General features: G+C 40.3%; 2 protein-coding genes and 1 pseudogene across 6 annotated transcripts; 2 read left to right on the forward strand and 1 right to left on the reverse strand.

The window, feature by feature from the left end:
* Positions 1 to 17,535: 17,535 nt before the first annotated feature.
* On the reverse strand, positions 17,536 to 39,792 carry LINS1 (lines homolog 1). 5 transcript variants are annotated; one of them, XM_036842308.1, is made up of 7 exons: positions 39,695 to 39,792; positions 24,007 to 24,501; positions 23,816 to 23,905; positions 22,836 to 22,977; positions 21,786 to 22,376; positions 20,386 to 20,557; positions 17,536 to 18,538 (listed from the first exon to the last, which is right to left on the reverse strand). In XM_036842308.1, the coding sequence occupies exons 2-7, from the start codon at positions 24,415 to 24,417 to the stop codon at positions 17,653 to 17,655; spliced, it is 2,292 nt and encodes a 763-aa protein (XP_036698203.1). In that variant the 5' UTR covers positions 24,418 to 24,501; positions 39,695 to 39,792; the 3' UTR covers positions 17,536 to 17,652. The 5 variants fall into 5 exon arrangements, with proteins under 5 accessions (XP_036698203.1, XP_036698204.1, XP_036698200.1 ...); XM_036842309.1 differs by lacking the exon at positions 39,695 to 39,792 and adding an exon at positions 38,916 to 38,971 and having other exon boundaries at positions 21,897 to 22,376; XM_036842305.1 differs by lacking the exon at positions 39,695 to 39,792 and adding an exon at positions 38,916 to 38,971.
* A 343-nt stretch (positions 39,793 to 40,135) lies between these two features.
* Positions 40,136 to 89,028, forward strand: ASB7 (ankyrin repeat and SOCS box containing 7). The gene is made up of 6 exons (XM_036842312.1): positions 40,136 to 40,606; positions 40,778 to 40,876; positions 47,541 to 47,665; positions 49,577 to 49,838; positions 73,078 to 73,683; positions 87,816 to 89,028. Exons 4-6 carry the CDS (start codon positions 49,628 to 49,630, stop codon positions 87,953 to 87,955), a joined length of 957 nt encoding a protein of 318 aa, XP_036698207.1. The 5' UTR covers positions 40,136 to 40,606; positions 40,778 to 40,876; positions 47,541 to 47,665; positions 49,577 to 49,627; the 3' UTR covers positions 87,956 to 89,028.
* Positions 61,269 to 63,001, forward strand: LOC118890047 (annotated as a pseudogene).
* Positions 89,029 to 144,179: the final 55,151 nt, after the last annotated feature.

A 144,179-nucleotide genomic window follows, 5' to 3' on the forward strand; every position in this document is an offset into this window, starting at 1 on the left:
CAGAAAACAGAGAACCTGAAGGAAGCATGATAGAGCAAGATGCATGTGTGGGTGTCACTTCTAGGCAATACTTAACTGTTTCATTTTATGAGAAAACTTTAGGAGTTAAGATATTGAATCAGTTTTATATATTTGAATCTCCATTATAGATATTAAATCATTTATTAAAATCTTAATGATCATTGCATTTTAAAAAGTGAATATTACCTCTGACAATTAAATGTAGGCAATTAAGCCTGATAAGAGTGGAGAAGTTTCGAGGGGAGCAATAGGGGGTACATTACAAAACTGATGCGTTTTTACACACAGACCAATCTTGTCACTAACGGTTACTAAAGTAAGAAAGAGCGTGAAGGATATTTCACAGAGTAAAAGAGGGGCGGGGGATAAGAGCAGTGGGGATCCAGGTAAATCCAATCAAGATTCTGGAGGGCTACTTAGGATCTCAGAAGAGGAAAACAGAGGAAGCAGGACACAGGAAAATGGACTGTGGGCCCCAGCAGGAAGCAGACAACTAGACATGGTGCCACAGCTCTGCTAGCAAGGAACAGAGGGTACACAGCTGCACGTGGGGTGGGTATGGAGGAAAGGGAAGTGGGGCAGCTTCTGATATTCTAAGCTGCATGTTGTGTTTGACATTGAACCTTAATCTAACTTTCCAGAGAAGAAAATACAAGTTTAATAGAACTGATCTGCTTTTCTCCTCAAAGGAGAAAATCCCTTCCAAGAAACATAATGAATACAATTTTGGCCATGTCGATCTTAACCTAACCAGTCCAATTTTCTGAGCTTTTGCTATCAACAAACTCTGTTTTCTTGTAATGTTTCATCTCATCGTTTTCAGATTTTTCAGATGCAAAGGTTTGCTCAGAGATAGAAATGTTAACTCAAAATGCTACCAAACCGTGTATTCTTTAAATAGGTATATGAGAAAACTCCTGTGGGATATAATGAAACAAGGAAATGTCTGCACAAATACCTACGCTGATTGAATATTGACATAAAATAGTCCCCCTGTCTCCATGATTCAATCTCCACAGTAGATTACAGACTGTAGAAACTGAATTGTGTCTCCCTTACCCCACCCACCAGGGTCCACACTTTCCCTGGCCCAGTGTTGCAAGGGTCCCTGACAGGTGATTTGAGAGGCTACTTTGTGAGAAAGTGAGGAAACTGAAGACAGAATCATCAGAACTAAGGGTTCTCCTGCACTCAAGTGCCCTCCCTTTCCCGAAGCTCCATCCTCTCTCCTGCTTTGTTTCCCCTCATCACTCCTCACTATCTCTTACTTATTTGTTTTACTGTCTGTCTCCCCATTAGAATGCAGCTCCACGAGGACTGGGACTTCCATCTGCCTTGTTCACTGCTGAGTCCTCAGGAGTCCAAATAGTTCTTGGCAGAGTGGACACTCAGTGCTGAGAGAGTACATTCAGTTATCTAGCTATTTACCATCCTCTCTTCCTCTCTACCACAACGGGTAGTTACTTTCTCAAAGGTAATTCACTGGGCTTTTTCAAAATTGAAAGTCGGCATTTGTGTGTCAAGAAGATGACCAGTTCTACTTTGAGCTTGTTAGGAGAGGGGGAGAGTCTTCCCTTGAAGACTTAAGTCTGTCACATATTGAGCATTTGAAGCAAAGGATCTTCAGAATGCAGCTGGCACATTCTCTGGGAAGGCTGTGGTGTCACGTGCCAGCCAGATCACACATCATCATGTTAGCAGGCTCTCCACAGCTTCGTTTACCACCCCCAGTGATGGCCAGCAGATGGTCTGTGTCTCAGTGATGGGGCAGGCCACATCTCAACTCGCCTCCTGCAGAAAGGTTTTGTTGCTAAGCCCCATTGCCACTTTGTGCTCATTATGTGATCTTATTCTTATTGACTGTGTGACTCCAGACAAGTCATTTAACCTCTCAGTTCCTCAGGTTTCTCAACTGCAAAATGGGGAAGATAACAGCAATACCTTATAGAGTTAAGAAAACAGTAAATTAGTTAATATCCATAAAAGCACTTAGGAGAGTACCTGGCATATAGTAAGCACTCTGTGAATTTTAGGTATGATTATATAATTATTATTAATATATTTAATCTATAGGTTTTATTCCTATGTTTATTCCTAATAGACTTTATTTCTTGCACATAGACTTAGTTTCTCCAATTAAATCTTGAGTATAAGGACTGTATAAAGTTTCCAAGTAGCACCCATTACCATTCTCTGAACAGAGTATTTGTTCATTTGTTATTCAATGAATAAATACTCATTCAGCAAGTATTTATTGGGTTCATACTAGTGCCAGGCACATCACATTATGTCTTTTGAAGGAGCTAAGGATCTCAAGAATAATAATATAGCATGACTGCCCAAACTGACACAGATGCATACTCACACAAATGAGCAGAACTGTTCAATAACCCTATTATACAGAGTGTAGAGGGAAACAGACACATGTGTATGTGTTGCAGGTATATTTATATGCTCTACCCAGGTACAAATTGGGATGATAGAGGAGATGGACTTCAAAATTTATTATTTCATATCCTTTGTGCATGCAAGTGTAAGCCATGGATTTTAAATGAGGAGCTCAGACTACACAGTATGGCATCAGGAATCAGACTGGAGTGGGCAGATAAACTTTTCATCCTCAAAATCATTAATCCCATGATTATCTCAGTCTGTGAAGGCTGGACTTGGTAGCTTTAACATCTACAGTCCCTTTATCCAGCATTGTGCTGGGCATTCCATGTGCTTTATGAGTTGCATCAGCACTAAACAGGTAGGAAGGAAGAGGAGGTAGGAAGAAGATGAGTGTTTGAATAAATATCTGGGCCATTGATACCATGTTATGTGTGACTAGACAGTAAGGAAACAAAATGCCCCTTATCCATCCGGCCATCATTCATTCAACACATTTATTATATAAGCTGCTTGAAACACAAAGATGAACACAAGACCCCTGACCTCAAGGAGCTTACTGTCTATCTTTTCCCTCCCATTCTCCCTCTTACCCCATAGCCTACATGCCATCTGCTGACAAAGAACTGGGAGAAGATGTGCTTGGCAACCTGAGACCCCCAAAGATGGGTACCTCTCTTCAGCTTATGAATTTTAGGGAGCAATTTTTTAAAAATCAGGATGGAGTGCTTTATGGAAAACACAAGCTGGACTAAATTTCATGAGATCAGCAACTAAGACTCATTCCCGAGAACAAGAACTCAAACTTCTGCCTCCTTGTTAATAAAAGACTTTGTTACTCCACAGGGCATTAGAAACACAGACAGGCTTGAGGTTGGGAGGGAGCATGTGTGGTTCTGTGACAGTTGAACACACTTGGTCACCCTTTAGTCATTTCCAGACCCTCCTAAAGTGAAGTTCTAGGCCAAAGGCATTTCCCCTCATCAGTTGCTTTTGTGCCACCAAAGCATCCAAAGTGACCAGAACATCCTGGTGTGACTGAAAGTGGTGCTGAGGTTCCAATACTGGGGGGCTGCTTCCTGTCCCTTTCTGGTCCCTGAGGGAGAGCTGCCCTCCTGCTTGCAGCTACCAAGTACTCTCAAAACACAGCCTTCAACAAAATGCTTCCTTGCTCCAGAACTTATGGCTTCTTTATGTTGGTTACATGAAATCTAACTTCCATGACTATCTATTTCCTAACCTCTCCTCCAAAATATAATCTCCACCCAGGCTATCCCGCTTTACTCTCCACTGTACCCCAATACCAATCTCCCCTTGGGCTGAGCCAGTGGCTATGCTCATGCCCCACCTGTGATCCCTCCTTATCCCAGCCCCACCCATTTCCTCTGGGAAACTTTGCCTCTCAAATCAACCTGAATCAACCTTCCTCTTTCTCTTTCCAGTTATTATCCAAATCACACCATTAGCCCCATTTTATGTGCAGCCCCATTTTTTAATAGTACTGCACAAAATCCTCCTGTAACACAACTTGATCAATATGTGCCTTGTTTCCCCTAGGCTGTAAACAGCCCATGAGCCCAGAAACACTACCAGGTTCATAGGAGACCCTCAATAAATATTAGTTAAGGATCTGATAATACTCTTTCCCCCATGTTTTAAGCTATATATACCTTCTGCTGCTGCTCTTCCTCCTTCCATGGTATTTTCATTCCTTCAACAATTATTTATTGAGCACTTCCTATGTGCCTGAAAATAGGAAATCACAGTGAACAAGGCAGCTATGGTCCCTGCTTTCTAGCTACTTAAGAGTCTCAAGCTTTGGCTATGGCTGGAAAAAGCAAGTACATTCCCTGAATGTCCGCAGTCATTTGCTCTCTCTCTGTGGGAGACTATCAACAGATCAGCTGAACTACACAGCAATTGCTGGGGTCTAACACTTTGAAAGAGACTAAAGGGATATGAGCAAAATACCACATACCAAGTTGATTATAAAATGCCCCTCACTGGCTTCTCCTGAGACCTCAAATAAGGAAAAATAATACCCCCTCCCCCTTTTTTAACCTCTTTTGTGTTAGGCTGGTTTTGAATTAGAAATTCAGATGTCACATAACTTGTTTCACTGTTAGGTGCTGTTTGAAAGTGTCCTATAGGACAAGATGACTTCTATTCGCTTATCTCATTTAAAATAGATGCCTTATAATTTCTCTGGACTAAACCTGCCAAATATGTTTCTCTTAAAAGAAACCAGTTTCTCTTAAAAGTTGCTTTGCAACTACACAACCTTTCCAGGTATAAAAATTGTTTTACTAAAAACTAATAATATGTATCACCAAATGTTAACATGAATAATTTATAGTGTTCATTCATTCACACATTTATGGAATTCCTATCATAGCAGTTACTACACCAGTAAGCATGGTTAAAATAAAAATATAATAGTTTGCTTGATCATGTTAAACTGTCTGCAAGGCCCATTTGCAAAATAAAATACTAGCCATTTACAATTAAATGTCTGGCCTAAACATCAGAGGATAAATTGTACACTGGGAAATTAGTTTCAACAACTATAGTCCAAACTTATAGTTATTTAAATCCTTAAAATCAAAATTAACCAACTAATCATTCAACAAATAAATACAAATACAAAATATAAAAAATAATTATTACAGTAAGAATTAAGAGCTTTAAATTTTAGTCAAAAATTTTAAAAAAATCTTTTGGGTCTTCCCAAAAGCGCCCTGGTGGCGCAGTGGTTAAGAATCCGCCTGCCAATGCAGGGAACTCGGGTTCAAGACCTGGTCTGGGAAGATCCCACATGCCGCGGAGCAACTAAGCCCGTGCGCTACAACTACTGAGCCTGCGCTCTAGAGCCCGCGTGCCACAGCTACTGAGCCCGCATGCCACAATTACTGAAGCCCACGCGCCTAGAGTCCGTGCTCTGCAACAAGAGAAGCCACGGCAATGAGAAGCCCGCGCACCGCAACGAAGAGTAGCCCCCGCTGGCCTCAACTAGAGAAAGCCCGTGTGCAGCAACGAAGACTCAACACAGCCAAAAATAAATAAATAAATTTATTTTTTAAAAAAATCTTTTATCAAAGCTGAAAAGAAAAACATCTTTCAATAGCAAAAGCCCTTTGACCTCAGATATGCTTTGCATCAAGTTTTCAGAGAAAGTAACATCATAACTAGAACAGAACAGAAAAATCTCAGACTGTTAAACTTCATCGCTGGCTTTCAGCAAGGACAATGTAAAGCAAAGATCTTCATATGGTCACACATGGTAACAACAAACATAACCTATAAATCATGCATATTTTCACAGTAACAATGATGGCTTGTGGCTTCTATAATCGGCAACCACCAGAGTGTCTGATCTCGTATATTGGAGCAATTCTGCCATTCCATTCCTTACACATCAGCAATGATCTATAATGAATGTGATGGATCAGATACCCAAATACATGCCATGCTAATACCATGTAAAGTAAATATCAAACATGAAGCTAATTAGGGCAGAAATACCATTTGACTCTTTCATAGTTCCAATCTTTGCAAATAATTGTTATCAAGATATGGGCTTCCCTGGTGGCGCAGCGGTTGAGAGTCTGCCTGCCAATGCAGGGGACATGGGTTCGGGCCCTGGTCTGGGAAGATCCCACATGCCACGGAGCAACTGGGCCCGTGAGCCACAATTACTGAGCCTGCGCGTCTGGAGCCTGTGCTCCGCAACAAGAGAGGCCGCGCACTGCGATGAAGAGTGGCCCCCGCTTGCCGCAACTAGAGAAAGCCCTTGCACAGAAGCGAAGACCCAACACAGCCATAAATAAATAAATAAAAATTTTAAAAAAAGAATATAAAATTAAAAAAAAAAAGATAGATTATTACTACTGCAAGGGTACTTTGTATATACATAACATATTTGTCCTGATCTAAACCTGTAACTTAATTTTTAAAATGTAATTCACAATAAATACATTTTGCATCACAACCTAGTACAAATACACCTATAAATATATATATAACTGAAACCAAAGTTTTGCACAACAATACTTATCCATACTATTTTTGATGTACTCTATTGTCTATTCTAGTCTAATCTTTTAGAAAAATGCTGGTCTGGACTTACTAAATTGGTTTACTGACCTATTAATGGATTATGAGGCACGATTTACAGTGCCCAAACCAACCTAACTGGATCGACCTACCCTTTCTACAACTCCACATACTACTTAGATGTTTCCTTCCCTCATTTCAGCTGATTTAAAGACATTTTCTGATGGGGTAAAAGAAAAATTGGAGTAAGCATCAAATATCGGAGGGTGATTTAGGCCTCCAAACTATGACTATGGGGAATAGGATGGGTGCCTTTTTCATTATTGAGGTACCAGCACCCAGATCTCATACTGGGTCTAAGCACATACTGGGTCATTGATAAATTCTGTTGAATTTTTAGAGTAAATAAAAGTGTATTGTTAGAGTTTGTTTAAAGTCACATAGGGATAATAACTTTCACCTGAGAAAAAGCCCACACAGAAAGATGTCCTGGACAGGAGTACAAAGGCCACAGTGGCCTGTGGAATCAAGTCTAGGCCTTCAGTCCACTTCCCGACAGTCTCTGAGGTTCCCTTACTTTGAACTCGGCAGGTATCTGGGCTTGACCTCTACTCACCTGGGTGAGAAGGTGGAGCCAACCCAGCAATTCACAAAAACCCATGAAGGCAAAGACAAAGGCAAAGATGGAAACCTGCTTGGCACTGTAGCCCTGGGACGCGCCTAACCGACTTTGCAAGGCCTGGTAAGCAGGGGCTGCAGCAGGAGGGGAAGAGACTCGGCCCAGGACTCGGCCTCGGCCTGGGCGAGGAAGGGGCCCGGTACACAGCCTGCGTGGGGACAGGGGCACAGCCTCGGCCTGCGTGGGCACAGGGACCCAGACTCGGCCTCGGCCTGCGCAGCCACGTCTCCCGGCGGTGAGGTCGGGCCGCCCGGCGCACACCCGGCCGCAGGGCCCCTGAGCCGCATCGTTCCCACGTACCTTTCTCCTCCTTTGTCCTGAGGTCGAGCCTCCAATCGCTAAGCCGGGCTGGGCGGTCAGCGCAGCGGTGCATCCTGGGACACGGGCCGCTCGAGGCCTGAGGGCGTGGGACCCCTGGGTGGGGCCGAGAGGGAGCCCCAACAGGCCACCACGCTGCACCGTAGTAACAACAGCTTGCTTTTGGTGGCAGGAATTTACCTGGGCCTACACCTCTCGTAATAGGCACACTGACCTCACAACACAGGCATGTAACGGAGGGGCTAAGTAACTTGCCCAAGCTACACAGCTCGTACATAGCACAGCTGGGGTTCGAATCTGGGTTTTTTGTGAGTCCAAACCCAGTTCCCTTGCTACTCAACTACACAACGTTTCTAGGGGGAAAATAACATTGTAACTGGCCTACAGACTGTTCACAATTCGGGAGGTAAGGAAAGGAAGAGGAAACTTCTAGAATAATTACATAAACCCAGGTCTGCAGTGATCTCTCATTACAAGGTTGAATTAACAGAGATAGATCATAAATAGAAGATAGATAAAATGGGGCAATGAAAAAAACCCCTCCAGTAAAAGGGGGAGTATTATTCCTCTGAATATTTTATTAAGTATAAACCTATGAAAATCATTTATAGAGAAGATAGTATAGTGTAGTAAGGAAAACAGGCTTTGGAGTCAGACAGCCCTGGGTTTAAACTACAACTCTTCAACTTATTAACTTTGGGATGTGTGACCTTGGGCTTTTTAATAGTCCTTTTAAATGCTACTTTCCTCATGAGTAAAATAAGGGTAATAATTCCTCCTTGCAGGGTGTCCTGAGGATTAAATGAGGGGAAAAAAAGTCTAGAAAGCATTTAGCATAATATCTGGAAAAATTAAGCACTCAGAAAATGACAGCTATTTTTACTATTTGAGCGCACAAAAAATGTAGAAAATTATGTTCTTAATAATGAGCAACTTAATGATTAAGTCTTATTAAGTGCTAAGTCTTAATTAGTTCTCCATGAAATAAAAACAAAAAGGCATCAAGGAGAGCTCAGGATGAGATAAGAAAACAAGGAGTTGGGATGCAGGTAATATATGAATAGAGATGGATGAAAGGAGATTTCAAGGAAGTAGAAAAATAACCATAATTTAACACCTGCTTTGGACATAATGATGAGCTGAACTGACATTGTAGAAGATCAAATCAGGTATGAAGAAGGAAAGAGTTCAGATATTCCACCAGAACACTCAGAAAAAAAGAACAAAGATGAGGGTGTTAAGAGAGGAAAGTAAGCATGGAGATTAGAAAGCAGAAACTCAATCTACAAATGATGATTTAAAAATGAAATGTAAAGAATACTGAAGGAATGGCAAAAGAGAACCTAGAAAACATATCTGGGATGGTATGTAAGACTCATCTTGTTCTAGGCAAGAATACTCAAAAGAGAACCATATGTAGTCAGAACCTCAGGAAATTTCTGGATTTCAAGGACAAGAAATTATTTTGGATGCATCCATCAGAAAATCAGTTAACCTAAAAATAATCAAATGAGGATGGTCTCAGCTTTCTTCTCCAGAAGCTAAGGATAGAAAACGAGCAAAATGGCAATGGTTTAAGAAAAGTTGTAACACAAAAACTATTCTCAAACAAGTTGTTATTCAGGTCAACAAAGGAATGGCAACCAAAAGACACTCAGATATACGAGGTCTCAGAAAATATATCCCCCTTCCTAGAAAAATTGCTGAGAGACATACCCTAGACTTCCTTCATGGAAACATTACCCAAGAGGAACCAAAATTGAGATTAGTTCATTGGACACATTGTGAAACAGAGTTAAGACTAAGTAATAAATAAATATAATGGTGATAATAAAATGGAATGTAAAAGGCAAAAGTAAAATTGGGAGAAGCTATATAATGTACAAATTTTGGGGGAGCAGCAATTTGGTTTATGAATTCAGATGAAATTAACAATGGCCAGAAAACTGGAGGGGACAGGAAAAGTGAAAGTGAACTAAATTTGCATATAATGGAGTCTACACTTATGGCTTCAGTCTTGGCTTTGATGAAAAAGGAATTTTCAAACATTTTTTTGAAAGCATAAAAGGTAATGATTTGTATAGTTAAAAAAGTAGGTATGTTTTCCAAATAACTACAAGACATAGTACAAATTACTAACAACCCATCTGCAACCCAAGAGAAAACAAAGGAAATAACAAGAAAGAATAAACTGTAATGGCAAAAATGTAATTTATGACAAGAAAAATCATTTTAAGGTTAAAACTATGTATGCTATACTTCAGTAAAAAGGAACAACTTTTCAACTATTAAAAGAGAACAACTTTTTGATTGTTTATAATATAAAGCCCATTTATTTATTGTCTGCTGCTTGTACATGATCAGACCAAAGAACTCATACCCAAAGGTTTAGATTAAAAGTCACATAATACAGTTGGAGCCTCAAACTCTGGTCTTGGATGGTCCAAAAGCACTTTTCTTGAGATACTACAGTGATTTCTTTTTCATCAGCTGGTCCACAAATCAAATTGCACAGCCCGGGTGTATAACACAGATGGCATAAGAGTTCTAGCATCATATTTTCTACTTATCACTATCCCACATGGCATGCTACTGTGTTTGTGATTCCAGCCTCCCATGGTGGGTATGTCACCACTGACCCATAACACCTGGAATGACATACCTTTGCTGCAGATGGCCCTTTGCCACCCTCCATAAGACTATTAAAGAACAAAATAAACAATACTGTTAACTAACTTTTTATAATGCTGTTAAAAGAAATACTTCTGATGGATCTTGGTTGTTTCTTCTCTCTCCATGCCGATCTAGGAAGTACAGAGTGCTGTTCAAGATCCATTTCCAAATCCCCATCTGGAGGTGTACTGACATACTTTTTTGGCCATACGGACCTTTCAGAGAATCAGGCTGTTTGTGATTACTCCTAAATGTTACTCTGATTTCACTATTAGATTTTAATAAAACTCATTCGTATAGTGGAAAAGCTGTTGCCAATCAATTTTATTTTCTAGTTCATCACTCATTTTCACTTCCATATAACCATCAAATCATTCATTATACGTATTAAAAGTGACACACGAGAGGACATATGCCATATTCAAGCAAAGAATGCTCCATGACACCAAAAATGATTTACTTGTCAACAATCTAGTAAGGGGAATCTTTCCACTTTATTACAGAAAAAAATAGCAAAATCAGAAAAAAAATTTAAAAGACAATTTATAGGAAAATTGGCAGTCAAAAATCCAATTCTATTTTACAGTAGTGGGCTATACTACTCTTATGTTTTACAGAAATGAACAAAGTCAGCAATTTAGAAATGGAGAATAAACTTCCTTTCTTAGCAAATAAAAAAAAGTTTAGCTGCAGGAAAACCTGTGCTTCCTTATTATAGTTTGTTAAATAACTTAAAAAACAAAGTCATAAGCAATCATAAATGTGCTGCTGGTGTGTTCACTTTGTGGGCCTCAAGGGAGAAATGTGTCTGGCAGGAGGTCTAAAGCACTTTAAAAAAAAAACCCACATGCTATCATGATGCCACAGACAATCCCAATCCCCACTCCTAGACAATATCTTTAATGTAAACCCATGTTTTAAACTCTACGGCTTTCAATGATTAGGTAGACTCTTGTCTCAAACCAGACTAAAAACACCTGAACTTTTCTCACTGGAAAGGAAATCATACCCTGATCACATTCCATTTCTCAGTTCTTCTAAGTATTAGAAAACTGTACTTTCTTTGAAAAAATAGCAAAAGTCCCAAAGAGAAAAAAAACCCACAAGCAATCCAGGGTATATATAAACATGTATTTTACCCAACACAGTAACTGTACTACAGTTTAGTCAATCTTCTCGAAAAGGTTAATGTCAATGGCAAATTTAGAAGGGGATCCCTGTTTTTTCTATATCTTAAAAAATATACTAGTGAGCTGTATAATTAGGAGGGGATACATGGGGTTAACTGTAAAGGCTTTGATCTGCTTTGTTCAGCTCCACTTTCCTTAGAATAATTAGAAAAACTTACAGTTGATTTGCTAGTCTGACCTATAATAATATAGTCAGAAAAGGCATTTTATCAACCACAATTTTCAAATCAGTATTTTAATATAAAGCAAGACAACTCTATATGGTGTCACAAATGACAATTCATAAAAGACCAATTAAAGTTCAGTATTTAGGTCAAGTTTTTCCAAACCCCTGGGCAGTCCAAGTGGGCTAAATGCAGCATGAGTGGGCCACATGTGCCCTGAGGAGAGGTCAGGAGGCAGGTCAGAATCCCAGCAGGTGCTTGGTGACCGTTGCCTCCGGGGATGGCATTCAAGTCAGTGATGACACAGTCATTTCACAGGTGTCACAGCAAATCCCAGTATTCAGATGGCACCGAAAACACAAATAAGTTGAAAATCACTGTCCTTGTGGTTTCTACCTCCTCTCCCTCTCCTCTCTCCAGGTCCAACTAAAGCTGGTTTGTCACAAGTGACCAACAGCTTCCTGATGGTCAAAACGCCCAGCGTCTTCTTCTCAGATACTAAACTCCATATACATTTCCCTTCTCAAAGCCCTACCTGACCTTAATTTCTGCAAAGTATTCCTTGTTCTCTTGCCTCTGTAATTTTTTTCACTCTCCTTCTTCATCCAGACCTCTTTCTCCTCCTCTCTCTAGTCTCAGGGAAATTAGACCTTCTCCTGTGATTTTCATAATGCATAGGCAAATGACTCCTATGTTTTGCTCTAATGCTGATATTCTCATTTTCAACACAGGATTTCTCTCTGTCTGCTGGGCATCAACATGTGCTGAAGACAGTGCCCAATCACTCAGGTGAAGATGGAACTCATTTTCCTCCTCGAGACTGTAACGATCTACTCCCCTATTTCCGTGAACAGCAGCAGCTGCATCTCCACCGTGCAGGTGCGAGTGAGAAAACAGCTCCTGTCTCAGGCTGATCCTCTCCCTCCTTTGTAAAATTTAGGTGTATTTTTTTTTTCCAGTTATATATTCACACGTTGTTGAAAGACTCAGTCTTTCAGTTCTGGAAATTTTTCCTGGATTACTTTAGTACTTTTCCCTCTCTGTTTCCACTTTTCTGTCTAGAACTTCTGCTATTCAGTTATTGAACCTCGTGAACTGTCCTCAAATTTTGTCATTTCTCATTATTTTCCAATTTTTTTTTGCCCTGCTGTTATACTTTTTAGAAGATTTCCTCAACTTACTATATTTCTATTGAGTTTTTCATTTCTGCTATTGCATTATTCATTTATAAGAAGTTTGTTTCTCCTCCTGAATATTCTTTTTTTTATGTATTATCTTTTACAACCATTTATCTGAAGATATTACTAGATTAATCTGCTCCTTGCCTAATCTGTCTTGTTTGTTTTGGCCTCTGTCTGTCATGTTAAGAGACTTTCTGCAAATGCCTCGTGATCCTTGGCTGTTCACTCCTATGTAAGAGTTGGGCACATAAATGCCAACTAGAAACTGCCCATGGGTGGTTTGTGACTGTGGGCTTCATAGTTGGGAGACTTGGCCGAGTAATTTCTTTGGGGAACCCCCCCCCCGACAATGTATCTTTAGATCTTTCCTCTTAAATCTGTGTCAGATTCCACAGAACTCTCTTCTAATTTCCTGGGGGAAAAGGTTAGCGGTGGTGGTGGTTCTCAACATTCAGTATGTGTCTAATTAATCCCATTTCAGTGTGGTAGCCCTGTCCTCAGCTGTGCCTGTTCCTCAGTCCAAAGACCTGCTAAGGATTTGGCTTTCTTGGACTGCTCAGTCAGTGCTTGTGTGTCTCACTGCTCCTTTTCTCATGTCTTAGTGGATCTATGGAGGGAGGGGGCCTGATGCAGGCATTCAGCAAGAAGGCCTTGCTCCCCCTCTTCCATTCCCATTGCCCCTGATGCCAGTGGGACTTCCCCAGGAGTCTTTTCAATCTTTCTACTTGTCTGCCTCGCCATTATATTGCCATGGAAGTCACTTTCTTCAAACACAAAACCAGTCACTTACTTGAAAACCACACTGGCTCTCCACTGCCTACAAAACAGTCAAAACTCCTTAGCACAGCACACAAGGTCTTGGATGCTCTGACCCCAGCATAGCTTGCCAGCATGACTTCTCTTCATACCACTTACCACACATAGTACAACGTTAGTTTTAATAGTGCACATGTATCACCCTCTGCTTGAAGACAGGCAGTTATGGAGAGAAGGTTGGAACTAGACTGACTAGATCCACTGTCTCGGCTCTGCCACTTTACCAGTTTACCAAGTTAATCTCATCTGCAAAATAGGGATCATAATAGTACCTATTATTGTGAGGATTATCAGAGCATTTGGAACAGCAGCCGGCATATAGGAAGTGTGACTGATATATGCGTTAAAGATTTTAGGTCTCTGCACACCTGTCTGCCCTAGCAGACTATCAAGTCCTTGGAGAGGATCTCTTCTCATTTGCTCAACATTTGTGGTGTGTTTATAATAATGGGGCAGACATGATGCTGTTCACGAGGGACAATGTAAAAAGAGCATGGCAAATGGAGACTGTTGGCAAATTATTAAAACATAATGTGACAAATGCTACAATACAGGAAAGAGCACAGTGAAGAGAACATAAAGCATGTAAGATCTAATGGTTCAAAACAGGTGGAGAAGGCTTCACAGGTCCAACATTTAATATGGGGCTTGACCAAAAAAAAAAAAAAAAAGATGGGGCTTGATGAATGAATATGTAAGGCAAAAGGTGGTGCTCCTAAGACAGTGAGTGGGGCGAGAACCACAGGTGAGACTAGAGGAACAGGTTGGGGCCAACTGCACAAGGCCCTGTATAACCTGTTTGAGTCTCTATTTTGTTTCAACCACTGTTTGTCAATTTCACCATCCTAGCACATTGGGAGTGCCATAGACAATTTTGAGGAGTTATAAGTATTTTGTTACTAATAGTTGAAATGCAGCTACTTGGCAATTATTTAAAAAATAAATTAGAACACACTTCCAAATAATGTTGAAGAAACCAGATATAAAAGAACACATACTCTATGATTCCATTTACATAAAAGACAAAACTAGGCAAAATTAATCTATGTTGTCTCAATTTAGGGTATAGTTTACCTTTACCGCTGGATAGTGACTAGAAGAGGATCCAAGGGGGACCCCTGAGTGCCAGTAATGTTGTTTCTTGATCTGGATACTGGTTTCACAGGTATGTTGTTTGTGAAAATTCATCAAGTCGTATACATGTATTTTGCTGTATATGTTGTATTTTAAGTTAAAACAATAAATTAGATTCATGACACTTTGTGGTCACTTGGACACACATGCGTTTACTTGAAGAGGTGGAGTTACAGACTGGAAACTCATCGTGCAAATATCACTAGTTTTGTGTTCCCTTATGGACTACCTCAGGACAGCTCTGGTACTCTGAACAGCCAGGAAAGTTATCACATAGCCAGAGTCAGTCACCTTCACCAATAGTAGGGCTTCAGTGAGGGTGGGAGGAATTGGCTTACACCTAAGGGTTAGTTATATTGAATATATGTAGCGTCTCTGAAATGGCAACACTCTGCATACATAGGAGATTGCCTTTTCCTCATTTTAGATATAACAAGGGACTGATGGTTCCTTATTAACCTTATAGAGAAACACAGGTCAAAAACACATCTGTATAAGCATGACTTTTAATGCATTTAACATTTATGTACCCTTAGGAACATAAAGAATGTTTGTTTTTTTCCTTTCCTTAAAAAAATTTTAACTAAAAAAAAAAGTACCCAATTAAAAACAAGAGTAGAAAGAGATATATAATGAGAAGTCAAATGTTCTACTTCAGATCTGTTTCCCAGGGCAACCACTATTAGTATTTTCTTATATGTTCTTACATAAATATTTTATAAATACACAAAGGCATATATAAATATGTGTGTGTATTACTCCTTCCCCACGTTCTTTTCTTAAACAAATGGGAGCCCAGTATACTCACTTTTTTTTTTTAACTGTAGCTGTTTCATTTCTGTAAACATGAATACAGCCCATTCTTTCCACAAGTATATATAACTTAGCATACATACTATGAGTATATATATTATGATTTACTTAACCAGATTATTTCTAGTCTTTCGCTTTTATAAACAATGTGGCATTGAAAATCCTTGAAGATACACACTTTTTATGTAGAAGCTGCCCCAATGTACACCCCCAACTCTGTTACCAGAGTTTTTGACCTCTGCATTTCTCTTTGGTTAACATTAGTATCTCACTGTTACTTTGATTAGCCATCCTCTGTTTAGTTCCACTGATATTCCCATTTCTACCTGAATGAGTACTACCCTCTTTTGATTAACACAGCCTTAAAGTATATTTTAATGTCTGATAGGTTCAGTCTCCTTATATTTCTCTATAAAAGGATCATTTAAAAAATATTTTAAGGACATTTCAGATCGTCTTAATGACAGACTGACCAGCACAATATAGTTATGCTCTCAGTATATAAATCCATCACAGACCTTGGAGATACTGCGGGTTCAGTTCCAGATCACCACAATAAAGCAAGTATCACAAGGTGAATCACATGGATTTTTTGGTTTCCCAGTGCATATGAAAGTTATGTTTACACTATACTGTAGTCTAGTAAGTGTGCAATGGCATTATGCCTATATATCTTAATAAAGAAATACTTTATTGCTAAAACATGCTAACCATCATCTAAGCCTTCAGCGAGGTGTAATTTTTTTGCTGGTGGAGAGTCTTGCCTCGATGTTGATGGCTGCTGACTGATCACGGTGGCCATGGTAATTTCTTAAAATAAGACAGCCATGAAGTTTGCCCCACTGATGGACTCTGCCTTTCATGAACCATTTCTCTGTAGCAAGCAATGCATTTGACAGCAGTTTACCCACAGTAGAAGTGCTTTCAAAATTGGAGTCAATCCTCTCAATCCGTGCCGCTGCTTTATCAACTAAGTTTACATAATATTTTAAATCCTTTGTTGTCATTTCAACAACCTTCACAGAATCTTCACCGGGAGCAGATTCCATCTTAAGAAACCACTTTCTTTGCTCATCCATAAGAAGCAACTCCTCATCCATTAAGGTTTTATATTTGTAACAAATAATGAAAAAGTTTGAAATATTGCAATTACCAAAATGTGACACAAAGTGAGCAAATGTTGTTGGAAAAATGGCACCAAAAGACTTGTATGACACAGGATTGCCACAAACCTTCAATTTGTAAAAAATGCAATATCTACAAAACACAATAAAGTGAAGCACAATAAAATGAGGTATGCCTGTAATGACATGAAAACTTGAATTTACTGCCTCCTCTCAAAAAGACAGAATATAATTATCCATATCACAATTTTAAATAGGAAAATTACCTATTAAAACTCTTTTTAAAGAATACACTTGTGTTTGTAGACCACATACATACATATAGAGCTAATCACCTCTCTTTAAAAAACTGCTAAGATTTAAGTTTTTTACATATCACATTACACGTAAATACCTCAGGGGGAAATAATAACCATACTCGCTTAAACAGCGTCCCTCCCAAAATTCACATCTACCCAGAACCTGTGAATGTGAGATAGGGTACTTGCTGATATAATTAAGCTAAGATGTGTCCACACTGGATGAGAGTGGGCCCTAACCCAGTGACTGGTGTCCTTACAAGAGGGAAACTGGATACAGACGAGGAAAATGTCATGTGACAACAGAGAAAGAGACTGGAGTGATGCAGCAACAAGTCCAGGAATACCAAGGATTGCCAGCAATGGCCAGAAGCTAGGAAGAGGCAGGGAAGGATTCTCCCCTAGAGCCTTGAGAGAAAGTGTGGCCCTGTAGCCATCTTGATTTTGAATTTCTAGCCTCCAGAACTAGAGGAGAACTAGAGAACTAGAGGATAAATCTAGTTGTGAAAGGATAAATCTCTGTTGTTTTAAGCCACCAAGTTTGTGGTAATTTTTACAGCAGCAGTAAGAAACTAATACAATAACTATCCCAAATTTGTGTAAGTTGAACTACCATAAATTTTGAGTGCTGTACAACTGTATCAAGTGACTTGTCATTTGATGTATCTTTTTCAGTCACTAGGCAGCTTCCAAAAGGCAAAGGAAAGGCATGTTAGAAAACCCTTTTGAAGTTTTTTTTTTTTTTTACTGTTATCTCATTAAGGCACAATTATATTAGGGAAAACCAGTTCCTGTTTTACAAAGGAGTCATACTTCTATTATATATTGTCTCAATATGTTTTAACAACTTCAAAAGTGCTGTTGGATTATATGGGAACAGATTTTTCTTCTGCAAACGATAAATGGCACCTTGTAGCTCTTCAAAGCACTTTACTGTTCTGTGAGATATTCCCACTTTAGAAGCAATGTTATTTGGGCCTATGTCACAATCAACAGAGAAGGGAGTATTAGATTCTTTGGAAACCAGAGACCTTGACTGAGACTCCAGGCTAAGTTCTTTTTTATCCCTACTTGTTCCAACTGTGTCCTGAATTTTCTTCATTGCTTCTTGGTGTAAAGATATTAGTCTACTGTTTGCTAAACGCTGGCCTGTGGATTCTTCTTCAGAATCATCAGAGGTTTCATAATCTACCAGACTTTGAGAAGTTCGTGGGGGAGACAGACTATTAGCCTGGAGTGTGGCCTGGGCCTCCTCAGACATCACAACGTGGTTCAGTGGTTCAGAAGAAGCTTCAGAAGCCCAGGAGACCCAAGCATGAGCATCTCTGTGATTACCAAGAACAGCCAAAGGACTAGGTTCTGTTTGGTTGCTGCTTCTGTCTTGGACAAGTGAGGAGATACAACAACAAATATTTATGTTATCTTTAGATTCAGTTATATCAAAGTACTTGCAAATGGTGAAAAAATTATCCCAGTCTTTTTGCAATAATTTTAAATATCTAACAAAATATTCAAGAAAACAGGTTTCTGATGAAATCAAAAAATCAAGAAGAACTGTAGAATCAAATCCTATATTTTTTAGTAAGAATAAAAAAATACAGTGTGGATTATAGCCATTTTCATGTGTGTGATGGTTCCACATTTCTTTTTCTTGGGTCAAGCTTTCAGTAGCTTCACATTCTCTGAAAACAAAGAGAGCAGAGACTTCAGATTAATGACTGTTTACAAATATAAGTTTTGACAGATGTAATTCACAAACCATAAATTCTTCTATTAGATTTCTTTTTAATGTATGCATTATTTTAAAAAGAAAAAAAATTTCAAAACCATCTCTTTTTCCACAAACTCCATATAAATCTGATTCAATAAAATAAATAAAATCCATTGACTTTGGTAGTTCTAGTTTTTACCTGCCCAATTAAAGTCCTCTGTCTTCCTGTCTCTTGACATCAGAATTCCTTGTTCCTACAGGTAACTAATTCCCTGTAGTAAGGTGGCAATTAACCTCCTTCTTTTCCTTCCACACTTGCCTCAACAGGGGTGGGCATGTGACCCAGACTGACCAATCAGAGTACCCAAGCTCCTGGCCACCATGATTCCAACATGAATCTGTGACCCACGCATGCTAATCAGATCTCTCCAGGACTTCTGCTGGCACCATTAAAGATTATAACTGTAAGGCTGCTGTAAGCCTGGCACTGCTGGTGGCCCTGAGAATTAATTCAGAGCCGTGAGATAGAAACAAAGAGAAATAATCAATGACATGGTTTGAGTCATATACAGTTATACCTGATGACAACTTGACCCCTTAGAATTCCCAATTAAGAGCCAATAAATTCCTTTTTTTTTTTTGCTTAGACTAACTTATGTTGATTTCTATCATTTACAGCCAGTCACTCTTAACTAATACAGTTACATTAAAAAAAATACATATGACATGAGCACATGCCTCTGCGAGCACACTAAACTCAAGCTAAGAAAGTTAGAAATTCACATACAAAGTAAATTTAATTCAGAGGCTTCCTCTTTCTTGAGGAGTAAGAAGTCAGCTTTGAATACAACTAAGATATACTCTACGAGGCATGTGCATTCAGACGGAATTTGTATTTGACCGTTTCTAAGCCTAATTCAAATCGCATGCAGGAATTCTGTGTTCTTGATTAGAACCTTTTGAAAATTGGCCCCAAACTCTTACAGTCTGAAAGCAGCCACTGCCAGCAGTGTCATAATACAAGTAAGAACTGGCAGCACAACACTGCACCGACAGTCATTAGTAAGAAATCCCTTTCTCTGAAGCCAAGAAAGAAATGGAAATAAAGCAAATACTTTAAGGTTTTAATAAAGCAGAAGCAGAAACAGTGTAAAAGGTCTTCAGTTATTAACTTCATTACCAATTACAGATATTTGCCACAAGATTGACCCAAGATTGACCAAGTACAGCTGTTTTAATAAACAGAAATAGGATCAGTATAAAATGTCATCAGTAACGTAAGTTCATAATCAATTTCAGATATCTGCCTCAAGATGATATCAATCTCAGTTCAACTGTACATTAAAATGAAAATTTACAACAGTTCCTTTGATTACTTAGAAGATTGTACTCACCTTTACAAAGGCAAAAATCACCTTACAGAAGTTCAATACAGACAAGTTAGTCTCAGAGGTGAAAAGAGTTCTTAAACATCAATTAAATTAAGACTTAGACAAGTGTATTAACTTATTCCTGATCACACAGGTAAAGCAAAGGTGGAGACTCAGCCAGAACCCATGCTGTCTAATCTCAGTCTAGTTCTAATCCCTAGATCTGCCTAGCCAGCCAGGTTTTCATAATGAGAACTCAAATATAATCTATTTTCATGGAGGGCAGGGTTAAAGAAAGGAATTGGAACTTATAAGGAAACCACAAGATTGTTAGGGATTTTTTTTTTCCCCTAATGATGGAAAGTAAATAGTATGTCCAACACATTATTAAAAATGTTTTCTGCTTTCCTGGCATGTAGTTAGTATAATTACTTTAAAATATACGAACCTGGTCAACTTCAGGTAGATGCCCATTGCTGTTTTGGCAGCCTCCAGCATATCATCGTCTTGTTCTATGAAGACCCTAGACAACCACTCACAAAGATTGTGTGATTGCAGAGAGGGCTGAAGGTGAGGCTTTAAGAAGGTCAGTAACTCAGACATGAACCTCTGTAAATCAACTTCAAAAAATGCAAATTTCAAAAGCAAGCAACAGTTTATGAATGCATTTATAATAACTTGCCTATATATAAATTTATAATATCTAGAGTATTTTAAAATTCATTTTCATAATTCACACTTTCAAAAAGTTTGTGAGTTAGGGATTATCTCTACTTTGTATATTAGGAAACTGAGCTTCACAGAAAAAAATGACCCACTCAGTAGGATACAGTTAAAATGTATAGCCAGATCATCTACTTCCCACGCTGCCAAATAACTAATTATCTCTGAGAAATAAAAGTTACATAAATTCTTGCTAAATGCATATAAATGAATGAGTAGTAGGCAACAGAAATCACTTCACTGGATGCCACATGGTTTGTTACTAGACACAACAATGCACCCAAACAAAAATAATTTGCCCTCAAAATAACAGAAAAAAATTTTTTTGTTTGTTTAAAATTGTTTAAAGTATTAAAAGAAAGTACTACTATTAAGCACAAAAGTCAAAAAGGTTTTGAGGAGTTTTAACTGCAATTTAAAATTCTTGACATATAACACACGCCATCTAGTGTTGTAAATGATAACTGCACGGGATTATATCTTACATGTTGTTACTACAAGCTAAATGTTATCTAAAGCAATTCAGGGAAGTCATTGCTTACAATTCAAACCTTTCACTGAAACTCTATGCTGCTTGTTTAGAGACGTTTACTATTCATTTTCCTCAAATGAAACAGAGGACATAACCTTCCCCAGCACCTACACTGAATACTTTAAATGGCTCTCTTTGGACTCTTAAGTTAACATCCTGGAAATTTTATACAAAAATTTCTTCATCAATATAACTTCTGACATATTAGTTTCGATTCAACTCCTAATTGTCAAAAATCTGTATTAGTAGATATACCAATTTTATGAAGGAAAATATGAATAATATACTACAAATATCTGAATATGAATTGACTTACATTGCTTACTTCGAAGTGACTCAACAGAATCTTTTTTTTAAACACAATTATTAACTATACTACGCAAATTCAGTTTAGAGCACAAAACTGAAACTTTTTTTCTTAAGGCAATTCTAGTTTTTCTCTTTTTTTTTGAAGAAAATTAATAAATTATAATTAGAATAACATATAGCTTAAATTGTGAAATTACAGTCCTGAGATTTGATAATTATGAATAATTTTACTTCAGTAAATAATTACCCATTACTTTGCATACAAAAGGAGATGAGAGAGTTACCTTTCATTTCATTTGCTGAAGCACCATTTTGAAACTTGATTTCTAAGGATCTAATGATAAGTAAGCTCGCTGCTCTAAGGATCACATGATCTGGACCAGGGACACACTCACATCCAGGTTGGACTTCATCGCCTCCAAAGCAGGAAGGTTTTCCATAGACAGACAGTGTCCTCAACAAGCCCAAATCCACAGCTTGCAAAACAGCATCAGCCAAAGCCAACAGGTCCACATCTAAAGGATGATCTGGTGCCATGAAGGTAGGGACAGATCCCCGAGAAAGGTCTTCACCCACTTTGCAGAGAAGGCACTTTTTGATGAATATGATGAATTTCCTTTTGACAAAAGCCTGAATAGGCCAGGTAATAACGTCGAACACGCAAGAAGGTTTCAAAAATAAAATCCTCTGGCAAGTGAAATGTAACTTCAGGTGGATTCTGGAGGCTATAAGAAGTTCAAGCAATTCCAGGAAACATATCAAGCTATTTATTAGTTTAGAAGTATCTTGGTGGTTTTCAAAATGCTGAGAAAATAAGGAATTGTAAAAGACTTCAAAAATAGTGTCAAAAGGAGTCAGGAACTGCTTTAGAATTTCTGTGATTAAAAAAATAGTAATTATAAGCAACAGGAAAAACAAAGACTTCTTAAAAAACAATTTTACAATTCAATTTTTGTAATTATTATCCCTTTATAAGATGAAAAAATGGATTGGATTGTTTACCTCTAACATGAACAAATGAAGATACACAGACTAAGTAAGAGCTAATAACCATGGCTAATACCCATTTTACAAATATCAGTTAACATCAGACGATGCAAAGGATATATAAAAATGAAAAGCTTTAATTTCAATTTTTAATAATAGTGAAGTTTTACATTTTTTCCTTTTAGAAAGGTATCCTCAATCAAAAAATATGGGGCACAATTCTTTAGGTTTTCATACTTCAAGACAGATCAGACGTTGCAAAGTAAGTTTTACTCTTCATTGTATAACTATAATCCTCCTTGGGAACAAGATAATGACCATTGTTTACGGGGAAACATAATTCATACCTGTCTTTTGTGAACATGTATCTTTAAAGATTTCTTTTATTACAAAGGTAAGCATCCAGAGGCAGTATACTACTTTATCACTTTCAGAATATTCAGAAAGATTTTTTTGGCAGAAAGAAATCCAGGAATTACTCAATGTTATCTAGAAGTTAGAAAAAATTTAAAGGAGTAAGTTATAATACAATATTTTCTTTACAATTACAAATTACCTATTATATACAACTCAATACAACATTGCTTACTCCCTTCCAAAAAAAAAAGTATGATAATATTTGTTAAAACAAGGACACAAATATCCTAATATTCCTTAAATCAAGAAATTCAATATGCCATAGAAATAAAAGATCAAAGGGAACATGAAAATATTAGCAGTGGTTATTATCTCTGGTAGCTGGAATGATATGTAATTTTTATTTTGGTCTTTATACTTTTTCTCTTTTCCCAAATTTTCTACTGCAAATACCGCCTTTTTTAATTCAGGAAAGAATGTTATTTTAAGAAAGGAACAAGCAATTATAGCTGAAAGAAGTCAGTAAATTTAGATTTGTTTATTAACTAATTCAGAGATAAGAGAAAAATCTGATAATTTGTTCATATTTTTTCATTATGCTGAGGACCACTCTTAGAATTTATTTATATTAAACCTGTGAAAATGGTCTTAGTCTCAAGCAGGGGTTCCTAAACCTTTTTTTGGAGGGGAGGAAGGAGGCCCACCTACTCCTTTGACAATCTGAAGAAAGTTATGAACTCTTTGACTTGAAACCCATCTTTTGGGTTAAGAATCTGATCTGTGAAGATTTACAACATATTTAAGACTCTAATCCTTGATATAAGCCATCATATTATTCTATTCTTACACTTTTGTGGATTTACACGTTATTATGTGAGCAAATATTTTATTGATAAAATATTGAATGCCAGAGAGCAATTTTAAAGCAACTATAAAAGAAACAGTAACATAATTTGATTACTTATCTTACCTTTTCCTTCAGTTGGAAATACAGAAGTAGTGCAAGGCACTTTGCAGCCATGTGAGATAACAATTTATCCGAGGTTTGGAACATACAGGTCTATAAAAAAACAAATAAATTTACCTACTGTTACTGAATGTTAAAACGTATATTTTAAAAATCTAGATCTTAAAATAACCCCCCAAAGCAAATGGGCTTACTAATTTAGAATCGATGTCAGATGATTTTAAAAGAATTTTAATTATATCTTTATATTTCTCCTTAGCATGCAATTCAGTTTCGACAGATAATATTCTGGTTATCATCACTTTGATCACTGTTAACTGAAGGAGCATTATTTCTCGGGTACTGCTCAACTGAAAATGTCTCTGCAAACACACAGGTGCTACAGAAGGGGTAGCCAAATTCACAGAGGATGGCTGATGCTTGCCCTGAACATCAAGGATGTTTGAGCAGTCTGAGGAGGTGGTTGTAGAGCAATCTTGATCTGAAAATGCTGGGTTGAGATAAAAGATGTAATCATGGCTGTCATTTTCAAGTGTGGCTCCAAGAAGTACCTTCCGGTATAATTGTTCTAAAACTTCAAAGACAGCTTTCATTTTGATTGCCATATATATCTTACAAGAAAGTCGACAAATCCAAATTGTAAATATTAATCTTAGAAATGGGATGAATCTCTGTTTCTTCAATAAAACCTAAAATAGGAAAAATAATTTAAAAATATAAGTGTTATATACATTACATTACAAGGGAAAGGCATCTGTTTCCACTTAATCATTTAGTCTCTCAAGTTAAAGGTAATACTGATGGCTTAATTTCTAAAAATGGAAAACTGGTAATAAGATTATTTTAAAACCATAAAAATAAAATTCATGTTTTTCATATAGATTTAAGATCATAAAATTATTTTTAATTTTATTACAGTTAAAACTTTAGCTTTCCTCTAACATTTTTCAATGGGCTGTCAGAGTTTCTCAACCTTGGCACTATTAACAGTGGGAACTGGGTAATTTTGCTTTGGGGGAGGTGTCTTGTGCATTGTAGGAAGTTTTAGCAGCATTCCTGGCCTCTACCCACTAGATGCCAGTAGCATGCCCTTGGGAGGCAAAATCATCCAGGTTGAGAACCACTTGGCTAATAACTCAAATTCATTAACTTTTACGTTCAACTTATAGATGAAAACCTAAAGTTAGATTGCTGTATGGTCAAACTATTATGGTTATTGCTGGTTAACTCCCAACTTAAAATTATATGATAATATAAAGAAACCCTGGTTATCATTTATAACATTAAATTAAAAAATTTTAAATGCCATCCCAAGAAAAAGACAAGACGTTAAGCAAAAGCAATCCAAACGTGAGCAAACTGTATTTTGTATTTGTAGCTGGATATAAATTTAGACATCCTGGTTTCCCCAGGCTCCTTTGACCTGATGGAGACCAGAAAGAGTGGGGCAAAAGGAAAGGATCAGACGTGGCTTTTAAAGCAGAGAAATGGGCAATCAACTGATAAGTGAATATTAGAGAAAGCATGTAGTTACTATACAGCAAGCGTGGCTAGGAAAAATTAAAGACTTTGGTGCAAGCAAAAGAGATTACTGAATATCCTTTCAATGGGAACACTGGAGCCTCTGGGAATTATTGGATCCTACAGGGCTTGGTCTTTTCACTGCCTTTGAGCTATTTTACACCTTGGTAAATTGTAAGTAACTGATAGCAATGCAAATAATTCTTGTCTGTGGACATGCCCATAATTGTCTGGTGAAGGGGCAACCCTCCCTGCAGTGGGAAAAGCCAGTTTTGCTTCCATCTGTAAACTCATTTCAACATTCCTTTACTCTATATAAAGTCAACTTTTCTTTTAAAATGGTTGTGACATTTGTCTAGTTCTTTCATTAATTAACTAGTTAAATAAAATCGTTGCTCTGCGTTCATTTTATATGGGTCATGATTTTGTCCTTTTAAAATTTATATTTAACAAAATCCACGGAATTCCCTCCTTTACCCGGACCCACTTATAAATGCCCATCTTTAACTTCCTTCCTTCCTCACTGGAAGAGACCTCATAGGGAGGGCTGTCACTTTTATCGGTTCTCACTTTTACTATAGGGCCCACTGGCCTGCCCTTGGTCTTCAAACCTCCCTCTCCACTGGTTTCTTCCCCTTGCTTAGCTTGTAAGGAATTTCATTTCCTGGTCACCCCTACAAGACAAAGCCGCCCTGTTCTAGTCCTCCAGTGCAGAAATAAATATTAAGAAACCTATAGATTTTAAGGTTACAAATGAAGCTTCTGTAAAGTTTTCACTGAATTCTATTTTCAAACCGTGGTATCTCACACAATTTATAAACATAACTTAATACGGTAATATCAGTAACCTTGTTCCATCTGACAATGTTAAAATTTACCTGAGCCCTGTGCTCCCAGAAAGCAGCTATGGTTAAGAAGCACTGAACCTTCTGTGTTCCAAGAAAGGGCTGACCGTATTTCCAGATAGGACCCACCTTCACCCTTCCTTACTGACTCCCTAGTTTTATAAAACTCCCCATTTCTTCCTTCTTTGAGAGGTTTTCCATTAATAAACATTCTCTCTGTTGCAATAGCTTGAATAAAATCATCTCCTTAATTGTCTGGTATATTTTGTCTGTCACAGACCAGAAATTAGTTTTCATATTCTACTTCAAAGATGAATTCCATCATACTTATTTTACTTTATATTTTAGTTATAACATTTCTTCCCAATAAAACTACTGACATTTTTACATATAAAATATTCTATTATATAAAATATTCTGTGGCAATATTTTTTATTTTAAAGCTAATTTAATCAGTAAATCTACCTAATTAGGTTTTAATGAATATTGTATACTCAACTCTATTCATATAATTTTCAACCACAAATGGAATTATTTTTATTTCAATGCTATAGCAATAAAAATACTTATAATATTTCTATACATCTTAAGTCCTTAAATTTTACCACAAATGAGAATAAAACTGCTGCTATTTCAACTATTTTCAACCTATAAAAAGACCCATTTCAAATGGTTCAATCATTTCAGCACACAAAACTAAAGTGAATGCCAATAAATAGGTAAACAAAAAAGCATTTTGGGGGTTTGGGGGGGGGGTTGGAGGGGAGGATGGGCTATTTTCTGTCACGGTGGGACCCAGGGTCTTGATAAGAGTGGTTATGAGAAATCAGATTGAAATGTTATAAACTTGAAGATACGAAGAGTCAAAATGATGCTTTATAGACAGAAAGAAAAACAAAAGCATCAACTAGGGGTCACAAATGCCAGGCAGATAACAAATGAATGAAGACAATAGGTGCTAGGCTGCTTCTACTGTGACTATCATAAACCCTTCCTAATTACAGTGTCTTTTAAGATATTAATGCTGGCCAAAGAAACCTGCATTGAAACAAATGTCTATGGTAACCCATTGAGAATTGAGAACTGCAGTTGTTGTTTTAAAGCAATCATAGCACTAAAGCAAAGGACAAATCCTGAAAAAACGAACTAGGGGATTAACCAACCACACTTTTTTCCTCGAAGTGGCTGCTATGAGATTGGGACATCTCAAGCTGCATTACCATGCTGGTCTGGAGGAAGGCATACCCCTCCGACACCAAGCTCTTACGAGACATCAACAAAGCGAAGTGTCTGGGGAAGGATGCTCAGAATGCTGAGAGGCTCTGGAGCCAGCTATCCTGGATAATGAGAGAGATTTGTCTAGCCTGTAACGGACACAAATGTTAGGAGAGGCCTAATTAGAAAATGTGAATGAGCAGTGCTTCTCAGAGTTCTTTCAGAAAACGCCTCCTGGAAAAGGAAAGTGAATTCCCACGTCAGGGAGCCTAAGGGGGTGCCCATTACAAGCACAAAATTTATTTAAAGTCTCTCTTTTATTGTTTAAGGACTGTAAACTATCTGAATTTTGCAGTCAAATCCTAACAGAATCATGCTTGTCTTAATATAAAAAATATATTCCCTTGGGGCTTCACTGGTGGCGCAGTGGTTAAGAATCCGCCTGCCAATGCAGGGGACACGGGTTCGAGCCCTGGTCCCGGAAGATCCCACATGCCGTGGAGCAGCTGGGCCCGTGAGCCACAGTTACTGAGCCTGCGCGTCTGGAGCCTGTGCTCCGCAACAAGAGAGGCCACGATAATGAGAGGCCCGCGCACTGCGATGAAGAGTGGCCCCCACTTGCCACAACTGGAGAAAGCCCTCGTACAGGAACTAAGACCCAACACAGCCATAAATAAATAAATAAATAAATAAAATTAAAAAAAATATATATATATTCCCCACCCATCTTCACATAAAATCAATGATTTAGGGATAATAATTGCTGAAGTTTATCGAGCGCCCACTATGTATCAGAAACTGTTTTAAGTGAGTAATAGCTTCATAACAACTGTAATAGGTGGGTACTTAATTACCACACCCATTTTACAATAAGGAAACTAAGGCACAAAGAGATCAAGTTACAGAGCCAGTTAACTGGCAGAATCAGGATTTGAACCCAGAAAGTCTAATTTCAGAGCCAGTGCCCCTTCTCAAATTTCCTCTGATGCTCCAAAGCCTCAGGGCAATGGTTGAATAGAAGGTCTCTAATAAACTTCTTAAGTGTAAGGAGTAACTCACACAGCCTAATCTTTAACAGTTTCTATATGTACTCCCACAATACCTTAAAACAGAATACTGATCCTCAGAATCATTTCTACATGCTGCACAAATTCTAAAATCAAGGCCAATTACAATACAACTTCCCAACTATGCAAATTCCCAGTGCAAACTACAATTAATTTTTTCAAATGATACTCAGCAACCAAAGGTTGAAACATTAATCAGGACAACCATTTGATTGATTTTTACATTAAATTACTTTTAGTAGCTACATCAAACCCAGGGTGAAAAGCCTAACTATCCACTGATCATACTTTGGTATCAGTTCATCAACAGTTTAAAGGCAGTATAAATATGAGTGACTAAGACCTTGATTTAACTTCATTTAAAATAATTTCACCCTTTTACAACAATTAACTCAAGATGGATCACAGGCTTAATACTTAAAATTAACCTTTTAGAAAAAAAAGGAGAAAATCTTTGGGATCCAAGGCTAGGCAAAGAGCTCTTAGACTTGGCCTTCAAAGCCCAATCCATAAAAGTAAAAACTGATAAACTGGACCTCAACAAAATTAAAAACTTTTGCTCTGTGAAAGACCCTATTAAGAGGATAAAAAGATAAGCACAGACTGAGAGAAAACATTTGCTAACCACATTTCCAACAATGGACTAGTATCTAGAATATATAAAGAACTCTCAAAACTCAACGTTAAAAAAGATAATAATTCAATTAGGAAATGGGCAAGAGACACGGACATGTTCACTAAAGAGGATATAGAGCAAGTAAGTACACAAAAAGATGTCCAACTACCTTAGCCATTAGGGAAATGTAAATTAAAACCACAGTAAATACCACTATCAATATGATTGAAATAAAAATTAGTGACACCAAATTCTGGCCAGAACATGGAGAAAGTGGACCACTCTACATTGCTGGTGGGAACACAGAACGGTACAGTCACTGGAAGACAGTTTGGCAGTTTCTTAGAAAACTAAACATACTCTTACCACGTCGCTCCAGCAACTGCACTCCTCAGTGTTTACCCAGAGGAGTTGAAAACTTACGCCCAGAAAGAAACCTGCACATGCATAATTGCCAAAACTTGGCAGCAACGAAGATATCCTTAAGTAGGTGAATGAATATATATAAACTGTGGTACATCCACTCAATGTAATATTATTCATGCTAAAAAGAAAGTGCTATCAAGCCATGAAAAAGACATGGAGGAAACTTAAAAGCATACTACTAAGTGAAAGAAGTCAATCTGAAAAGGCTACATAGTGTATGATTCCAATTATATGACACTCTGGAAAAGGCAAGACTATGGAGATGGTAAAAAGATCAGTGGTTGCCAGAAGTTGGGGGATGAGGGGAGGGATGAATACATGGAGCACAGGACCTTTAGGGCAGTGAAACTACTCTGAATGATACTACAATGATGGATACATGTGATTATACATTCGTCTAAACCAATAGGATGTAAAACACCAAAAGTAAACCCTAATGTGAACTATGGATTTGGGTGATTATGACGTGTCAATGTAGGCTTATCAACTGTAACAAATGTACCACTGTGGTATCCCATCTGCAGATGCTGATAATGGAGGAGACTATGCATGTGTGGGGGCAGAAGGTATACAGGAAATCTCTGTACCTTCCTCTCAATTTTGCTGTGAACCTAAAACTGTTCTAAAAAATATAGTCTTTAAAACAAAACAAAAAAGCTAAACATGCTACCATATGACCCAGTAATTACACACTTGGGCGCTTATTCCAGCAAAATAAAGACTTATTTTCACACAAATACCTGTATGTGAAAGTTCGTAGTAGGTTTATTCACAGCAGCCCAAAACTAGAGACAATCCAGTTGTCCTTCAACGGATGAATAAACTGTGGTACATCCATACTACTCAGTAATAAGAAGGAAAGAACTATTGATACATGCAATAATTTGGGTGACCCTTAAGGGAATCATGTTAAGAGAAAAAAGCCAATGTCAAAAGGCTGCATACTGTATGGTTCAATTCCTGAAATGACAAAATTAGAGAGCTGGAGAGCACATCAGTGGTTGCCAGAGGTTAGTGAGGGCCCCTCCCACTTGGTGGGTAGGGTCATAAAGACCTTGTGATAACAGAACTGATGGGGAACACGCTAACTTATATATGTGATAAAATTGCATTGAACTAAATACACACACGTAAATGAATAGAAGTAAAAGGGGAATCTGAGTTGGAGCAGTAGATTGATTGTATCAATGTCAATATCCTGGTTGTGATACTGTACTACAGTTTTGCAAGATGCTACCATTGGAGGAAACTAGTTGAAGGGTACACAAGATCTCTCTGTATTATTTCTTACAACTTCACGTGAATTTACAATTAGCTCAAAATAAAACGTTAAATTAAAAAAATAACAATTTCAGCTATAGACATCAGCCTTCTGATCCTTAGCAACAATATGCATAAGACTTCATTAATATCAACTAAAATATAAACGTAAACTTATTGATTTTAAAAATTTCTAGACTGAAAACTGAGAATGGTATTTAAAAATGTTTTAAAAATATTTTCTTAAAAAGTATTCCTAAGAAATAGAGCTTTTAAGTGCACAGTCTATTCACTAGAAAACATTCTCCCACAACTTAATTTAAAAATTATAAGAAAACAAGCTGCTAGTAATTTACTCCTTTGTTTAAAAAAAAAAAAAGATGACTACTTTTAGGGAGTTTTTCTTTTACATAAACTCTACATTAAATTCAGAATACAGAAAAATAATTACTTTCATGGTCAGTACGTAAAGTAAAAAACTGCTTTTCTTTCTATGAGAAGCTAATGGTTTGCTAAGTGACTAGAATCTCTCAATATTGGGCTTTGGCCTAATGGAACAATAGGTTCAAATCTGACCACAGCCAGACAGGTTACTTAATCTCTCTCTCCAATAACGAGGCTGCTGTGATTCTTGAGGCAGAAGTTGAGGCACTCTAAACAAAGGCTGCTTCTAAGATTCCAGTTCCTTCCCCCAACTGAGACGGCATTTACTTTGTCCAAAAAATTAAAGTGGGTCTGGTTAGACTCTACAGCAAGTTGGGAGGGGGCAGGGAACCTGGGTGGCAGTGCCAAGGTTAGGAAAGTCTGAGAGGGCAGTGAAGGCACTGAGAAGGCCCAGAAGATGAAAGGAAAGGGGTTCCCGTCATCCATGTCCACCATCAGGGCCATCATAGCTGGCCAACTCTGATTTCAAGAGCACCTCTCTACCCTAGTGACAAGAGGGGGAAGGATATGTTCCAACAGCACATCCTGTGTTGGGCACCTTCCCTTTGCCCTGCTAGTTCTACTCTTCCCCTTTCTCTGCGTCCCAACATGCTCCTGTAGTAGATGGGGGGGGGGGAGGGGGGAGAGGGAGAGCAGGAGACTGTTCTTTCCAGTTTCAGGAACTGCTCCTTCTACTTACTTCCAGGCCTAGAGCAGGTACTGGCAGTTACCAGCCCCCAGGGTACACCATCCCTTGCTCATTTCCTTAAAACAAGTTTTAGCTGCCTCAGAATCACTTGCCAAGGCACGTAAAAGCAGACTGCAGGCCTTACCCCAGGAGTTTCAGATACAGCAGTTCTGGGATGGGGCTCCCAAATTTTTATTTCTAACAAGTTTCCAGGTTATTGCTAAAACACTAAGAACGCTTAGACCCTGCCTCATGTTTGTAAATTGTCCTCCTATTAAACTCTTGTTGGCAGGACTCTGATCCAGGTCAGGCATTTTTTTTAGCATAAAGAAAAAGCCTGATAATTAAGTTATAGATAAAAGATAAAATGTATGATTAAGACAATACTTAAAAGTGTTTTTCTGTCAACGTGGTATACTAGTAAGAACCTGGGATCTGGGATCTAGAGTCATATGTCTCAACCACATCAGGGTCACCATGGGGCAAGCTACACCTCAGCTTCAGTCTCCTTCCAAGTTCAAGGGCATAATGACGCTGGGAGGGTTAAGTTAAATGACTGTCTCCGTAGTAATCCCCAGTGCACATCTGTCAGTGTTTCCTGCACCCCAGGTGGCCCTGTTAAACAAGACAACACACGGCAGGAATGACTCCAGGCCCTGCCCACCCCACTCCTTCCTTTTACTTCCTTTGCACTTCTATTTATGGTGTGAAATTGTTAAAAAATGAATGAACATGATTTATTTTGAGAAAAAACAATGCTCCTCCCCCATTTTTTAAAGGAGTGGCAAGTTAAGAAAGGCACAAATAGAAGACACCGTTTACCAGATTCTTTTTTTAATTGAGGTATAATTGATATATAACATTATGTTAGTTTCAGGTGTACAACATAATGACTCTCTATATATATATATTACAAAATGATCACTACAATAAATCCAGTTAACATCCATCAACATAGTTTCAAAACTTTTTTTGTGTGATGAGTACCTTTAAGATCTGCTCTCTTAGCAACTTTCAAATATGCAATACAGTATTATTAACCATAGTCACCATGCTGTACATGACATCCCCATGACTTATTTATTTTATAACTGAATGTTTGTAACTTTTGATCCCCTTCACTCATTTGCCCTCCACCTCCCCCCACCCCACCAATCTCTAACAAACACCGATCTGTTTTCTGTATCTATGAGCTTGGTGTTTTTGTTATTTTCTTTATCATCCATCGACACATACTTAGGTTGTTTCCATAAATTGCAAGCAAAGGAATCAGGCAGCAAATGCAAAGGCAACCTACAAAATGGGAGAAAATATTTGCAAACCATATATCTGATAAGGGGTTAATATCCAAAATATATAAAGAACTCATATAACTTGATAGCAAAAACAAAAAACCCAAAAAACTGATTAAGAAATGGGCAGAGGATCTGAATAGACATTTTTCCAAAGACATACAGATGGCCAACAGGTAACACTAAAAGATGCTCAACATCATTAATCATCAGGGAAATGCAAGTCAAAACCACAATGAGATAACACCTCATACCTATTAGATTGGCTGTTTATCAAAAAGACAAGAAATAACAAGTGTTGCTGAGGATGTGGAGAAAAGGGAACGCTTGTGGGAATGTAAATTAGTGCAGCCACTATGGAAAACAGTATGGAGGTCCCTTAAAAAAATTAAAACTAGAACTATTATATGATCCAGCAATTCCACTTCTGGGTATTTATCCAAAGGAAGTGAAAACACTAACTTGAAAAGATATATACATCCCTATGTTCACTGCAGCATTATCCACAATAGCCAAGACATGGAAGCAACCTAAGTGTCCATCAATGGATGAATGGATAAAGAAAATGTGATATCTATATATTTATATATCTATAGATATAGATATTATTGTTCAGCCATAAAAAAAGAGCAAAATCTTGCCATTTGTGACAATGTGGATGGATTTTGAGGGCATTATACTAAGTGAAATAAGTCAGATTAAAAAAGACAAATACCATATGATCTCTTTGATATGTGGAATCTAAAAAAACCCCAAATTCATGGATACAGAGAACAGACTGGTGCTTACTACAGGCAGGGGGTGGGGTGTGGGCAAAATGGTTGAAGGTGGTCAAAAATAAGTAAGTCATGGAATGGAATGTACAGCATGGTGACTATAGTTAACAATACTGTATTGTATATTTGAAAGTTGCTAAGTGAGTAGATCTTAAAAGTTCTGACTACACAAAAAATCTGTAGCTATGTGAGGAGATGGATGTTAACTAGACTTATTGTGGTGATCATTTTGCAGTATATACAAATATTGAATCATTATGTTGCTCACCTGAAACTAATGACTTTCTCCAGCAAGGTTAGGTCCTCCTGAGATACTCTCAGTCTCCCAGCACCACTGCTGTCTTACAGAATGTGTCACAATTGTACTTTAAGTTATCTGTGCAATAATTTGTAACACTCCTGCCTTAAGAGGAGTCTGGTTCATCACTTCTTCCCCAGCTCCTAGCACAATGCCAGGTACACAGTAGTATTAACAAATATTTATTGAATATGTTCATGGCTGAATATTCTGCTTCAGTCAAGTTCTCAGGGATTTATTAACTTCATTCAGTGTCCATGAGTAGTGTGTATGTCCAAAATAATCCTAAAATCAGTTTCAAAGTTCATTTTAGTACTGTTTTGATCTCAAGAGAATTTTTAACTGCTGTATAATTTTTAACTTCTGAATTTTAAAATACAATAAAAATTTCATGTCAAAAAATTATAAATGCAGTACTATCTATAGCAGGGCTTGAGTTCTGAGCTCATTCAGTCTTCACTGTGTTACACACCTAACAATGTGCTCGAGCTGCACATGTTGAAGTCACAATAAAGTGCAAATTAAAACTACCCTTGAGGGAAAAAAATCCCTTAAATTAGCAGAATCAGGGCTACAAGAAGCTCAAGAGCCAGTAGTTAGCTTCCTTTCTTTTAGCATTTTTTTGCTGGGACTGTGAGGTCAAAGAGGAATTTCTCTATCCATCCCCATCCTCCTTTCCTGCCAGGTACTGCTGAACAAAGTTAGGCTAAAAGGCAGATGATGGGACTGCATGTCTGGTGGCCCTATTTACAACACACAGGTCCCGATCTCCCTGCAGTCCCAAGAATGGTGTCTGCTGTCATCAGGGCATAACCTGCTTACTCTCTCCACCAACACTACGTGCTTTAAGACACAGCCTCCTGGGCAGTGATTCCTGACTTCAGTCACACACTGAACTCTCTGGGGCACTAGGAAAAATGGCTGAGCCCTAGGCACCAACTGAATCAGAGTTGCTGCAGTGGGGCTTGAGCATTTTTCCAATGATCAAGTCCTCTTCCATGCAGGGTATAAACTCAATTCAGGTTGAGTCAGGGTTTTATGAACTAAAACATCATAAACGTTGATCCTGAATTATTTCATTTATATGTTGTAAAATTAGTGTTTCCATTTGTGTGAATTTGATATCACCTAACTGAATGGAAAATGAAGTCTGGTGAAATCCAATCAATTTTAACTTGTTAAAAAATATTATGCAATCTAAACTTTTAAATCAATGAAAAGTTATAATTTAAGAATTACCAAATTTGAGAGCACCAATACAATAAAGCAATTTAGAATTATCTAGTAGCACATTCTGTGAAAGTGTGGTAATACCATGTTCCCTGGTTGTGATATAATTGTATGTCAGTAATCTTAAAAATTGTTGCAACCTGAACAAAGGATTTCAAGTGAAAAATAAATGACCAGAGAAGTGGAAAAGCTAGGAAAAATTAGAACCCAACTCAGATACCAGCTTCTGTTAAGAAGCTCATAGACCTTCATGTCTTGGTTGAAGCAGCATTTTGCAAACACACTATCCAAACTGCGTGGGTGCTGAGGATGCTGTAAGACTGAACGTGTTCTCCATAACTATTCACATATTTATTCATTCCTTTCATTCCTTTCGGAATTCAAAACTGCCTGATTCTATAATCAGTACACGTTATAAAACTGAACTTATAATTTACATTCATACTAGTAAAATACCACTTTTAATAGACTTCTTTACATTGGAGTCCCACTGCTACGAAAATTTGAAAATCACTGGACCAGGAGATTCCTAAAGCCTCTATGCAATTCCAGAAACCAAGAGTACTAGGGACGTCAGGTGGCAATCCAGGTTCCCAAGAAAGAAGCAGTAATTATTCAGGCAGAATGCACAGATAAACTCCAGAAATTCATGGCATGAGGTTTTTTTTTTTTTTTTTTTTTGGCCACGTCATGTGGCTTGTGGGATTTTAGTTTCTCAACCAGGGATTGAACCTGGGCCCTCGGCTGTGACAGCATGGGAGTCCTAACCACTGGACTGCCAGGGAATACCCCATAGCACAAGTATTGTTGGAACTCTGTGAAATGTCTGAAGACAAAAAGAGTATGCAAAAATACAGTTCGTGGTGGTACTGAAGTTGAGGTATTGTAAGTTGTTTTCCAAACTTTTTGTGATGTTATTTTGTTTTTATAATAAACCAGTAAGAAATCACAGCAGAATTGAAAGATCAGAAGTTGCTAATATGTAATATCATTTAATATGTCTGAATATAACTGGTTTCTAATTATAATTCAGCTATGTACTTCAAGGAGGAAGGGAAATTTAGAAATTCAAAGTTATGAAATATTGCTGAGAAGTATAAAGATATAAAAAATAGCTTATTTTTTAAAAATTGGGAATTATACATCCAAAAATATGTAGTAGCCTTCAAAGTAGTTTTTTTATGAAGAGTTACCTATTTTATGAAGAGTTACCTAGAATAAATAGAGTACCTCTGTTCCACACTCTTGTTTTAGATATGATACTTTCTGGGTGGATTTGGTTTAAAGAAACAGCCAGAAGTGATTAAAAACTTTTCTTGTATAATTTGCAGCCTGGCTTTTAATAATACACAACTTTAATTTTTTCTAATCTAAGCAAATGTTTAGCAAGAATGTTCTTTTAAGCATTTGTATTTTCTGAAAAGCCTTACACAGAACAAGGGAAAGAAGTCTTTAGGGCTCACCAGATGTGAATATTAATTTAATCATCAATCCATAGAATTTCAGTGCCTTCTCTATCATGCATGAGGGTTCTCACTTTATAATACATCTTTTCACTCCCCTCCCCCTGCAATCTTCAAGTTTTCTTCTTAAAAAGGGCTTCTGCTTACAATTTCATCAGTAGACTTGCTGGCCAAAGGGGTATATTCTTTAAAGGAAAAATGGGCACATGTTTACACAGATAATAATTGTGTAGTCTTTCCATTAAAAATATTTTTGCCTTTTTCTAAACACACACTAATCCTTGACAAGTCAATTTCTCTTGGAGTTCCTTCTTCCTCTCTGGAGATTCCTTCTCAGACACACTTGCTGGACCCCTTTCCTTCTACAGTCATTTCTGGGTATGAGATTGTTTCTGGACCCCTCAGGGATACCAAAATCAGTGGATGCTCAAGTCCCTTACATAAAATGGCATTGTATTTGCATATAACCTATGCACATCCTCCCCTATACTTTAAATCATCTCTTACTTACAATACCTAATACAACGTAAATGGTATGTAAATAGTTGCTAAGCTGGTGGCAAGTTCAAGTTTTGCTTTTTGGAACTTTCTGGAATTTTTTTCTTTTTACAAATATTTTTGATCTGAGGTTGGTTGAATGTGGAACCCGTGAATACAGAGGGTTGACTGTAGTCCCTTAAATGTTTCATGGATTCTCAATGTCTTCAATTAATATCTACATGCTAACAACTCAGAACCCACAGTTAGGTCTAGCTCTCTTCTGGGCTCCACACTCATGTATCTAAATGCCAGTGGAGAGCTCCACTTGGAGTTTCCACAGCACCTTCAATACAAACTCATCTCAATCTATGGCCTCTCAAACTTGCCATCTCAGTGTACGGCACCTGTATCTCGTAGTCACCCAAGTGAGAAACCTGGCTATGTTCCTGGACCCTTTCTCACCTCACTTCTCTCCATCCTCACTGCCACTGTTACAGTACACCACTCCTACCCTGGACAACCACAACAGAGTCCACAGTACACCACTCCTACCCTGGACAACCACAACAGAGTCCGTGCTAAGTGGCTGTTTCTTGGCCCACCCTACACCCACTTCCTTCTGAAAAACATCTCAACTTTCATTCGGATAAAGTCCAAATCCTTGAACATGGCTTAGCATGTCCTGTGAGATCTGGCTCTTGGGGTCTTCTCACCTCTGTGCCCCACAAACTTAGCTCCAGGCTTTCTCTGAGGGCCTCAGAAACTTTGTGCACTTTAAGGATTCCCAAGCTTTGCTTGGCCCATTCTTTCTAAATCACACTCAACCATTTCCCTCCCACTCTCAACCTTCAACTAGGAAACCTCCAGTCTTGGAGAGCCTTCCACATATCCAAGTCAGGATTAGAGGGCCCTGCCAAGTGCTCCCTCAGCCTATACACAGTATTTCTCTCACTGCATTGTCCATAACTATTTTCTAGTTTGGTTCCCCTACGCTTGACTATGAGCTTCCCTGGGCAGGCCTGAACCCAGTTTGCCTACCTAAGCCAATAAGTAGCTCATGTAGAAGGCACCAAAACTAGTATTCTTGATAAATGAATGATAATGTACAATAAAATACCAGGATATCAATTTAAAGTGTTTGCAGTGACCCCCATCTGCCACAAAACATCTTAATATATTTTATTAAACAAAAACAGCTGATATGTTGAAATGCATACTTCCTTTATACAATTAGGCCTCTCTTTGAGGACATCGATGGGAGTCAAACGGCTGGCGTACTGGGTGACTTAGTTTAAGATAATGTCAACTACTGCCTGGACTACTACAACAGTCTTTCACATTTGCCTTAACCTCACTCCTAGCTACAGTCTTCTCCACTGAGCAGCCAGTGATCTTTTCAAAACATAAACAGATACGATAACTTTCCGACCACCCGCTACAAGGTCTTGCAAGATCCGCAGCCTGTCGCACCCCCCCTCCCCCACCCTCAACTTCATTACTAACCATGCTCCCTCTTACGCTGCTTGACTACCTGGCCTTCTTTCTTGCAGTTTCTGTCAACAGCAAAGATTATTCCAGCGTCAGAAGCTTTGCGCTTTTGATGTCTCTACCTGAAAAATTCTTCCCTCAGATCTTGGCATGGCTGGCTCTTCCTCACTCAGATCGATACTCAAATGTCACTTCCTCAGAGACCTTTCCTATCTAAAATAGCCATCGCACCCTAGGCAATCTCGATCCCATTATTCTGCTTTTCTTTACATAACCTATCCCTATCGGATAAATAATTTTGTGTTTGTTGGTCTCTCTGTTAAAGTGACGAAAGCAAATGATTGCATCTATCCTATCTTGCTCACCGTTGTCTCCCTAACGGCTAGAACAGTGCTCGGCAGGTAAGTACCGGCTAAACGAAAAAATGCACTTAATAAACACGTCCACTTCCCATATTTTCCACTCTTTCCCCTTTCATTCACAGGAATTCGTGAGGGTCGCTGTTCTTGCAGGAAAGCCCTTGAAGCGTCACCGTCACCCCACAGAGAGTCCTCTTTTCCACGCTAGGCGAGGCACGCCCAGCCTGGGAGCTAACGGAACCTCAGGGATCGAGAGAGGAGCCCAGGACCCGTCACTCGCGTCTAAAAAGCTCTAAGGAGAGCGGCGGGACAAGGCGCCCCTCTCCTGGCTTCCTGGGGACTGAGGCCTCCGCAATCCTAAGCCCCGGAACAGCCTCTCAGTCGGCCGCACACACGCCTCCCCCGCCGCCGAGGTTAGCGGCTGCTCCCAGTTACCTGCCAGGGATCTGACTGAAGCCACTCTGCTTTCGCACCGCCATTCGAGCGAGCCCCGGCCCCTTCCGAGCCACCGTAGTTCACGGAACGTACAAGGCGTTTCCTCTTCCGCATGCGCAGAGGGCCTGTTCGGCCTACAGTGTTTCTTAGCAACCGCTTCGAGTCCCTCCGCCAGGGGCGGAGCAGCGGAAGCCATGGGGAAGGGGGAAGTGAGTGAGGCCAATCGGAGACGAGTCCTAACCTCGATCGGCACGCCTCCTCTAACTGTCGCGAATGCACAGGCGGCTTTACGGCAGGCAAGGGGTGGGTGCTGCTGGGGTAAGGAGGAGGGAAGGAAGCAACCAACCAACCAAGTCGCCTCCACCCCCCCCACCCCCCACCCACCCCGGACCTGGTTTACGGCTCCGGGCTCAGGCTCCAGTGCGGCTGCTGATTGGCTGCTGAAGGCTTGGTCCCATCCCAGTGACCCCAAAGTGCTGGAGGGAGGGGGCGGGGGTGGCTCAGTGCAAAGTGCATCCCGAAAGCCCCCTGCCTGGAGTCCCCGCGGCTGGCACTTTGGACCCTGAATGACCTGGGACCTCGCTGCCCCGAGACCTCCCGTGTCCCCTCGTAGCTGGGAGCCTCCGGCCCGGAGCGCGGCAGCCCCCTGCTCCGAGCCCTCAGACGGGGACTGCCCCCCCACACGAGCCGGGACTTCCTCCCTGCACTCCTGCCCCGAGGCTGCCCGGCGGCTAGGACCGCCGCCTCCAGTCTGCTCGGCAGTCTGGATGCTCGCCGGGCTGGGGCCGTGAGGCATCGAGGAGGATCAAGAACACCCGTGTCCGGCCCTGCCTGGGCTGTTTCTTCAATGGAGAAGTTGGTGAGTGTGGAGGAGGCTGAAAGAAAGAAGAGAAGCAGCAGCTGAGGAGACAGGTAAAGTCAGTTACCTCCCCTGAGGGGAAGGGGGCTGGCCTGGGAGGGAGGAGAATCACTGCTTCTTCCTGCTTGCCTTTTACCTGTCTCTTTCTCTGCTCCCCCTTCCTCAGAGCCCCCCTCCTCCTCGCCCCCGGGGTACTGCACCACTCACAGGTTTCTGATTTCCAGGTTTGAGCTGGCTGGCTAGGGGAGGCGAGAGAGCAGGAACGGGGCTGCCCACCCACCAGAGAAGCAGCAGAGAGCCTCTGACCAGCATCCTCCATAAAGGTAATAAGCCAGCCCTCCCCTCCCCCACTGTTTATTCCTGGTCCCTACTCATTAAGCAGTGCTTTATTTTCAAGATGGTTACCTGGGCATGCAACCCTTTCCTGGCTCCCAGTTTCCCAGCAAAAACAAAAACACTGCCCGTGCCCCAATCCTTAACATTTTAATAACTTTTCTTTCCCAGGACCATGTTTTTCCCCTTTCTCTGTGTACAGTGTGTTTCCATGTTTTGCATTATCTTTTGGTGCACTGTACCATTTACCCTGCTCAGAGACTTTGAGACCTTTTTGTAGCTCCCCCTGCCCCTCTTACTCTCATAGGAATTCCTCAGTTCCTTGTTAATGGCTTGTTAATTCTGAATGACTCTGCTTTTCAGTTAAACCGCAACTTTCTGTTTTCCCCTATTCTTTCCTATCATCTTTCCTCTACCTCCATTAGAAAATCTTTTGAGTTACCTAACTGAAAAGGGTTTGGTAGAGGAAGGTACAGTAATAGCTTGAAATTTGTGAGTTTCAGAAAATAATGTGACTTTTTTTCTCTAGTGAAAAGTGAATCTGTGTACCTTAGTAGTATGAATGGTATGAAAGCAATACTCCCTCCCGAAGCACTTATGTATAATTAACTCTTTGGGCTTTTGTGTGTTTCTGTGTGACAGATGTGGATGGGCTCTGAAACTCTTATAAAAAGATAAATCGTATTTGTTATACCTCATTTTCTAATACTTATAAAACTTTACACAATATCTTGTTAATCACTTGACAGTCAGGAATTTTAAAACAAAAGAATGTTTTAGTGTGTTTAGAATCTAGGGTTTTATTTTGGCACTCTTCATAAGATTTCTCATTTCAAAACCCTTACAGAGAATTTGTTAAATTGAAATTTAAGCATCTAATTCATGTGATCACATTTCTGCTGCTGTATTTCGTTGCTGCCTCTGAAAATGCACTGAAGGTAGGTTTAGGACATTCATGTAAGTCCTAAAGAGGGGATGTGAACAGGGAAATTATGTAAGAGTTAATTCAGAAATTAGCCAAATGAATAGCTTCTCTAACATCCAATAGCAGGAGTATAAAGTGACTTGTTAATCTCAGAGTTATTTTAATATCTCAGATTGTTTAGGGAATTTTAGGTACAAAGAAGTACTTAAAATAGCAGAAGTTGTTAGGAAATCTTTGACTTACTCTGTTCTACTGGCTTTCTGCCTTCCAGAAAAAGAAATTAATGTCTTTCCTGCTTCTTCTAATTGTCAAGGTACAGCTAAAGAGACTTTTAAGGGGCTCTGAGGGTTTGCATATTCTTGAGACCTGGAACTGGACACCAAAATGAGAGTGTATGCTACTGAATGGGATTTAAAATAAGTATCTACCAATGACTATTACACAGTGAACATTTAGGGCACCCTTTGTATGTATATGTAGGGTCCACTTCATTTCAGTAAAAGCTAGGTAGAATGAGGTTTTCATTATTTAAATATGTGACTCACTAGAGAAATGCCTAATGATTCCTTTAGAACTTTTAAAAAAATGCTAAAATACTTGAAATATGTTTTTAAGGTAAAAATGAATTATGTATTTTCTATTGAGGCCTTCTCAGTTAAATATATTTCTGCTTTAGACTGAACTCTAGTATGTTTTCATTTCTGAGGGATATTATCACCTGTGCTGAGTCAAGTATGTAAAGTAAAGAGAGGACACTGCTTTCCTCTGGTTTCCAGTCAGTTCATTCTCATTGCTTAAGTAATGTTTCGTTGATCCTCTCAGCTTTTAATGATTTTTCTAAGATTACAGAATATATATAAATTGTCAGCATCTGTTCCTAATATTAGCATGATTGAGAGTATTTGGTCTAGATTATGCCAGTCATGTAAAATATTTAATTTAGTACTTCGTTACCAACTGGCCAGTTAGGTAGTTTATCTTTTACAATCTGGTAGTTCACTTTGTGTTAATTCTGTTGTCAGTCACATGGTTTTGAAAAGAAAAAAAATTTTAAAACACCCAATTTTTTTGGTAACCAAGTAAGATTTATGATCACATAGGAAGAATCACTGATTTTAATTGAAGTGATGCATTTTGAGTATGCTATGGCCAGTACTTATCTTCTTCATACCTAAAGTGATGCCATTCACAATTATGACACATATAATCTCTCTTTATTTGATAACACAGAAGTACATACTGTCCCTAAAAAGTCTAAAGTCAGGTAGTTTCTATAAGCATATCTAATACCTGACTTTCAGCCTTTCATTTCATTCTCAACAGAAGGCATGCCCTGTGTGGAATGCTTGTCTCATTTCTTACAAACTTAGGTACCGACATGAGGTTGCTAAGGTGGTAATGCCAGACATGGGTTAATGAGATAAGAATGACAAGACTTCATCATTTATAATACTTGTGATTTATGCTTTGAATTGGGTCTGGGTAAGTGAATTACAGAATTTCCTCTATTGCCTTGTCCACGTTTCATGAAATTTGTTGGTCTTTCTATTAGAACTTAGGAGACTTATAGATAAGTCTTGCATGATAATAAGTCCTTATGTTATATGGAGGCCCAGTAATTTGAAGGAAATACGAATACCCTCACTTGTTTTGAAACGTAAACACTATGGTACTTTGTTGAGTGATACTAAAATAACACTTCTACTTCATTTTGGGTTCCAGGCTCTTAGTTATACGAGTAGACCTCGTTAACATCCATCTCACCCATGTCGCACACTTTGGGCATTGTAGTGTTTCTGCATCCATCTTCCTTCTTAGGACTTGTGAACTATTGGTTTTTTTGTTTTTTGTATTTTTTCTCTCCTCAGAGCCAGTATCCTTGGAGTTGCTGATTTTATTTCCTTTCCAGCCTGTATCTCTGTTTACTCTGCAAAGAAATGCTTATTTCTTTTTTTGAGTAGCAAGCTGTTATCTTGTTTCTAGTTTGTGTGAAATCTGAAAGCACAGTTCTAATGTGTGTCACTTAATCAAAAAAATGTGTGGCCTTTTAGTGAAAATAATATGTAAAAAGCCATTAATGACTAATCATTTATGCCAAAGGAAACTGGGGAACATATGGGCAAATTTGGTGGAAGTTATATAATTTTAGACAAATCTTAAATATATTTTGTTTTATAGCTATTTTATTCTTTATTCTGTGAATATAGCTTTCTTTTAATTATGTGAAACAAGAAGCTTTGGTTTTAATTTAATGAGGTTCACTTGGCATCTATATAGAAATTAGATGGCAACATTTTAATTCCTAAATTTATAGTTTCTAATATGGTCAACAGTATAAAAGCTCGGATGCCTAGATTGTTTTCTTTTGTAAGAAAAGTGTAGAGTAGAAAAGATGAATTCATAAAATTTAAACACACCATTAACATTGGGCAGTAAAATCTTATATAAAAGTGATATACATTGGGAAGCAGCTCATTTTGATATATAATTCTGAAGTCTTCCTTGTTAGTATGTTTTTTTTTTCTTTTTCTGACTGTGAAACCTAGAATGGGATTTCTAAAGATTGCACCCTCAGAGTTTTAGTCATTCTGAGTCAACTTACATTGTACATATGTTTATTTAGAAAATTGCCTCCTTCGTCATATTTTTTAATTTTATAGGTCACTACCATGAGCTATCAGACTTTCAAACTTGCACTTTTTGAGGGGGAATAGACTTTTTTCCATCCTCATCTCTGGGCTTCCTTTGTAGTTTTTAATAGGTAACTTTACCACTGGATATTATATTTACTAAGTTCAATAGTCTTTTTTTCCCTGTACTTATACATACATGGATGGTTCTACTCTAGTAAGTGCAAACTCTCATAAAATTACACCAAGATGAAATTAACTCGTCTGATGCTTTGAACTATTAGGATATTTTGGTAATAAGTCATTGGCCTTCATAATTTAAGGTATGCAGTTGACAGGGGTCATGTGTGCATGTTATGTGTGTCTATGTGTTTTTTTCCCATAAAGACTGAAGCGATTTTTTGGTTTAAATCTATGGTTATTATTTATAGAGCTTGGTATTGTCAGAAAAGAGAAAAAGGATCTTAACCATTCTAGGAGTATTTGATTCATTTGAAGTATGCAGAACTCTCTATTAAAGTTCTACCCAGAGATAATACCAGTGGCCAAAGCCTAGTAGTATGCCAGGCATGTGTCAGGCACTCAGTAGACTTTCATTTGTCTAATTGAAGCAGACCGTGTGGGATTATCACAAGTTACTATTGTTTGTGCGTCTTTCTTATAAGAGAGCAATAATTGAGTCACTTTGACTTTTAACAAAGCCTTTCTTGATATTATTAATAAATTAATACCATTTCATATTCTCCTCAACCCCCACCTCACATGTCCTCCCCACCACTCCGCTGCATTCATGGAAGTGGTGATGGCTATATGGAAAGCAACAACAACAAGAACAAGGACTCTTAAAGGCTCAAGACCATAGAGGGTCATCTCCACTTTTCTTGGGAGGCAGGGAGTACTGAGGATGCACTTAGAAGTAAGGCATTCAGTGGTGTTCATTCTTGCACTGTAGGTGTAGCTCACATGTGAAGTAATCACATGTTCCTTTGTGGAAATGCTGCAGGCTCATCATTGGAGACATTGGTTTGCATTTTTTATTTTAGTACAGTTCTAGATTTATGGAAAAATTGCGAAGGTAATACAGAATTCCCATATACTGCACACTCACCTTCCCCTAATTAACATCTTATATTAATAGATACGTTTTCCACAATTAATGAACCAGTAATGAACATTCTTATTAACTAAAGCCCATACTGTATTCAGATTTCTTTAGCTTTTACCTAATATCTTTTTTCTGTTCTAGGATCCCATCTAGGATATCACATTCCGTTTAGTCGTTTCTTTAGGCTCCTCTTGACTATGACTGTTTCTCAGACTTCTTTGTTTCCTTGCTTTTGATGACCTTGACATTTTGAAGAGTACTGGTCAGGTATTTTGTAGAATGCCCCTCAATTGGAATTAGTCTGATATTTTCCTCATGATTAAGCTAGGTCTATGGGTTTTGGGGAGAAAGAGCACAGAGGTAAATTGCCATTCTCATCATATCATACTAACAACATGACTTGGCACTCTTGATATTGACTGATCACCTGGCTGAGGCAGTGTTTTTCAGGTTTCGCACTGTAAAGTTTCTTCCCCCCTCTCCCATACTATCCTCTTTGAAAGGAAGTCACACTTAAGGAGAGAGGAGTTGTGCTCCACCTCCTTGAGGGGAGAGAATTTACACAAACTATTTGGAATTTTGCACAGGAGATTTGTTTCTTCTCCCCCTTTTAAAATTTAGTTAGTTATTTATATCAATACAGACTTATTGGTATTTATTCTGTACTTTGGGTTAGACTCTAATAGTACTTTGATTATCTTCTTGTTCGAATTGTTCCATCTTGGCTATTGAGAGCTCTTTTGGTTGGCTCCTGTGTCCCTTTGACATACCCCCATCATTGCATTTTTCTTGGAGCACTTTCTTGCTTTTTGGCACTGTGAGGTGCTCTAGGCTCATCTTCTGTATTTCTTGCCCAGTCTTAGAATCAGCCATTTCTGTAAGGATAACTGTGCATTTTTTACAGCTTGCCATGTAGGAGTTGTTCTGATCATGCCTAGTTCAGTTAGAAGTGTTAAGCAGAGTTTTAAACCAAATATTATTTATTTCCAAGTGCATGTTTGCGAAGTCTTTGGCCTTCCTTGAAGAAGTTTGACAAGGAAAAATAAGGTGTGAAAAGAGGAAAGGGTCAAAGTAGACCATACTAATTTGGATTGGTTGAAAATTCTGGTCTGTAGCCACCACCACCTATGACTGTCACTTTTCTCCATAGCTCATCAGGTTGCCAGGCAGCTTGACCATTCCTTGTTTAAGTGATGGAGGGCTTATTAGCACACCCACCCCACTGGGATGGGGTGGCAGTTCTCCCAGTGAGTAATTCCTAGAGGGATTCTGGTGTAATGCGTGGAAGTCACTTTGCCTGTGTTCTTAACCTTAATGGAATTCACAGATCTAGGATTTATTTATTTGACGTGGAGAAATATCCCTATTCTTTTAGTTGTAGAGAATTTTTTCAGAATCCATATGGAGAAGCTGGCAAGACTGTTTATCTTTTACCTAGTTTGGTGTATGCATAAAGGAATAAAAGTTTCAAAATTATTAATGTGATGCCTTTTGCATGTACGAAGAACCAACATTTAAAGAAAATCTCTTTTTACTTGTCGTAGATTCCATTTTGACCCTGGCCACCTATTGTATTGAATGCAGATATATTCTCATTTTAATTGTTTAGAAAGAGTAAGAAACTTGCGATGTCAATTAAAAAGTAATTCAGTACTGAAAATTTATTTTGAATAGAGCAAAAAGAAGAATTTGTGTTTGCATCCAAATTCCAAGTGTGTGATTTATTATTTTCCTTATTCATTGAAAAAAAAAAAAAAACCTGCCTTTTTAGAAAAAAAAAAAATTCCTGAAAATAAGTCATATCCTATACCACCTTGCAGATTAATGTAGATTTGAGATCATTTTTTCTAAGAATTGATTGGAGTTCTTTCTTTGCTCTGTAAGTTTGTTGTAAAGTGCTAAACTATAAGCTCATCAAAAGGTAGACTACTCAGGCAGCTATGTTTATTTTTTTTAGAAAATTTCCCGTGATTGTTATTTCATTCGTTTTTTAGGTTAAGAAAGAGCTCATTGACACCGGAATCTGGACACACTCTGAGCCCCCTACTCACGATGCTGTATGTGCACAATGGTTATTAGGCAATCCACGTATCAGGAAAAGGGGCATTCTTCCCGTAAGGTAAGTGACTGAGGGTCATAGGTCATCTGTGCTGTTCTGGGGGAAAATCCATTTAGCTTTTATTTCTCCTTCAGATCACCTAATGTATACTAAACACAGCACTTGCTAAAAGAAAATCCAGGTTTGTTTTGATATTGTTTGAAGCTTCTTCCTTGCATAGTATGCCTTAAGTGCCAATGTGATCATCCCAATTAAAAAAGAAAAATCTGTTAAAGATGATTGAGTATATGGTAGTAGTTTCTATTAACTCCTTCTAATGGTCTTCATCTTTCCTTATAATGCTAAAAATAAGCAAAAACCTATTCCAAAAGTATTCTTGGTTTTAAAATTTCTAAGACAAGAGACTTAATTTTAGTGTCAGTTGAAAAAGTAATTAAGTGAAGAGATGGGGGAAATCACGTTTATTAAGAAAACAAATTGTCAGGAAATTTCTCATTTCCCAATTTTCCTTGAGGAGATAGCCTGATATTTTTAAATTACATTACTTAGTAGTGATACTTAGGAGTTTGTAATAACCATTTTCTATGTATGAAATAAGGTAGGATATGTGATTATACTATTAAGCTGTGATAATATGACCTAAGTTATGACCTAAGTTAGGCTTAAGTTGACCTTTGTACAGTCTATAAGGAGAAGTTTTACAAGGTAAACTGTTATCGGTAACAAGATTATCCCAAGATGTCTAACCTACATATGAGACCAGAATGTCTTTAAAGGACTTTCACATAATTTTTTATTTTTAGAAATGGAAGCTACTAATTAGGAGGTGAGTTTAATCTATACCTTAAAGTTAGCCCAGATGGAATGGCTTCCTAGAATTATGTAGTTTAAGTTTCTGTATGTATTTAAAAGCTTAAAAATGTACTAAAAAAAGTTTTTGTATACACACATATAAGATGTAACTTTTCACCAGTTCAGTTTGGACTTTTCCTGTTTGCATGAAGGAGATCTCATTTTACATTGAGTTTGAGTACACACCTCTTTTGTGACCTATTAGAGAGTGTTGGAATTCTATATACTACTTTTACTTTTTTCATGTGGTTAATCAACAGATTGTTTAGATTCCTTTAGTTTTTAAATATTTTGTATGATCTTGCTACTTTGAGTATGTGTAGAATAAAACTTCTGGAAAATGGAAATTAGAAAAGTGCAAAAGAAATGTGGCAGAAAAAGAGGAGTAGTAAATCGTGCCTCAGAGGACATAAAGTGGGGAGGATAGAAAGAGAGACAGAAACAAAAGGAAAGTAAATATAATCTATACATTTTCCTCTAATTTACTTAAACCCCACCCACTTCCCCTTCCCCCCAACTTTCCACTCTTTGAGGCTAAAAATAAAATATTGTTGAAATACTTTAGGGGACCAGCCTAAAGTTTTTTGCTTTTTTTAAATTTTAAACTACTTCTCATAGCTGAAGTTCTTTAGTCCTCCTAGTCTATGAATTGTCCATTTGATACTCGATATTTACTCACTGATCTGTGATAGAATCCTTGAATGGTTTATAACTTAAATTTTCCACGTGCATCAGGTAAATGCAAACTCCTAAGACAAGTACTCATTTGCTTCCTCTGTTGTCTCCATCTTCAGCTGCCCAGCATCACTTTCCATTTTACCTAAAATAAATGTTGTGTTCATTGATGTTTGCTTTGAGTTTACAAAAGGCCGCAGAAGAAATTTCCTGTTTCGGCATTTTAGGGCTTTATGCCTCACTCTCTTTTTGAAATCTTTTATAATCTTAGGGAAATAACTGAAAGTTTTGGTCAAAACTGATACATGTTAATTTGTTGTAGTAGTATGAACTGTCATCACTAAAGTTTACATGATTTAGCAATGGAAAATTCTGTGCTATTTAATGAACACACTGTCAGGTGTCAAGTATTCTAAATTTTATGTATTCTACCTACCCTTCAAGGCTGATCCCTGTGACCTAATGAATCCTTTGTAAAAAGTGGACTCAGCTAGGATGTTACACCACCATTGTCGAAGGAACCCTGAACTCCAGGAAGAGTTGCAGATTCAAGCTGCAGTGGCTGCCGGGGATGTTCACACGGTACGAAAGATGTTAGAACAAGGCTATTCTCCAAATGGCCGGGATGCTAATGGCTGGACCCTGCTTCATTTCTCTGCAGCAAGAGGAAAGGAAAGATGTGTTCGAGTATTTCTAGAACATGGAGGTGAGTTTATTAGGAGCAAACCCTTTTTTCCCAAGGAGAAACTTAAAATGAAATTCTATTTAGTTTAAAATATATGAGTGCTTGTGTATGTAATTTCTAATGCTTCTTTTTGCTAATACTCGACTTCTTATTCTCTCCTTTGTGAAGATGTGTTAAAATTATGCTGAGTCTTGTTTAAAACCAGATTGTCTAAAAAATCAGTTTGTTGAATGTGCTTTTTTCCCCTTGTAACTCTAGTTTCTGTACAGCCAGATTTCCCCAGATTATTTCAGCTAAAAGCAGCCCTTCTTCAGGTTGTCCAGTTGCTTTGTTTCAGAAGCAGAAGTGGCTGTGGTCCCAACAACTGAGAGTTGCTCAAGCTCCCCCTGTTGAGACTTGCTCAAGCCGACTGAGCTGGCACAGGCCCCCTGTCAATACCATGGCCTTCAGGATACCCTATCTTTTGAATTTACCTCTTCATAAAAAAATTTTAGTTGCTTTTATTACTGTTTTAGAGCACTTGCCTTTTCTAGAATTGTACATAGTTTCTAGGTATCCTACAAGATTGGTTAGCTGAGGTCTAATTTTGTGTAAACATATGCAGTTGGAAACTACATTTGACATTTAATGTTTTTGCATGAAAAACTGTCCATTCCTGTAATTAATAGTAACTAATAATTGTCTTAAAGTCATTTACTTTTTTCTCCCATTAGATTTTCACTTAATTTATTTTCCTAAAGATGAACAAGTGTATTTTGTCATTTGTACCCATATTATTTTTGTAAATTATGGTGTAAAACAGCTTGGTTGGGACTCAGGATCCATTATGTACCATTCTAGGGCCTGGATTGCTTATTAACAGTCATTTAGTTCCATTTCTATGGTGTACTTTGTTACAAGACTAGTCAAACTTACTTGCAAACTGATTTGAAGTACAGAAAATGTTAGAAGTCACACAGCTCTCATTAGGGTCTTGTGAATTATGTGAAGATAGGAATACAAAGGCTATGAGCGTGGACTTACTGCAAAGTGCTGCTAAACCTGAGACTAGGAATCATCACACATCCGAGTGGCCCTGAAATAAGAATTATATCCCCGAAATAGTTGACTGTTGACAGGACACCACCATTTGCTAGCCTGTGCCTCCTTTGTAGCCATCCTCCATCCCTCCCTACCGCCCTTGCTCATATCTCATTTCACCTTGAAACTTGAAAACCTCAGCTCTGAAGGCAATGAAGGAGAAATGTAAGAGGAATGCCAGGAGAAGGATCTGAAAAAACTAAGAAGTGGGTGTAGCATCAGAATACTTAAAATTCTGGCAGTGCTTAGTAAAATTAAAACCAAGATCAGAACTCACATTTTAAAATTCTACCTAGTCCCGTTACTTTTCTGTTTCTGCCAGCCTTGCTTTTAAAATATTTAAAATATTAATTAAGAAAGAAAGTTCAGTTACTCAGGTAATATATGAACTTGTCTCCTTAAAACAAATAAAATACATTTTCAAATAAATTACAAATAAAGCCAAAGTCCCCTTTGGCCAACTCCCAATCCTTATCTGCCTACCCCTGCCCAGAAGTAACTCATGGGTATGAGTTTGGTTTGGTCCTTATCTTTCTAGATCATTTCCTAAATGTGCTTATAGAAAATATGTCTTATTGTGTGTGGTTTTTAGAACATAAATGATATCATACTGACTGTATTATTCTGCAACTGTTATTTTTTGCTCAGCTGTATATAACTTAAGACTTTTTTAATATTGGGTTGGCAAACTTTTTCTGTAAAAGGCCAGATAGTAAAGATTTTGGGCTTTGCGAGCCCTCCTGTCTCTGTTGTTAACTACTCAACTCTGCCTTTGTAGCATGAAAGCAGCCATAGACAATATGTGAATGAATGAGTGTGGCCATGTGCCGATAAAACTATATTTATAAAAACCAGTGGTGTGCCAGATTCGGCCTCTGGTTCCAGTTTGCTGAATCCTATTTCCTCACCATCCCCTTCTCTCTTTTTGTGTATGTATGTGTATATAGATATTTTTAACAGCTTTTATTGAGGTAGAAATCACATACCTTACAATTCACCCTTTTAAAGTGTACAATTCAGTGGCTTTTAGTGTATTCATAGAGTTGGGCATCCATTACCACAGCCAATTTTAAAACATTTTCATTACCCCAAAAAGAAACCTTGTACCTATTCAGTATTAATACATATAGGTTTACTCTGTTCAGCTGCTAGATATAGTATTTATTAGTATGGATATACTATCGTTTGTTTAAACCATTCTTTTTTATTTTTTGAGTGGCTGAAATTTTCTCAGTAGGACATTTTATTAAGAAGGTAACACATACATATATATACATGGTTAAAAACAAAACGAAAGGTGTTACGGACTGTTCAGTGAGGGGGAAATGTCTGCTCTTCAGCACTGGCCCCTCCTCTCCTTCCCAGAGGCAGTCACTCTTACTGGATTCTTTTGTGTCCCTGCAGAGATAGTCTGTGCATATAAGTGTGCATATTTTCTGCCCTCCATCTTCTAGCCTGCTCCTCTTTTGTTAATCGTCTGTTCTGCATCTTGATTTTTTTCACAAAACAGTTTCTCTAAGTGATAGTTCCTTGTCATTGATTCCATTGTATGGATGTAATTTATTTAAACTTATTCCCCATTGTTGGACATTCTAATTTTAATTTTTCTGCTTCTAGAAACAGTATTACAGAGAATGTCCTTGACTAATCTTTTTACATATGTGAATTTATCTCTTGGATAATTCCAAGAAGTACAATTGCCACATCAAAGGGTTGTTAGGTTTTTTTTTTGTTGTTGTTGTTTTGATGGATATTGACAAATTGTCCTCCAAAGAAGGTTGTTAATGACTCTGCGTTTACCAGGTGGGAGAGTGCCTGGTCCCCTGCCTTTGCCAGGAGTGTATCACTAAGTGGTTTGCTCTTCCTCTGTGTGATTTGCTTGCCTCCTTTTTTCCCAAAAATGACATATGAGTAACAAAGCATTGCAAGACTGGGCTGCTTGCTTGTCTTTTTCTTATGACTTGTAGGAGTTGTTTATGTATTCTCTGCTGTTAGTTATATGTTGCAACAGTCTTCTCCCAGCTTGTAGCTTTTCCACATTGTTGTTTTGCTTGTTTTTTTGGGGCAGAAGTTTGCATTTTAAGTAGGTAAACTGTGTTTTTCTTTTGGCTTATGGTTTGTGCTTTTTGTGTCTTGTACATCATACCACAGGGTCATTATTTGCCTATATTTTTTTCTAAGATGTTTCATGGCATTTAGGTCTTTAATCTATCCAGAATTGGTTTTGGTGTATAACATGAGGTGGTCAGGTACAATTTCATACATAAAGGTAGCCTAAATCATCCTTTCTTTCCTCATTGTTATGTCTTGCCAACTCAGGTATAAAGTTTTTATATACACATGGTTCCGTTAGTTCTATTGTCTGTTGTTATATCCCTGGGTCAGTATAATATTGTTGTAAATTATTATTATTCTCTAATAAGTTTTAATATCTGGGGGAGCAAATCTCCTCTCCTTGTTCTTTAAGGATGTCTTGGCTATTCTTAGCACTTTACATTTCCATGTAAAATTTTGAAACAACAAAATTACATATTTTGCAGAAGCCCCTCACTTATTCTTATATAGCACCTTTTACTTCCTCCTTTTACCCTAGTACAATAAGAGATTTAGGGAGTAGTTTTTTTTTTTTTTTTTTTTTTTACTGCAAATATTTATTGCATATTATTTTTTCCCCTAAATTTCCTAATTGGCTGTCACATGAGAAGACAATTACTATTTTTTTTTTTAATAGCTACTTTATTTATTTATTTATTTATTTTTGGCTGTGTTGGGTCTTCGGTTCGTGCGAGGGCTTTCTCCAGTTGCGGCAAGCAGGGGCCACTCTTCATCGCGGTGCAGGGACCGCTCTTCATCGCGGTGCGCGGGCCTTTCACTATCGCGGCCCCTCCTGTTGCGGGGCACAGGCTCCAGACGCGCAGGCTCAGTAGTTGTGGCTCACGGGCCCAGCCACTCCGTGGCATGTGGGATCTTCCCAGACCAGGGCTCGAACCCGTGTCCCCTGCATTAGCAGGCAGATTCTCAACCACTGCGCCACCAGGGAAGCCCGGGAGTAGTTTATAATAGCATGTTATGTATCGATTTGGAAACAGGAAAGGAGACCTCCTCCTCCTCCTCGCTCCCCTTGGCCACATGTGATGCTTAGACTTGCTGTGTATTTAGTCTAAGCCTGGCTTCTGATTTCTAGACCAGTGTACCCAGCTGCCTGTTCAGCTTCTCCACACTTGTGGCTCACAGCACAGCACAGCACGAGCTGCTGCTTTGACCGTGTTCTTTTGCAGTAGATGGCACTACGGCCTATGACTTCTGTGCCAGAAATCTAGAAACCATCCTCCTAAATAGTTGTCAGATCTTTTCACTTCCTTTCGTTGGAGGCACTGCCCCACCTTTGGGCAAGGAAACCTTGTTCCTCACCAGGACGGTTATGATGTCTCTTTCGTCCCTGCTTCCAGTCCTGCCCCCTTCCAACCAGTCTCTAAATGGAATGATCTGTTAAAAATGACAATTAAAATATTTCCTTTTAAAATCCGTCGGTGGTTTCCCACTTCTCTTGGGGCAATATTGAGTCCTTAATGTGACCTACAGGGCCCTGCAGCGTCTGCTTCTCTGCGATATCTTTCCAGCTTGTCTTTGAGCCGCAGCCCATCTGCATTCTTTCAGACTCACTGAGCTCAGAGGCGTGTGCCCAGGACCTGCTGGGGTCCCTCCGCTCCCTGCACTGCTGCCACCTTCGCCTGGCTCCTGCCTGCCTCTCCCTCACCTCTCCCCACACTTTCTCAGGAAAGCCTTCCCTTACCATCCGGGCTTGGTCAGATCCTTCTATCATGTGATACTATCGGGCTCTGTACCTTTTTATTGTAGTTCCTATCACAAGCATAATAAATTATTTTTGTAGTATTCTATTTAATTCTATTCTTGTTAGTCTGAGGCTTCATGAGGACAGAACCCGTATCTGTATTGTTCTCAATGAGAGAGAGAGAAAGAGGAAACAAACACCAGTTATCTAAAATAATTGTTCCCCAGCCTTACAGAGACAAGGCTGATCCTTTTCTTTTTATTAAAAAATTTTGATTGAAAATGGGCCAGCCTTCTGGTGGGATTAGAAAAGTCCCTGAATTCATCATACCTGCTCTTTTCCTTAAACCACAGTTTCTTTAAGAGCTTATAAATTTCCAGTTAGATTGGTCCCCTCCTGTTAATACGTTTATTTTGTGATGGACATTAAGGTGAAATACAGTCAAAGATTCAAATATGGGAAAGTGAGCAAAGAAATGCACAAGAAACAAGGGTTCACCTTCCTCTTTCCCTCCCTCTCCCCTCCCCCACCTCCGTGCCTGAGATAGAGAGAATTCATATAGATAGTTAGACGAGGATGAGGTGGCCAGTTGGTCACTTATTCATATATTTATTCAGCAAATATTTATTGAGCACGTAAAGTATGCCAGGCTCTGGCCAGGCCCTGAGATACGGACGTAATCACTGTGCTCGCCTTCTGGCACTTCATAGTCTAGTGGGTGGATGGATTTGTAGCCAACATTTGTTGAGCATTTAGTATCAGCCTAATTCTTCACAACTATTCTGTGAGGGTAAGTAGTAATTTTTCCACTGAGAAAACTGAGCCACAGGATGGTAAGTAATTTGCTCACAGTCATTCACCTCATAAATTGTAGAGTCAGGATTCAAACCCATTGTCTTAACCATGATTCTGTATGACCTGTAAGAAAACAGTGCAGTCCCAGCAGAGTGAGCTAAGCACCGTGTATAAAAGACCACCCCAGTTGTTGGGGTGAAGGTGGTGGGAGTGGCATGGAAGGCTTACTAGAGAAGGCATGGTTTGCATCAAGGTCTTGAAAGGTGAGGCTGTGTGGGGTGCTGGAAGGGTGGAGGTGTGGGGTTCTTTCAAACACAGAAGACACTGAGTGATAAAGGGCTGAAGAAGAAAGGGAGCATGTTTGGTTTTAGGAACTGAAAAAAATTCAGTATGATTGGAGCATATCTGGTCATTTATTTTGGGGACAGTGGTGAGCCATTTGACAGAGGAGTGGGAGAAACAGCTGTGTGTTGTAGAAAGCTCACTGGTTGTAGTATTGGGAGCTTAGTGAAAGGGCCCAAGACCTCAGGCACTGCTGCCTGCTCAGGACTGCAGCCTCATTTCCCTGCACCCCACACATATTTATTGAGCACTACTATGTGCCAGGCACTGTTCTGAGGGCTGGGAATACGGTAACAAAGTAAAGTCCCTGCTGTCATGGCACTTACATTTCAGTAGTTGACAGTAAATATATGATATCAAGTCATGAAGAAAAAGGAAGCAGAGAAGGGATAAAGAGGTACAGGCTTCTGTTTTAAATTAGGTATTCAGGGAAGGCCTCTAATGTGACATGTTAGCTGAGGCCTGAAAGAAATGAAGACCGAACCATGTGTGTATCTGGGAGAAAAGTGTTAAAGGAAAAGTGTTAAAGTAAAAACTCTAGGCTGGGAACATGCTTAGCACTGTCAAGAAAAAGCCAGGAAGATGGTGGCTGGAGCAGAATAATGGGAGAGGGGGACAAACAGGGCTAAGGAGAGTCAGCTGACGTGTTCTGTAGCTCCTAGAAGGCATGGAAAAGACTTTGGACTTTGTTCTGAGTGAGAATGGAGGTGCCATTGAATACTTCTCAACTGAGGAACGATATGAACTTACTTAAGGGCTCACTCTGGCTGCTCTGAGGAAGATAGATTGTGGAGGAGCAGAGGAGAAATAGGAAAACCTGTCCGGACGCTTTGGAATAGTTCAGGTGAGAGATGTTCGTGGCTTGGGCTACATGATAGCAGTGGATGTGTTGAGAAGTGGTCGGATTCTGGATATATTTTGAAAATGGAGGCAACAATATGTGCTGATAGATTGGCTATGAGGTGAGAGGGAAAGAAATTAAGAATAACTGAGGTTTGGGGGCTGAGGATCAGGAAGAAAAGAGTTGTCATTTACTGAATGAGCAGGGGAAAGTTAGCCAAAGCAATTGAAAAGAAGAAAGGATATAGATGTTTAATATCAGTCATTTACCCTACCAGAAATTTTTAATCTCAAGTACATTAAAGGATCAGATCTTATAATTAAATGTGTACACCTGCACCATGAAACCACCAATGAGTGATGACACAGAGCTATCAAAACTCAGAGCTAAGAGGTTGCCTGTCTCTGTGCTGTGGTGACAGCCATGTGGCCACAGAGGGAAGCCTGGTTGTGGAGCAGGTATGTGAAGTACGCTTGCTGCTGCTTGGGAGAAATCCAGTTTCATTGAGGAAATGAGCAAGTTTGACTTGAATTGCTAATACTGTCTATATTCCAAAAGGAAAAAAAAAAAAGTGAGGCTCTCTTTAGTTTAATCTAAACCTGTGCTGTCTATAGCACATGTGGCAGCAGGCATACCTCAGAGATACTGAGGGTTGGTTCCAGACCACCACAATAAAGCGAATATTGCAACAGAGGGAGTCACATGAATTTTTTGGTTTCCCAGTGTCTAAAGAAACAATGTACATATCTTAGTTAAAAAATACTTTATTGCTAAAAAATTGCTAACCATCATCTGAGCCTTCAGTGAGTCATAATCCTTTTGGTGGTGGAGGATCTTGCCTCATGTTGATGGCTACTGAGTGACCAAGGTGGTGGTTGCTGAAGGCTGGAGTGGCAATTTCTTAAAATACGACAAAAATGAAGTTTGCCACCATTGATTAACTCTTCCTTTCACGAATGATTTCTCTGTAGCATGCAGTGTGTTTGATAGCATTTTATCCACAGCAGAACTGCTTTCAAGATTGGAGTCAATTCTGTTAAACCCTACTGCTACTTTATCAACTAAGTTTATGTAGTATTCTAAATCCTTTATTGTGATTTCAACAACCTCCACAGCATCTTCACTGAGAGTAAATGCATCTCAAGAACTCACTTTCTTTGCTCATCCGTGAGAAGCAGCTCCTCACCTGTTAAAATTTTATCATGAGATTGCAGCAATTCAGTCATATCTTCAGGTTCCACTTCTAATTCTAGTTCTCTTGCTAAGTAATCTGCAGTTACTTCCTGCACTGAAGTCTTGAACTCCTCAGAGGCATCCATGAGGGCTGGAATCAACTTCCTCCAAACTCTTGTTAATATTGATATTTTATCCCCTTCCCATGAATCATGTATGTTCTTGATGGCATCTAGAATGGTGACTCCTTTCCAAAAAGTTTTCAATTTACTTTGCCCAAATCCATCAGAGGAATCACTATTTATGGCAGCTGTAGCCTTAGAAAATGTATTTCGTCAATAATAAAACTTCATAGTCGAAATTACTCCTTGATCCATGGACTGCAAAATGGATATTGTGTTAGGCATGAAAACAACATTAATCTCATTGTATATCTATCAGAGCTCTTGGATGACTAGGTGCATTGTCAGTGAGCAGTAATATTTTGAAAGGAGTCTTTATTTCTGAACAGTAGATCTCGATGTCGAACTTTATATATTCAGTAAACCATGTTTTACACCGATGTGCTGTCATCCAGGCTTTGTTGTTCCATTTATAGAGCACAGGCAGAGTAGATTTGGTAGAATTCTTAAGGGCACTAGGGTTTTTGGAATGGTAAATGTGCACTGGCTTCAACTTAAAGTCACCAGCTACATTAGCTCCTAACATGAGAGTCAGCCTGTCCCTTGAAGCTTTGAAGCTGCGCTTTGACTTCTCTTCTCTAGCTATGAAAGTCCTAGGTAGCATCTTCTTCCAATAGAATGCTCTTTCATCCATATTGAAACACTTGTTTAGTGTAGCCACCTTCATTAATTATCTTCTGGATAATTTGTTGCAGCTTCTACATCAGCACTTGCTGCTTCACCTTGCATTTTGATGTTATGGAGTTGGCTTCTTTCTTGGAACCTCATGAATCAACCTCTGCTAGCTTCAGACTGTTCTTTGGACATTTCCTCACCTCTCTCAGCCTTCACATAATTGAAGAGAGTTAGGGCCTTGCTTTGAATTAGGCTTTGGCTAAATTAGGGAATGTCGTGGCTGGTTTGATCTTCTATTCAGCCCATTCACACTTTCTCCATATCAGCAAAAAGGCTGCTCTGCTTTCTTATTATTCCTGTGTTCACTGGATTAGCAGTTTTAATTTCCTTCGAGAACATTTCCTTTGCATTCACAACTTGTCTACCTGTTTTGCACAAGAAGCCTAGCTTTTGGCCTATCTCAGTTTTCAACATGCCTTCCTCACTAAGTAAGCTTAATCATTTCTAGCTTTTGATTTAAAGTGAGAGACATGTGACTCTTCATTTGAACAGTTAAAGGCCTGATTTCAATATTGTTGTGTCCCAGGGGACAGGGAGGCCTGAGGAGAGGGAGAGAGACTGGGGAACGGCTGGTTGGTGGAGCAGTAAGAACACATAACAATATGTATTGATTAAGTTCGCTGTCTTATTATGGGCGTGATACATGGTAACCCTAAATAATTAAAATAGTCACATCTAAGATCGCTGATCACCATAACAAATATAATGATGAAAAAGTTTGAAATATTTTGAGAATTATCCTAATGTGATACAGAGACAGAAAGTGAGCAAATGCTGTTGGAAAATGGCACCGATGGACTTGATCTAGGTGGGGTTGCCACAAACCTTCAATTTGTAAAAATTGCAGTCAGTATCTCTGAAGTGCAATAAAGTGAAGTGCAATAAAATATGTGCCTGTATTTACATTTAAATCAAACAAAACATTCAATTCCGCAGTCACACTAGCCACGTTTCAAGTGCTCAGTAGTAGCCATACGTGACTAGTAGACATATTAGACCTCGTAGATATAAAATGTTGACCTGTGCAGATAAGTGATATTTTGCTGCTTTACTTTCAAACATCCTGCTTCAAAATGATAAACACTTAGGGTTTTATAATGTCCAAAAATATTAGTGTTTCTACACACAAATGTGATGCATATAATAGTACCTCTGTCCAAATCCTGGTAATCTTTCTGACCAGGTTAGTGTGCTGTTGGAATTATGGGGAAGAGTCTCTACTATAAGAGTGTGAATTTTAAGAAACCCACTATCATTATATTCATTTTCCCATTTTGAATCTTTCTAAAAATTCTAATACTACACTGGACATTTCAAGATAGTAACATTAAGAGACCCTATATTAGCTAGTGTGTTTATTTATCTTCAGATTCAGTGTTTATGCAAACTGACCTGGAGGGCGGTCAGCTGAAGCTCTATAAGTTAATTCCATAAAACACATCCTGGAGGGCGGTCAGCTAAAGCTCTAGAAGTTAATTCCATAAAACACATCCCTGGAGGAACCTGAGATAAGTGTCTCAGGTCTTCTCTTGGTACAGTAGGTAAAATCCTCTTGATGAAACACAAGAAAATAAATGAGAGGGATAAGTGATTAGAAAAAGCCATAGCAGAATGGTGAGAAATTATTTTTAGCTTTTCAAAAATGAAAGATTTTACAAATGGTAATCCCAAATGTGATGAAACAGGGACATTGATGGTAGAAGTTTATTAAAGCACTTGTGGAAAGAAGTTTAGTAGTATGTTAGATCCTGAGAAATGGGAGATTTTTTTGCCAATAAATCTACTTCTATTAATTTATTCCAAGGAAGCAGTCTTAAGTACAGGAATTATTTTCTGTATGAAAATTTTACCCTTTATTATATATAATTTTAAAAATGGAGGCATTTTCAGTGCCCAAATATAGAGGAAAAATTAAGTAATTAGACTATGATTACAATTATGAGTAATTTTTTAAAATGTATAGAAGCAAAGCTGAAAGAAGTCTATCATAAGTGTTGACAGTAGTTATTAGAGAATGCTGTTTTTTGCTTTGCTGCTTTTCTAAATTTTTAGTTTTTCATTAACAAAAAAGTAATATTTCTTGGGGAAATTCTGTTTGGGAACATTATACCATCTGACTTTCCGGCTCTTTGTTCTGTGTTGAATTACTAGTCAAGTTTTAGGTTTTTGTCTAGATTTTTTTTCTTTCCTCCATCGTTGCTTTTTTTTCCTATAATAACATGGCACAATGCATAACTGGTTTTTAGAACTCCAAGCAGTGCCTATGCCTGTGTAACTTAGCTAATTGCATTTGGTGCTTTCTAAAAGTTTTAAGAAGAGTAATCACGTAAATAGTAAATTAGGGTACAATGCTTATACATATATTTTGTAAAATTCTGACTTTCCTGCTTTTAGGATTTTGTAATGTCCAAAAGTATTTGAGCTTTTAGACACAAATGGGAAGCATATAATAACCTCTGTACAAATCCTGGTAATGTTTTTGAACAGTTTAGTGTATATATTCCAATCCTTAGAGTAACCAGTAAAAAAAAAAAAGATAATGCAAAGAAGTATAGTTAGCTTTTTCGCAATGGGTTTGTCGCCAGGACACAGGTGTCGTGAAAACCACCGCTAAACCTAAGCAAAAATGGGAAAGGAGAAGACCCACATCAACATCGTTGTCATCGGACACGTAGATTCTGGGAAGTCCACCACTACCGGTCATCTGATCTACAAATGTGGTGGGATCGACAAGAGAACCACTGAAAAGTTCGAGAAGGAGGCTGCCGAGATGGGGAAGGGCTCCTTCAAGTATGCCTGGGTCTTGGACAAACTGAAAGCTGAACGCGAGTGTGGTATCACCATTGATATCTCCCTATGGAAATTCGAGACCAGCAAGTACTATGTGACCATCATTGATGCCCCAGGACACAGAGACTTCATCAAAAACATGATTACAGGCACATCCCAGGCTGACTGTGCTGTCCTGATTGTTGCTGCTGGTGTTGGTGAATTTGAAGCAGGTATTTCCAAGAATGGGCAGACCCGTGAGCATGCCCTTCTGGCCTACACACTGGGTGTGAAACAGCTAATTGTTGAAGTTAACAAAATGGATTCCACCGAGCCACCCTACAGCCAGAAGAGATATGAGGAAATTGTAAAGGAAGTCAGCACCTACATTAAGAAAATTGGCTACAACCCCGACACAGTAGCATTTGTGCCAGTTTCTGGCTGGAATGGTGACAACATGCTGGAGCCAAGTGCTAACATGCCGTGGTTCAAGGGATGGAAAGTCACCCGTAAAGATGGCAGTGCCAGTGGAACCACACTGCTTGAAGCTCTGGATTGCATCCTGCCACCAACTCGCCCAACTGACAAGCCCTTGCGCTTGCCCCTCCAGGACGTCTACAAAATTGGTGGTATTGGCACTGTCCCTGTGGGTTGAGTGGAGACTGGTGTTCTCAAACCTGGCATGGTGGTCACCTTTGCTCCAGACAACGTGACAACTGAAGTGAAGTCTGTTGAAATGCACCATGAAGCTTTGAGTGAAGTCCTTCCTGGGGACAATGTGGGCTTCAATGTCAAGAATATGTCTGTCAAAGATGTTCGTCGTGGCAGTGTGGCTGGTGATGGCAAAAATGACCCACCGATGGAAGCAGCTGGCTTCACAGCTCAGGTGATTATCTTGAACCATCCAGGCCAAATCAGTGCCAGCTATGCACCTGTGCTGGATTGTCACACAGCTCACATTGCCTGCAAGTTTGCTGAGCTGAAGGAGAAGATTGATCGTCGTTCTGGGAAAAAGCTGGAAGATGGCCCCAAATTCTTGAAATCTGGTGATGCTGCCATCATTGATATGGTTCCTGGCAAACCCATGTGTATTGAGAGCTTCTCTGACTATCCTCCTCTGGGCCGCTTTGCTGTTCATGACATGAGACAGACGGTTGCTTTGGGTGTCATCAAAGCAGTGGACAAGAAGGCAGCTGGAGCTGGCAAGGTCACCAGGTCTGCCCAGAAAGCTCAGAAGGCTAAATGAATATTATCCCCAATACCTGCCACCCCAGTCTTAATCAGTGGTGGAAGAACGGTCTCAGAACTGTTTGTCTCAATTGGCCATTTAAGTTTAATAGCAAAAGACTGGTCAATGATAACAATGCATCGTAAAACCTTCAGAAGGAAAGGAGAATGTGTTGTGGACCATTTGTTTTGTGTGTGGCAGTTTTAAGTTACTAGTTTTTAAAATCAGTACTTTTTAATGGAAACAACTTGACCAAAAATCTGTCACAGAATTTGAGACCCATTAAAAAAGTTTAATGAGAAAAAATTAAAAAAAAAAAAAAGTATAGCTAAACTGTCAATGGCGACATTAAAATGGAATGTTAAAAAATGTTCTGATAGTACAAAGAAAAGAAAAGGTAGTAAAGGGAAGAAGAGGGACAATAGAGGAGACAGATGGAAAACAAATAATAAAATGGTAAATCTAAACTATATCAATAATTATATTAAACATTAATGGACTAAACACTCCAATTAAAAGTTAGAAATTATCAGAAAGGTAAGTAGACAAAACTCAATTAATTACATGCTGACTACAAAGATAATACTTTAAATATAAAGGTACAGGTAGGTTGAAAGTAGATGAATGGATGGGATATATCATGGAAATATGTCATGCAAATGGCAAGCATGTGAAGGCCCGAGTGGCTACATTAATATATAAAATAGATTGCAAGACATAGACTATTATCAGAACTAACGAGAGACATTTCACAGTGACAAATGGGGCACTTCATTAGGAGGAATAAGTCATAAAATGTGCATACACCTAGAAAGAGAACTTCAAAATACATGAGGCAAAAAATTTGAAGGGAACTTCAAAATATGTGTTAAAGGGAGAAATGGACAGTTTCACAATCTTGAATGTTGGAGATTTTAACATCTCTCAGCAATTGATAGAACATCTAGATTTAAAAAATCAATAACTATATAGGGCTTTCCTGGTGGCGCAGTGGTTGAGAATCTGCCTGCCAGTGCAGGGGACATGGGTTCGAGCCCTGGTCTGGGAAGATCCCACATGCCACGGAGCAACTGGGCCCGTGAGCCACAACTACTGAGCCTGCGCGTCTGGAGCCTGTGCTCCGCAACAAGAGAAGCCGCGATAGTGAGAGGCCTGCGCACCACGATGAAGAGTGGCCCCCGCTTGCCGCAACTAGAGAAAGCCCTCGCACAGAAACAAAGACCCAACACAGCCAAAAATAAATATAAAAATAAGTTTAAAAAAAAAAAAAGAAAAAAGAAAATCAATAACTATAGAAAAATCTAAAAAACATCAAACACATTGACCTAATATTTTTGAAAATTGCATCCAATACCTTCAGTATATACAGTCTTTTGTGTGCATGATGTGGACACTAGGGTAAACCATATGCTGGCAGTAAAATATGTGTCAGTAAATTTTAAAAGGCTGAAATCTTAAGGGTATATTCCCTAACTGTAATGGAATTCTGTTAGAAATCAACAACAATAACATGTCTAGGACAAACTCAGATATTTAGAAATCAAACAAATTTTGAACTGAATGATAGTGAAAATACAATATATCAGAATTTGTGGGATGTACTAGAGCAGTGCTTAGAGAGGAATTTATAGCTATAAATGTTTGAATAGGAAAGAAGAACCATCTTAAATCAATTATTGAAGTTTTTACCTTAAGAAACTTGGAAAAAAAGAAATTGAGCCCAAAGTGGCTGTTGCCATTTACCCTCTCTGCTCCCCAACAGTCTCTGTGTCACATTATCACAGGAGCCGGAATCCTCCTCGATGATGGAAGGGACTGACCTGATTTTGGAGCCCATGGAAATTCCCCATGCCTGGAGCATTGTTGAAAATAACTGTGGTCTTGATCTAGGTGGCAAACAAACTGGAAAGGCCAACAGCATAGCTGCTTGACTGAGGCTGTAATACCAGTTGGGGCAAGCAACAGAGCAGCCTCACATTTAACAGGAGACCTGGCAAATGAGAAAGCCATGTGGGCTTTGATAAGCTGCTACATATTTCTGGGAATTTGGAAGGCTGATACATACTTAAGAAAGGCCAGAGAGGACCCCAGTTATCTGCTCACCCCTGGCTGAACATGAGGCCAGAAAATGGAAGCTGTAAATTGTAAATTGTTTGTTTTTTGAATGTGTGTCTCAGCCTATACACAGATCTCCTTGGCAAAGGGTGGAAGCCTTACTGGCTCAAATTGTTTAAGCACAACCTCTGAACAGTTACTGGTCAAACATAAGTTATTCCTAAGAGCAGCCCCTAGAAGCCAGACTTTAGTAATAACAACTGAGCAGAGACATAAGTGGCTGTATACTACAAGGGAGACAGACTATGTAGAATTAGTCTAGGCAATTCACTAAAACAAATAGCAACAGCAGCCCACCTGGAAGAGGTGAGGATCAACATCCAGGGGTGCTATGATATAGTCTAAAATCTTCAATTTTCAGTAAAATTATGAGACATGCTAAGAAACAGGAATGTATTGCTCATACACAAGAAATGAAACTAGCTAATAGAAAGTGTTTATGAAGGGGCCCAGATGTTACAGTTAGTTAACAAAACTTCAGAATAGCTATTATAAATGTGTTCAAAGAACTAAGGAAACCATGTTCAAAGAATTAAATGAAAACGTGATAGTGACACATCAAATAGGAATGATCAATAAAGAGATAGAATACATATAATTTTATATATGTAAATGGGAATGTATATATATACATATATATAAATAGAAATTCTAGAGTTGAAAATACAGTAACTAAAATGAAGTCATTAGAGTGGTTAACAGCAGATTTAAGCTGGCAAAAGAAGGAATCAGTGACCTTGAAAATTTATCAATAGACATTATCTAGTCTGAGGAACATATAGAAAAAAGAATTTTTAAAAATATCAACAACAATAAGATATGTAAGACATCTTATGGCCAAAATAACTTATGTTTGACCGGTAACTGGTCAGAGGTTGTGCTTAAGCAATTTGAGCCGGTAAGGCTTCTACCCTTTGCCAAGGAGATCTGTGTATAGGATGAGACACATTGAATAATCAGACAATTTACAAGTATGCCCCAGCTTTCATTTTCTGGCCTCATGTTCAGCCAGGGATGAGTAGATAACTGGGGTCCTCTCTGGTCTTTCTTAAGCATGCATCTGCCTTCCAAATTCCCAGAAATATGTAGCAGCTTATCAAAGCCCATATGGCTTTCTCATTTGCCAGGGCTCCTGTTAAATGTGAGACTGCTGTGTTGCTTGCTGCAAGCAGTATCACAGCCTCAGTCAGGGCCCCATAGACCTGTGGAACATTATCAAGCATACCAATATATGCATGAGGCATAATGGGAGCCAGAAAAGAGAGGGGAAAGAGAGAAAGGGAAAGAAAAAAATACTTGAAGAAGAAATGACTGAAAACTTCCTATATTTGATGGAAAATGCTAAACTATACATCTGAGACACTCAGTGTCTCCAAGTAGGATATTCATCTAAGAGATGTAATAGTCAAACTGGGGAATGTTAGAAACAAAGAGAAAATCTTGAAAGCACCTAGAGAAGTGATGCATTATGTACAACGGATCCTCAATGATAAGATTAACAGCTGATTTCTCATAAGAAACAACAGTGGCCAGAAAGCAGTGGGATGGCATCTTGTAATTACTGAAAACAAATAACAGTCAACCAGGAATTTTAAATCCAGCCAAATTGTCCTTCAGAAATGAAGGTGATAGGGCTTCCCTGGTGGCGCAGTGGTTAAGAATCCACCTGCCAACGAAGGGGACACGGGTTCGAGCCCTGGTCCAGGAAAATCCCACGTGCCGCGGAGCAACTAAGCCCGTGAGCCACAACTACCGAACCTGCGCTCTAGAGGCCGTGAGCCACAACTTCTGAGCCCGCACGCCTAGAGCCCGTGCTCCGTAACAAGAGAAGCCACCACAATGAGAAGCCCACACGCCACAACGAATAGTAGCCCCCACTTGCCGCAACTAGAGAAAGCCCGCGTGCAGCAACAAAGACCCAACTCAGCCAAAAATAAGTTAATTAATTAATTTTTAAAAAAGTAAAAGCCAATAAGAATATTTTTTTAAAAAATTAAAAATGAAGGTGATATAAAGATGTTCCCAGATAAATGAAGGGAATTTGTCGCTCTCAGACCTGCCTTACGAGAAGTACTGAAAGAAGTCCTTCCAGCTGAAAGAAAAGGACCATGTGTAATCCAAGTTCACAGAGCAAATAAAGATCACTGGTAGAGGTAATTATGCATGTAAAAAACAGTATATTTTCTATTGCTGTGTAACAAATTACACAAACATATGACTTAATACAAGACATACTTATTACCTCACAGTTTTAAGGTGTTGGCCAGACTGTTCTCATCTGTAGGCTTAAATGGAGAAGAATTTGCTTCCAAGCTCATTCAGGTTGTTAGCAGATGAATTCCCTTGGATGTATAGGACTGAGGGCCTCAGCTTCTTACTGGCTGAAGGTTGCCAGTAGTTCCTAGAGATAACCGGCAGAGTCTTGGCCTGTGGGCTTTCCCACCAAGGTTCATCAAGGCAGCAGTGAAAGTTGCTACAATGAGTCTGCTAGCAAGATGGAGTCTTATGTATCATAACATAACCACAGTAGTGACATTCCATCACCTTTGCCAGATTCTGTTGGTTAGAAGGAAGTCACAGTTCCTGCTCGTACTTGAGGGGAGAGAATTACACAAAGGCATGAGCGTCAAGAGGCAGGAATTATGGGAGGGGCCCCCTTAGAATCGTGCTGCCAGAGACAATGGAAATATATTACCCCCTTTTCATCTCTTAAAAGATAACAACATAAAACAATAATTATAAAACTGTTGTTGGGCTTATATAAAGATGTAATATATATGACAATAATAGGACAAAGGAAGGGAGAGGAAAGGGGGCTATCTTGGAACAGTTTCTATATACTGCTACAGTTAAATTCAAAGTAAGAATAGGAATGAAATAACAAAGAGAAGAAAAGAAATCAGTGAAAGTGAAAATGGACAAATGATGGAGAAAATTTATGAAACCAAGAAAAAGCTGATTCTTTGAAAAGATCAGTAAAATTGATAAATCTCTAGCTAGACTGATGAAGAAAACAAAAGACACATACCAATATCAAGTATGGAAAAAACTGTTTTCACTACAGATCTTATAAACACTAAAAGGATAATAAGGAATATAGTGAACACCCTTCTGCCATTTAGAAGAAATGAACAGATTCCTCAAAAGACACAATTGGCCAAAACTGACCCAAGGGAAAAATAGAACAATCTAATAGTCCTACATTAAAGAAATTTAGTTCATAATTAAAACTTTACACTAAAAATCTTTAAGTAGGCCCAGCTGCCTTTTCTGTTGAATTATTTCAAATATTAAAGGAATGAACAATAACAGCACTACCCAAACTCTTTGAGGAAACACTTCCAAACTTATTGTATAAGGCATATAGTACCCTGAAACCAAATAAAGACATTGCAAGAAATGAAAACCACAGACCAGTTTCCCTCATGGCAAAAGTTAGAAATAACCTTAACAAAATACTATCAAATCTCATCCATCATTATATAAAAAAGAATATTACATCACGACCAAGTAGTGTTTATCCCAGGAATGCAAGCTTTGTTTAACATCTGAAAATATGATGAGTAATTTACCCTATTAATAGAATAAAAGTAAATACCAAATGATCCTTTCAATAGATGCAGAAAATGCATGTGATGATATAGTATACCCATTCATCATAAAGACTCTCAGCAAGCCAAAAGCAGAGGACAACCTCCAAACCCTAAGGAAAGGCACCTATGAAAAACTACAACTTACATCATGGTAAATGGTGAACTGCTGAATTCTTTCCCTCTGAGATTAGGAACAAGGCAAGGGTATATGCTTTTACTACATTTCGTCAACACTTTATTGTTCAAATAAGAGTCTTGGGATTGGAAAGGAAGAAGTAAAGCTGTCTTTATTTGCAGAGAACATAATTGTATGTTTAGAAAATCGTAAGAAATCTCAAAAACATTCTAGAACTAAAAAGTGAATTTAGCTAGATTACAGAATACACAGGTTGGTATACAAAAATCAATTTTATTTCTCTATACCAGCAATTAACATTTAGAAAATGAAATGTAAAAACAATTCATTATGATAGCAACAAAGTTTAGTAATAAATGTAATGAAAGATGTGCAGTACTTGTATGCTGAAAAGTACAAAACGTTGCTGAGGGAAATTAAAGAAGACCTAAGTAAATAGAGAGGTATTCTGTGCTCATGGTTTGAAAGAATAAATATTATTTAGATAATTTGGGGCAGATTTACATTTTTAGAGTTGGTAGAGTTCCAATCAACATTATAACAGGCTTGTTTGAAGAAATTGGTAGGTTGATTCTAAAATTTATTGCCCAAAACAGTTTAAAGAAGGTTTGAGAATGTTACCTGCTATCAAAAATTACTATAAAGCTGCAGTAATCAAGACAATCTGGTACTGGTATATGGATACACTTTTAGATCAGTGGAACAGAATAGAGTTCAGAAATAGATCCACACTTGTATGGTAAATTGGTTTGTGGCAAAGGCACCAGGATAAATCATCGAGGAAAAGGTAGTCTTTTAAACAAGTTGTGCTGGATCAAATAGATATTTATATGGAAAATAATGAACCTTGATCTGATCTTACACTGTACACAGAAATCAGCTAGCATTGGACCATTGCCCTAAATATAAGAGTTAAAAGTATAAAACTTCTAGAAGAAAACAAAACCTATGTGACATTGTGTTGGGCAAAGATTTTTTAAACAGGACACAAAAAGCACAAACCATAGAAGAAAACAAATGACAGTAGATTTCATCAAAATTCAAAACTTTTGCTCTTCAAAAGACACAGTATAGAAAATGAAAAGGCAAGCTATAGACTAGGAGAAAATACAAAACATACCTGACAAAAGGGCTTGTATCCAGAATATATACACAATTGAGTTTTAAACTCAATAATGACAACAACTACACAATAAAAATGGGTAAATGATTTCAACAGACACTTCACAAAAGAAAGTATATGAATAAGCCCAGTATCAGAATAAGCCCAGTATCAGTAGTCATCAGGGAAATGTATATTAAAATCCCAATAAGTTACCACTTTATACTCAATAGAATTGGTAAAATTAAAATTAACTAATAATGCCAAGTATTAGTGAAGATGTAGAACATTAGGAACTCTCATACATTGCTGGTGGGAGTGTAATATTGTATAGTCACTTAGAAAAACAGTTTGGCCCTTTTTTAGGAGGTTAAATGTACATTTAACATATGACCCGGCAATTTTCTCCTAGGTATTTACCCAAGTGAACTGAAAACATATATCCACAAACAGACTTGTATATGAATGTTCACAGTAGCCTTATTCATTATAGCCGAGGAATAACCCATTTATCCATTTGCTACTGACTATATAAATAAACAACTGTATATCCATATTATGGAATACTGTTCAGCAATACAAAGGGATGAACTTTTGATGAACAACAACAACATGGATGAATTTCAAAAACATTATGATAAGTGAAATAAGTCAAATACAAAAGCCTAATACTCTATGATTCCACTTATATCAAATTATAGAAAGGCAAAACATTAGTGGTTGCCTGGGGTCCAGAGTTTGGGTAAGAAATTGTCTATAAAGAGGCAGGAAGGAACTTTTTGAGATGATGGGAATATTTTGATTGTAGTGGTAGTCACATGACTGTGTACAATTCATCAGAGTTCATCAACCTGTATACTTAAAATGGTTCAGTTTTATTGCACCTCGGTAAAGCTGTTGGAAAGAAAGAAGCCATATTGGTAGGGAATGTTTGTCTGCTTTTATTTATATATACTTTCAAGCTTTTCAAATGGGTTTCTTGAGACTGCTACAATTTGTATTAAATAGGTTGCACCTGGGGGGAGAAAGCTTGCTAAAGCGGACAAAGTTATGAGGTTGATGGGGCTGCCATGTTAGTGTTCAGGGAAGGCTTTTCTGTTGAAGGAACGTTTGAATAGACACAGATGAAGTGAATTTAGTTAAGTCAAAGAAGGTCTCTTCACATGTGCCCTGCACATTTCTTACAGAATTTATATCTAGGTGTTTTGTAGTTTCTGCTACTATTACAAATAAGACCTTTTTCTTATCTTATTGCATTGGCTAATAATCCTTAAATTAATTTTTGTTTTCATCTTTGTCTTATATTTCCCATTTGTTAATTTCTTGAGGAAAGAAATTAACAAATTATTAATTACAGTTGTTAACCTACAGTCTTCCTTCTGTGCTGTGTTTCCAGTGTGTGCTCAATTAATGCATTTTAGTGGTTTTTACTTAGACTAAGCAGATCATTGCTGTATTTGTTAATCTTTGTTTTTCCTAGCTCAGTAGAGCACCAAGTTGTAAGTAGAATCTAAAAAAGACCTGAGGTGGAAAACTAAAGATGCAAGTGCAATTTTATGTAACATAATTTTAATTTTACTGTCAAATAAAGCAAGTATAGGATGCACATGAGACTGTTTGCTGGCAACTTTAAAGGCACCCATGGTGGATGAAAGGTGGGAGAAGTGAAAAAGGGTATTCTTAAATTTCACTAACAGATTAAGAGAGAATATCTGGAAGCAGTTGATTGGTCAGGTATAGATTAGGAATGGCCATCTTGGCAAGATTTACGGTTTTATTTGAATAGAAGAGGTTCTTTTAGATTTCATGCCTGTCTTCACTTAGTCTACTTTAGGTAAGTAAGGTATCTGAAAACAGACTTGAGGGCTCAGCATCATCTGTCAAAATGGAAACATTAGTAGCTCATGTTCATGCCTTACCAGTAGATGGCAGCAATGTGCATTGTTTAAATATTCTTGCTCCTTTTTTTTTTTTAAATTAAGTAGTGAATAGGTACTGTATATTTTTCTTTTAGTGAAGACCAAGGCAGATATGATACCCTCATTTTCTTTAAACACATAAAAGTCATATTACTGTTGTGTAATGTCAGTTTATATGAAATAATCTTAGAAATTCAACTGATATAGCTTACCTAAAAAGTGTTAACTTTTTATAGCTTTTGTTGTAACTATTTCTTAATTGAAATTTGTATGCTCCACAGTATTATTACTATTTTAGATACAGTTTTCTGCCTCATAGGTTTTTCTGAGAGACCAAGCTGTCATAAAATGTTTTAGAACTAAGCAACATTTTACTAAACAAAACGTGAGTGTTTAATCACATGACTGTGGAGGCTTTTCGTTTGTTTGTTTGAAGAACACTTATGAATTTTTCTCTTTCATGAACAAGCTAAAAATTAATGGTGACTTTTATAAGGAGAAAGTATTTTAATCCTTGGTAGTTAGGTCCAACCAGTTATCTTCACACAGAATTGCTGGCCTCCAGGAAGTGACCTACCTATAGCATATGAGGGTTCTTGCCCCTTTTCTGCCCTTGTCCAGGAAGGCTAGTGGGATGAGAGCTGTGTAGAACTGACCCTCAGCTTTAGGAAAGATTGGGGGCAGGTGACAAAAGTCTGTGACTTGAGGAGTCACACAGCAGATAAATCATTTTAGTTTCTTTTCTTCTCTTTTATTTCTTTTTTTTCTTCCAGAAATCTGTCGATTTAGGAGAGAGGTTTGGAACTGTTTTAGAAAATAATATTTATTCAGTGCTGAGGTTTCTCCCAATTTTTCACACAATGTGTGCTGCTTAATTCTTACAAACTCCAAAGTTCTTGTAAAACGAAGAATTCAGAATAGAGTTTTATCTTATAAAAACATGATTTATCAAGATCACTTAACATATATGTTTTGGAATTCTTACAGATCACAGAAAACCTTTTTTTTTTTTTTAATTTTTACCTAATACACCCTAAAACAACACAGTCTGCCAGACCACAGTACATCCGTAATTTAGAGCAGCAGATGTTGCTACACATGCTTCTTTTTAAGACCAAGAAGCAGCAGAAGAGAAAATAAAACAAAAAGTTCAAAACAGAAGAGAAACATGAAACAGTACAGAGATGAGGGAGTTGGGAAGCCAAGGGCAATTGGTGAAATTAGCAAAGAGAGGGGATGTGGTGATCTGCACTCTGTGTTTTTTGTATATAGCTTTTAAACGCTTTGTAAGTCATATACTCATCCTATTAATTGAGGTTTGATAACTCTCTACTAAAATTTTTTTTCCATTAAAACGGTATTTCAATTAAGCTAAGGCAAGAAGGACTTGATATTCATTATAGTGTTTAATCATTTCACATTTCATATGAGAATTGGCTAAGATGTGCTGTGCCATGGCAGAGTTTGTTGCTTTGTCTCAGAGTCTGCTAATGTTTTCATTTTGGTTTTAACTCTAGCTGATCCCACAGTTAAGGACTTAATCGGAGGCTTCACTGCACTTCATTACGCAGCCATGCATGGCCGGGCCCGGATTGCACGCCTGATGTTAGAATCTGAATACAGGAGCGACATTATTAATGCAAAAAGCAATGATGGCTGGACTCCCCTTCATGTGGCTGCTCACTATGGTAGGGACTCATTTGTCCGACTCCTACTGGAGTTCAAGGCTGAGGTCGACCCGCTCAGTGATAAAGGTACAACACCGCTTCAGCTCGCCATTATCCGAGAGAGGTCAAGCTGTGTGAAAATCCTCCTGGACCACAATGCCAACATCGACATTCAGAACGGTTTCCTGTTGCGATACGCTGTGATCAAAAGCAATCACTCTTACTGCCGAATGTTCCTTCAGAGAGGAGCAGACACAAACTTGGGTCGCTTAGAAGATGGACAGACTCCTTTACATTTGTCTGCCCTTAGGGATGATGTGCTTTGTGCACGGATGTTATATAATTATGGAGCGGACACAAACACAAGGAACTATGAAGGACAGACCCCACTGGCTGTTTCAATAAGCATTTCTGGAAGTAGTCGACCATGTTTGGATTTCTTACAAGAAGTCACAAGTATGTAATTTAATTATTACTATTATTACATTTTTTAAAAAATTTTGCATCTTCTGAGGAGCTTAAGATATTTTTACAACTTAAAATGACCAGATATTAATGATTCTTATTAGCCCTGCTCATTCCATTCATCTGAAATGAAAAGAAAGCTCTATATCACAGGATTTCATTAAAAATTCAGTTGTGTTACTAAAAGTAAATGGGGGTAGATAGGGTGTTAGAACACCCCCGATGTTAGATGTTAAGATCGATGCTAGAACAAGGCAGTTCCTACTGGTCATAAACATAGTCTTTCCAGGCTTTCCTGGAATTGAGATTGAGGAATTAGGAGAATTTTGAATCTTAGCATCCATAGCTATGGAAGTGTCCTAGAATTTGTGCTTTATTGCTAAGCTGTTGCTCATGTTTTATTGTTGCTTTTCTTCTTCTTTACAATGTGAACACACATGAAATGGAACAACTGTTATTTATCAGGCATCTTAGTAATGCAGGTTAAGGATGATAGAAATCAGAAAGTGTTGTAAAGAAAAATTTGCTCCCAGTGGAAAATTTGGTGCCACTGTCTCTGGCCCACACAGGATTGTATAACTGACCTGTTTTTGTGTGGGCACTTTTTTTTAAAGCCAGGAAAAGTGTCTGACCCACTGTATGTAGTGGTGCACGTGTTCGTGTTGTTTTTCAGATAGAGGTATTAGTTTGTGTGGAGTAGCCACCCTCTCCTGTCCGACTTCCTTGTGACCAGTCAAGTATGTGTCTCAGAGCTTAACATCCCACATGAAGCCACAGTCTATAAACAAAACATTTGTCTGTCACACTTTTTAATGAATTCCCCTTCCTCACCTAAGTTTTATGTTTCATTCATTGTTATGGAAGAAGAAACACATTCTGGGTACCATGTACTGGAGGGTGAGGAGTTTACTTGACCTGCTTGTAAATAATCCACTGCCCTCCTGAGAGCTGAATTTGGGAGTAGAAAACTTATGAAGAAATGAAGTGTAATTTGGATTTTGTTTATTCATAAGAAGGGAAGGATGAAATTATTACCGCTAAGTATATTCAGACTCAAGCATAAACAGAAATCACACTCAGGGTCTAACTCATGCTGTCCAATAGAACTTTCTGTGATGATGGAAATGGTCTCTGTGCTGTCAACTGTGGTAGCCACTAGCTCCATGTGGCTGTTGAACACTTATTATGTGGCAAGTGCCACATAGGAACTGAATTTTTAATTTTATTTAATTGTATTAATTTAAATTTAGACATCCACAAGTGCCTAGTGGCTGTCGACTTGTACAGCACAGATACGCCTGCCTTGGGAGAGGTGTTCTGGGCTATCTGGTAGGTGGTCCCTTGCAGAAAGCTTTTGAGGCACACTGATGTACCCAGAGACAGGAGATGTTGTGTGTGCTGATTCCTCCCCAGCTGACCCTTCAGATCCAGGCCACATTTTAGGAAAAGACTACAGCAAAAATTCAAATGCTGATTCTCTCAGCAAATGTTCTAGTAGTTTTCATTTATAGACCGTTAGGGGTGTTGGTGTAGTGAAAGATAAGGTTACTCTTGAACTTGAGGTTAGAATTGTGTCGTGGTATGTAGCCTATAAAGTATATCTTATTCTTAATAAATTCTGAATATCTCTTTGTTGTTGCTGCTATTGTTGTTGTTTTGACTTCCCTGTCTGTCTTCAGGAAGGCATGTTACACACATAAATGCCGCAGCCTGTTTGTTAAATACTTTGCTCAGTGGTTAATGGTGTAGACTAGGGCTAGACTATGTTAGACCAGCCCTGACTCTACCACATATTAGCTGTAACTTTGGGTGGGTTAGCTAACCGCTGTGTGCCTCAGTGTCCTCATCTTAAAATTGGGGTAATTGTATCTGTCTTACAGGCTTGTTGTGAGGATTGAATGAGTTAATATTTATAAAGCACTTAAAACAGTACCTGGCACATTTTAAGTGCTATATGTGGTTTTTTTTTAAATAAAATATTTAATTAAGTGAGGGTAGATGAACAGCAAGAGCTGGCTTGCTACCTACAGAGTGAATCCCTTAGATTCTTATTCTACCCTAGCCTCTATTTTCAACTCTATAAACTGTTGTGTAGTCTGCATCTGGAGACAGGCAGCCAGGGGGATGGGGGGAGCTGCCCCTTCGTCCCCCGGCCCTTGGAGCTGCTCAGTTCCACCATGGAGTGCTGCTGGAGAGCAAGAATGTTGAGTTAAAAAGAGATTCACACGTACCTTTAAAATTAGGGCAGATAGAAAAATCGACGGGACTGCCTCTTTGTGTTTAAGTTCTCCACTGCACCTAGAGCAGAGCCATACACCTAGTAGGTCCTCAATAAGTGTGGGTTGGCTGATTGGCTGCATCTGTAAGGATGGTGGCTGAGCAAACTTGGGATGCTTTTCAGAAGTGAAGGACCATCTGTCCTTGGAAGGCTGCAGTTATCCTCTGTCTTCAGGTGATGCAACATAATTCATTACTTCTTGACTTTGCCGTCAGTGGTGTTTCCTGCCAAAAGCAAATTAAGTGTTTCTGCTTCACCTGTGCATTATTTATTAGACTTTCTTTTCCTAGTGAATAATTATGTGCTAGAAGGACCAACTGTAGCTGATGCCCTCAGGAGCTCTGTACTGGCTCTCTTGGAAACCAGAGTGAGGCCTTCCCTGGTGGCGCAGTGGTTAAGGATCCACCTGCCAATGCAGGGGACATGGGTTCGAGCCCTGGTCTGGGAAGATCCCACATGCTGCGGAGCAGCTAAGCCTGTGCGCCGCAACTACTGAACCTGCGCTCTAGAGCCCGCAAGCCACAACTACTGAGCCCATTGCCACAACTACTGAAGCCCACGCGCCTAGAGCCCGTGCTCCGTAACAGGAGAAGCCACCGCAATGAGAAGCCCGTACACTGCAACAAAGAGTAGCCTGCCGCTCGCCACAACTAGAGAAAGGCTGCGTGCAGCAATGAAGACCCAATGCAGCCAAAAATAGATTAATTAATTAATTAATTTTAAAAAAAGAAAAGAAAACCAGAGTGAAAGATGGTTGGGTGGTTCAGGGAGCCATCAAGTCAAATCCCTGAGCTCCTTTCAGTCTTTACTGCTGCTGAGAGCTACCGCTCTCTAGGCCCCGAGTCCTTGGCCTCAAATCTGAGAACTCAGACTCCTGAGGTGTAAGGACAGCAGAAATGCCACTTGGTGGTCTTTATTCAGGGCCATTTTAGTAGAGAGCGAGTTATTTAAATTGGAAGAGCTCAAGACAATCATAATCCTAGAATCTAAAAGCTACTGTGGCTTTTTAGAAAAATTGCCATAAAAACTCTGATACACACTCCATAAAAACAGAGCAGGTCTAGTGGCTTAGTTATAAGGTAGTATCTGTGGGTGCCTTGTTGGTCACAGTAGAGGGAGAAGCCACAAAGAGGTGTTGTTATTCTACAGACAGACTTCCAGAAACCTCTGCCTTCTAGAATGGCTGGAAGTTAATGTGGTCGCCTCCAGAAAGCCAGTCAACTGAAGGAGCAGCTTTTTTGTGCCCTGGAACAGTAAATACAGCTAAGAAGAGCCAAAGATCATACCTGGAGAATGAGTATCACCTTGCTGAGGGAAAGATGTTTCCTGCTTAGAGAAGCCAGTTTTTGGTCTTTTAGTTCTCTTACTAGAAAAAAAAAGAGTGGAGCAAATAAACTAAAGGGACAACAACAGAGAGAGCAATGAAGATGTGACCAATGACAGGTAGAAATGGTGGTGATGACAGACAGCAGCAGACGTTCTGATGGAGGTCCGTTGATGGAGGTCTGTTGGAGACACTCATTCTGAGGGTCATGCAAATGCATGCAGTTAATTAAAGTAGAATAATTTGTACGTAGCGTTTGCACAGACACCATTTGGAGCTAAGAGGATCATGGAAGCTCTGGCATATAGGAATGGGCAAAAATTCTCTAGCTGAAGATAAAGAGCAGAGATTGTAGGAATGTTTGCCCAATTCAAAAGAAAAAATTAACATTTATGCACAAGAAAGGGCGAGCACAAGAAAATGTTGTTAAAAGAGGTGCAACGTTAAAACTTCAAGAAAGACTATTTCATAAGTAAAGTTTACCCTGAGGAAATGGTTAAATAATAATAGAACTCTCCTTGAGCAAGGGGATTGTAATCTAGTGCTCTTTTCTCCTTATCATCTCCCTGCCCTACAATGTAAACTTTCCGAGTCAAGGAGTTACTCAGAATATGAAAGTTTTTTAAGAAAGAGAGAGAGATTTCATGAGAAAGCAGTTTTGCCCTCTCCCCTGTTTCATGCCCTGCCCCCCACCCCCAAATACCCGCAACCACTGCTGTGGCTGGAGTCAGAGAAACGTTTATTCTCCAGGTGGGGTAAGACTCTGGTGAAGTCTCTTCCCTTGGAGAACAGACTTTGTTGTGAAGTTTCTGAGTGTATGTCAGATAATTACTCTCACCCTCCCCCTGGCAGAGCCATGAGGGGGTCTTTATTGGCTCTTCATGTGAGAACCTGATGGGATTCCTGAAAAGAAAGCTCAGAACATGCGGGGGTTTCCTAAGACTGTGGCTCTCACTCTCAGGCTGGTCCATGCACAGCTACTGGCAGTTTGTCAAAATGACCATTTAAGTGTTCCTACCAGTTTGTGACTCCAGTAGCTACTGCTGCAGGTGCACAGATTTCAGCTGTGACTCTAGATCTGATTCTCTCTCCAGATTTTATGGTGGAGGTTTGCCCTGCGACATCAGTTTACCGATGGGTCCTAGATAAGTCATTAATTTCAGTTTGTTCAGCTTTTTCTTCTTGTAAGGACTGGAGTGAGGACTTCAAGTTCTTTATATGTTGGAGCTGAAACCTGAAGTCTGTTCATTGTTTTTATCACTTTTACTTACAGTGTGAAAATCATCCTATCCATGGTCCCTTGGGCTGAGTAGAGTTTTGCCCACTTGTATTCAGAGGCACGTGTCTCCCTTATAGCGTCCTGAAGGTTTCTCAGCTGTGCCTGTGTCATGGGTGCTGTTGAATCAACTGAGTCTGGTGGTGGAGAGAGCAGCTAATGGGCTCTTGACCCAGTGTCTGACTTACCTAATAAACTTAGGCAAGCTGCTTAGCCTCCACCTGCCTCATGGATCTGTTTCCTCCTCTGAAAAATGGGGGAATTACACCATAGTCCGTGGGGTCCCTCCTTTTAAAAATTCTTGCCAATAAACACTCGTAAAGGGGATGATATCCTGCTGCTTGTGGTTTTATTTTATTTTGTTTCTGGATTCATGTAGAACAGTGTGGACTCTTGGGGGTCCTCAAGACAGTTTTAGGTGCCCATGAGGCCAAAACTAATTTCATAACAATACTAAGATATTATTTGCCTTTTCTTTTTTTTTTTATTGGAGTAAAATTGCTTTACAACATTGTGTTAGTTTCTGCTGTACAATGAAGTGAATCAGCTATATGTATACCTATATCCCCTCCCTCTTGGACCTCCCTCCCCCCTTCCCCATCCCCCCGCCCCATCTAGGTCATCACAGAGCACGGAGCTGAGCTCCCTGTGCCATACAGCAGGTTCCCATGAGCTATCTGTTTTACATATGGTAGTGTATTTATGTCAAACCTAGTCTCCCAATTCATCCCACCCGCCCCTTCCCCCTCCGTGCCCACATGTCCATTCTCTACGTCTACATCTCTGCACTGACTTTTGCACTGATGGTGTAAGAGCGGTGGCGGGTAAAATGGCAGGTACCTCAGCATTAATCAAGGCAGTAGTCCCAGAGGGTACTAGTAGTTGTGTTCTTCACCACAAGGCAATCTCAGTAAAGAGTGTTCCAGTTACATTTAGGAATCTCTTTGATTTAATTTTATTAAATCTTATCCCTTTCAGTATGTACCTTTTAAATATTCTGTGGGATGGAAATTGAAAGTATTCTTACTATGTAATGAAGTGCTGTGATTGAATTGAGGAAAAGTACATCTGTGATTTGTTTGAGCTGAACCAGCAGCATTTTTGGTGGAATACCATTTTTACCTGAAGGATGGACGGACAGCCAAACTATAGCTGTGTAGGCTTTGGTATTTGGTAGACATTTTCTTGAAAATGATAAAGTTCATTTGTCACCTTAAGGAAAACAACTGACAGTATTTATGGTGTCATAAAATCTGAGCTTTCAAGTGAAAATTAGAATTTTGAAAAGCTTGTATTTTTGTATTTGCCACTGGGACATTGACAGTTTCCCAATATGTAAAGACTTTTTTGAGATTAGTAGAGATAATAACAAAAGTAATTTTTTGATATCATGTAATAAATTGGGTCAACATTTGGAAGATCTGCATAATAACCCAGGTAGCCAGTATTTTCCAAACAACTAATGCATGATGTTACAAAATCATGCATGGGTAAAAGATCCGTTCAGAGGGCAAAACAGACCAATGGATTTTAATGTGAAAGAGTATAAAAAAGTTCATTGTTGTGGTTTCAGATTCCATATTGCATCTAACCTTTAAAAAAACACCTCTTGTTGAGTTTTGGTGAAGTATCAAAGAAGATCCATGATTATCTAAAAGGGCCATTAAAATATTCCTTCCTTTTCCAACTACCTATGTGAGTCTGGATTTTCTTCATCTACTTCAATCAAGACAGCATATTACAACAGATGGTACGCAGAAGCAGATCTCTAAATCCAGCAGTCTTCTCTGAAGCCAGACCTAAGAGATATTTGCAGAGATGTAAAACAGTGCCACTCTTCTCATGAAATCTTTCTTGTTCTGAAAAGCAGCTTTTTTTCCCATAAAAACTTATTTCAACTGATAATAAATTTATTATTATTATTTTAAGTGAATCAATAAGTATTTTTAAAATTTCTAAAGTTTATTTTCTAGATATGATGAATATAGATGGATATAACACACTAAACAAAAATTCTTTGAGGTCCTATAATTTTAAGAGTGCAAGTCAGTTTAGAAGACTAGTACCCTGGATTCTAGATCCCAGTTTCAGAGATTCACCATGCACAGCAGCATATCAGAGGTGCCAAGGAGTCCTTGAGTAAGTTAACCACTTAACTGTTCACTAAACACCTTTTTTTTTTTTTTTTTTACATAGCATGGCAGGCTCTCATATAAATTACTCTTAAGGCAGAGAATATGCCAGTTGGGTTTGTGTTTAATATCCAGAGGAGTCTAAGGTAATGCAGTGACCTGTGTTTCTAGCAGATGCTGTTCAAATACTTGAAGTAGCTGCTCAGTATGCTTCAGTGGTATGTAAAAGGTAGTGCTGGTTTGTATCAATATTTCGATTTGTATGTTTTAAGGAATTAAAGGAGTTAATAAAAGGAATTAATTATTTAAATTAAATTTTAAATAATTTTAATGTATTTAATAATTTAATTTAAATAATTTTAAAATATTTTATTTAAGTAAAAACTTTTTAAATAAGTAAATTGACCAAAAGGAATTTGAAAAATAAAGGGCTCATACTTCTAAGAGTAAAAGGTTAGGTAAATGGGAATGAGTTGGATAAACTGTTTTGCAGAGACTTAATCCATCAAGTACTTAAGATTGTTGCTTTCTAGAACATAAGTTATGGGCATTTAAAAATACTATTTTATAAACACTACAGTAACCTGAAATCACGGGAATTTTAAAATACTATTTTATAAACACTATAGTAACCTGAAATATGTCTTTATTTAAATTTTAGTCATAGTCAAGTAGTATGTTTTAGCTGCAAAGTTTTAAACTTTAAAAAAAGTAAGAACAGGGCTTCCCTGGTGGCGCAGTGGTTGAGAATCTGCCTGCCAATGCAGGGGACACGGGTTCGAGCCCTGGTCTGGGAAGATCCCACATGCTGCGGAGCAACTAGGCCCTTGAGCCACAATTACTGATATGGAGCCTGTGCTCCGCAACAAGAGAGGCTGCGATAGTGAGAGGCCCGTGCACTGCGATGAAGAGTGGCCCCCGCTTGCCACAACTAGAGAAAGCCCTCGCACAGAAACGAAGACCCAACACAGCCATAAATAAATAAATAAATAAATAGATAGATAGATAGAAAAAACTGCCAAATTTCTCTTCATAGAAAAAGAAAAAAAAAAAGTAAGAATATAAATCATGACTTTAAGAAAGTGAAATTTAGGCTGTGACTTTCTCAGCTAAGTCCAGCACAGCAACAGGTAGGTATGTAAGCAGATGACCCCATACAACCCCTCGGCATCAGGTGCCCTTACTCTTGTGTTCCTTTCAAATGCTTCTTTAATCAATTTCTTTGACCTTTTTTTTTTTTTAGTATGACTTACCAAAATAGTGTTACTTAGTATAACTCTTTGGGGAAATAATTTGTGTAACACATTTTAACTAAGGTTATTTTTGATTATTGATTTTTCTTCTCATTGGGGATTTTGCTACACATCTACATTGTAGTCTTATTAGGTTATTTAGTCCCAATTATTAAAATCACTTTTACAAATAAATAAATAGTACACAGTTTTAAGTCAAATTACACCACATTTTAAGGTTCTTTGATATGGAAAGTATTACCTTATTCTGTACTATTTCTATCATATTTGTATTACTTTCTATTTTTTATGTAGGCTTCTAGGGATTTCTGTTATTTGTTAGGAAGCAATATATGCTTTTGTTTGGCTTATTGCAAATGAGAAAAATAGGTCAAAGCTCGTGTGCCTGTGAAGAAAAGTGTAACAAGTGGACAAATGTCATCAAGGCTGATATTGTGTACTTTTGGATTCTATCTAAGAGTTAAATCAGAGTAGCCTTTTATTTTACAATACCATGATTTTTATTTTGAGGTGAGCTCACAACTACCTTTGTCCTGTAAAATAAGATTTAACACATTTCATACTAAGTCCCTGTGAAGGGAATTCAGAGGCAAGAGCAAAGGAATAAAACGTGTTTATGGTAGGATCTTACAATGGGAAACTGAGATAAAACAAAGAGGTATTGGGAGACCATTCCAGATGTTGACCTAAGATGGAGAGCGCTAAATAAATAAGTTTAGCCTATTATAAATGCAGTGGTTGTCGTGTCAAAAGGAGGTGCTTTAGGATATTTAATTTTCAAAATTATGCTGCTGTAATTATACTAGACCAGACCCTTCAAAAGCTGATTTCCTATTTTATACCAGCCCAATTATTACTAATGATGGGCTTCTTTACAAAATGGAAAGACTAATAACCCTTTGAAGTATTATGTAATCCCATTGTAGTTCATTAGTATGAATAATAGTTTGTAGTGTTTCTGCATCCCCCATAGTGTTTATAATTCCTTAAATTATACTCTTTTTGTGAGATGTCCCCCAAGGTCTCCCCTGTCATCCCACGGACAAGGCAGTTGCTATTTAACAGGACAGGAGTAATTTTCTAAGACACCTGGTAAACAGTGTGCACGTGTGTTGGTTTTCTGCTTTTGTTCCCTTTATTCTCTTTCTCTGCCTTCTTTTCCTCTGCCACCACCTCCTTCTTTCTCTTGCCCCTTTAATCTTTGGGACAGTGCATTTTTAAGTACATAGTAGGTGCTCAGCAAATACTTTTGAGTGATATGTTGACAAGAAAATAAATAATAGGCACATCTCAGAGATACTGCAGGTTCTGTTCCAGACCACTGCAATAAAGTGACTATTGCAATGAAGCAAGTCATACAAATTGTTTGGTTTCCCAGTGCATGGAAAAGTTATGTTTAGACTATATTGTAGTATATCAAGTGTGCAATGTCTGAAAAAACAATGTGCGTACCTTAATTTAAAAAATACTTTATTGCTAGAAAATGCTAATCATCATCTGAGCCTTTAGCCTAGTAGTAACTTCAAGAAAAGGATCACTGATCACAGATCACCATAATAATATAATAATAATGGCAATGTTTGAAATATTGCAAGAACTACCAAATTGTGACACAGAGACATGAAGTGAGCAAATGCTGCTGGAAAAATGGCGCTGATAGACTTCCTCAATTCAGGGTTGCCACAGACCTTCAATTCGTAAAAAATGCAGTATCTGCAAAACGCAATAAAACGAGGTATGCCTGTACTTCTTTTCAGTCATAATCTTCTATTCCTAAAATGATATTCCTGAAAAAATGGGTCCTTAAATAGTCTTAGAAATAACAGTCATTACAATTAGTCTTTATTACTCTTTATTATGTAGCCTGCTTTTCACTCAGTGCCACTACCTGGCAAGGTGAGGGAATATCTGTATATTTGTGGAGCAGTAGTATAACGACACACCTCACTTCATTACTGCACAGCTTTTTTATACAAAGTTCTCACATCTCTGCTGAATCCAGGTCATGTAGTGATTTCCAGAATATGATTTCCATCAATTTGCTCAGGACTGTTTCCCAGGACTAGATTACGAGTTGTTCTTTTACTGTTAAGTTGTCAGCTAGTTTTCTTACCGTCTTAACACCACGAAGCTTCATCTTCCAAAAAGGAGCCCTCTACTTTTCTGAGAAGGGGAAGCAAAACATATCCTTACAAGTATTTAAAATTACTATTTTACCATTTATTTACCAAATACTCTATAGCTCTTACTATATGCCTGGGTACTATTGTAAGCACTTTACCAAAACTAATTCTTTTTATGCTTGTAAGGCCTATTATGTAGGTGGTGTTATCCTTAGTTCATAGATGCAGAAACCAAGGCAGGAGGCTAAGTAGCTCACCCAAGAGCTACTGGGGCCAGCAGTTGATGCTGGCTGCAGAGTTGATGCTTTTACCCACTCTGGCCTTTACCATTCAAGGTCTTTCTGCAGACAGGAATTATACATGGTCAGGAAATCTTCAAAAGATCACATTCTCCCCAAACATTAAAAGACTGCCACGACACACTGCTTCAGAAGAAGAAAATTCGGTAGCAAATTGAGTAAAACTTTCTGATATTTAGGTATAGAAAGTGCATTTTTCCCTGGGAAAGGCTAATGCACCAATAGCTTCTGAGGGTGGTAGTATTTCTGTAGCTGCATTCCTTGAATTTATTAAACAATTAAAAGTCTCCCCTTTCCTCCAGCTTCTAGTAACATTTTTAAAACTTTCCTTTAAGCCCTGACCAACAGCCTCGTCAAAGCTTTTCCCCCCTGCCTGGTCCCAATGACAAAGCCACCTATTTTAGATTTTTTTTCTAATGGCAACCCCCTACTTCCACGTCCCAGAATCTCACTTGGTTATCTAATGCTGCAAATTTTAGTGGCTTAAAATAATAATAGTTGATTATTTTACTTCTCTACTCCAAGCAGTGTCATCTGGAGCCACTTGACTGGGGCCTCTCCACTGTCAAAACGGCTCACTCTGATGGCTGGCTAGTTGTGCGGGCACTTGGCTGGGAGCTCAGCCCGGATGTTGGGCAGTGACCTCAGTTCCTTTTTGTAGACTGCTGAGACTTCTTCATGGCGTGGTGATAGGTGTGTGCCAAGAGTGAATGTCCCAAGAGCCAGGTGAAAGCTATGATCTATGAGTTACACCATAGTCACGAGCCCACCCAGTTTCAAGGAGAGGGAACCTAGATACCATCTCTGAATGATGGGGTATCCAGTCACGTTGTAAAAAAAGAACATGAGGCATAGGAGGTACTGTGGTCGTTTTTGGAGAGTATAATCTGTCACAAAACGAGACCATCAGAAGATCCCCTATTTGGAACCTTTTGTCTCCATCTTTTCTATCTTAGCTAAGCAAATTCCAATAATACAGGTTTTCCACATTGTTAGATGATATGTTTTCATTTAAGTACACATGTATATTTATATATGTCAATTCTATGTCATCTGTTTTTTGCCTGAATACATAGTGGTTGTTCTTTTCATTAATATTGTACTTGAAAAGAACCTGCCATCTATTAGGAAAATCAAATTCTTTAAAAAAAGAAGATTCAAATCTGATACATATTCTGGTTTGCATTTGCAGATCAAATACTATAAGCATTTATTGAAAAATGACAGTGATAATATATTCTCTTCCTAAAGGTAGCCCATGAATGGTGATGAAAAATAATTCAAAACAGGTTAGAAAATGATTTGCCATTGACATGGGTGTGTTTTGCAATGAGCTGACTGTTTTATACTTTAAGGACAAGCGTATTAAGTGTTCATTTGTTCAACTAGTATTTGTTGAGTATTGTGTCAGGCATTGGACTTTTGCATTGGCAGCCAGAAATCGTCTTACCCTCATGGAACATGTGAGGAAGATGGACATTAATGGGTAGTCACCAAGTAAATGTAAAATCATAGCCTTGTTAAGTACTGTAGAGAAAAAGAGCTCAGAGAGTATCTGATGGGGAACCTGACCTCATCTCCCTTTCAGCAGTGCCCTTTTAGTAGAGATCTGGACGATGAGGGGGACATACCTCACCAAGAGACTCATGAGTGAGTGCTACAGCCTCACAGGGATCCTTATGCAGACATCCACGGATACACGTGCCCCTAGCTTACAGCCATTTTTAGGAAAGCAGTAGCTTCAGCTGTGATTCTGTTAAGAGACCATGTATTAAGTACCTCTTGGAAAGCACATGTTCATACAGGCCTTACAGAGCAGAGGTCTGTTTTAAAGACCCTTTTTTGTTTATAAAGAATTACTTAATTTTGAATAATGGTGATCCCTGTAAACGAGTACAATTCAAGTAAGTACTAAGTATAGCAGTAGTACTCCACGTATGGCCTCGGGACCCCTGGAGTTAGCCAGACCCTTTCAGGATATCGAGGTCAAAGCAATTTTCATAATAATACTAAGATATTATTTGTCTTTTCCACATTCCTTCTTTTATGAGAGTAAGTGGACTTCCCCAGAGACTGGATGATGTGGTTTCATCACAACAGATTGAGTGTAAGAGCGTATATGAGAGTTCAGCTATCATCTGTTAAGCCAGACCTTTAAAAGGTTTGCAGAAATGTGAAAGAATGCCATTCTTCTCATTTATTTCTGAAAATATTGTTACCTTCATAACAGTGGTATTTATGTTAACATATAATGGGTTTATCTTTGTTATTTTTAAATGAATTAATAAGTATTTCTGAAATTTCTGTTTTAACTTCTAATATGGTAAAGTGTAAAGAGGTTTTGAGACCAAGAAGTTTGAGAATCGCTGAAGTATAGCATCCTGCTTAACTTTGAGCATGTTACTTAGAGACGCAAGCAGTCTGTAAAATGGGGATGATGATCAAAGTGTTTCCCTCGTAAAAGGTTTAAACGAGTTAGTATATGTCGGGAGCTTATAAGACTACATGGCACAGAGTACACATTCAACATATGTTAGTTTGTATTATTATTACCATTTAATATGAAAGTAGAATTTATGTGAATCCAAACACTTCTGAGGCTCTGTGCCAAAGAATTTTTGCTTGTGTTGTGGTCATCTGTATTGATTTGGTAAAACACAATATTCAAAAGTGAAAGAAATTGCATTTTGTAATTTTTCTTTTGAGTTAGGTTATAGCAGAGGTTTTTATCGGCAGATGGTCTGGGTGGCATGTTTGAAGAGATGGAGATTCAGAATAGCTTGGGGTGCTTTTTCTGCCCCCCCCTTCCCTCCCAGTCCACGCCCTCTCCACAGCCAAGTTCTGCTGTGTCCAGAATCATGGTGAACAGCTGGGCAGATGTCATTTGGGAGAGCTCCCCAGGATTGTGTTCCGTGCCCTGGACAGTGAGCTGACAGGAGGAGCCATGTTAGAAAGCATCTCTTTTAGTTCCCTCACTTTTCAGGTGGAGAAACTGAGGCCCAGAAGAGTGATTTGCCTCACACTGGTTCACCCAGCATATTAGAGGCCTACCTGGGACAAGAACTGACATTCCAGTTTGTACTGGTAGGCATACCAGGCTTAGAGTCAGAAGATCTGGTTTTAGCCTCTGTCTAAAAAGCTTTAATTGGCCGTCTGACATTGAGCAATTGACTAAAATCCCTGATCTTTAGTGTCCCTATTTGTAAAATGGAGGTGAAAATATCGACCCTCCCAGGAATGTGAAAAGAATCAAATGAGACGCCGTATGAAGGTACCCAGGACATGTCCTCCTAGCTAGAGTCTCTCTGATCCTTTGCATGTAAAGTCCACAGAGAGACACGTCCCAGTGAAATAAACTATTCTTTTCAGAACCTTAAAGCCGGCCTTAAATGTTGTGCTTTGCAGCTTTGTAACATTTTCTTTTTTCTGTCTTTATAGGACAGCCCAGAAACTTGCAGGACCTGTGCCGAATTAAAATTCGACAATGTATAGGCCTTCAAAACCTAAAGCTACTTGATGAACTACCAATTGCCAAGGTCATGAAAGACTACTTAAAACACAAATTTGATGATATCTGATATACACAGAACTGTGAGCAAGATTAGGAGTTATATTCCAGATACTTAAAAGGCTTTTTGCCTTGCACAAAGTATATCCTATGCAATTTCTGATTTGCTGTGAAATCAGAAAGCAGGTATACACTTTTAGGTTTTTTTGTTTGTTTGTTTGGTTTTCATTGTAGGGGAGGGATGTTTTTATATATATAAACACACACACACACACACACCCCACATGCTTGAAGGTCTTAATTTGGTTTCTTGGTCCAAGTTTACGAGGTTCAAGCTTTCTATACAATATTGCATTTAAAACAATTGTTTTTCCAAAATGACACAAGCAGGTTAGGAGTGGAGAATTTACCCTTTTCAAATTTATGGTTTCATTGACGTGCACAATATTATAAACCAGCAGAGCACTTGTTACAGTTTGGAGGCACAGTTTTACCCGGGACATCCTGGGTTCTACTGGAAAACGCCCTAAGAAAATTTTAAAGTAACGCTGTCACCTCAGTCATGTTTAATGAGTACAAATTGCCTGTTTCAAACTGTTCTTTTCCTAATTAATGTAGCTTTGGATGACATAAATCCATTACCTCTGCTTTCCTGTTGGTGTGCTCTTGTTTTTAACTTATTTTTTTAACAACTGTAGTACACTACCCAGAGACGTTGCGTCTCAACTTCTGTCTCTAGTTGAATTGTGCTTTTAAAAAAACTAATGGGAAAGAAAATAACTTTATAAAGCCCATGTATTCTGTTTTTAAAACAGTGCCTCCAGTGCAGTACTCTTTCTGGTGTATTTTATCCATTATTTCACTTGATGTTCCTCATTCCACAGCTGGCTTTGACATGCGTGTGAGAACAGGAACCACCACTAATTTTAATTGCAGAACCATAGTATGTCAGTTGCAATTTCCATTTTAAGCTTTGTCTTTTACTTCACTTTAAGCAGAAAATTTCATGTCCTGGTGGTAGAGTATTCCCTAAAAATAGCCCAAAATATTGTTAAACCATTTGGCTTTAATGGTTAAATAATTTGGGGTGGTTTCATGGTGTTTTTTTCTTCCCAGTTGAAATAAAATTTCTAAAGGGTAAAATTTCTAATGGGTGCACATTTGTAAATCTGGTTAATTCCTAATATGCTAATTAAGCATTTCCTATCTATTTTAAAGTTATACACAGTGACGCTCTTCAGAACAGTTATTTTCTGGGTTGATTGGCATATGTTTGCAGTGTAAACATAAATATGATAAAGTGTCAATAACGATGGTTCTAGAGGCTTTAGGGATCTATGGTGATGCCCTTGGAAATGAGTTCTGTGCTTGATTTGTCATCATATTAGTTTCAGAAGAAACTTTAAAAATATCCCAGTATTGTTCTTAGTGCTTTAGGAAATTTCAGAATAGTTACACACCAGTAATAAATTCGTTATCAGAGGTTTACAAGATGAAGGGCTTCTCTTGTCTGAATTTGTAGTTTTAAGTCATTAAGTATAAAGCTGTTTCACCTGAAAAGTATAACCAAGCAGAATTAGGAGTCTACTCTGGCTTTACCCTTTTCAGAGCCAGCAGTGATATTTCCTCAAGCACAGAGTTTATTCTCTTGGATGCAGAGTAGCTGTAGCATCAGATGTCTGATCTGCTGGGCCTAGGCTGGGTACAGGTTTCTGAAGAACAGGCAGCTTCGGGAAGAGGTTGATGTGGGGCATCACGGATGGGCTTCGTAGCCTCTTCTACAGGGAGCCACTGAGAGTGTGGCCAGTTTTGTAACCATCCGAAAACTGTAACTGGAACATGATGGATAGAAATGGGTGGTCTGTTTTTTGTTTTTCATAAAAATATCTCCAAAAAGTTATCTTCTGAGAGAGAGTCCTTTACGAAGCTAGGAGCTGAGCTGTGTTCTCATTCTGGAAACCAATAGCCAGGTCAGAGCTAAGACACATTTGCGGCATCAGGGACCTGGCATGGCCAGAAATGAATTGTGTTACTTCTCCCTGAAACCCTGGGCCCAGGGAGACGAGGAGATGGGAGGGCTTGCGGGGTCCTGCACTCTGAGCAGTGATGTTAATGTTACATTTGCACAGGACTTATTTCCTCATGTGTCTATTAATTTATTCAGTTAGTTCAAAATGATTTTCTTTCCCCAGCCAGTCAAAGGTTTCCAAACTAAGTTAGCCACTGAGTTTGAGTCAGGGAATTCCAAGTATAAAGGTCAGATGAAGGTAAATTCTTTGTTCTGTATTGCTGCTGCGACTTCAGAAAAAAATTATGAGCGCTCTTCCTGGAATCAAAATTTCTATTTAATGAAGAAGTGTATAATTCCATTATTTATTGTTTGAGGTTTCATTTTCTGGAAGTTTAAAAAGAATGTTTTTTTTTGTTGTTGTTAATAGAATCCCAATCACATATCATATTTAACAATAACTAAAATGTCTCCAGGTTGGTAACTTGTGGAATATAGGGATGAACGTGCAGGTCTTCACTTGAATTTGATTGGCAGAGAAGCTTTCTGTAGTAACATAATGAGAACAGATATTTTCAGAAAATCAACTGATTGGTTTTTCCAGAATCTTGACTGAAATGTTCACTTCAATCTTGACTGAAATGTTCAGAATCAAATTTGTCACTGATCCTTCTATGTTTCTTTTGAAATTTATTATTTAAGCCTATTACTAAACCTTTATAGAAATATATTTGGCAAGTACACCAAAGAAACCAGCTCATAAAAGATTATGATCATTAATGAACTGCAGACCTCATCTTTTAAAAACAGATTTTTTTGTGTGTAAATATTTGTGTTTATAAATGTACAGCAGAGTAAGTTTTTTAGATTATTTAATTCCCATATTTCTAAACTATTTACCACAGAATAATCCACGCTTGTTAGTTTGGAGGACTTGACTATTTTGTTTTTTTAATTCATTATCAGTCATGCTTGGAACAGCATTTCCGCTAGAGAATTCAGTGTTCTGGCAGTAGCAAGAGTACACATCTGGAGCGTGAGGGAGTCTAGCTTGATTTGTCGGATACACACCCTATGAGATGAGAATGTGTAGTTTAATTACCAGAGTGGACCATACAAAAACTGAGATTCTAACTTTCTTGCAGAATTGCTCATCAGCCCAGAATGTGATTGGGATGAGGCCCTTTGCCCACAAATTTAGCTTTCATGTAACTCCTAGTGTGTTATATCATAATGTATTTTGTTCTTCCTTTGTAATGTAAGTTTTGCTTTGGGTCAATTTGAATTAAAAAAAAAAAACTTAAATCTGGTTTAAAACATATTGGAATCGTGTTTTATTTCTAGTCTACCTTAACTTTTTAATACTTCCAGCTATTTGGTCAAAAGAAACAGAACTCTGTCTTTCATTCCTCAGCATTTTAGATAATTGGGAATTGTGTAAGAATGTGATACAGAAAACTGCACCATTTTGGATCAGATAAGGAAGCCCCCCTACCTTTTTTAATGTATTCTGCAAATACCTACCAACAAAAGACTATCTATCCCATTCTTGAGTGTGTTGATCCAGCACTGAGCCTTTTGGGGCCGTATTCACCTCTGCCTCACCTTGACTGAAGACAGAGTTTGGACCACAGCATCTCTAAGCACAGAACAGTATATTCAGTTAAACAATGAATTTGAGGTAGTTTATTAGCTTGCAAGAGATAGAAGGAAAATAACTTTGATTTCATATTTCCTCTGTATATAAGCACAGTTTGATTTAGGAGAGACCTCGGACTAATGTGAATGATGCTGTGCTAAGAAGAAGGGAGGACAGACGACTTAAGCACCCCATGCAGAAACGCAGTGTTTTGCTACCATAACCTTGTTACAGACTTGTCCAGGGTTTGGCACAAATGAAAGCCAAGAATGGGACATTTGAAACTGTTCCTAATGATCAGCAGGGGAGTTCAGATGTGAAAAATAGCTGTGTTGCTTGGAAATCTTGAGGTCATTCCTTTTCCAATATGATGTAAGTAGTGTATTGTTTTTTCAGCTGAAAGACAACTTACAAAAATGGCTTTCTAGCTATTGATAAAACAGATTATCTACTTGATAAAAAAATATTTCCACATCCCATGTAGTTGGGTTTCAAAGGTAAAAGAAAGTGGATTTTTGTATCATCTTTGTGTTTATGTAACAATGTAGCTTTGTGTTCTCTTAACACATCTGACTAACTTTGATGTTAGAATTTATATTAGCTTAAATACCAATAAAGATTTTAAATATCCACTGCTAGGTACTGTTATTTAGGTTGATGTAGACTCCTAAGATACAAAGGCAAATTTGTCTTTATTTTATCATTAGTTATTCTGTCATTACCTATAAGGTCTCTTAAGTCTTAGATAAAAAGCAAAGTGTCAGCCAGCATATGGCTCTACTGGAGCCCATGACTCTTCTCGTATGCTGCTGATAAATAGTGTTCAAAATCTTGTACTATATTTCTCTAAGATCATGGTACATTTTATAGATACTTCTTTATCTTCCAGAAAAACTCTTGATTCCTGAGTGACAGTTAACACGCTCAGTCCCATATGAAAAAAGACTGAGGTGCTTTGCACAAGGTCCTATGAGAGATCATCATTGTGTCAATAAAACCTGGCAATAGCGCTGTTGCTGCAGAGCATGGTCTCTTGTCCTGCAGGGGAGTGTCTTCCACCAAGTGTTGCTCTTTCCATTTCTCACTCACCTGTACCCAGAGTGCCTCGTGCTGGGTTTCAGTTGTGCATCCACAAGCTAAATGCTTTATCAATCCTGAAGACCCATAAACCATTAGAAGTAAAGGATCAGATTAAAGCAAAATATTTCTCTTCTGTTGCAGATATGACCTTTAAGAAAAAATCATGTAATCATTTGTAGTTATTGTAAATATATTTTAAATTAAATCTTGGTTTGTTCCAGCATCTTAAAAATCACACTCAGAACCTTTTTTTATGTTTCCTTGTAATTAGGAAATTGTTTTAAATGAATGCAAATGTAATTTATGTTACATTAGGTAGTAATTAAGTGACTCACTTTTCTGTGAAATAGTATTTTATGAATCAGAAATGAGATGGCTTAATTTGGATGAGGGGATTCAGTTGAAGCTGAGAAACTCGGTTATGTGCTGAGTAGACTGACCCTTTGTGACTGACACAGAGGTAATCCAGCTGCAGATATTTCCTATTTTATCTGGCAAACAGAGTCTTATTTTTCTTGCTGCTCAGTCTTGAGCTGATGTTGCTTTTCTTCCTCTGATAGTTTTGGGTCAGGTCACTGCTCAGTTTTCTTTTTCTTTACTGAAAAAAAAGAACACTTGTAGGGGTGGACTTACTGTACATGACCATTTTATATTTCTCTAGAGGTTTTCTAGATTTTCCCTCTCTTACTTCTGTCCACTTAACCCTTTTGTGAAGTACACACACGTGCATAAAGCATGGCCTCGCCAAGTTGCTTTTTTGATTTTTGAGTTCCCTGATTGCTTGTTTTCCCTGCCTTACCTGGATGGAAATACAGCTTAATATTATTAGGAAATATAGCATAATATCATTTAAGAAGCCTAATGAATAAGTCTGGGCTACATCCATTTCCCATCTTGGGTAGCACCGCAGAGGAACAAATTGCATTTCTTCCTGGTTTATTACGTGTTCTTAAGAAATCATTTTCTGTGAGTCCATTGCCCAGTGAGCTCCTCGAGGATGGACCCTGAGTCTTATTTGCTTGAATCTCAAACAGTATTTGCTGAAAGAATCAGTTTTCCAGAGCCATAGGTACATGTGGCAGTTGGTCCTCGGCTAGTAACTTTATTCCTTCAAGCCTCCAAGGAACCCAGGGCCATGTGGATGACAGCATCAGCATTTCCCAGCTCCAAATCTCAGGTAAGTGTCGTCCTCCTAATTCCTGCCAGTGTTGTCTTTTGCTGTTCCTTCCTCCCTTCTGCCCCCACCTCTCTGCCCTCCCCTCCCATCATGGTCACTGAGCAGTGGACCCATGTGATCAATGGTGCGTGGACACTGGGGTGGCAGACTTCCAAAGAGATGCCACAGGGCTCTGGTCATGGGGAATTCTGCCTACTGGGAGTCTCCCTCCCTGTGCTCCCACAGTGTGTTGAGCCTCTGAAGGATCACACTTCTCCTGAGGACCCTCCATGCATGTCCAGCTCAGAGCTTCCCAGCAGTGACCCCAGCTCACTGATGTGTCTCTGTGGGTTACAGCTGTGCTCTCCTCACATCTCAGGGCAGCTAGGTGGGGACTGAGGTAGAGCCCCTGGTTCATCACCCCCGGCTGTGCTCTTCCCCACTTTCCCACGGGCAGCACGAACGACGTCACTGTTTACGTAGCAGGGGAGCACTGCATAGCTGGCTCCCGCGTCTAACCATTGCTCCTCTCCATGGTGCCTGCCACACAGTGCCTTTCACATAGTGGGTGCTCAGTTGTTATTCTTCAAATGAATTAATCTAGTCCAAGCCCTTTCTTTTACAGGCAGGGAAGCCCTTTTTTATGGGTCGAGAATTGAGGTGACTCAGTAACTGTGGCCCTGCCTGTAGTGGCTGGCAGTGAAGGGCACAGCAGCCAGGACTCCTCAACCTCTGGTTCTTCAGCGATCCCAGCTTCGGGTGGCTTGGCCCTCACTTGCATCCGGTGTTTTCTGTGGAATAGAAACTGACCCCTTGTTAACAGAGCGATGATGGAATGAGATACATTTTGGCAAGAGTTGGCAAGTCTCAGGACTCTATACGTATACTTCCTGGATTAAAGCCCACACATCCATAAAACTGCCTCTAATTTCCTACAAAATGCTTCCTGAGAGTTCCATCTTGGTCTCCAACGTGCCTTTTTGAAAAATCATGACTGAAAGGGCTTAGGTTCTGGAGGCGACCTTAGGAACGGCATTGCCAGCCTCCTGGGCGTGGGGATAGGAATTCTTGTGCTGTGCTTTTGTTTTGCTCTGTGTTTACAAGGCGAGTTGAATAACTGCATATATGAGGCTGCTCAATGATGCCAGTGGCATTTATACTCAGCATTTTTTCCCTTTAAGTTTTCATTACAGGCAGCTAAGAGATTGATCCACCACTGTCTTTTCATCATATTTTATGATCCCTCACATTCACAGTATGTATTTCCATTGAGAGTTAAAGACACTTGCAGAGGAGTAGAGAGAGGAACTTGGACATTTTGACTTAGAATTAAAGTTGAACTGAAACAAATTGTACAAACCCTTGTATCACATAGCAATTGTTGTGTACACTTTAAAGTAAGCATTTCTTAACCTGGAGGCCTCAACTGAAATTTTTCTGTAAGAAGCTGATTGATAAATTTTTCTGTCAGGTAATTATCTCTAACAAATAGAAAATAAGACTTGTCTATTTAGATGTGGTGGGCTGAGTGGAGCTGCTGACTTGGAGGATGTCACCTTATTAGTTTACACTAATTCATCAGTCCTTGAGACTAAAGTTATAATGCTTTTATTCCAGAAAGTACTGTCGACTCAAATATACTACCCATAGAACATTTTGAGGTCCCATGGTTAAAATTACAGTGGACACGTCAGTAACAAGGTGGTCATTTCTCTTCCAACTTCCTGTTAAACCCAATGAAAGTCACCACCACCTCTCCACCCCTGGCAGGTGTTTCTAGGGCATGAGGTATAGGGGGTTAGGGCCTCCACCTGCTGATGTAATATCAGTGGTGGAGAGATGGAAGTCCCTTGCCTCATGCCTCTCCTTGTGGGGAGAGTGGGCCCTGGGAGAAATGGGCCAGGTACACAGCTACAGTCTGATGACAAACAAGGTGCACCAGGAACCTAGGTCTGAGCCAGGCAGAACTGGTAGCAATAACAGCCTTGCCTTGGCTCCTTAAAGAATGAGGGACACTGCCTTGCCTGGACCTGCACAGCATTGCCACTGCATCCTACACCCAGTATGGCCTAGGAAGCAGCAACTTTGCTGCAGCCTGTTCAGAACACTTGTCTTTAGTCCTGATTCCTATTAAATCTGTCCTTAGGCGTATCTGCTCCATAATGTGTAAGTGACAAATGTGTGTTGTCATCCACCCCTGGAGGGATGTGTTTGTATGTGTGTGTGTCTTAGAAAGAAAGCCTTAGAAGACAAGGATGAGGTTCTGATGAAGGAAATGTGTTGGGGAGGAGAGTGTCACTCTCTCCTCCCCAGGGAGGGGGGCGGGCCTGTGGCGCCTCTGCAGAGAGGTCAGCTGTGGTTGTGTGTTGTGAGCAGGGCTTCTGTGTTGAGGGCTGCCTGTGGACTTACAGTAACGGGCTGGTCAAGTCTGGAAGGGGATGGGAAACTAAGGAGGTGATGGAGGGGGCTGGTACTCAGGTGTGAGTACCTGGTAGCTGGTAGTCCTGTGGCTGGGGAGAGCAAGGGAGGGGTCCCATCCTGCTGGGCACTCAGCCCTAACCCAGGCTGGTAGTCGGGCTGCCCTTGCGACTGCTTCTCCAAGGCATTCCTGTCCCAGGCATGAGGATGCCCTTCCCTCCCAGCCTCCCACCCCTTGGCCCTGCCCCTTCCTTTGGGAAGTCCTAGTTGGAGGCTTTGCCTTGCAGTTCCTCTTTCTAGGGGGGAAAGTGGTCTGCGTGTTTGTGTCCACCTGCCATGCCAGAAGCCTCTGGAAGGCAGGGATCTGGCCTTAGGCTTTGTGGCCCAACAACAAGACCAGCACCTGCGAGTAGACAGTCAGTTGCCTCCCAGATGTTTGCGGAGTGAGGAGGTGGGTGTGATAGCCCCTTCAAAGCCCTGGTAGCAGGTAAGAAAGCCGGAAGGGAACCAACACTAGATTCACTGTGTGGACTCTAAGCTGTGTGGACTTATACTTATTCTAACTTACTTCTCACCCCCATACTGCCAGGTAGGCATTTTGGTCATCTTCACAATGGAGAGGCTGAGGTTGAGTCCTCCCCACTCCAATTTTCCTGTCTGGCTCTGCCTGGCCCTGGCCCAACCTTTCATGCCTCCTCGCCAGAGGTGCTTCCCTGAGCTTCCCACCTGGGCTTACTCCCCCTTCCCCAGGCTCCCCAAAGTCTTTACTCCCTCTGTTATCACAGGTACCAGCCGCTTGCTGTCTTGTTCTCTGTGTACCTCTGCTCCTCAGGTTCTTAACGCAGAGCTAGGAACCCCGCATAAGGCTGTGCAAATGTTGTGTGCATGCACACGTGGCTTTTCTTTGGAGGAGGGTCTGGGCCGTCAAGTCGTCAGAGGGGTCTGTAGCCCGCTAGTGTCAGAAACAGTACATTGACCGACCCCTGAAGCAGTTCCCGAGCATGTCTCCCTGCCAGCCCAATGCCAAGGGCAGCTCGCCCACCACCTCGGGGGCCCTGTCCGTGTCCTTTGCCCAAGTTACACACTGAGCCCGGTGAGAGGTGTAGCACACACCTCCTGCCTCCTGGACGTGGAGTCCCCATCTGGCCCTGACTGGGCTGGGGCTTGGGGTCTGCTCCCTTGGCCCTCTTCTCCCCGACCTTATCATTTCCTCACTTAACTGTTTCCACATGGGTCCTGGACGTCTTTCTTCAGTGAGAAGGTTTTAGGGGGCAGAGAGACTTGTTAAGCTGGAGGAGACCTGGGGGATCCCATGCCGCAGATCAGGGATAGGAGAGGCTGGTGGGCTTTGCCCGCAGCCTGGCAGCAGGTGATGCTGCTGGACCAGCCTCCAGGTCATCGCACCGTCAGTCTGTCCTGTGCAGGCTCCCATGTTACCTTGAAAGGAAGACTCGCAGAGCTGGGAGGGAGACAATAGCAACCTTGAGTGTCCTGGATGATGAGGCTTCATGTTACTCACCTGCCTGAGGCCACCTGGAGGGTCACTATATCACCAGAGTAGGCCCTGCAGTGGCCCACAGTGAGCAGGGCCAGTGGGTGGAAACTAGGTTCCCAGCCTTGAGCCAGGCTGGCTCCCCAAAGTATGTAACCCCTCGTTGCATCCTCTTCTGGACACTTTTGTGCATTAAGATAAAAGGGCAAGTATACAGGCTCCAGTATGGAACATCTAAACCCTATATTATATGAGGATCCTGGCTATTCCTTTGAGAATTCTGTAGAAGTGCTTTCTCATAAAGCCTATAATTAATTGGCTAGCTTCATGGAAATGCTTGATGTTTAAGAAGTTATTAGGAGCTTCCAAAAAAACCTGACCTGAGATTGACTGATACCATTACTACCTTCTTCATTTAAAATTTTTATAAATTAAAAAGTGCTTGAATCACCTTCTGTTTTAATGGACAGAAATAAAAATCTTGTTTAGTAGAAGCTCATCATCACATGATAGACAAGTTGAGTTGTTCCTCCAGTCAGACTGGACCCCTGGTAATGATAATAAAGCTCCTGAGAGCAGTCCCTTAGTCTTCCTGATGCAGTAGAACCCCAGCTTAGTGTTTCTGGGAGGTTCCTGATACAACCTTCATAGATTCCACCCTCGTGTTGTTTACTGAGATGTTCACAAAATTGGGGAAAGTTTGGAAATGATCAGTTGAGGATTGGTTGTCCCTTCAATACATATTTTTGGAGCACCTGTGCTGAGGGGCCAGCATCGTGCCAGCACTCATAGCCAGCAGTACTTGGGAAAGGGAAGAGTCAGGGCTGGTGTGGGGAGACCAAGTGTGTGGAGATCGGGTAGGGCTATGCTTGACCGAGGGCTCCCACGTTCTAAATTCAAAATGTGTACAATTCCCGAGTGTGGAATTATGGTGCTCCACTGTATACATTACCGGGTGTGGGTCTCAAACTTGAATGGGCATCAGAATCCCCTGGAGGGCTTGTTAAAGTATTGCTGAGCCTCCCAGAGTTTCTGATGCAGCAGGGCTAGGGTGGAGCCTGAGAATCTGCATTTCTAATGCAGATGATGTGGACGGTGCTGGTCTTGAGACCGTCTTAGAACCACTGCATTTGGGTATTTAGGCTCTTCCATGGCAAATGTAAGAGAGAGATAGAGAGAAAAATCCAACAGTTACTATGAGATGTTTCAGAAACCACCTACCTACTTATCCATGAGTTGTGCGTATAGTATTTCTAGTGATTCTCAGAAGCCACGTGTGAAATGAGTCCCCTTATTCTATGGGCAGCCTTGAATAGTTCTGTATGTGTTATGTGAACAAAGACTACAAATCTCTCTTGCCACATTACAAGCTGGCTCTACATCTGGGCCTCTATGTCTCCAATTATCTTTTGCAACTGCTTAATTTAAGTTGGGCACAGACAAAACTGGTAGCCTGTAGTTCTGTTATCCTGCTGTTATTATTCTTCAGCCTAGTTTAGCAGCTCGTAAATAATATGTCTGCCCAACATTAATAATGACAGCCCTGGCCTGCTTGGGGGTGGGGGAGACAATGACTCTGGCTGCTCCAGCCAGCATGTGCCTTGGTACTGCCCACAAGGCAGGCTGCCAATGGCGTGTCCTGAAGATGAGAGAAGCATCAGCAGCCTTGCCCCAAGCACTGATGGCAGATGGGAGACACCTTGCCAGGTCAAGCTGGGTGCAGCCTGAGCTCCCAGAGGGGCCCAAGGGAAGCACAGCACGCACGAATCCTTACCCAGCCCATGGATGCAGCCTGGGTTTCTTGGGGGCTAAGCTGGTGTTACCTGCTTTAAGAAAGAAAAACTAATCTGCTAGGAGATGAGTGTGGATTTGCACCCGATGCCGCTGCTACCGGTCCAGGAGCCACTCTGAGAGCCACTGACATGGAGTCGTCCCTGGATGGAATCTGCCTGCTAAAAGGAAGAATCGGTTACTTTAAAAAAAAAAAAAAAGTTTTATTGAGGTGTAATTATTATAGAAAAAATTGCACATTTTAATGTTAATAATGTGATGGGTTTGATTGTTCTCACTGGAAAGTGGTAAAACAGACAATTTGAAGGAAAGGGAATGTCCCAAGTTCCTCCTCATGGTAGGATAGGCTACTGCGCATAATCCAAGGCCTCAGACAGGTAATGAGTGGCACAAGTTTCTAGTCTCCAGGGGCAGGTGGCCTTGGGGTGGAGGAACAGGTTGAAACTCATGTGGCAAGGACAGTACATAGTGGTGTCCCAAATGTTCTGAGGGAACTCCCTGAGGGAGGCTCATCCTAACCCCTCGCTCCAAAGCCTGGCCTGGCGGGTCTTGGGAGGGGGGCTGCAGGCAGCCCGCCCTGCCTTTGTCAGCCATGTGGCCTCCTTACAAGGGTGCAGCTGGCTGAGGTGGAGGTACAGGAGTCCAGAAATCCTTTGTCAGGTAAACGTACTTAATGAAATATTTAGGGTCTTTGGATTCTTGGAAGGATCTTAACAGTCCTATTCTCCAACCCCTGTATCTCCTAACTTACCTAATCGAGTATTTTTCTAAAGGGAAATGTAGCGGAATCCCCAGCCTAGAAGGCCAGGGTCACGAGCAGTCCCTGGCCTGCTGTAATATTGGTTTTATTTGTTTGGTTTTTGGCTTGGGGAGAGACCACGTGAATATGACAAAATTTATATGTCTGGGTTGTGAGTACATGGGTGTTTGTGCTATTATTCTCTGAGCCTTCATTTAATATTTTACCCAAAAATGAAAAGAAAAATTGTCTTCTTGCCCACTTGACTGTAGTTCTTTGCAGACTGGGTCTGTTTTTTCCTTTTTGGATTACAGCACAGAGGCTGGCACATTGCAAACAACCACTCATTAGGTGGAAATTTTGGTCTATTTGAGTAGAGGAAAGTGATTCCTAAAATTCATTAGTTATTAGTATAGAGAGGTTTCTTTCTTTCAACACAGCTGTACCTGGTGCCTACTAACTGCTGCAGTTGGCCCTGTGGTAATCGAAGAGAGATGGGGTCAGGAACCTGCCTTCCAAATGTTTAGAGCTTTGGGGAGAAGAGGAGGTAAACAGAAGTTACTAATGCAGTGGGAAAGGAGGGAGGGCCACAGAAGAGCACCAGACAGAAAGCTGTGGAGGAACACTTCTGATTTTGGCTCCTGAGATGCTGCTCCCTGTTCTTTCTTTTTTTTTTTTTTTTTTTTATTCAAACAGAAAGTCACAAAAATTATAATCATCCTCATCAGTTCACTCAGTCCCATGTAATTAATTTTTTTTCATCTTGATCTTTTGTTAGCACTTTTATGAATTCATCAGTTTTCCATTAGAGTTCTGAAAATGCTTATTCATTCAGTTCAGCAGTATAGTCAGTTACCAGAAACCTGTACTTGTCAGAGTCTTTTCCCTGAATTCCTTGAAGATGAAACCCTTTTATAGGAACATTTTTGCAAAAGCATCACAGTACACCCAGAACTGTCTGTAAATGACAAAAGACTTAAAAATGACCACGGTTAAAGATTTGATGAAAGTTCATAATAATGCAATTGACAAGGAAATTTAGTTATTTCTGAGATATACATTTTAAAGTAATAACTAGAATTATGACTTATAACATTATACCAGAATGTATAAGATTTTTAGAAATTTCATGTAATGTCTGAAACATTTATATTAACATATTTCCATACAAATAACCCAAAGAAAGTTTAGTATAAGTTGTTTTGTTTGTTTGTTTGTTTGTATATACTGCAGGTTCTTCTTAGTCATCAATCCAATCACCCAATTCAGCACACCACCATCCCCACCCCACCACGGTTTTCCCCCCTTGGTGTCCATACGTTTGTTCTCTACATCTGTGTCTCAACTTCTGCCCTGCAAACCGGTTCATCTGTACCATTTTTCTAGGTTCCACATACATGCGTTAATATACGATATTTGTTTTTCTCTTTCTGACTTACTTCACTCTGTATGACAGTCTCTAGATCCATCCACGTCTCAACAAATGACTCAATTTCGTTCCTTTTTATGGCTGAGTAATATTCCATTGTATATATGTACCACAGCTTCTTTATCCATTTGTCTGTTGATGGGCATTTAGGTTGCTTCCGTGACCTGGCTATTGTAAATAGTGCTGCAATGAACATTGGGGTGCATGTGTCTTTTTGAATTATGGTTTTCTCAGGGTATATGCCCAGTAGTGGGATTGCTGGATCATATGGTAATTCTATTTTTAGTTTTGAAAGTAACCTCCATACTGTTCTCCATAGTGATTGTATCAATTTACATTTCCACCAACAGTGCAAGAGGGTTCCCTTTTCTCCACACCCTCTCCAGCATTTGTTGTTTGTATCCCTGTTCTTTCTGATTGGCTTGCTGAAGACAGAAAAGGTCTGTGACATGGATGTCACATGGCCTGGTTTTAATTGGCTTTGCTGGTAAATGGCCGTGTGACCCTGGGCAAGTGCTTTGCCAAGGATTAGACAATCTGAGCTAAGGGCTCCTTCACCCACCATCACTGTCTGATTCAAAAGTGACAGAGAAGACAGGAAGGGGAAGAACGGGCACCTGGGACAACAGACCAAATTGTGAGCTCCAGTGGGGGTGTGGGGGGGGTGTTCGTTACTCTCCTCCCCTCCCCTCCCCACCCATCCTATTACAGCAGCTTATTAGAGGTGGTTTATGAAAACACTGGAATCCATGCTCCGGGGTCTGTACTGCTCTGGCAGAGGGTTTAGCACCGTAAAACTCACTTTGTAAAAGTGCAGCAGCTGTGATAAATAAGCTTAAGTCCCGGTAATCACTTTTTCACTTTTACCAATTACGCTAGGCTGCTTTGTGACAGAAGTTAATACCAAGTAAGAATTTTAAAGAAGCCTCATTTTCCTTGTCTAATTAAATTAAATACTTGAAAGGTGATTCACATGTTGATTTTCCCACCATTATTCAACTGAAAATTACAGGGTTTTTTAGGAGTTTGAGCCCCGTGATTCTCCTGCTCAGCCTGTAGGGTCAGGGAACCCTCACCCCTGGATGCTCTCCTGCCGGCATCCCACCCACCTTTTTTTTGTGTGCAGCTGTCCACGGTGGGGCTTTTTGGCCGCCACTGCCCAGGAGAATTTATGGAGGGCATGCTTGTTAGTTTTTTAATCCTTCCACAAAAATCTGCACAGGATGCCTTTGTTTCCAGGTGTTTGATATTCCCACCATGAGTCAGGTCTCTCTAGACTGAGAAACCAAGATAGGCTCGTCCTTCCTGGTTGGTCTTTTTTCACCTGGAGAGTTCGTCCACTCAGAGTCTCTAATCTTCCTCCAAGGTGACAATCTGGGTTATTTAAATACCCGTAGGTCCTGACAATTTTATTTCAACAGTGTCACCCGGATGCTATAATTTGAAACGTGAAATACTTTTCTCTATTTTCTGTTTTTACACTATGCTTTCTGCTCCTTGTTTCTGAGATAACACATATGCATGCGTTAGAAAATGTAGCATGCTCCATACAGGTATTTCTTGGACACGTGCCAGGCCCTGGGGCGCATCAGGGAGCCTGGCTGATAGATGGCATTGAGTGTGAGTGAGCTCGCTTTGCCCAAATGCTTGAAGAGTCATCACCTGTAAAGTGACTATCTGGTATAAGTTTTCATGATTGGCTCAAATTATTCACCAGTTTTCATGCTCCATTTCCAGGTCGCCCCTCTTGATGCATATAATCATTGTGTGCATATTTCAAAAAGTCCTTAGTATTTCAAAATGAGTGTGTACCCTTAAAATGTAAACAATAAATATATATTAAGTAAAAAGTGGAAGTCCCTTCTCTTTTCCTCCCAGTGTTAACCATGTAGTGTGTATTCTAACAGCTCTTTCTCTGTGAATTTAGTTTTACATTTAGTTTTACAAAAATGATCTCTCTGGAGCTTATCTCTACTCATAGAGACCCTTTCGTGTTACCATGTGTAGATGTACCTAATTCTCGTTAATGGCTAAATAATATCCCACGTTCTTTTTTTTTTTTCTTTCTTTCATGTATATTAAGCATCTTCCATGTGCCAGGCGCTTCTCTAGGGACTGACGATATAGCAGGAACTAGTTATTTTGTATTGTCTGTTTCTTGCTAATTTGTTTCTAGAATCTAAAGTATCCAGCCTGCTTCTCAATCGCTATGTCATAAAGAGCTTTTATTTTCTCAGGCTGAAATGTGCTTAATGTGTATATTTTAATTGTCTACATTAAAATATAAACTCCACGAAATCGGTGATGTTGCCTATCTTATTCACTGATACATCCCCAGCACTAAAAACAGTATTTGACAAATAAATACCAGCAGCTCAAAACCTATTGAGTCTCTGCATAGCTGGATGGACATGTGGATGGACACACAGGTGAATGGATGATTCTTGTATTTCCCATGAATAAAGGGATCAGGGGAAGAAGTAGAACTGCTCATTGATCACCTTGCTTGGGTTTCCTTCAACTTCCAGCACAATCCTAGCTACTTTAGACAGAGATATGATTTAGTCTTATTTCTATTCATTATATCTTTATACAAGCGTGTATCTACACATTCTTTTGTTAAAATATTGACCACTTCTATATTTGGGCATCAGGCATTCCCTGAGCCCACCAATGTCCCCTGCCTCCACTGCCCCTGCCCTCCTCGACCTCGGAGACCTCACCCAGATCCCGCAGCTCCAGAACTGGCCACCTGCCCCAGCAGGGGCTTTCCAGCACCTGGCCCTTGTGCAGGACCAGCGTCAGTTCTGATTGGTCAGGACACTTGTCTTGAAAGTTGGTCAGTGTTTTGACTATCACCCCTGCCTTTGTGAACACAATAACGTTCTGGTTCACTTGTTCAAGAGAATCACTCAGCTTTAACCTTTAAAAACACAAATCAGGTATATCACTTCCCTGCTCAAAACCACTGATTGCTTTGAATGCACTGAATCTGAAGTGTTTATGATGGCCTCAGCACCTTCTGTGACCCTCATCACTTCTCTGGAGCTGCTCTGACCTCCTGTGTTCCCTGACACAGGGCACACTCCTGCCGCAGAACCTTCCTCTGCACTTACTGTTCCTCTGCCGGGAATACTCCTCCCCAGAGAACACACAGAAGCTCACCCAGTCATTCCAGGCCTGCCCAAAGGGCCCCTTCTCAGACAGCTTGCCCTTGGCCGCTTGGCAAAAAAGTCAGGATCTCTGCTCCCAAGCCCCTTTATACACTTTATGTTGTCTTCATAGCCTTTGATTTATGCAGACCCTCAGTAAACATATATCATGCATTTATATATAACATCTATATAATACAATATACCTAGAATATAGCAGACCCTCAATAAATTATATATATGTTTATATACATGCTATACACTTGGAATATAGTAGACCCTTAATAAATATTTGTGGACTGAATAAAGAAGTGGATAAATAGAAACATCACGTAATGAGTATAATTGTTTGCTTCAGTGTTCAGAGGACTGAAGACTCCTACATGAGGAAATTTCTCATTATTCACATAACCAAGTACAGGAACTGGACAATATTTGATTTTACAAGTTATTTGAGCTACCATCTTCGGTTTGTGCATGGCCCACTCCCATTTTATTTATTCATTTATTAATAATATGTTATAGATATCAAGTTTCCACAGAACCTAAGAACTAGAATACTGATAATAACGCTCATTGACATCTGTGCTCCTCCTTCCTCCTGAGACGTCACCACTAACCTGCACTGGGATTTTATAATGCTGCTCTTTCCTTGTCTCACTAGTATGGTTGGCCCTCCATATCCATGGGTTCCAAATCTGCAGATTCAACAAAACACAGATGAAAACTATTTGGAAAAAAAATTCCAGAAAGTTTCAAAAAGCAAAACTTGAATTTGCTGCCCACCAGCAACTATGTATGTAGCATTTACATTGTATTGACAACTATGTGCATAGCACTTACATTGTATTAGACATTACAAGTAATCTAGAGATGATTTAAAGTATAGGGGAGGATGTGCAGTAGGTTATATGCAAATACCATGCCATTTTATACAAAGGACTTGAGCATTCGTGGATTTTGGTTTCTTCTAGATCTTGGAACCAATCCCCCACAGATACTAAGAGATGACTGTAGTAGTGCAATCTTGTGTATGTGCTTGCTGGCAATATTTTCTCCACTATGCTTCTCAGAAGGCAAAGCAATGGAATGTGTGTCTTCTAATTACAACAAATTCCCCTTCCTTTTTAAAAATTTTTAGTTTTTAAAATATTTTTCCTTTTATTTATTTTTATTCTCTTGGATTTCTCTTTATTTTTATTTTGCTTGTTTTTTCCCCCCAGCTTTTTAACATGAATATCTTCACATGAAAAAGTAGAAAAAATTATACACTGAATACCTCCATGTAGATCCAACAACTGTGAAGATTTTAACATCATTGCTTTATCCTTGTGTGTACACACATAGATATCTTTTTTGTGCCATTTAAAAGTAAGTTGTAGACATCATGACACTTCACCCCTAAATACTCTACCCTGTATCCAAGAATAAAGACATTCTTCAATATAAACATGATCCCAACAACATTCCTAAGAAAATAATGGTAATTCCATATTCTAATGTAATATCCAGTCCATATTCAGATTTCCTCAATTGCCACAAGAATGTCTGTTATAACTATTTTGATATTTTTAATCAGGATTTAATATAGGTTTATATATTACATTCAGTGTGTCTCTTCCAGTCACTTTTAGCCTAGAACACTGCCTCCTACCTTTATCTATCTATCTATCTATCTATCTATCTATCTATCTATCTATCTTCTATCTATTTAATTTTTATTTTCATGAGATTGAGTAAAGAGTCTAGAAGAGTTGCCTTGGAGAATATCCCATAATCTGGATTTGTGTGACTGTTTATTCCTCATGTCATTTAGCTTGTTCATCATCTACTGTTGGTATTTCCTGTAAGCTGGAGGTCAATCTGGCAGCTAGGCTCTATTCAGGGTAAACATTTTATAGATGATGCTGTGTATTAGAATACATATTAAGAGTTTCATCTTTAAAGGCAGTTGAAAGTAGACAGTTCCTAGGCCTTGCCAAAAGACTACTAATCTTGCATTAAAAAAGGCAAGAATCACTTCTACCCTAGGAAAGCCTTAATGAGGAAAACATCTGGCCACTTAGCAGAGGCTGGGAATGGCTTATGTCCCTTCCAGGAATAGCTAGTATTTGGTGATGCACAGCACTGCATCCGAGTTGCATTTCCCTTCCCTACACGTTTACCCTAAGCTAAAGTGAGGTGAGGAAACAGGCCAGCCGATGGAGGGGAAGGCCTGGCCAGGCCTGTTTGTTTTGGTTTGGATGGAGAATTTTGTTCCTCATTTCTTTACACATGGTGTTTCTTTTTTCCCCCTCTCTCTAATCTTGTGTTTCATCTCTCAGGCCAAAAACTGAATAACAAAGTAAATAGATGGCCCAAGCTGGTTGGTCCCACAGAGTTGGAGCTGAAGAGACTCACTTGAAAATTCCCTTCCTTAGGTTTTAAATTCTGTGACTCAGACTTGCTTGTGTTTAAACACACACACACACACACACACACACACACACACAAATCCTCCCAGAAATGTACTGTGCTGCATTTGGTCTGAGCCCTTGGCTGATGTTCCTGGGGCATTTCTAACTGTTCACCCAGAGCACAGGTGATGTGGCACCACGGATTGGGTTTTTCTTTTTTTTTTTTTGGCTGTGTTGGGTCTTCGTTGCTACGCGCGGGCCCCCTCCAGCTGCAGCAAGCAGGGGCCACTCCTCGCCGCGGTGCGCAGGCTTCTCGTTGCGGTGGCTTCTCTTGTTGCAGAGCACGGGCTCTAGGTGCACGGGCTTCAGCAGCTGTGGCTCTGTGGCTCGCAGGCTCAGTAGTTGTGACCCGAGGGCTCCAGAGCACAGGCTCAGCAATTGCGGCGCACGGGCCTAGCTGCTCCGCGGCACACGGGATCCTCCCGGACCAGGGCTCAAACCCGCGTCCTCTGCACCGGCAGGCAGATTCCCAACCACTGCACCACCAGGGAAGCCCCACGGATTGGGTTTTGATGGAAGACACCTGGGCACATTTCACCGTGAATCGTTTTCTCCACTTACTTAGACAAAAGTCACTGGGGCTTTCGGTCAACACTCTGGCGTTGCTCACATTGCCAGAGTGTTGGGGTCCTTGTCAGCCCATCTGGGGAAGGACAGGCAACAACGTCCCCACCTAAAGCAAGCAGCACCACCCAACCAAAAACCCATGGCTTTCTGGCCCTAGAAACTTAATGGTGCATAAAAACCATCCTCCCATCCTCCAAGAAAACTTGGTAGTTGGTTTTACTAGAATCATCCTAATTGTGTCACTGTGGTGGATTGGGTCACAGGCAGCAGGACTGAGACGTGTTCAAGCACAGACAGGCAGTGACGTACAATAAGGAGCCCGTCGGCTGGGCTGGCCTGCTGCGCACTCAGCAGGAGAGCAGGACAGTGAGAGCGGGAGCTGGTACCGCAAGCCAGGAGCATCACTGTGCGTGCTGGCTCACTCTCACAGGGCTTGTCTGAGAAGAGTCTGCTGGTCTGCGGGCACCACAGGGGCTTGCTAGGCCTTCCTTGGGGTGAGCCTAGCCCTGACACTGTCATGTGTGTTTGGAGAGCAGGAGGAGGATGTTTGCTTCCCTGCTGGGTAAAGTGGGTCCTGATGAGGCAGGCTTGCATGGATGGATCTGCACATATGGTGTCCATGTTTTCTGAACCCTAAATCAAGATTTATGGTCCCTCAGTGGGTTTTGCTGCTTTTAGGGAGTCTGGGAGGCAGCTTGGGAAAGAATATTTTCTAGCTGAAATTTGAATTTCTGGAATATTTTGACAGCTTATGAGGATTCAGGTTTAGAACATTTGGAATTGTAACTTTTCTGGAGAATCCAGGATGTCGGTCACTGTATTAGTGTGTTAGGGCTGCCACAGACCGGGTGGCATAAACAACAGAAATGTATTGTCTTCCAGTTCTGGAGGCCAGAAGTCTGAGATCCAGAGGTCAGGAGGGTTGGTTCCTTCTGGAGGCTGTGAGGGAGCATCTATCCAGGCCTCTTCCCCAGATTCTGGTGGTTTGCTGGCCATCTCTGGAGTTCCTTAGCTGGGTGAAGCATCGCCCTGATTTCTACCTTCATCTTCATATGGCGTCCTCCCTGTATGCATGTTTTTCTGCATCCAAATTTTCACGTTGTATAAGGACACCAGTCATATTGGATTAGAGCTCACCCTAATGACCTCATCTTGGTTCAATCTGCAAAGACACTGTTTCCTAATAAGTTACATTCTGGGGTACTGGGGGTTAGAACCTCAACATAGGAATTTGGGTGGGGGACACAACTCAGCCCATAACACTCACCGTGTTAAGCCACAACTGTCTGAGGCCTCCTTGGTCTAATCAAGCTCCCAGTGTCTCTGAACTCCAGATTTAGATGGGAAAGGTGAGGACTCACCTTTCAACATTTGCTCAGCAAAGTGATGGGAGGCTGTGAAAAAGTGGGGCTGCGGTACTAGCAGTAATGGGCATGCACCTGTGTTTCAGGGCAATAAGAAGGAGAAGATGGGAAGGTTTGGACACATAAACTACTGCCGGAGGAGAGTCAGCTCTGCTCCCCAGCTACCGAACTCCCTCTTTTTTAGCAGCCCAGGCTGGGCTCGGCACAAAGCCACACCTGTAAATGTAAGGCCCAAGTTCTCCACGTTGGAAAAGAAGCACCCTGAAGTCTTCCTAAGAGCGGTCAGAATTGCCCGGCCACCATCAGCATCCTGGCACTCGGTCCCCACCAGCCCTGCCCCTCAGTCTGTGGGAGGAGAGGATTGGTGGTGGGAGTGGGGGAGGCAAAGGCTAAGTTTGCACTGGCAGCACTGGGTTCTGCAGCAGGGAGATGAATCATGCACGCCAGTTTCTCCCGGGAAGAACATTAAGGAAACTGATTTGCATCATGGGTTAAAGCACCAAGGACGCTGTGCCCCTTGGAATCTCTGTGGCTCTGTGGAATGAGACGTACCTGCATTCAAGCCTTGACTACATGCCTCTGTGGTGTCAGGCAGCCCCCTCTGTCCCCAAGACTCAGTTTCCACATCTGAACAGTAGTCACAGGGCTACTGTGAAGATTACTAAGATGCTCTGTGTCATTCAGCACCATCAAATGACAGCCAGCAAGCAGAGCAAACTGCAGCCAGCCAAATGCCCAGCCTTGCTTTGCTATGGTAATTTCTCCCTCTGTAAAACAGTACTATTGGGTGTGAGTGCAAAAGGCACCCCCGCAAAATATTTGGGACTCTAATGCCTGTAACCATCCAGATATTCCTCAATGTTTTTTCTTTTTAAGAGGAATTACCCAGTAGAAGTTGGAATTTGTTTATAAGTGGCTCTTGTGCACATCTGCAAAAAGGGGAGATGAGTTGGAGATAGCAATATTAAAAAAAAAAACGAGTGCCCTATTTTTTTTTTTTTTTTTTTTAGTATATCACACAGTCCCTACAGCATAATGTGTTGGGCCTGTGGATTACTGAATATTTTAGAGTCAGGCTAGGTTCTAAATGACTCTAAGATACACCATCAATTTAACAGATTTTCAGGGGGAGAAACACCTTCAATGTCCACATCGATTGTTAGAGATACTGTGATTTTGAAACATTAAAATGTGGGTAAAATGCAAACAGGGGAATATGGGTGAGTGCTGAGCGTCGGTGGTGGGGCGCCACTGCCTCACTATTGGGGGTGGTGGGAAACAGAGCCGGGGAGCCTTTGGGGGTGCTGTGAGTTGGGGGTTAGAAAGGTAGCTCTGCGGTGTGAGCAGCCCCCTAAGGAAGGACACGGGCTCTCTTTGTCCTCATACCCCACTTGTGGACCCTTTCTGGACTTTTGAAATATTTTAAGTCAGGACTTGAGGCTTATACTTCTCATCTTTGAATATGTACAGTTTTTACACTTTAACATTTCTGAAATGGCTTAAAATTGATGGCATCTGGGAGTCAATGACATCCATAGCTGACCCACCAGCAGTCACATGGCGTTGCCCTTGGGGTGATGTTCAAACTCCCATTGGCTGGTGCTTAGCTCTCCTCTCGGCCACATCCCGGCGGCCTCCCAGGGTATGGCACCCTCTCTCACTCACCCTCTCTGCTTCTGGCGTTGCTGCGGTTTCGTGTGGCCTGGGCCCCCACTCCACTTCACAGTCTCTTCCCCTGCTCCCATCCTGCCCGAAGCCTTCTCTGACCCCCAGACTAGGTGGAGTCCCTTTAGTCCCTGTCTGCTCTTTAGTCCATGCTTGTGGGACTCTCCCACTGCAGACTGTGACCCTCATGGACAGGGGCCCGTGTGTCTTGCTCATCCAGCTTAACACAAAGTTCTTAAGACAGTGGGTGGTCAGTGACCATTGTGTTACAACACTTGGTGAAAAGACAGTGATTAAAATGTTGCAACGGCAACTCCTGCTAGTACAGTCCATTCTCTAGAAGCCCTCACACATCATCCTCTGATCAGGGGGACAGAGATGAAAAGATTTTCCAGGAGGCAGGGATAAGGATGGTGTCCTGGGATCAAAGGATTGCACGGCACTTTCTTCCCAACTGCCACACCTCATAGAGCGTGTGTACCCAGGGGACAACCCTCCTCCCAGCCTCTTTCACAAACCACATGGCATGTCCTTTCAGAATGCCCTCTCTGTGTCATTTGCAAATTGAGAAACTGGAGGCACAAGGCCAAACCTTGCGCACGGGAACACAGAGAACCATCTGGGATGTGAATTCCTACTCCTAACTGAGGGCATCTCAGACGTGTCCTGCCTTCAAGGGCTGATGTGTGCCTCCTGGGGGGAGGAGCAGGCCAGGGGCAGTGATGGAGCTGCTCACTCAAGTTCAGTTCCCCCAAAGCCAAGCTTTTCTCTTTCAGTGGTGTTTGGTGATGAAGCAGTTGATGTCGTTGAACTACCTAGGTACCACCTGAGAATTTTGCCTTTGTCAAAATACTCTGAAGTCTGATGGTTTTTCAGCATCGACAAATCAAAAGTGCTTTATATACTTGCTAACATTTTATCATCAGGCAGGAAAGGATATTTTAATGAAAGATTGGGTCTGTCATTTTGGAAGCAACTGGCAATTCTAGCCTAAGTATTGCACTAGCCTCAAAAGCCAAACGTCACTTCTTTGTAGAATGTTTTATTGTGGATTCTAATAGAGTCTTCTTTAAATATCTAAGGCCCTTGGGGGCCATCTGGGCAGGCAGGGGTCAGATTCCTGTGGATGCTGCTGCAGTTGAGATTTTACCAAAAGCTAGTAAGTGGCCATGGGAGAGCGGGTCCTCGTTCTATTCCTGAATCCCTTTTTGTCCCCACCCTGCCACACAGAGCTACAGTCTACACATGTTTTCCTCTCCCTTTTCGTTGCTTAAGACATGAGCAGCCCCTTTAATTTTGGAGGCATTGGGGCACTGGTGACAGTCCTTCCATCTGTAGAGAAGAGAGGACAGGAAGGGTTTCCTCTATTCCATCCTCAGCAAATGCTCATGTTTTGCCATGCAGATCTGGAAGAGAATCCGGGTTCTTTGTTCCAGGAAGGAGACAGTCAGGCCCTGCCATCAGAGGTCGGCTTCTCCCTTTTTATTTTGGAACCTGGCTTCAGGAGGCTCTCAGGTCCTGGCCACAGAGTGATCCCAGGCCAGTCTTTTGGGGAAGAACTGCCTTGATGAAGCACCTCTTTAGGGCAAGAATGGAGGTGATGTCTTTACTTCTCCCCTTACTCCTGGACCCTGACCTTCCTGAGAAAAAGGGAGGGCTGATGGCCACCTTGAGCCCCCCAGCTGCCTCTTTACAGAAAGAAATGGTGATTCTGCTGATGAGCTCCACAGCTTCAGAACCTAACCAGCTTTCCTGTAAATGGAGCTTCCCTTGGCTGACATTTGGAAGCTCAGGGTTTATTGGAGGGTAGAGGTCCAACATAACTGTACAGTATCTGATTCGATTTTAAAGGAAATTCCGTGGCTGTGTTTCACTGAGAGCTGACCTTCTGGTGTAGTGAGAGGACTTCCAGGAAACAGCATTCAGGTGGAAGGACTTCAACAAAGACCAGAGCCTTGAAACGACGACAGATGACAAGCAGGCACCCGAGCCTGGGTTCCAGTGTGTGCTCTTGTTGAGTTCAGGGCATATGGCGCACGTCCTAGGACACCCCAGTGGGCTGTGCTCCCCGTCCAGGGAGAGCCAGCACGTCCCCTCCTTGGCAGACAGCTGTGGGGAAGTAGTGGTGGGTCTTCCAGAGCCAAGCCTTGGACAGCATTCATGTAAGTAAAGGGTCAGCGCTGATTCTGCATCCCAGACGGGAGGAGGCCACACCCCTGCAGGACTGTGTTAAAGAGCTCTGGGACAGCTTCTTCCTGTCACCAGGTGGACCTAGGTGTGGCAAGAGGGGTCCCAAGCTCCCACACACCACCTGCGGCCCCTTCTGGGGCTCCTGGGGGGGTTGGGAGTTTGATGAGTGGTCAGGACAGGCCTGGGGCGGCCTTTGTGAAAAGGCCCAGGCCTCTGACCTCCCTGGAACATGAGAGGCCTGCTGAGCTCCCTGACCAGGGAAGTGATGCACCCTGTCTGGCTTGGCCAGCTTTGGTTTTTAGAAAGTTTTCCCCGCTTTGCTTCTCCAGGTGATTTTCAGGCAGACAGCTAAGGTTTTGTGTGTGAATTTCTTCCTCAGAGAGGGAGGCGGGTGTTGGGGGAGGGAGCTAACACTTCCCGAGCCCTCACTCTGCTCCAGGTACTTTGGGGGGGGCTTATGCTTTGAAAGCCTCACAGTTTCCCTGTGGGTTAGAGGCCATTACCTCGTTTAACAGGTGCAAGAACTGACATAGAGACAGGCTGGGCCACTGTGCAGTCACCTGAGGAGCTGACCCCAAGATAGCCTCCCCTCTAGTGCGAGCAAACCCTACCTCCACACCGCGCTCTGGGAGCACCCAGCATGTCTCTGTGGGGAGAGATAACTGGCTGGGGATAACTCTCAAGGGACAGGAGAGGTCACCTGGACAGAAGATTTGGAGGTTCCAGACTGCCACTGCTGCTGGCCCTTAGGGTGCTGGTCTCAACGGTTGTGGGGAAGTTAGCCCCTTGGGAGGGTGGGCAGCAGCCCCAGAGAGGAACGGGCCAAAGATGGCCATTGGAGGATGGATGGGAACACTGGCTGCTGTAACAAATGACCCCCACTTGGTGGTGATTTTGCACAACAGACCTCATGTCTCACCCACGTAACAGTCCAAGGCAGGCATTCTTGGTCAAGGGGCAAATTTTCTCCCATGTGTTATGCCAGGGACTGGTACTCTTCCATCTTGTATCTTTGGCATCCCCCAGGCTCTTGATTTACTCTTTGTCCACCCAGCAAATGGAGAGAAGAGGACAGGCAAGTCACATCTGCTCCTTAAGAACCCCAGCCTAGAGGTGACTCTGGCACGTCTGCTACAGTCCACTGGCACAAGAACCAGTGACATGGCCTCACCTGGGTGCAAGGGAGGTGGAAAAGGTAGTCCTGGTGGGGATCCCTCCCAGGGACCACCGGGCAGGGCAGGGGAGCACGGTTTTTTTTTGCACATAGCCCTCTCTGCCACAGAGGAGACACGGCCTGGAGGGAAGCAGGTGACAGGAGGAGAGGGCTGCTCTATGAGGGGCACTTATTCAGGAGTGAGAGGAGAAAGAGAAGAGAGAACCATCAGGATCTCAGTCATGGGGAGACAGGTTAACCACATAGGCAAGAGCATGGACCCTCGGCGTTGTAGACTGTCTCCCGGCTGCAGGCTTCTGGGCTGGTGCCTACATCCTGGGGAGCAAACTTAGAGCAGGGGACCCTGGTGGGGATTGGTGGTGAGCAAAAGAGAGAGAGAGTATGTTAGGGAACGGTGGCTACAGCAGAGCCAAATGTGGGGGTCCTTTCAGAACAGGGCAACCCGGGGGCGAGAGGGTCCTGGGAGGTAGCAGCACAGATCCTCCTCTGGATCTGGGTGGGAAAGTGGGCAGGCCTGGGGTTCTCAAGGAGGGTCATCCACAGCTCTCCTACCATCTTCCCTGGCCAGTAGCTTGGAAACAGTCCACATAAATGCAAATGCACCAAGGAAGGCATATATAACAGGCGAAGTTGATTTGAATTATGGGAATAACTGGCAGTATGAAAACTCTGGAAATCTGGACAAGCGAGTTGGATTTTAATCCTTCACCATGTTTCATGAGTGAGTAAAGCAGATGACTAATATTTTATTTTCCAGAGCTGAGATTCAATCTTTCTGCTGTCTGTCTGGGATATTCAAAAGACATCATTTTAGACCAGTGGTGAAACAAAAACTATCTATGACCCCAGTAGGAAGTGATTGAGCGTGAGTAAGACATGAGGAGGGCAGAAACAATGGAAGGGACTTTTTGATGGAAACAAAAGAAAATTGATTTAAAGAAAAGAATATTTGCTTAGTGCCATGGACAGCTCTTAGCTGTCCTTGGGAGAAAATGAATGTTTAAGTACACAGCATGAGAGTCAAGAGCAGCAAATTACATCTTTTTATCCTTCCATACACCACCCCCCAGCCACGCACACTCAGCCAAAAATGATATAATACGTAAAGCCAAAAATTTGAGTGGGAAAGAAACTTAATAATGATAATTAAATGGATAAACATACATTCTGCCAAAAGTTCAGCAATGTTGTAATCAGCTGAGTGAGTTTCTCAGAGATTCTCAACATGAAGCTTCTTGGTTTGTCAGGAAACGTAGCGAGTTTTCGGCTGGAGCATTGTGAGCCAGAATTCGCTGCCCTGGTTTTCTTCAGAAAGTCTCAGGATGGACCAAAAGGTTGATGGAAAAGGAGAAATGGAAGGAACAAAATGGAAACGTTCTGGTGGACCTCAGGCTGCCACATGGCCTGCCAAAGAAATCCTTGCAGCAGTGGACAGAGAGGTATTCATTACATCACTCGGCCCAGGGTTGCAAGAGCGGGAAGAGCAAATTACAGGAAAAGTGGGCTGTGCAGCCTTTTAATGCTGATGCAAGTGAAGAAGGTGGCCCTGTTACCGACAGAAGCTTCCAGCTGCTCCCTGCAAGCCAGCCCGTCTGGCAGGAATGATCCACCCTGCCAGCCGGATTCCCAGGGCTGATGTCACAGCAGCAGTGAGGGAGGGAGCGTAAGCGAGAGAGAGGATTCAGGGAAATAAGGGGGATCCCCAGGACAGTGAGGTGCTCAGGCTCTCTGACTGTAAATGAACGCTCAGAATCAATCAAGCAAAGCCCAAACAAGATGTAGGGGAGAGGCAGCTGGCCCCACGAGCCTGAGCCAGAGGCTCAACTCCAAACCCTTCTTAGGTAGTGTTGCAGGCTCCCTCCCAGGGCCCTAGCTCAGCCGCTGCCACCAGCCTCAGGTACTGCCGTGTGGTGTGTTCCTGCCGAGAAGCTGCCCCGGGAACAGTCCCGGCTCTACTCTTTGGCCCAGAGCAGGAAGCCTGTGCCATGCAGGCCTGCACTCCAGCTGTGGGCAAGGTGTCAGCATGGAAGTTTAGGGTCTATGTCTAAAGTCCACAAACCTCAAAACTAAAGCCAACCTCCCTTCCCCAGCCCTCACTGACTCCCTGCCCTTCTGACTCCTCCCAGGAAGCCACAAGAAAGGGGTCCTGCACCATTTGCCTCCCTGGCCAGAGCAGATTTGGGACAGTAGGAAGATGTGTTCTGTGCACCCCAGTGACACTAGTGCCACAGAACCTGAACGTTTGTTTTGGCCTGAATGTTTGTGTCCTCCCCAAATTCATATGATGAGGCCAGAACCACCAATGTGATGGCATTAGGGGGTGGGCCTTTGGGAGGTGATTAGGTTAAGCTGAGGTCAGGAGGGTGAGGCCCTCAAGATGGTATTAGAGCTCTTATAAGAAGAGGAAGAGACCCTAAAGAGCTTGCTCTCTCTCCACCATGTGGGGACATACTGTTCATTTACAGTGTGCAAGCCAGGAGTGGGCTCCCAACAAGAACCAAGTCTGCCAGCACCTTGACCTTGGGCTTCCAGCCTCCAGAACTTCGAGAAATAACTGTCCTGTGTTTGAACCCCCAGTCTGTGGTATTTTGTCATGGCAGCCCAGGCTGACTGAGACCTTGCACCATGAGCCTCAAGCCCACCAGGTGGCTCCTGGGGCACGTGGTTGCTGTGGCGTGTTACCAGGTCAGATGCCAGGTGAAAATCCACCTATTTTATGGCCAGTATTCCAAGACATGGGTGACATCAGGCAAGGGGGGGTGTTGACGTGCCTGTTCCCAGAGGAGGATGGGTGAGGGGTCTCCCATCATGCAGACAGCTGCCAGTGCCCCACAGGCACCTTATGCAGAGCAGGGACCTGCTGTGTTTATATTGTCCCTTTCCAGATCCCTGCCTCGTGCTGACTGTGATTTGGAGCATAGCCACTGAGTACCACAGAGACAGGCTGGAATCCCGGCCGAGCCCTCTACATAGGTGACCTTGAGCATATCAATCTACCTGGTGTGTGGAGGAGACTCCCAAGCTTGTCTGGATCCAGCGCTCCACACTCTCAGACCACATGGAGGCTCCATTTTTGTTCCTCCTTAGGCAGGGCCACAGGCCCCCTCTGAGCCCAAGGGCTGTGAGAGAGGTGACATGGGTCACTTCTGAGCCGAATCACTGAGTTGTTGGTTCTATTGGTCTTTTTCACAATTCATTTGGGGAAATGCTCCAAAGTGAGGAATTGGTCCAGGTGTAGACCTGAGCCTAGATAAACCCAGCGGGCCACTGAGACTGCCTGAGGTTGCTGTGTGTGCACGTGTGCACACACACCCACACACGCACACCAGTTACAGGATGAAACCTAATGGGGACAGTCTAGATTTGACTACTGCTAGGTTGTCTTGACTTAAACCCACCTGGCTGGTCATGCCAGTTAGTATTTTTTAAATTCCTGAAAACCCTTGGGAGGAATGGCCTTGGGTGAGTTAAGATGGATGCCTACACAATAACCAGGGGTATTGTGGGCCCACAGGGCAAACTGGAGAGCTGCAAGGTCCTTCTCTTGTGATCAGAATTGTCCATCAGCTCCCAGAGAAGATTGGTTCCTGACAGGGAAGCTCTCTGGAAATGGACCTGAACCTACCCTTAGTTCACAGGTCACAAATGGAGCCCATTTTAGCACAGAGGTTCCAGGCCAGGGTCTATGGATTAACTTTGGGGTCCTTTCAAACTCATTGTAAATTGTGTGCTAGCAGGAATTTTTGGTCATTGTATTCGCAAAGGAATCTATGACCTCCTCAGTTTTAAGAACAAGTAGAACAAGAGGTTAATGCATTCTAAGGAAGAAGGATTTTTTTTGTCAACTATGCAAATAAACAGAAAGATATCCTTTGCCAATTGCTGCATAGACAGCCTGTGCGAAGCCAATTCTAGTCACTTGATTAACATTATTGTTACTTTCCTAGTAATTCCTGGACCAAAAACCTCCCTTGGTACCACTTTTCCTGGCCAAATGGTGCTTTCTTCCAAATGCCTTGAGGTGCCTCTCAAGTTTTGGAGGGTAGCCAATGCCACAATTCTGCGAACACTCTTAACCTTTCCAGGCCTCCAAAGGGCTACAAAAGAGTAGCTTATCACAATGTCCCCTTTTCTTTCCACATTGTTTTGTGGCTTTTTATACTTTATTCTCTATCTCATTTCCAAAAAAGATTTGAGGTATCTGATTTTGTCAAGATGCAGGGTGTGAATACTCTGCATATCTTACCAATGTCATTTCAGCACAATACTCAAGGGGCCCGAGACACTCAAGAGTCGGTTAACAAAATTGTTTAATTCACTGAGGATTAATGAGAGAAAAGTTTCCGTTTGCTTCATTCTCAACAGTCTGAAATGCATGTATTTGCTCTCTCCTCTGTGGAAACCAGCAAGGGTCTCCAGAATTAATTCTCTCTTCAGATAGTTAGGGTTGTTCCTTTGGGCTTTGATGGGTTTAGGGCCACCATCCTAAGTTTGCCTCCCAGCTGGTGACAAGAGCCAAGACCATTTTGGTTTGATTGTTGGTGTTGCTGTGCTCTAATTACATCCTTGATGTGAGTTTGTGTTATTGTGATTTCTTTTTCTGTTACAAGAGAGTCTTTCCAAAATAACCTGATGAATTTAGAGTTTTGATTATGCTCCAGTTTATTAAGGTTTTTTTTTTTTCTGTAGTAAAACCTCTGAATTGAAGAGGCCAGAAGCATGAAGGCCTACAGGTTGTGTCCAGCTGGCCCCTGACATGAACACACTTGGATGTGTGGATGGAGATGGCTTTGAGAAGGATTCTTATTTCTCCACGTTGAAGGCAGGGCTTCCCCAGCTCCTAGGGAGGGAGGCTGTGTTAGTCCTTGGCCAGGGAAGTCTGCTCAGCCTTTCTCTTTTGGATGCCATTCCCAGGAGTACAAATGATCGTGGTTCTGACGGGACCTTGTATTGAGAGAGACATCTACAAACGCGTGCCATACAACCAATGTCTCCATCCCCAGTGCCACCAGGGGCAGCCACAGAGCCTTCTCTCCAAGAACAGGAGCACGAATTGGTGCTTGTCACTTCTCACTTGGCTGTTCTGGATGGACACCAGCCACTACCCAGTGGAGAGTGGGGAGTGAAAGTCATTAAAGTTCTTGATTCTGGCCTTTGGGTCACAGGTACCATCTGACCCATCCCCCCAGAGCCGTAATGAAACTTGTCCTGCCCCGGTGCTGGGAGAAGAATCAGTGGAGACACAAAGAAGGGGTGGTCCAAAGGGTTAATTGACAGATGACTGAAGTCAGAAGCAGAACTTGAGCCAGGAACATATAACCTGGTCAGATGGAGGCCCCTCTCTCTGGGTGACCAGAGAGAGCTGGGTGTCCTCATGGTGGCTTTGTGGATGGTGGGTGAGAAGTCTTCTGTGGGAAGGGCCAGCAGCCAAATAAACAACCAACAGATCATTGCAACTACTTATCAATCTTTTGGGTAAAAGTCTATTGGTTGTTTAATTGGATCATCACCATCATAGAAGCAGTCTTTAGAGACCAATGGTCTCATGGAACAGATAAGACAGACACCCAGAGAAGCTGTGTGAGGTGCCCAGAGCCAGGCCACAGGCCCAGGCCTCACTCCTCCCCCAACAAAGGATGGTGCCATCTGCTCCATCAGTCCATTGACCCACATCTGGTTGGGACCACTTCCTTGTCTTCAGAGCATAGGAAATCCAGTGCCTTGTGCCTGAGCTACTTCTATAGGAGGTTTGGAATACTCCTGATGGATCTTCTTAGACTTTTGGGGTGTTGCTAACTTTGGAAGTAGAAAATCATAAGGAGGGATTGGATAGAGCTCCCTGAGTTGCCATACCACTCTTGGTCCTCCCTTACCAGGAATTTCATAAACTTTCAATTCTTAAAGGTTACTGAGCCAGTGACATCCTGAGCTGTCATCAGCTAGCCCTTGAGTGCTTGCTAAGAGCTGATGCACAGTTTGTGGGGACTTGGGCTTCTGACTCAGGCCAAGGAGCCTGGGCTGGCCTGACCTTGGCCCTTGCACACTCCCTGGATATCTGTGCCACCCTACGTTGTTGGATAAATGCAGTGAAACTGTTCTCTGACTCCATATCTGCCATTTCTTGACTAGGAGACAATGACGTTTCTTAGGACATAAAGCAAAGCCAAGCTGGGAGGACTCCAAGGTAACTGGGGGTGTCTGTAGTGCAGAACCAGAGCAAGGAAAGAGCAGCCAAGAGAAGCTGGGGAGGCAGCATGGCAGTGGCATTCTGCTTCAGAGGGGCAGCGACTCACTCCCGTTCAGTGAAAAGTCAGGATTCAGCAGGTACTGAATCCTGACTCTTCCTTTGCCCCTTCTCAGTGGCTCACATGCTAAGACACTATGTGGCTGAATAAAAGAGTCTCTGCCTACACAGTCTCTGTCTAGAATGACAGGACCTAGCACTTCAACTTCACAGACAGTCTTAGGGGTGAATGGTGACTCCACACGTGTTTATTGAATACATACATTGTGTTGAAAGGAATTAAAAATATGTAGTATGAATGGAGTTCCTACCACACGTCAGATGGTGTTGGGCACTTTACTACTGTGTGGCATCTAATCCTCACAAAACCTTCTAAGGAGGTGCTGTTATCACCTCTACCTCAGACATGCGGAAACTAGACTTGGCCTGGGGTGACTCTCCCCAGGCTATGTGGGTAGAGCCGCAGAATGAGACTCAAACTCAGGTCTGTGCTACTCCAGGGTCCTATATTTCATGTGGGCTGACAGCCTCTCAGTCATAGATGATGGTGGCTTTGAGGGATCAGAGGGCACGATGGCTTCAGGAAGGCATTTAAGCAGGGCAGTTCTTGAAAATGGGTAGAACTCAGATAAGCAGAGAAGAAAGGAGGTAAATTCCAGGTAGGATGTAACAGCAGGGACAAACACATATAACTGGTTTGATGGATGGAGAATGAACAAGTTTGGTCAGAATCAAGCAGTGTTTCTAGCAGGGGCACTGCTGGCGTCAGGATGGGACAACTGCCTGGGACTGTCCTGGGCATCAGAGGGCAATTTGCATGCTTGGACCCTGCCCACCAAATGCCAGTTGCCACCCCCATCCTTGGGACAATCAAAAGGCTTCCATGCATTTCCAAACACCCTCTAGGGCACCTCTGGTTGAGAACCACTAGAGCAGATGAGAGTTGGAAATCAGGGTGAGATTTGGGAACAGAATAAAGAAGGCCTTGGAAGCCAGAGGAACAAGCTTGGCCTTGATCCTTAAGAAGATGGGAAATCACTGAAGATTTATGGGCAAGGAAGAGTGTTCGGGGAAGTACAGGGGAGGAACTGGTGTGGAGGAGAAATTGGGGAAAGGGAGACCTCATATTCAAATGAGAGAAGGCTGTCAAGATAGCTGAGAATACCTGTGAGTCACCTGCTGCCTTTCCTACTGTGGTCAGTCTTGTATGCACATGGGAAAGGGTCTAACACCACAACCAGAAGGGGTGATAACAAGACAGATGTGAAGGATGATCTCTAATCCACTTCCGGAGGAATCAGGAGCTCTGTGCTCAAGGTACTAGGGATCAAGACTATATAATAAAGAGATACCCTACTCTGATATTGTTAACGAAGGGAAAATAAGAAAGGGAGTGAGGGAAACTAGAAGAAAGTTGGCTGGCGAAGGGGTGGCTGGCAAAGATTATTTCTTCTGTGTTTTATTCAGATCTATTTAAACTATCTCTGAGCCTGCATCCCTTTATCCAAGAGGTCATCAAACTTATCTTGTAAACTTCACCCCAGAATTAATTTACAAATAAGGAACATGATGTACCAGACATGTGTACTTGATACAGTGATCACAGGGATCTCATGTCCACACTAACGGGTCCTCAGAAAACTTAGCCCTTTATCGCCAGGCAGAGAAAATTGCAGGCTCTGTGAGGTAGAGGACGAAGCCCTCTGAGATCCATGCATGAGATGCCTGGGCCAGATTGGAGAGGTCTGAGGAGATAGCTGTCTTGATATGTGTCCTGTAAGGGGGAAGTTCCACTGGGGAGTGAAAAGTGAAACCCAAACCCCTGGTTGTCACTTGGGACCACCGGGCATCACACTTTGGCCTGGAAAAGATGCTGCAATTGCTTGCATTCCAGTTATCAGACAGTTTCAAGAATGATATGTAGTTTTGTTTATAAGGAAAAATACCAAGCCTCTGAGAAATTTCCCAGAACAATGATTGTAACTCATGACAAGACAGAGCATGTAACATTTTTCTGGCGCCTTGGTCTTGATTGCTGATGTAGAACCTTATGGGATTTTCTTTGTCCTCCTCTGAGGAAGTTATACTTTTTTCACCAATAATACTGATTTTAAAAAGTGAAACTTCATGGGTCTTTGGGGAGAATTCAAAGGAATCCTAACCTGAGATCAGTGTTCTAAAGAACCTGCTCTGCTCTATTTCAGCTGGACTGTAAATCATTACTTCCCATGCAGAGTGGGGGCTGATTTTGCAGTGTGTTATCACACCGATACTGGATTTTAACTCAGGGGATGGGGTGAAGTGATCCTGATTTAATAAAATTTAAAATTTTCCCAAGTCTTACCAACACCCACCACAATATGATAACAGAGCAAATTTTGCTATGTATTTATTGAGGAATACCATCCAGGGATATATTCCATACTTTCATCAGTTCTGAAAATTGCTGGTCATTATCTTTTCAAATACTGACTTTGCCTTGTTCTTTCTTTCCTTTACTCTGACTCTACCTAACTCTATCTTCCATATCTCTTAATCTCTCTTTCATATTTTCCATTTTTAAATGTGTCTCTGTGTTTCATTCTGGATAATATCTACTAACTTAACTTCCAGTTCTCAAATTCTTTCTTTAGCTTTTTCTAACCTTTTGTTAAAAGATCTGAGTTTAGAGGAGAACTCTGTGAAGATGGTGCAGTAGGAAATGCCAGGAATCTATCTCTTTACCAACAATTGTACTGCAGAATCTGTCTGGCATACAGTTTTGGAACTCTGGAATCTGTTGAAGGCTTACAACTTCCAGGGGAAGACTTAGATCATAAATTGTGGTTAATTTTGGTCAATTTCAGCTCTTAGCACAGTAGCTGCTTACCCATCACCCATCCCCAGCCACGTGTCAGGCAGTGTGTCTGTGTTCCTGGAACAGCCTGCACACTTCTTGGAGGAGGCAGGGAGGGCAAAAAGACTTTGTTCTCCTGTCCTCCAAGTATCAGGATCTGTACCAAATGTGATCACTGATTGTTGCTTTTGATCACAGAGATGCAGTCAAAGAGGCATGCAGCCATTGTTTTTGCACCTCTTCCCACTGTTGGGAGCTCTTTCCCCTCTGGCCAAAGTGACTTCCAGGGGATTTAAAAGGCTGCCATCTCTTTTTTCTCCAGTTTATTTTTTTCTTTCTCCCCCTTTTGGGAATCAGACATTAAAAAGTAGGACACTCAAAAAACAACTGCATTTACAGGGAAAATTTAGAAGTGACCAGGCATCCTAGGGAAAGGCTCAGAAAAGACCTGAGAAGACCTTAAGTGTACAATTCAGCCTGATTTTCTACATAGCTATGGCCTACAACAATTTTAAAAATGAACAAATAAACAAAAACAGTAACAAAAAGCAGCAAACTCTGGGGAAGGGGGAGATTCTACTTTCCAGAGTTCCCACATTATTAGATTCAAATGTCCATTGTTCAACAAAAAATTATAAGGTACACAAAGAAACAAGAAAGTATGACCCATTCAAAGGAAAAAATAATTCAGCAGACTCTGTCCCTGAGAAAGACTTAATGGCAGATATAATAGACAAAAACTTTAAAACAGCCATCTTAAAGATGCTCCAAAAGCTAAAGGAAGATGTGGAGAAAGTGAAGAAAATGATGTGTGAACAAAATGTATATATCAATAAAGAGATAAGAAATGCTCAAGAGATAGAAAACCTAAAAATAAACCAAAAAGAATTCTGGAGCTGAAAAGTACAATAACTGAAATGAAAAATTCACTAGAGATTCAAAGCCAGATTGAGTAGTCAAAAGAAAGAATCCATAGGGCTTCCCTGGTGGCATAGTGGTTAAGAATCTGCCTGCCAATGCAGGGGTCATGGGTTTGAGCCCTGGTCCAGGAAGATCCCACTTGCCGCAGAGCAACTAAGCCTATCTGCCACAACTACTGAGCCTGCACTCTAGAGCCCAAGAGCCACAACTACTGAAGCTCGCATGCCACAACTACCGAAGCTCGTGTGCCTAGAGTCCGTGCTCCACAACAAGAGACGCCCCTGCTCACCGCAACTAAAGAAAGCCTGCGTGCAGCAATGAAGACCCAACACAGGCAAAAACAATATAAATAAACAAATAAATTTATAAAAAAAAATAAAGAAAGAGAGAATCCACAACCTTGAAGATGAGACAATGGAAATTATTGAATCTGAGGAACAGAAGAATAAAGATCAAAGAAAAGTGAACAGAGACTAAGGGACCTTTGGAACACCGTAAAGTGGATTAGCATATGCACTGTAGGAGTCCTAGAAAGAGAAGGGAGAGAATATTTTTAAAAGTAATGGCTGAAAACTCCCCAAATTCAATTGAAAACATAAATATAAACATCCAAGAAGCTTAATAAACTTCAAGTAAGATGAGCTCAAAGAGACCCACGCTGAGACACACTATAATTAAAGTTTTAAAAGTCAAAGACAAATAGAAAATCTTAAAAGCAGTGAGAGAGAAGTGAATCATCGTATATGAGGAAGTAAGTAAAATTGTGAGCAGATTTCTCATCAGAAACATTGGAGGCCAGAAGACAGTAAGCCAATATATTCAAAGTGCTAAATGAAAAAACTGTCAACCAAGAACCCTATATCCAGTAAAACTGTCTTTCAAAAGTGAGGGAGAAATTAAGGTATTTCCAGATAAACAGAAGCTGAGGGTGTTCATGACCACCAGACACAACCTACAAGAAATGCTCAAAGGAGTCCTGCAAAATGAAGTCAAAGGACACTAGACAGTAACTTGAGCAGTATGGAGAAATAAAGATCTCAATAAAGGTAAATACAGGGGCAATTATAAAAGCAAGTATTATTGTAAAAATGGTTTTTAACTGAACTTTTTGTTTTCTAAATGATTTAAGAGACTAGTACATTTAAAGAATAAAACTATTACTAGTGTAAAAAAGCTAGTACTACTGTAACTTTTGTTTATAACTCCAAATCTTTTTTTCCACACAACTTAAAAGACCAATGCATTTAAAATAATTATTAGTTTGTGTTTTGGGGCACACATATATAAAGATGTAATTTTGTGACATCAACTGCACATTAGCCCAATTAGATGTAACAGGCATGTAGAACATTCTACTCAACAAACACAGTATATACATTCTTCTCAAGTGCACACTGGACATATTCCAGGATAGACCATGTGTTAGGCCACAAATTAAGCCTCAACAGATTTTAAAAGATATGTATTACACAAAGTATCTTTTGTAATCACAATTTTATGAAGTTAGAAAACAATAACAAAAGGAAAAATGGAAAATTCACAAAATTCTGGAAATTAAATAACACACTTTTAAATACCCAATGAATCAAAGAAGAAATCACAAGGGAAATTAGAAAATACTTAAAGATGAATGAAAATAAAAACACAACATACTAAAACTTACGGGAAAATGGGAAAGTTCCTAATGGGGATGTTTATAGATATAAATATTTACATTAAAAAAGAAAGATCTCAAATCCACAACTTAACTTTACAACTTAAGGAAATTAAAAAAGAAGAACAAATTAAACCTAAAGCTAGCAGAAGGAAGGAAATAATAAAAATTGGAGCAAATATAAATTAAATAGATAATAGAAAACAATAGAGGAAACAATGAAACCAAAAGTTGATTCTTTGAAAAAAATCAACAAAACTGACAAACCTTTAGATAGATGGATCAAGAAAAAAGAGAAAACTCAAATTACTAAAATCAGAAATGAAAGTTGGGACATTATTACCAATTCTATAGAAATAAAAAGGATTGGAAGAGAGTAATATGAACAATTGCATGCCAACAAATTGGCATAATCTAAATGCAATGACAAATTCCTAGAAACACAAAACATATGAACACTAAATCAGGAAGAAATAGAAAAATCTGATTAGGTATATAACTAGTAAGAGTACTGAATCGGTAACCAAAAATCTCCCAACAAATAAAAGTCAGTGACTTGATGGTTTCACTAGTGAATTCTACCAAACATATAAAAAGGAACTATACCAATTTTTCTCAAACTTTTCCCAAAAAAATTGAAAAGGAGGGAACACTTCCTAACTCATTCTGAGACCAGCATTACCTTGATACCAAAGCCAAACAAAGACACTACAAGAAAAGAAAACTACAGACCAATATCCCTTATGAACATTGATGCAAAAATCCTCAACAAAATACAGCAAACAGAACTCAGCAGCATATTAAAAGGATTATACACCATGACCAAACAAGTGGGATTTGTTCCAAGTGGGATTCATTCCAAATGGGAATGCAAGGATGGTTAAATATAAATTAATGACAATGTAATATGTCACACCAACAGAATGAAAGGAAAAACTCAAGTAATCATCACAATTAATGTAGGAAAAACATTTGACAAAATTCAACATGCTTTCATTATAAAAACACTCAAAAAACTAGGACTAGAAAGAAACTATCTCCGCATCATAAAATGAAAAACCCACAGCTAACATCGTACTAAATTGGTGAAAAACTGAAAGCTTTTTTTCTAAGATCAGGAACAAGGCAAGAATGCTTGCTTTCATGACTTCTATTTAACATAGTACTGGAACTTTTAGCCAGAGCAATTAGGCAAGATAAAGAAATAAAAGGAATCCAAACTGGAAAAGAAGTAAAATTACCTATGTTTGTGGGTGATATGATCTTATATGTAGAAAACCCTAAAGATTTCACCAAAAAAACTGTTAGAACTAATAAATGACTTTGACAAAGTAGCAGGATACAAAGTCAACACACAAAAATCAGTAACATTTCTATACATGAACAATGAACAATCTGAAAAGGGAGTTACAAAAACAATTTTATTTAGAACAGTATCAAAAAGAATAAAATACTTAGGAATTAGCTTAACCAAGGATGTAAAACACTTGTACGATGAAAACTACAAAATACTGCTGAAAGTTAAAGAATGCATAAACAAATAGAAACATATCCCATGTTCATGGATTGGAAAACTTAATATTATTAAAATGTCAATACTACCCAAAGTGATCCACAGATTCAATGTAATCTCTATCAATATCCCAATGACATTTTTTGCAGGAATAGAAAAACCCATCTTAAAATTCGTATAGAAGCTCAAGGGACCCCTGAATAGCCAAAACAATCTTTGAGAAGAAGAACACAATCAGAGGACTCACACTTCTCAATTTCAAAAATTACTACCAAACTACAGTAATCAAACTAGTGTGGTATTGGAATAAAGACATTGATAAAGATCAATAGAATAGAATAGAAAGCCCATAAATAAACACTTGTATATTTGGCCAAGTGATTTTTTGACAAGGGTGCCAAGACTGTCATTTAATGGGGAAATGACAGTCTTTTCAACAAACAGAGCTGCGAAAACTGGATATCCACATGCAAAAGAATGAAGTTGGATCCCTACCTTAAACCCATATACAAAAATTAACTCAAAATGGATCAAGGACCTAAATGTAAGCTCTATAGCAATAAAACTCTTAGAAGAAAGCATAAGACAAAAGATTCATGACATTGGGTTTGGCAACCAATTTTTGGATATGATAACATCCATGGGAACAAAAGGAAAAATAGACAAATTGGACTTTATGAAAACTAAAAATTATGTGCATCAAAAAACACCATCAACACAGCCTAAAGGCAACCCACAGAATGGGAGAAAATATTTGCAAATCATATATCTAACTGGTAATTGATTTATATCTGGAACATATAGAAAACTCCTAAAATTCAAAACAAAAAACAAACAATCCAGTTTTAAAATGGGCAAAGGTCTTGAATAGATATTTCACCAAAGAAGATATACAAATAACCAATATACACATTAAAAGATGCTCAACATCACTAATCATTAGGGAAATGTAAATCAAAACTACAATGAGATCACCTTACACCCATTAGGATGGCTACTTTTAAAAGAACAGAAAACAACAAATGTTGGTGAAGATATGATGATGTTGGAATACTTGTACACTATTAGTGGGAATGTAAAATGGTATAGCTGCTGTGGGAAACAATGGTGGTTCCTCAAAGATTTAAAGATAGAATTACCATATGATTCAGTAATTCCACTTCTGGATATTTACCCAAAAGAATTGAAAACTGGATCTTGACGAGATATTTGTACACTTATGTTCCTAGCAGCATTGTTCACAATAGCTCAAATGTAGAAGCAACCCAACTGTCCATAGACAGATGATGAGCAAAATGTGGTATATACATACAATGGAATATTATCTAGCCTTGAAAAAGAAGGAAATTCTGCAATGTGTGACAACATGTATGAATCTTGAGATCATTATGCTAAGTGAAATAAGCCAGTCACAGAAGGACAAATACTGTATGGTTCCACTTATATAAGATACTTAGAGTAGTTAAACTGACAGAGACAGAAAGTAGAATGGTGGTTGCCAGGAGCTGGGGAAAGGGGAGAATGGGGAGTTATTGTTTAATGAGTTTCAGTTTTACAAGATGAAAAGAGTTATTGGGATGGATGTTGGTGATGGCTTCACAAGAATGTCAATCTATTCAAACCACTGAATGGTACACTTAAAAATGGTTAAGATAGTGAACTTTATGTTATGTGTATATACCATAATAAACTTTTTTAAAAGGAAGGAAATGTTGATACTATGACATGGGTGAATCTTGAAGACATTATGCTAAGTGATTTAAGCCATACACAAAAGGAAAAATACTGTATGGTTTCACTCATATGAGGTACCTAGAGTATTCAAATCCATAGAGACACAAAGTAGAATGTTGGTTGCCAGGGTCTGGGGAGGAGGCAATGGGGAGTTAGTATTTAAAGGGTACAGAGTTTCAGTTTGGGAAGATGGAAATGTTCAGGAGATGGATGGTGGTTATGGCTACCCAGCAATAAGAATATATTTAATGCCACTGAATTGTACACTTAAAAATGACTTAAATGTTAAGTTTCATGTTATGTTATATTTTACCAAAATAAAAAACAAGTTAAAAAAAGATAAGAGTTTTAAATTTTGATGATTCTTTTAAAAATTATTCCTAGAAGTTCTATTTGGTTCTATTTCAAATTTTCTGTCACTTTTTATAGATTCTTATTCTCTGCAGATATTTTTTAAGCTTTAAATATCTTTTAACACCATAAATTACAGTTATTTTGTAATCTATGTCTTATGTTTCTAATACCGGACTTTTTTGTAGGTCTGTTTCTGCTGTCTATTGTTTCCGCTGGATCTCACCATGGTGCCTTTTTCCTTATGGGCTTGGTTATTTTTTATTGCATGCTGCTCATTTTCCTTGAAAAAGTATTTGTGGGACGAAATGTTTTCTTTCAGGATTTGCATTTGTTTCTGCAAGTTGTCTGGGGTCACTCCCACCAAGGCCACTTTAAACCAAACTCACATTTGAGCTTACTTTGGGACCCTCCTAGAAATGTGAACTTGGGTTACAAATCTCCATAAAGGTCAACTTATGATTACAAATTTTTAGGGGATTCCCTCCTCCCATTCTGCTCAGCGTCTCAGCAACTCTCATTTAGTTCCCTGATTCATCTTTTTTTCTAAGAGTATAGCTTTTCAGATTCATAGAATATTGTGGGAGATTCTCCTATTACACTTTTGACTTTTGCCCCCGCACCATCAAGAGGCCAATCAAAGTGCAGGTTTGCTTAGATCAACAAATGCACTTGGACAGAAATAGAGACACAGATGTAGAGAACAAACGTATGGACACCAAGAGGGGAAAGTAGGGGGTTGGTGGTGGGATGAATTAGGAGATTGGGATTGACATATATACATTAGTATGTATAAAATAGATAACTAATAAGAAACTGCTGTATAGCACAGGGAACAACTTCACTTCGCTGTACGGTAGAAACTAACACAACATTGTAAAACAACTATACCTCAACTAACTAGCTAACTAACTAACTAAATAAATAAATAAACAAAAACAAATGTCCTTGGAGCAAAAGCAGCTCCAGTACTGCTCTTACCGCTCCCTCTTTCCCTTAGATTTTTGTCCTGTTACTTTACTACTAGATTCTTTACTACCAGATTGAAACATATGGAATTATTATCAGTTGGCCATTTTTGGCTGTCAAAAGGCAAATCTAATAAATCTAATATTTAGCCAGCCTTTGGATATTTCTTCTATTTTTATCTAGCATTTTAAATTGTTTTCAGCAGGAGGGTTGGCCAAGTAATCTTGTCTGCCAAATTCCCAGAAATGGAGTCTATCTTTCAGCTGTCCCTGATGATGGTTGTGGGAAGACTTCCCTTTCCAAAGCCAGCTCATTCATGTGTAATCTCTGGAAACTTTCTCCTACAGATTATCTCCTTATCTCGGGTGATCACAATTTCTCTCTTTTAGCTAATTCCTTCTCATCTGCCCTTTTTGGTTAAAGTTTATGTTTCTCTCTTTACTAGAAAACATTTTAAGCAAGTGGGAGTGACCTTCTCTTTCTCACAATTTACCTTCTATTTACCAGAGAGAGTAAAGCAGGAAAAAGAAAGATGATGAAAAACCAGAAATAAATGAAAAGGAGACACAGTTGAAAGGCAAAAGGGTGTTGTGAAAGGCTAATGTGAATGACAGTCCAGGATTGCAGCCATGTTGTTGGCTGACCACAGCCGGTTTCATTTGGAGCAGGAAGATAGAGAGCCACAGGAAAAAGATATCCAAAAAAGAAACAAAACTGATAGATTATTGGATGTGTTTAAATGTTTTGAGAGGAGAATGTATCAGAAGTGATGCTAGTGAATAACTAAGCAAAACAAAATAATAATGACAACATACATATACACACATCTAAAACAAAGAAACAAACAGAAAAATAAAGCCATTATTAACTCTGGGAAAAAGAAAAGCTGTAAGTAAAGGAAAGATGGTCATAGTCATTGGGTGCATGGCTCATCTATAGATAATATTTACAAAGCCTTGACTTTATGAATATGGAAAATTGGTTTATTGTGAAAAAACTATATTAAGAGATGTGGAATATACATGTGGGTGAGGGGTGGTATAAGAGACTTAACTTCTTGTTTTCCATTTGGGGAAGTGAATAGGTAGTATCTAAACCTAAAAAATAAAAAGATACTAGTATAAGCATGTCATTTAGAAATACGGCACTGTGAAAAAGTCAGAAAAAATAGCTAAAAGAGATAATAGTGGCTTTGTCTGAGGATATGGAAACAAGAGTGTGGCAAGAAACTGCTGCTTTTAAATTTTAAGTCTTCTAGTATTATATGATTTTTAAATATATGCTTTTATTACTAAGATAAAAAATAAAAATTAATTAAAAATATAAATATTATAAATAAAGGTGAATTTGGCTTTATATGCAGTTGTAATTGATTGGACATCTTGAAAACTCAAGAGACTAAAAAAATAGTATCAGTAAGAAAATTAAGTGAGCTTGCTGGATACAAGGTAAATATATAAAAATCAGTAGGCTTTCTTCATATTAACAAAATTTAGTTAGAAATGAAAATAGAAAGATCCTACTCATGTTCATGACAAAAATTCAACAATATTCATAGAAATAAATCTAGCAAAAAGGAAATAACACCTATTGAAGAAAATTATATAACTTTATTAAATAAAGTAAAACAATGAGGGAGAGACATACTGTGTTCCTAGATATAAACACAAATTTGTATAAAAACAAAAATAAAATATAGTTCTAAATGGAATTCCAATGTTATATGTTGGGGTTGAACAAATATTTATATGTTGGGGTAATATGAAAGAATAAAGTCTGAGAATAACTCAGAACATTTTATAAGAGAATGGTGGCAAGGGAGTGGTTTGCCTCCCCAGATTTTTACAACTCACTTTAAAACTGCTTTAACAATTGGCATAAAAATAATCACATAAATCAGAAACAAATGAAACAAAATAAAGTCCATAAATATTAACATTTTTATTGTCTTTACATTGTTTCACTTATTATAGACATGTATTGCTTCATAATTTTAAAAATCTAATAAAGATAATTAAATAAAATCTAATGAAGTATTTCTATTTAAATGTGTTTTTAATATCTTTTTAGAAAAACAATGGTATTTTTGTCAGATGACTTTTTCTTTTTCTGCATGTCTTACTTCATTTTAAAATTCCAAGGATTATTGTCAAGTATCCAATAACAGAAGTATATTGAGAAAAATGTGTATGTCCCTCTTCAAGACCCAGTCCCAGTTCCTTCCCCAGAGGAATTTTAGAATGTACCCTCTCCATTGATTATTAAGATCTCTTTGCATGCTTTCAGATAGCACAGTCAGTTTTTGGTCCACACTACCATGCAAAGTGAGGACCACTATATGTGTATTTAAATACTTGTCTTTTAAAAACTAAAATGGAATAATTCTGTACTTATTGTTTTAAAAAAATCCTTTTAAAATATCAAATTTAAAAGAAGTATAGATTGTAAAAAAAGTTTTCTTGTTGCTTTATTCATTCACTTGTGTGTACATTCAACAAAAACTTTTTTAGTCAATATAACAATTTATTGTTAAATAATTCTACTTTAAATAACTCTGGGCAATTAGTTTTTATGGATGAGTATCTTATGGAGTTTTTTTAATTGAAGTATAGTTAATGTACAATATTATATAAGTTACAGGTGTAAAATACAGTGATTCACAAACTTTAGAGGTTATACTCACATTTATAGTTACTATAAAATATTGGCTATATTCCCCATGTTGTACAATATATCTTTGTAGCTTATTTTATAACTAATAGTTTACTTCTTAATCTTCTATCCCTATATTGCTCCTCCCCCTTTCCCTCTCCCTACTGGTAATCACTAGTTTGTTCTCTGTATCTGTGAGTCGGAAAGTATAGATTATTAAAACTAATGAACATTGGGGTGCATGTGTCTTTTATATACAGTAGCCAGGGCATGGAAGCAACCTAAATGTCCATTAACAGATGAATGGATAAAGAAGATATGATACATATATATATAATGGAATATTATTCAGCCATAAAAAGGAATGAAATTGGGTCATTTGTAAAGACATGGATGGACCTAGAGTCTGTCATACAGAGTGAAGTAAGTCAGAAAAACAAATACCGTATGTTAACACATATATGTTGAATCTAGAAAAATGGTACAGATGAACCTATTTCCAGGGCAGGATTAGAGATGCAGACACAGAGAACAGATGTGGACATGTGGGGGGGAAGGGGGGGTGGGATGAACTGGGAGATTAAGATTGACATATATGCACTACCATGTGTAAAACAGATAGCTGAACCTGATGCGTAGAGCAGGGAGCTCAGCTTGGTGCTCTGTGGTGACCTAGATGGGTGGGATGTGGGGGTGAGGGAGGTCCAAGAGGAAGGCAGTATATGTATACATATAGCTGATTCACTTCGTTGTACAGCAGAAACTAACACAACATTGTAAAGCAACTATACCCAATTAAAGAAAAAAAAAGTAAATGTTCTTCATTGCAAATCCAATATCTCCACCTCACCTCCAATCTCATTTTTCTTGCCAGAGTAATATAAATAGTTTTGTGAGGACCATTTTAATTTTTTGTTTTATAATACATTTTTTTTTGCACTTGCACAAAAGGGTCATAATAAAGGTGTTGTTTTGAGGCTCTATGTCTTGCATTTAAAAATAGATCTTTGGTCTCTTTCCACTTCTGGATATCTAGAACCACCTCCTTTTTGAGAAAGGCTGCATGATATTTCATAGTAGGAATATACCATCATTTACTTTGCAAGTCCCATCCTGACATGTTTAAATTTCTCCAATTTTAGCTATTACCAACAATGCTGTAGAGAATGTTCCTGAATGCATGGCCCTGTTCATGGCATAAGGATTTAGGTCAGTTATATTCTTAACTGTGAGATTGTTTGTCCAGAGAGTGGTCCATTGACGGGCACCACTCAATGCCCTCCACAACACAGTCCACGTTCCACGATCCCAACAAAAGCATGTGATGGATCTCTTTCTCCCACACTCTAACCCATATTATCAATCTTAAAAAAATTTTTGCCATTCTGATAGATTTTAAAACGTCCTCTTGTTAGAATTTGCATTTCCATGTGCAACGCTTAATGACTTACTAAACTTTGTAGTTCTTCTGTGGATTGTTTTTAAATATATTTTGTCTATTTATTTTTACTAGGATGTTCCCTTTTCTTTTATAAATTTTTAGAAATTTATATAATTTGTAACTTGAACACTGTTTTTATACATATTACAAATATTTTTTCCCTAATTCTCTCTCATCAATAAGCTTTGCAAATGATGTCATTAATGTACAGAAGTTTTAAAAATTATAGATAGTAGTTAAATCTGTTAGTGTTTTCTTTTATGGCTAATGGATTTGGGATCCTGCTTAGAAAAACTTTTTGCATATCAAATTTGAAGATATGTCCTTATATATATATTTTAATACTTCCATAATTTTACTTTTTGGCATTTGATTCATTAATCCAGTTGGATTCTATTTTTGTAAATAGTGATATAATAAGGATCTATGTAATTTATTTTAATACTAATTAGTCATCCTATCTTCATTTATGGGACTAGAACATTCTAGTCTGTCTCTGTTGGTTTAAAATGACACCTCCATCATGTACTACATTCCTAAATAATCATGAGTCTGTTCCAAGACTTGCTGTTCTTTTCCATCCATCTACTTGTCTATTCTGGTACCAGTACCACAATATTTTAATTACTCTAACTTTATAGACTATTTTGATACCTAGACTTTTCCTTTTTCTTATTTTTTAAACACTTATGGCTATACTATCAAATATTTTTAAAATAGAATCATTTTGCAAATTTCAAGGAATCCTTTAGGATTTTGGTTGGGATTTTTTTCAGTTTGTGTATCATTTCAGGGAAACTTTATAAAATTGAGCATTTCCAATGAAAATTATGGAGTTATTCAGGCTTTTAAAAATGTTCTTTAATAAATATATATTTATTTTTTCACATAAAATTTATAATTTTTTTCCTATGGGGGTTTAAAAAATATTATTTCATGTTCTTTTAAATGGCATTTCTCCTCTATTATAATTATAAAGGTTATTGCTGAAGTGTAGGAAGTCGATGACTTTTTGTATTGTGGGGTTGGGAGGGAGAGTTGCTGGGGAAAGAAAGGGATGGCACTAAAATCTATTTCCTCACTTGTTTTCATGGAAGCACTTGGACCTCATCTTCCTCACCATCATTTTTTTTCAAAATATGGTGAGTCATGTATACTACTTATAATTCTTCCATTCTTCAAATTTTGTTTTATTACTCATTTCTTATTTCAGTGATTCATAACTAGAGATGGGGTAGATACACCTTCCTGGGAGGGATATCAATATACCTCAAGGGCTTTAAAATGTATTAAGAACTTTTTTATACATACAAAGAATAAGTATAATGTCTATCTAAGGAATAAAAAATAATATAATAAACCCTCATCTACCAACACTCAACTTAATAAATAGAACATCACCAAATATTTGGAGGCCCTTTGAAGGTCATTCTGACCTCATTCTCTTCCTTCTCTTGAAGAAGTAAGGAATGTCTTGAATTGCTTAGTTTTCTCTTGCATTTTCTCATCACTTTACTACGTATGTACATAGAGGGACAATTTTTCAAAGTCACACGCACACACACACACACACACACACACACACACACACAGACATTCTAAATGCTTCCCTTTCCATCTCAGGCCCTTCCAGTAAGCGTCTTTGTCATGGTGAGTACTGTTACCCTGAGAATGTGTGCAGTACTCCAGAGTTTGGGGATTTGAAAATAGTTAAACTCTTGTCACTTATGCCTTTGGAGTTTGTCTTCTATTTATCTACTGAAATACCTGGGTTTCTTTGTAGGCTTTTTATTATATTTCATTGATATGTTTATTTCGCCACCAGTACCATGCTTTCTCGATGATTATGGCTTTAAGATAGGCTTTTAATATCTGCTCGTGCATTTGTACTTTTCCCGCCAAATTTTCTCCTGTGTTACCATTTCATTCTCCAAGAGGAACTTTATATTAATGCTGTCAAGTCTCTCAAACAGTCTTCTTGGTATTTTGATTGGAAGTACATAACACTTACAAACTGATTTGGGAAGAGTTTTCATTTTTACAATGTTGATCTTTCTAATAAAAAACTAAATATCTTTCTCCATTTATTAAAATTTTATCTTGTTTCCCTCAGTAGAGTTCATAGCTTTCTTAACAAATCCTGCTTTCCTCCTGGTAACTTTGTTCCTATGTATATGTTAATTTTTGATAGCGTGGTAAAGAAGTCTTCTTTTCCACTTTGTCTTCTACAGAGGAAAGCCACTGATTTCTCTATGGTTGCTATTTTTCAACTGGTCAGAAGGTGTCCATTTGAAAATGTTCAAAGGGAACTACCTAGTTCATGGAATAGGTGAGTATCAAATGAAAGTAAGCAAAAGCTCTTGTAAACTATGAGATAGTTTGGGAATATTACTAATCTTGTTATTGTTTAAATTGGTTCCAAAGTCTTTGGTCAGTGGTATTCATCAGAGAAATCTATGCCATGCTGTCACAATAAATTAACCCTGTAATAAACAAAAGTTTATTTCTTGCTCACATAAGGTCCAATGAAGTCTGGTAGTAGTTCTTTCCACCTAGTGACTCAGGGAACCAGGCTGCCTCCATTTTTTCCCAGGTCACTGGACCAGGGGAAGAGAGGGAAGGAGGACACACACTGCCTCTTATTGCTTATCTTGGGAGGAAATCATATCACCTGTGCTAACAGTCCATTGGCCAGAGTTAGTCATGTGACATGACCTAATAGCAAGGGAGGCTGGGAAATGTAGGGGAGCTCATGGATAGTAGGTAGGTGAGCATCAACTGTTTCCACAAGACCAGCAGAGTCGTGGTAAAAAGAATGATGTGTGTGGTCTGATGCCTTCTCTGAGAAGTTTCAGCCACAGAGTTGAAGAATGGCCTTACAGTTGCTGACAGTGTGTGGGAAAAAGTGCTGAATCCAAATAAGCTCCTGGGTCTATTTCCTGGATTTCTCATTCACACCTTTTGTTCTTTCTGACTTCAGGCTTCTATGTGTAAACACAGCCCAGCTCACTCAATCCCTTGGCTTAGTCATCGCCTCTAATTCCTCACAGGGCAATGGGTGGTTTCTGAGGCAGTGTCTTGCCAGGCCTTGAGCCCAATGGAAAGGCAGGCTTGAGAAGGCCCACCTTGAGAGTTCTGGTGAGAGCAAAGGGGACCAGTTTCAGGACTCACCTCTTTCGGCTGCAAGCAACAGAAACCCACTCAAACTCAACCTTTCTCTTCTCTCACAGCCCACATCCAATCTGTCAGGAAACCCTGTTGGTCTTCCTGCAAGATAGATCCAGAACTGCCCACTGCTCACCAGGTTTCCTGCTCCCACCTTTGTCAGAGCATCATTGATTCACATCTGAATTATGTGATAGCATACAAACTAGTCTTCCTGTTCTACTCCCCATCAAGTCCCAAATAATAGAGTGATCATTTTAGAGTGAAACTCAGATGCTGACATTCTTCGGCTCACTTCTTCCAGTGGCTGCCCCCGGCCTCAGGCCCCCTCACATTTCCTGTCTCCTTTCCCACAGCTCTGCCTTTCCCTCACTCTGCTCCAGCCCCCGGTCACCTTGCTGATCCTCAAACATTCCAGGAGCACTCCCACGTAGGGTTTTGCACTTGCTGTGCCTTCCGCCAGGAGCACTCTTCCCTCAGATACCCTGACAGTGTCTCCTTCACCTCCTCAAAGTCTTCTCATTTCACCTGCTCAACAAGGCCTCACCTGACCAGCCTATGCCCTATTTAATGTTGTAATTTGCTCCCATACTCGCTAAGCCCCCAATTCCCTCACTCTATTCTGCTTTCTTCTTCCTGCACCTACAACTTTCTACATACTATATAATTGACCTATTTGTTATGCTTATTGTTTATTGTCTGTTTTCCCCTTCTAGAACACACACTCCATGAAAACATGGGTCTTTGTTAAAATTGTTCTCTGATATAACTCAAGCACCTAGCATTACACCTGGCGCCTGGTCTATGCTTAGTAAATACTTTTTTGAATAAACGAATGAACAAAACTGGTTCATGTAAAATATTTCCTTAAATAAGACTACAAAGGGCTCTCAAGAATCCCAGAAGAATCAGCCCCAAATAGTTAGGTACTACAAGCATTAGCAGAGGGAATCTGTGTCCGGGTGGCAGGGTTCCCATCTCAGATTCTCGACATGTCTGCTCCTCCGGGCTCTTTCTGCCCTCTCTGCTTGGTCCTTCTGGCCAACCCTAGCGTCCGCGCAGGCCTGTGGACTCAGGGGCCAGTGGATGAGGTTGCAGAGGTTATGGGCTACACTGGGAGAAGTAAGGCAGCATGTGGTGCCCAGACAGGCCTTGATTCTGATACAGGAGGTATTGGCCTCTTCTATCTCAATCCACAGGTAAAGGCCAGACTCCATCTTGGTAGTCCTCCTCTCAAGTCCTTCCAGAACTTTCTATTTACTTTCATCCCAGCATTACCATCTTGCCTTGCTCCTGCTTTCGTATCTGTCCCCCACCCAATATTGTAAATCCTTTTGTGGAGAGGATTATCTTATCACCTCTGTATCTCCAGGCCTAGCACAGCAACAGCATGGAGCAGGCACTCAATAAATATTTGCTGCATGAATGAATGACTTACTGTGAGGGTGAGACAGAGCCCAGAGGTGGGTGCAGGGCCAAACCCAACTGGACAAGGGTGCTGAATTCCAGGCAGGCCCTGGCCCTTGGCCACCTGCACTTCCGTTGGTCAGCATGTCAGGCCCAGGGCCACTGCTGCACCCTGTGGTTCTCACACCAGGGTCCATCTCCATCATGCAGTGTGCTGGAAACACTTCTCACCTTCTGTCTTCTTGGGAAATGCTGGTGCCTTCATCTCTGTGCATTAATATCCACCCTCCTAAAGCTTGACAAGAGACCTAGGCAAACTCAGGACAGGATTTAAACTCTATTGATTCCAAAGAAGGGAGGAGATATTTCCTCCCAGTAGAATTTCCATCTACTTGTTTGCAATAGATATCCCCGATAGGGCTGGAGTGAGGCCTCAGCACTTCTGGGAAATCTTATGATGCACAGGTTGCCACAGGTTCAGCCTTGTGCACGGATGGTATATTGGGTTCAAAGATGTGCTGAGGTTTGTTTGTCCTCCAGTTCTCCCCACAGCTCTGTGAGCCAGGCCTGGTAGCCTCCTTTTTCCAGAGGAAGCCCAGAGCCAGCCTCAGAGAGGCTGAGGAGCTTGCCATAGTCCCTGAGCCGGTGGAAGGGGGCAGCCACGATGTGAGCCAAGGCCCCCACTTGGGCTCTCCTGTGATGGGCACTGAGCTGGAGCTGGGGACACTCACCCATGAACAAGACCAGACCCCCAAGCCTGTAACTCACAGGAGCAGCAGATCTCAGTGTGGGACCCAAGGACCACCTGTAACAAGACCACCTGGTGTGTTGTTAAAATGCACATTCCTGGGCCCCACAATCAGAATCTTGGGCTTGGAGCCAGGCAACCTGCCTTTTTTGTGATGCTGCCTTGTGGTTTTGTGCACTTTGGGACTCCTATGGGAGAGAGTGACTAATTGACAGAGGATCACAATATGGAGTGACAAACGCCACAGTGGACGTGTGTCCAACCTGTCTTGGGAGGAAGGATAAAGGAGTGTCATGATCAGAGCTGAGTCACAGGTGATGTTGGAGTTGGTTCTCACAGCGTGTGGGTTGGAGTGACTGAGGCAGAAGGCGATGTGGCGAAGCTGGCAGGGGAAGATGACCAGATAAGTGGAGGACAGGCTGTGTACTTCCAGATGGTGCAGTGTTGGATGAGGGGTCCCAAGCTGTCCTGGTGCTCTGGAGGCAGAGGGGCAGATGGATAGGATGGAAGGAGACCACGAGAGTGGAGCCCAGGGAGAAGACAGTTATCAAGCTGGAAGCAAGACAAGTGTGGGCCTGATGGGAGGTTGTGTGGGTGGAGAGATGAGGCTGGGCTTGAGGGAAATTGGGAGACAGATGCTGGAGGCCTTTAATGAGAGAGCTTCTAGCTGAGGCAACTGGACAGCTGTGGTGCTGGTGCCCTGCCTGGCAGGGGACACCGAGGAGGAGTTGGGAGAGAGCTTAGCTAAAGATAGTTCCACTTAGAAGCTGGAAATGCCGGTGGAGAGCATGGGAAGCATCAGGGAAACATTTATCAAGCACCTACTATGTGCTTGGGCTGTCGCTCACCAGCTTTAGGTCCTAGCTTAAAACTGAGGAGCTGGGGTGTGTGTCAGAGAGAGGGGGTGAGGGGGAAATCATGATTGTGACCGTGCAGCCTCAGGGGGTAGCTTCAGTGAGAATCCCTCTGCCACCTTTAAAGTAGACAAAACGCTGAGTGCAAAGGGCCTGCCATGCTTTCCAGCTGCTGAGGGTCACACAGACTGTGGGGTCTGGACAGCCCAGTGTAGCTCTGGTGGGTGCACCCTGGGAACCCCTGTGGGTGGAGAAGCCCTTCCCGTGAAGCCCGCCTAGCAGCCTCGGGGACCGAGCCGAGGCCCAGCAATGCTTGCTCACTCCCATTCGGTCTGCAAGTTCTGGGGAGGCTCCAGCTCGCCTTGGTTCTTGGTAATGGGGTGAAAGGGGAGGGGAGGGCGGGCTCCCTCCTCTGCGAGACAAGCAGCTGTGGGGGCCAAGGCCTCCTGCAGTCAGGGGGAGCCCACCGGTGGGGTGGTGGGGCGCCTGGGCAAGGGGTCTCAGGAGAGCGCTGGAGAGACCCTTTCTCAAGCCCTCACCAGAGACATAGTGGGGCTACCTGCCTGCCCTGGAGGTGAGAGAAATCCCCTTCATTCCGAAGGGACATTCCGAGGCCAGACAGTCTGAGGGTGCATCACGCTGGCTACGCAGCCTCGCACCTGCCACACCTTGCGGGTGGCCCAGCCTGCCTGAGAGCCACCAAGCACAGAGGACCCCACCCACGCCCAGTCACCCCACCCAGGGCAGCGGGGGCTCCTCTTCAGACCTTGTGGACAGGTTCTATTATGGGTTGGACTGTATCCCTCCCAAACTGAAGCTGATGTCCTAACCCCTAGTACCTTACAATGTGACTTGATTTGGAAATAGGATTGTCGCACATGTAATTAGTTAAGATGCCATTATACTGGAGTAGGAAAGGCCCCTAATAACTGGTGTCTTTATAAAAAGGGGAAATTTGGATACACTCGCACCCACAGGGAGAATGCTATATGAAGATGGAGGCAGAGATGGGGGTGATGCCTCTACAAGCTAAGGAACGCAAAGATTGCCGCAAACCACCAGAAGCTGTGGAAGAGGCCTGGAACAGACCTTCCCTCCCGGTCAGTCAGAAGGAACCAATGCTGCTGACACCTTGGTCTTAGACTTCCAGCCTCCTGAACCGTGAGAGAGTGCATTTCTGTTGCTTAAGCCCCCAGCCTGTGGTACTTTGTTAACGTAACCCTAGGAAACTACTTAATACAGCCTCCGTTCTGTGTTCAGTGAGTAAAATGTCTCCTTCAGGAGGCAAGAATAGAGATTTTTTGTTGCTCTGGCCTTGCACGATAGCTGCTGAAATTCGCTGAACTCAAGACTCCAGGCCAGACCCCACACACACTCATCCCTCTTTACCAATGAGGAAACTGAGTCTCAGGGTCCCAAAGCTGGCGAGAGGCTGAGCCGTGTGTGTCTGACTCCAAGACCTTTGCTTTCAACACAGTTAGAGAAGCTGCCTCTGAATAAGCAAAGCTTCTCAAGCATTAACTGCAGAAGTACTGGCTGAGTCCCCGAATGTGCTAGGCTGTTTCTAGGCCCTGGGGACACAGTGAGGACAATATGCACATGCTTCCTGCCCTTTTAGTTTGCATTCTGGCAGTGGAAACAGATCCTAATATAGTTACGGATTTAATCACAATCATAGTGAATTTAGGAAGAAGAAGCACATCGTGTCACAAGAATGTGTATGCGGATGTCCGGCAGGTGTCTGGCATGAAGCGATATTTGAACTGAGCTCCAAAGGACGTGAGGAGTTACATGTAGGAGTTTGTGTAAGTGCTGCAGGAAGGGAGAAGCACCCCTTCCACTAAAGCTGGTGTGGTTGACCTGCAGGAAGCTGGAGATGCAACTAGGAACCCTGCTGATGAGGTGAGGGAACCACACTAGGGATGCTCAGTTTTATCCTGAGAGTAATGCGGAAACAGAGGGTTTCAGCAAGGGAATGGTTTGTGTTTGGAAAGATTTCTCTGCTTGTGTAAAGTGGATGGGGGCGCAGGTGGGTGAGGGTGGGTGAGGTGAGAACTGTTTGGAGGCTCCTGCAAGAATCCTAGCAAGAGAGGATGGCATCTGGATTGGGTGGCAGCCAAGAGAAATGGGTGGACTAAGAAAGATGCTCAAGAAAGATTTGTCCTTCTGACAAATACTATATGATTCCACTTATATATCTAAAATTGTCAAACTCATAGAAAGAGAGTAGAAAGTTGGTTGTCAGAGGCTGGAGGCAGCGGGCTGGGAAGTGAGCTATGGAATCAATGGGCTTAAAGACTCAGTTATTCAAGATGAAGACGTTCTGGTGATCTGATGTACAACACTGTGCCTTTAGTTAACAATACCGTATTGTGCACTTGAAAATTTAAGAAGGTAGATCCCGTGTCGGATGTTCCTTCACAACAAAATAAATTTTTAAAAATTTAAAAAATATATTTGGGGGACTAACTATTGGCAAAGCTGTGGAGCTGAGGTAAGCAAGTGGATGGTTGTGTCATCTGTGGAGATGGGAAAACGCTGGAGGCAGATTAGGTTTGAGGGGGAGGAACAAGAGTTAACATGTTGGCCACAGAGAGTTTGAAGCACCAGTGAGACATCAAAGTATATTTGTCAAGTGGGTCGCTGGTGAAATCAGACTGGAAGCTCCGAGCCGCGGACCGGGGTGGACACAGCATGAGGGAGTTATTAGAGGGCTCAGAGTGGTTGAGGCCATGGGGGCAGCTGCAAGGGACATGGCTGAAGGAGCGCCCAGAGCAGGAGAAGGCAGCCAGGCATGCCTGGAGGAAGGCAGCGCTGAGGGAAGGCTGGAGACCCTGGGCCCAAAGGATACCAGGACAGAGTGGTTGGGGTGGGGGTGGGTGTGTGCCTGTGCGTGAGACTGGTCCAGAAAGACAGAGGGGCAACTGTAGATTCTGCCCAGAGGTTGAGGCAGCTGAAAACTGACACACAGCAGGGCGAGTTTAGTGATTTGCATCATTGGTGACACGAGTAAGAGCTACTTTGACGGAGGGGCAGAAACAGATTCCAGGGGCCAGTGGGCCGAGCAGTGGGGGAGGGGAGGGAAGGAGATGCATGGTGCAGGCAAGTCATGCAGACACTGCTCGGTTTCCTTCAAATTTTCTTGCCCAGACCAGTGAGCATTCGACAGCTGCTCCACAAACACTGATGGCACCACCATTTCTCAGGCGCTGTGTTGGCTGAGGGGATCCCCATTACTCCCTGCCTTTAGGGAGCTCCTGGACCAGTGGGGAAATCAGAGATGTAAACAATTATAGTGTTAGAAAGAGAGTGAGGAAGTAGGTGGGGGGGTGGTTATGTCTACCTTGGAAGATGTGGAGGAGGGACATTTCTGAGGAGACTTACCAGCAGGGAGAGAATCATGAGAAGGGGAAACCAGGGCCAAATAGGTGCCTTGGTTTCCCTTCCTCCTCCCTGAGAAGCTCCAGCCAAAGTTACGTGATTAG

The sequence above is a fragment of the Balaenoptera musculus genome, chromosome 2, assembly GCF_009873245.2.
Source record: "Balaenoptera musculus isolate JJ_BM4_2016_0621 chromosome 2, mBalMus1.pri.v3, whole genome shotgun sequence".
Classification (NCBI taxonomy): Eukaryota; Metazoa; Chordata; class Mammalia; order Artiodactyla; family Balaenopteridae; genus Balaenoptera; species Balaenoptera musculus.

Excerpts from the sequence above, each read along its gene's own strand:
- ASB7 (XM_036842312.1), top strand. The coding sequence starts at position 49,628 with ATGTTACACCACCATTGTCGAAGGAACCCTGAACTCCAGGAAGAGTTG. Across the intron at positions 49,839-73,077 it reads AGTATTTCTAGAACATGGAG|CTGATCCCACAGTTAAGGAC; the intron begins GTGAGTTTATTA and ends TTTTAACTCTAG. Across the intron at positions 73,684-87,815 it reads TTTCTTACAAGAAGTCACAA|GACAGCCCAGAAACTTGCAG; the intron begins GTATGTAATTTA and ends CTGTCTTTATAG.
- LINS1 (XM_036842305.1), bottom strand. Across the intron at positions 22,377-22,835 it reads TACATGTTCACAAAAGACAG|AAATTCTAAAGCAGTTCCTG; the intron begins GTATGAATTATG and ends TTTTAATCACAG. Across the intron at positions 20,558-21,785 it reads TTCAGCAAATGAAATGAAAG|TTGATTTACAGAGGTTCATG; the intron begins GTAACTCTCTCA and ends CATTTTTTGAAG.